The following is a 108,908-nucleotide window of genomic DNA, read 5'->3' as shown; positions in this document are numbered from 1 at the left end:
TTTTCATTTTCTTCATCTTGCTTTTATAGATATTCCAATTTCTTTTCAATGAGGTATTACACATTTTAGATAAATTAGAGGTGAAATGCTTGTGATGAAATATGAAGTGAGAAAAGTTAGATACAAAATGTATCTAATAAGATCCTGATTTAAGTTGTTTTTTTTTTTTTTTTTTTTTTTTTTTTGCGGTACGCGGGCCTCTCACTGTTGTAGCCTCTCCCGCTGCGGAGCACAGGCTCGGAACACGCAGGCCCAGCGGCCATGGCTCACGGGCCCAGCCGCTCCGCGGCATATGGGATCTTCCCGGACCAGGGCACGAACCCATGTCCCCTGCATTGGCAGGTGGACTCTCAACCACTGCGCCACCAGGGAAGTCCTGTTTTTTTTTTTTTTTTAATGAAAAGAAGACAAAAGACATATAGGAATGAGTTAATAGTAGTTACTTCTTGGAATAACTGGTAGTTTTCAATTCTTCCTACATTTTCTGTTTTTGCAGTCTTTGTAATGGGCATGAATTACTGTGATACTCTATGAAAATTAGGACAACAAATATTAATATAAAAAAGAATAGGAGTTATGAAAAATGAGATAACTAGAGACACAGCTAGATATTTGGTGGTGTTCAAAGAAAGGGCAGGGCAAGACAAAAGGAGGGGCACCCAGAAGGAGGGAATAAAGTGGGAATACGGACCTGGATTAGATAAAGTTAAAAGAGTAATAGGGAAAGAAAGAAGGAACCAACCACAGGGAGGGATGAAAATAATAATGGAGGAGGAGAAGTGGAACAGAAAAATGCCCTCGTTTTGATTCAAATAAGTGCCCACCCTCAGAGCTTCCTAAATTTCTAAAAAATCCAAAGTTAAGTGGTAAGTAAATGGATATCATTTTGTAAAATTTTTTTTTTAATTTCTTTTTGGCTGCATTGGGTCTTTGTTGCTGCCCACAGGCTTTCTCTAGTTGCTATGAGTGGGGGCTTCTCGTTGCTGTGGCTTCTCTTGTTGCGGAGCACAGGCTCTAGGCACGCAGCCTTCAGTAGTTGTGGCACAAGGGCTCAGTAGTTGTGGCTCGCAGGCTCTAGAGCACAGGCTCAGTAGTTGTGGCTCTCAGGCTCTAGAGCGCAGGCTTAGTTGTTGTGGCACATGGGTTTAGTTGCTCTGCCGCATGTGGGATCTTTCTGGACCAGGGCTCGAACCCGCATCCCCTGCATTGGCAGGTGGATTCTTAACCACTGTGCCACGATGGAAGCCCCATTTTGTAAACTTTTGATAGGCTCTTTTAAAAAGCAGTGAAGAAAAAATGTATTCTGAAATTGCCAAAATGCCTTCTTAACTTCGTTTTTTCAAGATAGACATCTGAATCGGGATATTCATGACTTGACTTAATTGTGCATTAATTTCAGGTGGCAATGATTGACCGTAACTGCAAGTAACTGGACAAATTCTTGTGGTCTCCAAGGACTACCTGAGTAATGGAATCATAATGATAATTAAGATGTGGTGAATCCACCTTCTCACTAAGAAACAGAATGCCAAATAGAAGTAGTTAGTATTCATTGAAAGCAGTGTGTGAATAATCAGATAAAAGAAGAGTACTTAGCGAAGGCACAAAAACGCTTAGTGAAAATCCTTTAACATTTATTCTGTAGCACAATAAAATAAAATGTGGGTTAATTTTTAAATTCATAGCTTATCTAAAGGAACTCCTTGGGACTTATTGGCTATATTTAAAATTACTTTAAAGAGAGAAATAGAGGCCATATTACAAAATGGAAAGAATCCAAAGCTCCTTTTTACTAGATACACACTGATACGTAAAAGTGCTTTTAATTGGAGATAATTAAAATAATAAGCTATATTTAAAATAATACATACTAAAAGATGTCTACAAAATGATGGGAACTTGGCTATAAAATTTTAACATGAGCAATATCAAGATATAATAATACCTTATCTAAATGAATTTTTTTTTTACTAATTTATCTTTTCACCCCACTTGCCCTTCTGCTTAGGGAAAAAAAAGTCTCACTAATATATAGATTCAACAAGTACAGATTCAACAAGTACAGAAGAAATTTACTAGAATTATATCTCTGTGGCAAAGTTATAAACATAAATTTACCATTGAAATAAAACTTGAAAGTAGTGCATCCCCTGAAATATATATTCGTATTCATATATCTATAAATATAGATAGCTACATATTTAATATATTACAGGCTTAACTGTGTTCCTCGCATTAATAATTAACTTAAAAGGAAATGAAACCAGAACATCCCATCTATGTGGGCTGTTTAAGGAGCAATAAAATGAAATGCAAATTAAAACAAGAAGCTTTTTTAAAAACTTAAATTAACAAAGTATTTAAAAAATGATAGTACCCAAAGCATCATCATCAATCATCATCAATAGCATTTCAGAGTGATTCAAATCTTTTGGAAAGTAATCAGGCAATATAATATTGAAAGACATGAAAAAAATTATAACTTTCAATTTAGCAATTCCAGTTCTAGGAATGTATCTTAAGGAAATAACCCCAAGCATGGAAACAGTTATAAGCAATAAAACATTAATCTATGCATTACTCATAATAGGAAAAAAGAAAAAAAGGAAGAGGGAGAGATTCCAGAAAAAATGCCAAATATCTAATAAAAGAATAGTTATGTAAATTATAGTACATTCATTTGATATATTCTACAGCTGGTAAAAATGACAGTTATGAAAACTAGGGAGAAACATGGAAGAAATCTTATGGTGTGTTAAATTTTAACAGCAGAATGCAAATTTGTATATACTGTATGATTGAAATTCTTCAAAGATATGCTTAAAAAAAATACCAGAAGAAAATACATTAAAATGATAATGATGGGGCTGTTATGGTGATGAGATAATGGGTATTTTTGTTTTCTCTTCTTTCTACATTTTTGTAATGTAATTATATTACTTTAAAAATGAATGTTATTGGGCTTCCCTGGTGGCGCAGTGGTTGAAAGTCCACCTGCCGGTGCAGGGAACACGGGTTCGTGCCCCGGTCCGGGAAGATCCCACATGCCGCGGAGCAGCTGGGCCCGTGAGCCATGGCCGCTGAGCCTGTGCGTCCGGAGCCTGTGCTCTGCAACGGGAGAGGCCATAACAGCAAGAGGCCCGCATACCACAAAAAAAAAAAAAAAATGAATGTTATTAAATTTTTGGATTGGAGATTTGATTTGCTAGTTTGGGATTTTTTTTTTTGCAATGTTTTCCAGCATCTTCTCCAATCCCACTATATCTCTGAAGCCTTGATAAAACTAAGTAGCATAACCTTAAAGTAAAATTTTGGGGAAATTTTTTAGGTAAATTACAGGTGAAAATGCATATGATGAAATATGATGTGAAAAAAATCTAGATACAAAATGTTTCATCTAATATGATTCTGGTTTGTTTAAAAATATTTTTATTAAAAATAAGGCATGACCTTCTTATATATGACATCATCAAAAGCACAAGCAACCAAAGAAAAAAATAAATTGGACTTCATGGAAATTAAAAACTTCTGTTCTTCAAAGGATACCATTAAGAAAGTGAAAAAACAACCACAGAATGGGAGAAAATATTTACAAATCAGATATCTGATAAGATTTGTATCCAGATATCTGGATCCAGATATTTGTATCCAGATATCTGATATTTACAAATCAGATATCTGATTTGTATCCAGAATATTCGAGGAACTCTTATAACTCAATAATAAAAGAAATAACCCAATTTTAAAAATGGACAAGGGATTTAAATAGACTTCTTCTCCAAAGAAGATATGAAAAGGTGCTCAACCTTACTAATTATTAGGGAAATGCAAATCAAAACCACAGTGAGCTACAACGTCACTCTCAGTAGGTTGGCTGTAATGAAAAGACAGACAACAACTAGCATTGGAGAGGATGTGGAGCAATTAGAACTCTCATTCATTGTGGTGGGAGTGTAAAATGGTGCACCTGCTTTGAAAGAGTTTGGAAGTTCCTCAAAAGATTAAACATAGAGTTACCTTATAAGCCAAAAATTCCATTCCTAGGAGAAATGAAAATGTATGCCCACACAAAACACCTATACATGGATGTTCAAAGAAGCATTGTTAATAATAGCCAAAAAGTACAAACAACCCAAATGTCCACAACAGATGACTAGAGAAACAAAATGTGGTATATGCATACCGTGGAATATTATCCAACGAAATGAGGTTCTGATACATGCTATCCAATGAAATGAGGTTCTGATACATGTTCAGAAACATCATGCTAAGTGAAAGAAGCCAGTCACAAAGGACCACATATTGTGTGATTCCATTTATAGGAAATGTCCAGAATAGGCAAATCAATAGGGACAGAAAGTAGATTAGTGGTTGCCAGAGCTGGGAGGTAGGAGGGTCGGGGAATGGATGCCAAGCTTTTTGGAGACAAAAATAATCTAAAATTAGATGGTGGTAATGATTGTACAACTCTGTGCAGGTACTAAAACCACTGAATCTGTAGGCTTTAAATGGGTGAATCATGTGGTATGTGAATTATATTTCAACAACGCAGTTAAACAGGAAAAAGAATGACACCTTTATTTTGACCCAAAGCTGTTTTAAAAATGGTTGAAGGAAATAGAGCAATAAATTAGTAGCCATGACCTCTTGATAGTAGGATGACAGGTTGATTTTCATTTGCTTCCTATTTTTTGGTGTTAACCAGTATTCATAATGAGCATTGTCTTATAAAGTATATCAGTAATAACTGTTATGTAATATCAGAGGTCCAGCGAGGCAGTGCTGTTAAGAGCTTAAGGAAGCTCTGGAGCAGACAGACCTGGGTCACAGTCCTTGCTCCGGCTGCTGATAACTAGTTATGCAACCTTGGGCAAGTCACCTGGACCTCTCTGTGCCTTAGTTTCTTCTTCTGCACAAAGGACATCATGATGATTTCTCCATACTGGGTTGTTTTGAGCATTAACATAGAAGAGTTTGTGTAAGTGCAGAACAGAGTGCATGACATATGGCAATCTCAATAAATGTAAGTTAGGGATAGGAGTCGTAATAGTAGTGGTATTAGTACTAGTGGTGGTAGTACTAAGGGATCCACAATGCCAAAAAGGGTTAAGAACCACCACCCTCAGTGGCAAGGCCCTCTGTCTGCCAGTTGGTCATTCGTTGTAAGTTAGGAGGGCAAGGAGGGTGCCTCCCTGACTCACAGGGCTTTTGCAGATTATGTTGGGAAAAGCATTCTTTTGGTATCCTGGACATTTTGAATTCCTAATACTGGTTATTTTTTTCTGTGAGCTTTGTGGAATCCAAAGGGAGGCCAGGCAATGGTATTTTTTTCAGTTTTGCTGCTATGTACAATTAATTTTCTCCTTTTCTTTCTCTTTAAAATTCACATCCAAATAAATGGTTGAATTTTGAATTTTTTCAACTAAATAAAATTATCTTGTTGGGTTCAAGACTATACTTCAAGAGATACAGAGTAGTGAACCTTAATGAAATACAGGTTTATTTACTTCTATCAGATCTGTCTCAACAGGAGCACCATAAATTCTACCATTTTACTGAGCTTCTGCACAACTAGGGTAAAATTGGGCTGGATTTTTGCTCTTTTTATTCTGAGACTTGCTGTCCAGATCAACCTGAAAAATTGGGATTAGTTGTTTTAATGACTAGCATTTTGTGTCTATAAATAAGTGGTCACATATTGTGTATTGTCACAAGCATCAGAAAGTAGCAATTTCTGATTTCTTCAATAATTTTCCTGATACCGATTGTCTGGCAGAGGCAACACAGGGCGTTCCTCATTCTGTTTGTTCTTGGATGCTGGGGAGCGGGGGGTTCTGCATTTCCCAGCTTTCCTTATAATTATGCTGTGGGGTCTATGACTGGCTTCTCTGCAGTGAAATGCAGGGGGAGCAGTGGAAACAACCTTCAGTCTGACTCTTAAAACATCCTGTAATGATCCTCCAGCTCTCTCTTCCCTTGGACGCCATGTGTTCTGGATGAAGGAACCGAGATCCCTGGGTCCCCCTTTGGAGAAGAGCTGCTAAGGGAGCAGCCCAAGACACTGGACCATGACATGAGTAATACATAAAACTTTATTGTGTTGAGCCTACCTTGTCTTATCTAAAACAAACCTGCATTTTAACACAGAAACTCCCGAATTCTCCCATTAGACGGTTGGTGTCATATCACAGTAACTGTGAATAATTTTGGTTTATATATTCTGCTTTAGCAATGTAACTAGGATCAGATGTTCACGCAGTCTGCATCCTTACATGTTATGTGTAGCATCACTTGGATATTTGCCTTTACATTCTTTTCACTCCAAAACAAAAGAGGGGCTCCTGTTTACCCATGCCAGGGCTGTAACATCTTTCACCAGGCTCACTGTTCTCCCTATGGCGTCTCTCTAACCTGTGTGCCTTAGTTTTTCACTTGTAGCCAAATGTGACAGTTCAAAAGAGATGAATGCATGAAGAATGGTATAAACTATGAGATACCTTCCACTGAATGCGTTATGATAGTCTTTCCCCCTTTTTGGAAGAAACTTGTTTTGGTAACCAAATTACTAATGCATTAGGGTAACTCATTAAGTGGAAGATTACTGTACTATTTCTTTTCTTTTTTTTTTTTTTTTCGGTACGCGGGCCTCTCACCGTTGTGGCCTCTCCCGTTGCGGAGCACAGGCTCCGGACGCGCAGGCTCAGCGGCCATGGCTCACGGGCCCAGCCGCTCCGCGGCATGTGGGATCTTCCCGGACTGGGGCACAAACCCGCGTGCCCTGCATCGGCAGGCGGACTCTCAACCACTGCGCCACCAGGGAAGCCCTACTGTACTATTTCTTTGGCTAAGGATCCAGAAGTTCTTAGCACCTTACAAGCTATCACATTTATATTACAAAATCATTTTTCCTCTAATTTATAAGCACCTTAAGGTCAAGGGAAGGTTCAGGTTGTTTTGTATTTGTTTTTTTGTATTTTGAATTTTTTTGTAATCTCAAGTGCTGAGAGCTGGATTAATCTTATTCTTCAATTCATAGCAAATTATTGTCAGTCCATATAAGGTCCCTTTCCTGTTTTATATAATTTTATTTTTACCCATTCATCTCTACTCTCCCCCAGATAGTCATCCACCAATGCACCTGATATATGTTTTTAAATATGCATGTATCCTTATGAAGTAGGTGTTGTGTGTGTGTGTGTGTGTGTGTAAAATCTTTGTTTCTTCTCCATGGGTATTAAATGACATTGTACAAAGTCTGATGCAAAAGTCTAGGCTAGTTTCTAGAATGTCAGATAGGCCACTTTCTCCACAGACTCTCCGATAATGTGCTGATAATTAGACTGGGCAACTTTATTACATTTATATGCTTTTCATTGCCCTTTGAAATGTGATTAGTTCTTTTAAGGATCAGGGACCCATATGACACTTAGCTTATAAATAATTAAATCCAATTAATATTCCAGACTGAACCAAACCTAATTTATTTCAAGTTCTGGTTCTTAGCTAAGGAGGCCTTGGTTCACTACTTTTGAAATAATTTCCTCTTCCCTTCAATTCATATGAGTAGAAAAATACAGGTGACAAGAAAGGGGAAGTTATGCATGTACAGTTTATATTAAAATATGCTATTTTCTAATATGTCTTAAAATAATGGTACATTTCCTTGGATTAAAAAAAGTGTGGGGCTTCCCTGGTGGGGCAGTGGTTGAGAGTCCACCTGCCGATGCAGGGGACATGGGTTCTTGCCCTGGCTGGGAAGATCCCACATGCCGTGGAGCGGCTGGGCCCGTGAGCCATGGCCGCTGAGCCTGTGCGTCCGGAGCCTGTGCTCTGCAACAGGAGAGGCCACAACAGTGAGAGGCCCGCGTACTGCAAAAAAAATAAAATAAAAAATAATAATAATAATTAAAAAAAAGAAAACAGAGGGACATTTTACAAAGTAACTTGCTGTTATTTTTCAAAAGTATCAAGGTCATGAAAAACAAGAAAAGATGGAGGAAATGTCACAGATGGAGGAGACTAAGGAGATATGGTTACTAAATGTAATGTGGGATGCTAGATTGAATCCCAAGACAAAAAGACATTTTTGGGAAAACTTGTAAAATTCTCCATAAGTCTATAGTTTTTTAGTTATTGCATCAATGTTAAATTCTGTGTTTTGATAATTATACTGTAGTGATTAATTTGTTACCAGTAGGGGAAGCTGAGTGAAGATTATGCAGGAACTCTCTGTACTATTTTTACAACTTTTCTGTAATCCATGATTATTTCAAAATAAAAAGTTAAAAAAGTCTAGGCCCCATGCCTTGGGGGGGGTCAATTTTTGATTATTGACACAATTTTTGAAATCAGTTATTGGTCTATCTAGGATTTATATTCCTTCTCTAGACAATCTTAGTATTTTTTTCTGAAAAATTTTCCATTTCAAGGATGTTTTCAGGATTATTGATAGGATATTAATTTGTCTTATTCCCCAATGTGTTTTGAAATCTATATTGGGTTTATATTTATGTCACCCTTTCCATTAATTCATTATGACAATATTCATTTGTGATTTTTCTTATCCTGTTTTCCTCTTTGAACAGGATGGCAAGAGTTCTGTCTTTTATTCACCTTTCAAAGAATCTGTTTTGGTTTTGTTGATCATTCTATTGTATGTTTACTATTTTCATTAATTTCTGGGTTTATCTTAATTTTTTTCTTCCTTCCATTTTTTTGGTGTTCATTCTATTACCCTTTTTCTCACTTCTTGAATTGAACGCTTTGCTCATTAACTTACCACCCCTCTTTTTTTCCCAGCGTAAACCATCAGACAAATAGTATTTCTTCTAGTTCTATTTGACTGCCTCACTCAAGTTTTCATAAGGAGTGTTTTCATTGTTGTACAATTTTAATGGTCATAATTTATGTTATAATTTTTCCTTTAACCTATGGATTATTTATAAGTTGCCTTTTAGCTTGAAATATATGAAATAATAATTAATACTAAGTTTATCTTATTAAAACATAGGCATTCTTGTAGTCTAAATAATATCACTGTCATTTGCCACAAGGCTCACAATATAATTTTAATAAATACTGTCCATCTGCTGTTCGTCTTCCCTTCAAAACATTTATTGGTTGATTGAAATTAGGAAATAATATTTCAAAATAACAAAACCAATAATGTTTCAAAATAGAGTATATATGACTGACTGACCTAAAAGTTCAGATCGGCTCACTCTCCCCACACCTTTCTGACAATTTTGTATATTTACGAAGAGCAAAACACACCTTTAGCTTGATTTGTGATTCAGTTCATCATCCTCAAACAAATGATAGCCAATAAAAGTTTTCAAATTAGCACCTCCTCTCTGGCACTTGCAGGTATCAATGATATTTGTGTGTGGTTAGAGGTGATGAAGATTTGTGGTGGTGCCAAAGAATATAGGTCCAGAATCAGTACTCCTTATTGCTGGTGTTAAAGTATGACAAGCAATATCCTGGTGAATTTATATATTCCCACTGTTAGAAACACTGAGCTAAGCTGGAATCTGAAGGCAAGGTCAGGTAAGTCACTCTCTAATATGGAACCTAATGAGGTTTAATATATAAGAGAAGGGAGTTTTTGTAACATATCCTATTCTGTGGTTTAGAGTGCTCTTTTCTATGAGGCCAAGATGAATGCCCCTAACTCATACAGACTAAAAAGGGAATCTAGCAGTGGTTATCCATCACTGCCTGTGTTACTCAGGGTTGTCCAGAGATACAGAACCAATAGCAGAGATAGATGGGTGGATGGATGGATAGATAGATAGATAGATAGATAGATAAATATATGTCTGTAGGGTGGGCTGGCAGGCTGGAGACCCAAGAAAGAGCCAATTCTGTATGTAGTTCAAGTCTGAAGGCTGTCTGCTGGCAGAATTCCTTTTTGCTCAGAGAAGGTCAGTCTTTGTTCTATTTAAACCTTCCAGTAACTGGATGAGGCCCACCCACATCATGGAGGACAACCTGCTTTTCTCAAAGCCCATAGATTTAAATGTAAATCTCATGCAAAAAACACCATCACAGAATAATGTTTGACCAACCACCAAACACTGTGGCCTAACTAAGTTGACACATAACATTAGCCATCATACTGCCCCAAGGGCACAGGGCTGTCATGGGTGGCTGCTAGTATTTTGGTCCCTGGGAGATAGGGTGCCCAAAAGGAAAAGTGCCTTGACGGAGACTTAATTGCAAGAAATAACCTATCCTCATTGGGAACCTTAAAATGAGTTACCTGCCCCATCTCTCTGAGGAGATATAGTCTTGTTCACTTCTCTTGGGCTTCCTTTGCTATGTTCTAAATGTCTGCTCCCCTGTGGCACTTCATAGACCCTCTGGCCCACCCTCTAAAAGACCTTGCAGCTAGCTCCATGCACGTGGCATCTGACCAACCCATCCTTTGTGTTTATTAGGTCAAATTCAGAGAGTGTGATTGATTGCTAGCTAGCTCCTTTGGCCACATGGTCCAATCAGCTGTGGCTAAGTGGGAATGAATCATGTAATTGACAGGCTAATCCTTCCAGGAATATGAGTCCAAAACTTAAGCTGAAAGGGAAAGTTGAGAGTAACTACAACTTAGTCTCTAGTATGGTTTCCTAGCTGGGTCAATCAATGCACCTCAAAGAGCTGTGCTTGCCTTCTGCTCCTGTATCCTCAGCTCAGTTTGCCTTTAACTTACAGCAGGCCTCCAGACTTGCACAGGCTGCCTTCTGCCCAAGTGAGAGAAGCCAAGGCTCCCATAGGCCTTTCTGCCCCCGGCTGCCATTTGTCTGGCCACTGGAAAAGCTTATCCACTACATTAGGTGGCTCCCGATAGACTACTATGATCCCTGGCATGGACTGGACATCTCTTGTCCTGATTTTGTATCCCTGTCTCCAGTCTCGGTGGCTTCCCTGGTCATTGCCTCCTCTTCCCTCCACAGACCTGCAGATTTTGAGTGTATTCACACTCCCCTTGCGTGATCTTAGATTTCTTCCCTCGGGATGCTCGTGGCCCAGTGGTTTACTCCACTCCAGGGTGAACCAACACATAGATAACATTGGCTTTCTGAACTTGCAGAGCTGAGAGGCAAACCCTGACATGGCTGGATCCCTAAGACATGTGAAGTGTCCTAAGATGACAGGCCTAGCACAGCTCGTCTGTCTTCCCTGTTACAGAACTACCAGCTGCAAGTGGCAGCAAAGCATCACAGTGAAAAGAACCAGCATGTGAGTCAGCAAGCCTGGATTTGAATCCTGGCTCTTACATTCACTAACTGTGGGACCTTGGCCAAGTTTACTGAGACTTACTCCTGTAAAATAATAATAATTATAATATTCAACACACAGGTTTGCTAGAAAAACTAAATGAGATGGGTGCAAAGTAATTAGCACAAAATAAAGGAATGGTAATAGTTATTTTTAATCATATTATCAGTGTTAATAGAACATTTCCTAGTCCCCAGGAAACGGTTAAAGGGGAGGGATTACTATAGCACACAGGCAACTCCTCATTTCTGAAATAGGCTTTTCCCTCCACTCCGTCTATCCTACAAGGTCACTGCCGTATGGGGGCGGTGAAGAAATGACAGATGTATTTATAGCAGTTAGGGAAACGGTATTTTGGATTTTGAGAACTTCCCCCACCTAAAACCCTCTCCTGTAATAAAAGTTTAAAGCCCTTTCCTGGCAGCTTATTTTTTTTCTTAAACCTCAGCAGCAATGTCACATTGAGGTCTCTCTCTCTGAGCAATTACCGCTGTACTAAAACATATTTCGTACTGAATTTTGGCTGGAGTGAAAATTATTTCTAAGTCATTTTTTCCTTTAGCCAAGAAGTATACAGTAATTAAAACACTATACGTAAACAGGAGCAAGAAATGATTTATAGCTTATGTGCGATCGTTTCATTCTCTCATGAACTTACATACTTATGTATTTGAATAAAACTTATGAATACTAACTGCCTCTTTATTCCTGCAAACGAGACTGATGGGGAGTGAACTGAAGAAGGAAAATGTGGGGCATGTAATTGAAAAATAAGATGGAATGATGAACTTGAGATGCATGTCTGCCACTGAATCATTCTGTGACTCTAAATACTACACTTCGTGCTCTGAGTCTCCACCTGGAAGATTATGGTAATATACCTATCTGGAAAGTATGGCGTAAGAGTCTATTTTTTATAAACATAGAACATCAAAAAGATATTTGGACTTTTAGATCCAAACAGGCAAACATTCAAAACAAGAGTCTGGGAAATTAGAATCCTTGTTTAACCTGAAACATTTTATCCTTGGTTAACAGAGTTTGTAATATTTGAAGATGCTGCTTTAACTCTAGGGTTTCAACAGATTAATAGTACTCACACTTTGTTCAGCCAAAGACACAGATGAGTGGGCAACGTACAAAAGACGAAACACATAAAACAATTACCATCTCCACTAATAGTATAAAAACTGCAAGCTAAACAACGATGTCACGGTTTTTCACTTTCAAATTGGAAAAAAATTAAACAGTCTGATGATACAAGTCCAGCTTTGGTGAGTATTGGGGAAATGCACACAGTACTGGTGAGAGTATAAGTTAGTATAGGATTTTTGACAGCAATCTGGTAGTAATTTTAAATCCACATGCCTTTGACCAGGAAATTCCACTTCAAGGAATCTGTCCTACCTAAACACATATGACAGTCTTTACGATATCAATGTTTGTAATGGCCTGAAAAGGGAACCTAAACATCCATTAGTAGAAAGTGATTCAATCACTTACAGTAATCCATATTACCATCTGCCACTGTGAAAAAGAATGAAGTAAGTCCACAGATACTGACTGGGGTAGAAAGAGGGACTGTGCATGAAATATTGTCATAAAAACAAGTTATAGAACAATATGTAGAATATCTCATTTTTTGAAAAAGCTTTGCATGGAAGACACTAAAACAGTAAGAAGAAGATTGTAAAAGAAGTTAAAAGTTAAAGGATGACTTCTTTTTTTACTTTATATACATTATAATTTTTTAAACAAGTATAAATTACTTTTTTTGTTAAAATAGTTTAAAATAGCATGTAATTTTACATGGATAGGCTCTTACAGCTATTTCTTCCTCCATCTTCTGCATTGCACTTGGCCAAGTTTTTTACTGGATTTTCTCTTCTTGTTTTGGGAGGCTTTTTTTTTTTTTAATAAATTAATTAATTTATTTTTCGCTGCATTGGGTCTTCGCTGCTGCACGTGGGCTTTCTCTAGTTGCACCGAGCGGGCTTCTCATTGCAGTGGCTTCTCTTCTTGCAGAGCATGGGCTCTAGGCGCACGGGCTTCAGTAGTTGTGGCACGTGGGCTCAGTAGTTGCGGCACGTGGGCTCAGTAGTTGCGTCTCATTGGCTCTAGAGTGCAGCCTCAGTAGTTGTGGCGCATGGGCTTTGTTGCTCCGCGGCATGTGGGATCTTCCCAGACCAGGGCTCGAACCCGTGTCCCCTGCATTGGCAGGTCAATTCTTAACCACTGTGCCACCAGGGAAGCCCTGGGAGGCATTTTTAATATACACAAGTTTTCCCTCTAATTATAATAAAAGAATGTCTATTTATTGGAGAAAATTTGCAAAATTCAGAAGAGTCTGTCAAATAAAATAAAACAACACTAATCTCACTGTCTAGAAATAAACTGCCTATTTTCCTGTATTGTCTTCCAGTCTTTTTAAAATAAATCCTTAAAAATTAGAATTATAGATATGGTATCATACAGTGACTTTTTGTTGTTTGTTGTTTGTCTTTTGCGTTACGCGGGCCTCTCACTGTTTTGGCCTCTCCCGTTGCAGAGCACAGGCTCCTGACATGCAGGCTCAGCGGCCACGGCTCACGGGCCCAGCCGCTCCGCGGCATGTGGGATCTTCCCGGACCGGGGCACAAACCTGTGTCCCCTGCATCAGCAGGTGGACTCTCAACCACTGCGCCACCAGGGAAGCCCCACTGATTTCTTTTTATGTACTGATTTTTAACTTGATGTTTTATTATGAGCACTTCCCCATGTTATTAACCACTTTTGACATAAGTTTAATAGTTACATAATATACCATGTTGTAGATATACCATCAGTTTTTTCATAGTGAACATTTGATAGTTTCTAATTTTTTACCATGGTAAAGAATTTTATATATGTATATATATAAATATATATACACATATATATGTATATAAAGTATATATTCCATTATATCTCTTGATTGTTTCTTCAAGATAAATTTCTTAAAAAAGGAGGAGTGCAATATTGGCATGAGTATTTTAAAGACTCAATACGTATTGCCAAATTCACTCCCAGAAAGGCTGAATTAATTTGCTCTTTTACCAGAAGGGGATCAAAGTGAATGAAACTTCAACCATCCTACTCTGACCAGTGGCTTAATTTCTAATTTAAATAAAATATAAAAAGAAACCAAAATAATAAGAAGAACTCTATTTAACAGGTAAAAATGTTTTTCCTTTTTAAAATTTGTATTTACTTGTTGGTGTAGCTGAAAAAATTTAAGTATATTTTTTACTTCAGTTTGTAGTTTAAAAAAGAACATTTCCCTCCATAGTAAAAAATTATCATAATAATTTCTTCATATTACGTGAATATTTATTTGATAGTTAAATTGCACCAGTTGTCTCAAAAATGTCTTTGCTGGTTTGTTTAAAACAAAAATCCAACCCAAGACCATGCATTGAACTTGATTATTATGTCTCTTAAGATTCTCTTAATCTACAGTTCCTTTATTTCTCTTTCTTTTTCCCTCTCATTTCTTCCTTCCTTCCTTGCATCCTTCTTTCTTTTCTTCTCTGTCTCTCTTTTCATGGAGTGACTTTTGAAGAGATTGGGTCAGTTGTCTGTAGAATGTTTTACTTTTCCAGATTTGTCTTGTTTCCCTGCAGTGCTGTTCACTTTGATCCTCTATTCCCTGTATTTTCTGTAAATGAGGAGCTAACTCTAAAGGCATGAGATTCAAGCTAAACATTTTTGGAAAGAATACATCACAGGTGTTGTGTATTTCTTATTGCATCATATCAGAGGTCTAACCTGTAACATCTTGTGGTCAGTCATTAGGAATGTTAAGGTTGACCCCTGATGACAGTGGTGACAACCTTCTCCCTCCATTGCACAAGTGGGTTTTCCCCTTTGCAACTGCTCAGCAATCTGTGTGGTACACTTTTGCACCAGAGGAATGTCCTTTGTGCATCCACCGTTCACCTACAGACTTTACCACCAATAGTTAATTTCTGCTTAAATCAGTGTTTTCATTTGGGTGGAAAATGATGATTTTATAATTCTATCATTCCTTCTGTTACATTTACTTCCTATTATTCTATTAAATAGAGCTTTCTCTCATCAACTGGGACCACTTGTTTACTCTGAAATACAACTCCTACTAGAAAGGTAAGATATTTATTTTTTTCTTTTTAATTACCACTTAAATATTTGTTGGCCACGTGTAGCTCTTTTGTCAATCATCTTTTTAGTCCCTTGCCTATTTGCAGTGAAAATGTTCCTAATTCTCTTGGCATATACTTGCCTCAATTTGTTGTCTGGTTCTTAATTTTTCATGTACACATTTTATATTTTTTTTAAATTTATTTATTTATTTCGCAGTACGCGGGCCTCTCACTGCCATGGCCTCTCCGGCCGCGGAGCACAGGCTCCGGACGCGCAGGCTCAGCGGCCATGGCCCACGGGCCCAGCTGCTCGTGGCATGCAGGATCCTCCCAGACCGGGGCACGAACCCACGTCCCCTGCACCGGCAGGCGGACTCCCAACCACTGCGCCACCAGGGAAGCCCTATATTTTTATTTAATCTCATTCCCTAATCTTTTTCTTTGTGGTTTCTTCATTGCTTTCATGCTTAGAAATCCTTCTTTATCCAAAGCCAGATCCAACTTTATCTTCCTATAGCTGTTTTAATGGTTGAATTTTTTTTAAAACTATAGAACATGCTTATTTTTTAAAGCACCATTTTTTTTTTTACAATTATAGAATACACTTATTTACCATTCCTCTGCTTAAAATACTTTGAAGTTTGCAGGATAAAAGTCAAACTTGGCAGCTTGGCCTATCAGCTTTTTGGAGTCTGGCCTTTCTTTTAGCTTCATCTCGCATCTACACTCTAGCAACCAGAGGCCACTTGCAGTTCCCTGAATTGTTAATGCTGTTCCATGTGTCTATGTCTTTACAAATATGGAGTCCCTTCTCCATGACTCACCACAGCTTGCCTGATTAACTTTCCTTCTTCCTCTTTATCACCTCTTTTTGTAAAAAGTTTTCTGTTTCTCTGCAGCTTAGTTACCCCTTTGTGATCCCCCTAGAGCCTTCTGGTCATATTTTTATTGACATTTATCTTATTGGATTATCATTGTCTTTATACATGTTTCTCTCCCCATCTCTCCATTTAATGCCTTAAAGGGGAGGACCATATCATGTTTACCATTGCCGCTGCCAGCACACATAGGGCACACAATTTGTTGAATTTGTGAAAGGTTAATGAAAGTATAGTTTTGGACAATAAACCAAGATAACAGTTTGCAAAAGCCTTTGCAGAGTGGTGGAAGTGTCATTTCAGAATTTTCAAGATACAAATAAGAAGCTTTTCCCTTCCATTTCTAAGATATATGGCTGTCAAAAACGGCGCTAACCTGAAAGAAAGATAACATCATATAAATATGACACCTATGTGTTAGGGATGGCCTTTTTATTTTTTTTGGCGGTACGCGGGCCTCTCACTGTTGTGGCCTCTCCCGTCGCGGAGCACAGGCTCCGGACGCGCAGGCTCAGCAGCCATGGCTCACAGGCCCAGCCGCTCCGTGGCATGTGGGATCTTCCCGGACCGGGGCACGAACCCGTGTCTCCTGCATCTGCAGGTGGACTCAACCACTGAGCCACCAGGAAAGCCCAAAAAACTTATGATTCTTGATCACGAGTATCATGATTCCTTGTATCCCTAGTAGGAAAAATACATGAGTCTCAGTACCAAGGGGTAGAAGCAGACTGGCATCTCTTATTATGACTCTTAAAGACTAATAGAGGGACTTCATATTCCTTGTCTCCACAACCCTGGGCTCTGAGGGGTTTGAGTTCCTGGTCTCCAAAAGTGCCACACGTTTGGCAGGTGATACAAGAATCCCATTGGATTATGAGCTATGGCTGCTGCCTGAGCACTTTGGGCTCCTGTGTCCAGGGACCAGGCAAGAAGAGTGTCACTGTCTTGCCAGGGGTTACGGAGCATCAGGAAGAGGTTGGGCTGCTTTTACACAATTGGGGCAGGGAGGAACACGTATGGAATGCAGATGACCCACTTGGGAGCCTCAATCCCCTGCCCGATTGTGACTGTAAAAAATCAGGAACAGTAACCACAGCTGGAGCAGGGCATGTTGACCAGGGGATGAGAGCCTGGGTCATGCCACTGATAAGACACTGCGGCCAGCAGAGTTGGAAATTGAAGATGAGGGCAATTAGAATGGATAGTGAAGGAGGGGGATGATGATTACATCAATGGTAGCCTTGAGACCAACGGCATCAGCTGTAGCTCATCTCCCTCCCTTCCTTCCTCTAAGTTTTCCCTCCGGAAGAGGTCCACCATATTCCTGGAGAAGTGGGTCTAAGCAACACAGGCATTGGCTGTGGTAGACACAGAGCTAAGCTGCCCAGACCTCCCCTCCCCTCCCCCACTCTGCCAGTGAAGAAATTGCTGCCCAGCTTCAATGCGTGAAGACCCTTCAGGGTCCGTATCAGCTGCAGAGTACTGCCTCATCTGGGGTCACACCCTTCCCAGGGCAGCCTGCATCTGGTCACTGAATGAGGTGGGACTATAAAAGACTGGTCATTTTGTCCCACATAGGACACTCTGAGAGGCAATACTCACTCCAGAGCGCCCACTGGATCAGGGAAAGCTTTGTCAGGTCTGAATTGCAGTTTGAACTCTTCTCAATCCTGTTTCCACTCCATTTCCCTTCATAGGTGTTAATCACTAATACGCATTTTGCACTCCGAACTCTGCCTCCAGAGAACTCAATCTGTGACAGTGTCCTTTTCAGTGCATCACATTAGGAAACACATAAAGTCAGTTTGTTCTATTTATTTATTTGTTTATTTATTTTTGGCTGCGTTGGGTCTTCCGTTGCTTCGCGTGGACTTTCTCTAGTTGCGGCGAGCGGGGGCTACTGTTTGTTGCAGTGTGCAGGCTTCTCCTTGCGGTTGTTTTTCTTGTGGAGCTCGGGCTTCAGTAGTTGTGGCTCGCGGGTTCTAGAGCGCGGGCTCAGTAGTTGTGGTGCACAGGCTTAGTTGTTCCACGGCATGTGGGATCTTCCCGGACCAGGGCTCAAACCCGTGTCCCCTGCATTGTCAGGCGGATTCTTAACCACTGCACCACCAGGGAAGTCCTAGTCTGTTTGTTCTAAAATAGCGATATTAACCTTGGTGACTTGGTGGTGTCTGCCAGGTTTCTCCACTGTAAAGTTCCTGATTTTCCCTTTGTTTAGTAGGCAATTTGGGGAGATGTTTTGAGAATATATAAATACCCTGTCCCTCATTATACTTTTGTCTAGTTATGTTGGCATTGGCATCCATTAATAATTTTCTAAGTCCATCATTCTTCCTGTATTTATTACTTGGCATTTTACCTTAAGGAAAAGCTTTTCCTCCTCATCTATCTATTTATCTATCTACCTATTTATCTATCTATCTTTTAAATTTATATCAGTATGGACTCATGAATTATTTGTTTCACTCATTTTTATTCCATTCAAGGGGGGTTATAAAAATTACAATTATTGTTTAAGTTTGATACTGTGATATTGTCACAGATTGGATCAGTGGGAATTCCTTCAAGCTAGCTCTTAATGTCCTTTGGATACATCTCTGTCATTCTTTGGCACGTCTTTGCTTTCTGGCATAAGATGGCCCAGGCTCCTATCGTTCTTTCTGTGCCCCAGGCCTGAGGTCAACCTTTTTTCCAAAGATTTCTGGTCCCTTTTATTGGAAGTGGCATTTTGCTCTCTTATTTTCGGATAACTCCTTATTTTTAACTCTCTTCCCTGACTTGAGAAACCTGTCTTCCATCATTCTCAGTGTATTGACTTCTTTGCTCAAACCTAGAAAACACAGAAATAGTTTCAGAATTGCTAATTAGACTTCAATATTTGTATGACACTTTTTTCTCTTGAGGTAAAATGTACATACAATGAAATGTAAAAATCTTAAGTGTACCATTTAAAGAGTTCTGAAAAATTGACACACCTGTGAAACCCAAACCCCTATCAAGATGACACAACATTATCACCACCCTAAAAATGTCCCTCATGCCCCTTTCTAGTCAATCCAACCACTAGAGGCAACCATTTTTATGATTTTCTTTTTCACTGCAGGTTAGTTTTACTTGTTTAGACTTTCATTTAAATGGAAAAATACAGAATGTACTTTTTAGTGTCTGGTTTCTTTTACTCCACGTAATATTTTTTAAATTATTTTCATGGCCCAGGATATGGTGTAGCTTAGTGAATATCGCATGTGCACTTGAAAGGAAGGTATATCTTGCTGTTGTTTGCCTTTATTTCACCTTCATACTTTGAAAGAATTTTTGCTGGATATAAAGTTCTAGATTGACAGAGCTTTTTCCTTCAGATCTTACTTCGTTAAATTCTGGCTTACTTTCTTTCTGATGTGGAGTCAGTAGTACTTCCTGTCTTTGTTCTCTGTATACAACGTGGCTTTTTCTCTGGTTGTTTCTAATATTTTCTCTTTATTATCGGTTTTGGGGTAATGTGCCTTGGTGAGGATTCTTTGTGTTTATCCTGTTTGGGGTTGGTTTGATTTCTTGTTATCTGTAGATTTATATTTTTCCTTAAATTTATAAAAGTTTTGGCTATTATTTCTTCAAATATTTAAAAATCATCACTCTGCTCTTTCTGGGTCTCTGTTTATACAGGTGATATGTAACTTAGTATTGTCCTTCAGGTCACTAAGGCTCTGTTCATTTTCTTTCTTTTTTTTTTTTTTTTTTTTTTGCCACACTGCATGCTTGTTGGATCTTAGTTCCCCCACCAGGGATCAAATCCATGCTCCCTGCAGTGGAAGCACAGAATCCTAACCACTGGACTGCCAGGGAATTCCTCTGTTCATTTTCTTTTCAACTTTTCTTCTACTTGTGCTTTGGTGTAGATAATTCTTTTGTACTGTTTCCTCATTCTCAGATCTTTTCTTCTGTAGTGTCTAAGCTGCTTTTATGCCCATCCAATGAAGTTTTCATTTTGCATATTGTATTTTTCTGCCCTAGAAGTTCTGCTTGGTTATTTTTATAGTTTTCATTTCTTTCACGTTTTCCTTTAAATTCTTGACCACATTTTTAACAGCTGCTTTAAGTCCTCTGATAATTTCATCATCACTGTCATTTCTGGGTCCATTGACTAATTTTTCTCCTGTTCATGGTTCACATTTTCCTGCTTCTTCACATATATAATAATTTTTATTGGATACTGGACATTGTGGGTGTTACATTGTTTAGTGCCTGGATTTTCTCTTTAAAGACTGTTAAGTTTTGGGCTTCCCTGGTGGCGCAGTGGTTGGGAGTCCGCCTGCTGATGCAAGGGATACAGGTTCGTGCCCCGGTCCGGGAGGATCCCACATGCCGCGGAGCGGCTGGGCCCATGAGCCGTGGCCGCTGAGCCTGCGCGTCCGGAGCCTGTGCTCTGCAACGGGAGAGGCCACGGCGATGGGAGGCCCGCGTACCGGAAAAAAAAAAAAAAAAGATTGTTAAGTTTCATTCAAGGAAGCAGTTAATTTACTTGCAGATAAGCCTTTTTGGCTTTGTTTGAGTGAATCTAGAATAGCCTTTACTCTTGGGCTAGTTTAGCCTTATCTCTAAAGTGTGGCCTTTCTGAGGTCTTTTTACCAAATTCCCCAACTGTTTAATAGGGTTTTTCCATTCCAGTTGGTCAGAACGTGAATGTTTCCAAACTTTATTTAAGATCTAGTAGTTGTTCAGCTTACAGTTCCCACAGTAGTTGTTATTTAACCAGCCTCCTGGAGTTTCATTAAACCTACACCAAAGATTCAAGGAGACTCATGCATATTTCTGGAGCTCTTCATCTGGTTCTCTGCCCTGCAAATTTCAGTTGCCTCCATCTCTCATATTTCCAATTTCTCTCTCCTCAGTTAGCGAGAGTACTGTATTCTGCTTAGCTTTCCTCTATCCTGTGCTTTGGCAAATATCGCCAGAAAGAAATCTGGGGAAAACCTTGGGCTCATCTTAATTGTTTTTCTTCTTTCCTGGATCACAGTTCTACTGTGCCTATTGTCCAATGTCTGAAGACACTTGTTTCATAGATTTGGTTCAGTTTTCTATTGTTTGTGGTAGGAAGGTTAGTCTAGTACCAGTTATTTATTCATGGCTGGATCACCATAACATTTTTAAAATGTAAACTTTCTACTGAATAATAAAATGCATACTGAAAAATTGCATATATCTTAAATGTACAATTTGTTGAATTTTCTTTTCTTTTTTTTCTTTTTCTTTTTTTTTGTCTGCCCTGTGAGGCATGTGGGATCTTCGTTCCCTTACCAGGGATTGAACCTGTGCCCTCTGCAGTAGAAGCATGGAGTCTTAACCACTGGATAGCCAGGGAATTCCCAACTTGGTTAATTTTCATTAATTGAACACATGTGTAATCGACACCCAGATCAAACATTATTAGAACTCCATAAGCCCCCTAGGGGCCCTTTCCAAACATTAATACTACCTAAGGATAACCAATAGTCTGATTTCTATTACCATATATTACTTTTGTATGTTTTTGAACATTATGTAAGTGGAATCAAGTAATGCACAATTTTTGTGTCTGGCTTATACCAGTCGATTTTACGATTGTGAGATTCATTCGTGTTTTGCATGTAGTTGTTGATTGTTCATTCTCTTTCCTGAAAACTAGTCCACTATGTGGATAGTCTAAAATTTATTTATCCTATGAACATTCTTATATATATCTTGTAGCAAACATATGAATACATTTCTGTTGCATATATACCTAGGAGTGGAATTGCTGGGTTAACCCACTCCAAAAACCACCAAATTTATATAGTTAGTCCAGACTTACATATCCATATCTGTTTGACACCTCCATTTATAAGCATCTCAAACTTAACATATACAAAACCATTTTCCTGGGGCTTCCCTGGTAGCAAAGCAGGTAAGAATCCGCCTGCCAATGTAGGGGACAGGGGTTCGAGCCCTGGTCTGGGAAGATCCCACATGCCGCGGAGCAGCTGAGCCCATGCGCCACAACTACTGAGCCCGCGTGCCACAACTACTGAAGCACGTGCACCTAGAACCCGTGCTCTGCAACCAGAGAGGCCACCACAATGAGAAGCTCACGCACCACAACAGAGTAGCCCCCGCTCACCGCAACTAGAGAAAGCCCACACGCAGCAATGAAGACACAACGCAGCCAAAAATAAATAAATAAATTTATATTAAAAAAAAAAAACATTTTCCCCTCCTTCTAGGTTGGCTTAATTCATCTAGTTACTAACGGACTCATCCTTAATGCCCGTATTTTCTTTATCCTTCTTGGCAAACCAATCCATTATTAAGTCCCTTGGATTCAACCTCTGATTTATATATGTCTCAAAATTATCCAAATCTTTCTGTCTCTACTGTCATTACCTTAGTTGAAGCCACCATCATCTCTGGCCGTGACTAATATAACTGTCTCCAGACTGGACTTCCAGCAAGCCCTCCTGTCCTCTTCCAAACTATTCCCCACAAACAGCTTAAGTGAGCCTTTAAATATGTAAATCTGATCCTACTTAACACTCTGTTAGCTACCCATTGACCTTAAGATACATTCCAAAATACAGTCCAAAATCTATAATGTGGCCAGTAAGAGCCTGCATAGTCTGGCCTCTCTGCCTCACCTCAGCTCAAGTTGCTCCCTACACCTCAACCACACTGACTTCCTTTCAGTTCCTAGAACACATCAATTTCTTTCATGCCCCAACAACCTCAAACATAATGTTCCCTTGGCCTGCAACATTCTTTAAGGCTCTTTCATATGCCTGGAGCTTAAAAGGCACTTCTTCAAAGAGCTCTTCCCTGATAGTCCTGGTTAATCTATCATCGCATCCACTAATTTTCCTTCGTAGAACTGATTACGATTTATAATTATGTAATGATTTATGCTTTAACGTCTCTTGCTCCTATCACACTTCAGATCCATCGAGTGTTATGTTCACTCCTGTGACCCATTGCCTAACACTGTGCTTGGCACATAGTATGCAGTCAGTAAGTCCTTGTTTAATAATGCGTGATCAATGCAAAAGCTGGAAGCGGCTGCAGGAACAGCATCTGGCATTTCTTTGCCAAGGATAGGTCCCTCCCAGTGTGTAGTGGTAGGTGGGGCAGGTCTTCTTGTTCACTCAGAGGGGGCTTTTCCCCCTGCTTGTTCGATAAGTGTTTGCTGTAGGGCCGCGTAAGAAACAAACTGCCTCCAGATACAGGCGGCAGGCGGGAGAGATCAGCCTTATGTGTGAAAGACAGCATAATCTGTCACCCGAGGATTTTGCACTCTCTTGACGTAGAAGAGGGAAACGCTGCCAGCTCCCTTGGAGGGGGCGAGTCGGTGTGTCTTTCCCCCAGAACCGGATTGGCCTGGACGAGCCGAGGGAACGGGGGCGGGGCTTGATCCCGCCGGGCGCCAGCGACGTCTCACGTGGGCCTGCCCGGCAGAACAACCACTCCCCGGCCCCACAATGCACTGCGGGCAGCGTCACTCGTAGCGGCGGGTTGTGGCTAGACAGGTATGGCTCGGCTCCTCCCAGTCCTCGTTCGTCCCTTCTCCGCGTCGTTCGAACCCCTGCCTGGCCGCTTCCCTCGCTCGCCACGGCCCCCGACCCTCGCCCTCGGGACTACAGACCTACCTACCCCGGGCGGGAACTAAGCTCGTGGCGTGGGGGCGGGAGCGGGGAGTCGTCGGAGTCGCGGAGCTTTGGAGGGGTGGGGTTGCGGGGACTTCGTCCCCAACGACTTGAGGGGTCTGTGGGCCGCGCGAACGGCGGTTGCCCTTCGGCTGACCTGCCCTGATATGGGGCAACTCATAGGGTGGTTATAGGGGGCCCGAGGAGGAGGACAGTCGCTCTGGGCTGCCAGCGGTGGGGCAGCATTTCCTGGCGCCCAGGTGTCAGAAACACGGTGATCCTCCTAGGCTGTTTAGGTGGCCCAGAGAGCTTGACGTGGCACTTCCTATTTTTTAGGTAGGGTTACTTTGCCTTTTGTGGGGTTGAATGAGCATTGAACCCAGAATTTTGCCCCCGTTGGCTCGCGGAAACCTCTTAAGGCCTTGTTAATGGCACTTCGGGAACGATGTGGCGTAAAGGAGACCTGAGCAATTAGCTCGACAGGTGGAAGAAGGTTTCGAAATAGGAGGCTGAGCCCCAGCTGGCTTAAATCTCTCTGAAAGTGAAAACAGCTTTGGGTTTTTCTCCTATTTAGTTTCCTGGATCATCCACCTGAGGCAGTGGGAGAGCTTGAGATCCAGTTCCTCCTATGCCTCTTCAGCCAAGGCAAAGCCCAGAGCTACAGTGGCAGCCACCAGGCGGGAGATGTTGGGATCTCAGCTAACAGGTGGAACAGCCACTTTTTGAAACTCTCTGAATCACATTTTGGGTTACTGGCATTTGCTCACGTTCTAAGATAATAAGGAATTAAGTAATACCTTAAATAGTACCTACAGTTTCTGGTGTATGAAGGTTGTAGTTAAGTATTTGAATATGACGTCTGTGACCATGCCCTAACTTAAGGGACATCTGGGCATTTCCTGTGTTGAGAACCACGATCAGTTTAGTGCTTGTGTGTGTGTGTATGAATGATTCTTAAAAATCTAAGTATATTTTATACTGGTGTGTGAACAGAGCCTAGGTCTTTTCAAAGGGGTGCCTGTGACCTTCCTGTCCATGTAGTTGAGTAAGAAGCTTGACTATGTTGAGAGGCAATGTCTCATAGGGTGGTTAGAATTAGGCTTGACTTTAAATCTGTCACTTGGTAGTTTAGGGATTGAATAAATTACTTTTCTGGGCTTGAATTTCCTCAAAGGTAAAATGGAACTGATAACACCTACCTCACAGGTTATTGGAAGGCTTAAATGAGGTAATGTGTATAAAGTGTCTGGTAAATAGAGGGCAGTCAATAAATAATAATAGCAAACGCTTAATATTGCACTTTCAGTCTGCAAGGCGATGTTTCGGGTTCCTTACATGTTCCTATGAGGTAGATACCATTAGCATTTTAAAAATAATCCTATGAGATAGATACTGTTGGTAGCCACAATTGACAGATGAGGATATTGAGCATAAAAAGACAAAGCTTGCCCAAGTTTACCCAGTTACTACATGGTGGAGCCAGTTTTTGAACCAAGGCAATCTGGTTCCAGAGTTCATCCTGTTATCTGTAATACTATACTGCCTCTTAAAGAAAACATAAGCTGTTGTTTAAAATTGTTATTATTTCAAAATGAGTAGCTAGATAGTTTCTGTATCACTGGGTTCTTGCCCCTTGTTGGTTATAGGAGGAGCACAGTGATGTAGAGATACGAGAGACTCAGGTTTAAGCACTGTCATATATTAGCAGTGGGACATTGAGAAAGGGCGCCTCAGTTTCCTCATCTGTAAAATGGAGGTTTTACCTACCTCACTCTTCGTGAACTATGAGGTGTTACGCAAATGATTGATGTATTTGTGTATGTGTTGGAGGCCCTCTTCGTAGATATAGGTATAATCTACTCTGGAACTCGAGGTCTTGTACATACTGTGCAGTACAAGCACCTGTAATAGGAATACCAAAGGCTGCTGGTAAGGTGGGGAGCACAGGCCAAGCTGCAAAATAAACTCTGGTTGTTCTTGGTACCCTTTCCCCCTCTTTTCAAGCTCTGTCTCCCTAGTGACTTCCTGCTAACCTGTGGGTGTATAAAATCCTTCCCTTTTCACTCAATCTTGTGCCAACGCTGTGCATCACAATTAGTGTAGCTTTCTCCACAAGTAACTCCCCAAGTCCCAGATCTCAGCTAGCACTTTTATAAAATAGTATGTACCAAGGTAGTGTTTCCCAAACTTTGGTAACATCAGATAGGTAATATAATTTGAATGATAAGCAGATGAACTTTAAAAAAAAAATTCTCCAAAAATTTACACACACATTTGAATGAAACAGAAGTTCTTTATATGTTTTAATTTAAATTAGGAGAAGAACCTAACACCTCTAAACTGATTTCACAGATACTATTACTAAGCATAGGGCAAAAAAATAAATCAATTGAAAGACCTGTATTAGGTAAAAAATAGTACAGGTGAGATGCAGATATGGTAAGACTTCTGAAAGTGGTACTTGGGTGACTGAAGTTTGGGAAATAATGGACTAAAATAAAATATGAGTGATTAACCTATTATGAAATGTTTTTTATCTTAAAAGAGGCATTTATGAAAGCATCTTGCTGGAAAGTAGATATAAAATGTACTTATATGTTGGGTTTTGTTTATTACTTTTTGAGTGATTACTTCCTGGAACCTTGGGCCTACAGTCATCACCCCACAAGGTTCTGAAGAAGACAGGTCAGCATCTTGTTATCTTGGGTCTAAAAGGCTGGTAACCACTGCTATAGGTGTTTGGTGTTGTGGAAGTTTATTTTCCTCAGCCTTTATGTAAATGTTTACCCAGACCTATCTAGATTCTGCTTTGGGCTTTTTCCTCTAGCAGTTGCTATTGGGCAAAGAATATATTAGCCAGCACTCAGATTTCCCTGTGAGTTTGCTGCTGCTGTCTAAAGGCATATGTTATATATTTTTTCTGTTAAAGGTGAGGGAAAATGGACCAGTGGCCTAAAAATGTATCTGTGGCCCCAATAAAACTACTACTGCTCTTGAATCTTCCCATGCAAGTGTTTTAACCTCTTCCTTTCCTCAATTCCTACTGGCTCTTCCTTGGTTTTTCTAGCCACCACCTTGCCTACTCTCTAAGGGTATCCTAACCCTAGCTTGGCCTTGATGTTGACAGATTCCTTTTTCTACTAACACAGTCCAGATAAGATTGGAGTGTGTGTTTGTTTTTTTAAGGAACTGTATTAAGAATTCGAGGTAAAAAGAAAAAAAGGGGGGGTATATTTATTGAGTTGATAAAAGAGAGATTGCTTATCCTAAGGTGATTGAAGTCTATCTGCAAAGTAGTCAAGCCTCACATTGTTCATTGGACAGTCATCCCAGTTTCTTTTGTTAGTTCACTGGTTTGGATGCTAGGTTAAATGACTCGGGAAGGAAGAGATTTAATTTTTTCTCCTCAGAAAAATCCTATCTACTGATAAATACAGGCAATTCTCTGAAAACCTTTCAAGAATTTAGGAAGGGAATATCACTGCTGTGTTGTGCTTTCCATGACAAGCCTAAAAGTGTGTATTAGGAATATCTGAAAGGCAAGTTTGTCTAACTATAGTTTTCCAGTTAAAGCGGTGGGCGACATAGCTTGTGTTGTATTTGCTCTTTCCATCTGAATTTCTTTAATTCTGGACTGATGCTTCTCAGTGGTAGGAACCATCTATTCCTAATGTCTGAAATAGCCCCTGGCATACAGTATGTACTCAGTAAATATTTGTTAAATGAATTGAACTTAACCAGGTTGTTATTCTTTTTTCAGTATATGTTTTAGGAAGTATGAATCATATCTTTCTGTCTTTTAAGTCATAAAAAAGAGCAACTTTGAAGATTACATGAAAGTTGGCACCCTATAATAAAGATTATTCCTAATATTTCTGTTGGGATCCTAGAAAGATCAGGCATAAGGACTGCAGTCTGCTTTTAAATACTACTAAGAATATGGATGTTTGGAAACTACAAGACACAACCCTGCTCTCATGTTAATTCCCAGAGTGATCATTGTGTTGCAGTATACTTCTGGAAAGACAAAGTTTTATATTTAAATCATAAATTTGTAAGGGTATGAATTAAGACATTTTCCTAATTTGTTACACTTAGGCTAAATGTTCAGTTGTGGTTTCATAAATAAAGAAGTGTGATAACAATTTTTAAAAGAGATTCATAGTATAGACCTTATCCCTTGAGGGATCTCTGCTTTCTTTTGCTACTGCTTTTAGAAGAAAAAAGAAACTGGTTGAATAGGAAAAAAAATGATTTGGATATGTCATGTTGGAACTTTCGTTCGAAGGTTCCATTATGGTAAAGGCTAATTTAATTCCTGCTGGGTTTTCTTCCTTTTAAATAAATGGAGGAGAAAAATATTAAAGGGTAATGACATATTAATACCTAGCTTTTCCTCAGAGGAAAAGGGGGAAGTAAATTTAAAGCATTAGCTTTATTATTTGGATTGATTTTAACGTCAGTCAGTTACCATCATGAATGGGCACTCAGATTTTAACTTGACATAGCAACAAAAGCTAGGGACCACTGGTTTCCAAAATTGGTAGCAGTTGATTTTCTTTGTCATTTTTTTGATATATTACTAAGTTTTTCATTTTTGGAGTGAGATAATATTGACCTAGCTGAGCTGGGCAGGTAAGGATTAATTTAGTCTCTGAGATACAATATCTTGAAAACCTATGAAATTGTTACCAGATTTTTCAGTTTTTTACCAGTTGTGCCGCCTGTTAGTGAAGGAGAAGTATTTAGTGGCATTGTGCTCTTTCCTGCCTGGCAGGAAAGAGTTATCACTTAATTTCAGACTGTGAACATGTTTTAATTCAGTGTTTATCAAAGTATGATCCTTAGATAATAAGCATAGTAATTACTTAGGGAATTTGCTGAAAATGGAAAATTCTCAAGCCCCACCCCATAGTCAATGGATCAGAATTTTGGGGGGAGGGTGGACCCAGAAATCTGCATTTCTAATCAAAATTCCAATGGTTTTTACACAGGGGACCACTGTGTGTGTGTCTGTGTGTGTATTTTATCAAAGTTTGACTATTTACCTGATTTCTTTCAGAACTGCATAGGCCTATGCAGTCCTTTTATCTATTTTTGTAAAGCATGATTAGAATATAATAAAAAAGGTAATTATGATTTGCTTCCTGATAAAAAGATTGAGAACAACATTAAAAGTAGTATTCCTTTAGGACTTCCCTAGCGGTCCAGTGGTTAAGACTCTGTGCTCCCAATGCAGGGGGCACGGTTTTTTGTTTGTTTGTTTTTTTGCGGTATGCGGGCCTTTTACTGCTGTGGCCTCTCCCACTGTGGAGCACAGGGTCTGGACGCGCAGGCTCAGCGGCCATGGCTCATGGGCCCAGCCGCTCCGCGGCATGTGGGATCCTCCCGAACCGGGGCACGAACCCGCATCCCCTACATCGGCAGGCGGACTCTCAACTACTGCGCCACCAGGGAAGCCCCAGGGCGCACGGTTTTGATCCCTGGTGGGGGAAGATCCTGTGTGCCTCAAGGCATGGCCAAAAAAAAAAAAAGTAGTATTCCTTTAGCTTTAAAATTTATTTTAAATAAAAACATTTGTTCTGATTATAAAAGTAATATGTGCTCATTGTGAAAAGTAATATGTGCTCACTGTGGAACATTACAGAAATTTAGGAAATTATAAAATGATAACAATAACCCATAATACTATTTTCTGGAGATAAGCATTCTAATTTTGTCATGTTTCCTTCCAATATCTATTTCTCTATTTATCCCTCCCTTCTTCCTCCTCTGTGTCTTTATGGAAAACAGTATATGCAGTTTTGATCCTGCTTCTTTCCTACCTAACATATAAGCATTTTACCACATTACTAAATTATTATTATTATTATTATTTTTGTGGTATGCGGGCCTCTCTCACTGTTGTGGCCTCTCCGGTTGCGGAGCACAGGCTCCGGACGCGCAGGCTCAGCAGCCATGGCTCACAGGCCCAGCCGCTCCGCGGCATGTGGGATCTTCCCGGACCAGGGCACGAACCCGTGTCCCCTGCATCGGCAGGCAGACTCTCAACCACTGCGCCACCAGGGAAGCCCCACTAAATTATTTTTAACAAACATAACTTTTTGTTGCATCATATTCCATCATAGTGGTGTACCATAATTTGTTTCACCATCCCCCTATTGTTGAACGTTTAGGTTGTTTTCAGTTATTTCTATGAGAAGAATGTCTTTCTGTTTAAAATCTTGTCTAATTCTTATTATTTTCTTTAGGATAGGGTTATGTATATAAATTTATTGTGGTCAGGGCTTCCCTGGTGGCGCAGTGGTTGAGAGTCCGCCTGCTGATGCGGGGGACTCGGGTTCGTGCCCCGGTCCGGGAAGATCCCACATGCCGCGGAGCAGCTGGGCCCGTGAGCCATGGCCGCTGAGCCTGTGCGTCCGGAGCCTGTGCTCCGCAACAGGAGAGGCCACAACAGTGAGAGGCCCACATACGACAAAAAAAAAAAAAAAAAAAAAAATTTATTGTGGTCAAAGGGCATAAATATTTTTAAACTCTTGTTGAATATCAACAAATTGTTTTGAGAATGGTTTTTATTCCAATATGTACTTCCACATATACTTATGGAAATACCAGAAAGAAGTATTTTTTTAACAGCTAATTTGTGAAGGAAAGTATGATATATCATTGCTTTAATTAATATGTCTTTGATTATTAGTGAGTTGCACATTTTTGCACTGTGTTTATCAGCTTTGGCTTTAATTTCTTACCTAACCCAAATTGTTCATTTTGTTTCAGGTCTTCTCTGTCACTTGAAATGTCTATGATTTTATCTGCCTCAGTCATTCGTGTCAGAGATGGACTGCCACTTTCTGCTTCTACTGACTATGAACAAGGCACAGGCATGCAGGAGTGCAGAAAGTATTTTAAAATGCTCTCGAGAAAACTGGCTCAGCTTCCTGATAGATGTACACTGAAAACTGGACATTATAACATTAAGTAAGACATTGGTTTGCTCCATTAGAATCATTTGCTTAGTGGTTGTCATTTTAATGAAATTTAAGTTGTCTAAATAGAAATTAGTGTTTGATTAGTTTAGGAGAACTTTTCAAGTCAAGAATCATGTGGTTCTGAACTTATACTAAATAGTATTCATCATGTAATCACCCTTCTTATAGTTTCTCTGTGTTTATGTCTGGCTTTAGAAAATTTTATAGTTTTGCAGATTACAGATATTGTATCTTATAATTGATCATTAGATATTTATTGGTGTTCTTACATGCCCAGGAAAACTGTCATGGGAAATATAAAAAATCATACCTGATATCTGCCCTCAATGAACTTAAGAAGTTTACATCCTAGTGAGAGGGGATAGTGCTCATCACTATTTATTGTATGTAAAGAAAGTAAAACTGGGCAATGGAATAGTGACTTCATGGTGGTCAAGGGCCTCTCTGAGAGGGTTACATTTGAACAGAGACCTAAAACATGTGAAAGACGGCAGTCTTAAGAATGCAGTGGATGAAGATCAAGGCAGAGCTGATAGCCAGTGCAGAAAGCCTTCACTACAGATCAAGGGATGGAAGGACAACCAAGACAATGAAGCAATACGGACACTTAATACAGTGGTGGAAGGTGAGGTTAGAAAGGTAGGAATGGGACAGGTTACGTAGGGCCTTCTAGGCTATGATAAGGAGTTTGGATTGAGTTTAATGTAATAGGAAGCCATTGGAGAGTTTTAAGCTGGAGTTATATAAATCTAATTTTGGCTTTGAGTAGATCATCCTGGCTGCCATATGAAGAATGGGCTCTAAGAGAGGAAGCAGAGAGGTCATTTGGGAGACTCTTAGAGAAGTTCAGGTAGAGGTGATGCTTATAACTTGAATAAGAGTGATAAGGGGGCTTCCCTGGTGGCGCAGTGGTTGAGAGTCCTCCTGCCGATACAGGGGACACGCGTTCGTGCCCGGTCCGGGAAGATCCCCCATGCCGCGGAGCGGCTGGGCCCGTGAGCCACAGCCTCTGAGCCTGCGCGTCCGGAGCCTGTGCTCCGCAATGGGAGAGGCCACAACAGTAAGAGGCCCGTGTACTGCAAAAAAAAAAAAAAAAAAAGAGTGATAAGAATGAGAAGGGGTTGGATTTGGGCTCTATTTTGGGAGCAGTACCAACAAATCTTCCTAATGGATTGAAGTGGAATGTGAGGGAAAGAGAATAATCAGAGTTACCTCTAGATTTTTGGCCTAAACAATGTCCATAATTACTTGGATAATGGGACTGAAATGAACAAGACTGGAGGATATGTGTTTCAGTGGTAAAATCAAGAGTTCTGTTTGGACTGTTAAGTCTGAGATGTCCTTTAAACATCCAAACGGGACTTCAGGTAGGCAGTTGGATGTATAAGTCTTAAGTTTAGTGAAGAGAAGGACAAGTGTGGAGATTTAGATTTGGAAGTTAGCTTACAGTTTATAATTAAAACCATGGGAATAGATGAGACCAAGTGGGAGAGCATACACATGAAACAATTAGAGAACAATTAAGTCGAGCAATTTAATACTGATTATGTATACAGTGGGAAATCAGATAAGAACAAAGTCCATATATGATATAATAAGGAGAGGACTTCGTTACTGAGATGAGACATGAGCCACATCCTGGAGAATTAGTAAGATTTGGCTAAGGCAGAGAGGAGGGCAATTCCAGGTGTAGAGAGGAGGCAGAAAAAGTAAAGACTGTGACTTAGCATGGTAGGTGCATTAACCTGCTCGGCCTGGTGTAGTGAATGGTGATTTAGGGATAGTTATGGGAAATGTGAGATACTTAGCGTGGGGCCAGATCCTGGATTTCCCTGCAAGTTCAGGTTGAGGGATGTCACTTTGATGATGTAATAGGTTATAGGAAACTCCTACTGCAGGATTGAGGGAAATGACTTGATAAAAAACAATGCTGAGACAGTGAAATAGAGGGTGAAATGGAAAGTCTGAGGAGAGGAGAGGCGTCAACTTATAATTAGGGCCTGAACTGGTAACATACAAGTGCAAATGAAAAAGAAAATGCCAACCAGAAAGACACTTCAGAAGAAGAAACGGTTGAGCCTGATAAGATAGAATACCAGAGATGAAGAGAAGGAAGGGACAGAGATGACTTGGAATTGGAATTGGACAGAATGAGATCTTTGGAAAAGGTTGCTTATGGGGTGAGGGAGAAGAGGAAGACAGTGAAGCTCCATTTTGAGCATTTTAATTGAGGTTATGACAAGGTGTCCAGTTGAGGTGGGATAGAGATTTTGGAATCATTCACGTAGAAATTGAAACTGTGAGGGTAGAAATGCCCACTGAGTTTCAGAGAGGCCCAGAATAGAACCTTAAAGAAGGTCCATATTTACTTGGATTACCTGGGATAATGAGGTATTATCTTTAATTGGGTTTTCTGAGAGTTTTAACTAGAAAATGTGGTGGTGGTCATGGTAGTTAAAATACGTCTAAAACGATGTCTTAGTGTACTTCTATTTTTTGAAGAAAAAGCCTGAAGCATTCTAATATTTAATAGGCTCTTTTAGTGCTCTGGGTGTAATGTTCTGAGTTTCAGTTATTGTATAGTGTTGTAGACAGATACCAGCATTACAGAAGATTGGCTTGAATGTGTATTAATTCTGGCAGCTATCCTGGACTTTAAAAAAAACAAAAAACTTCTTTGCAAATGCTTTTGTTCCTCTACCTATTGTCTTAAAAGTAGAGTAGAATGTAGTAAAATGTTAACACCCCTCCAGTGCCCAATGCTGTTTAATTGTTGTGAATTCTAGATTTTGTATTATTTATTTGCACCCCATGTTATTCCACAAAGGATGTGAGGCAATTAAAAAAAATTCAAGAGTACAGGTAAGAGAATCATATGAGCGAAAAAATAAACATAGAATAATAAACTGAAATAACATTTTTTTCTGGAGATGCAAACTATGTAGTTTGTTCATTTTTTAGAAAAGGGCTACAAACATTGTTCTGAACTTCCTTGGGGCCAAAACAAAGGGGGATAATAGATCATTTATAGAATTCACAGTATCCATTGGATAAAAATGTTGCTTTTCATGTTATTGAAACCTGCTATACATAAAGAGAGACAGAATTTGGATAGCATTCTTCCAGAAACCATAACAATGAGCTTTTTATGATTTTTCTTATAATATTCCTTAGTGTAAACAAATAGCATGATGCAAAAAGCAATTTATTAGTGAGTTTAGGAGTGCAGTGAGTCAGCAGAGGTCTAGTCAGCCTGATTTAAGAATACAATTTAGAATCTAAAGGATTAAATAGATTACATGGCCCCCAGAACCACACATAGAAAAGCCTCTTTGTGTATTTTTGTAGACAAGTGTTTTGTTTTTTTTTTTTTTTTTGCGGTACGCGGGCCTCTCACTGCTGTGGCCTCTCCTGCCGTGGAGCACAGGCTCCGGACGCGCAGGCTCAGCGGTCATGGTTCATGGGCCCAGCCGCTCCACGGCATGTGGGATCCTCCCGGACCGGGGCACGAACCCGTGTGCCCTGCATCGGCAGGCGGACTCTCAACCACTGCGCCACCAGGGAAGCCCTGTAGACAAGTTTTAAAAAAGGATTGAATAACAGAATTTTCAGTTCTAGTTCCTGACAAGAACCTGGATTTCATATATTTTCTATTATTGATTGGAAGGCTTGTTAGTTGGTTTCTAGGTTATTGAGGTGTTTATGCTATATGACAATAAATTTAGCCTGAAATATATAAAATTGGGAATTTATGTGTTACCTGACTTATTTAAAATTCTCATAGGACACCTCTTTTTATAACCACCATGAGTTTGCCAGATAAAACTCACAGATCTGCAGTAGTTGTAGCACAGCATGAAGCTGGCACCAGTCTGCTTTCTCAGCCGTGTTTTTAAATGCTTCTTTCTTTCAAAGCCCAGCTTATAGCTTGTGTCTTTTGAATCACCTTCTGCCTCATTACTACTATTTATTGGGTTGGCCAAAAAGTGCCTTCAGTTTTTTAAGTAAAAATAAAAGACTCATTTTCACCAAGAACTTTATTGAACAACGTATTCACCCTTTTGTTCCACTACCTTCTGCCATTTTTCAGGCAACTTCATAATTCCATCTTCACAAAACTTTTTATCTTTTTGAGCAAAGAACTGTTCCAGGTGCCTTTTACAGCCTTCCAGGGAATTGAAATTTTTTCCATTAAGGGAATTTTGTAAAGACCTAAATAAATGGAAATCCGAAGATGCAACGTCTGGTGACTACGGCGGATGAATCAGAACTTCCCAGCCAAGCCATAACAGTTTTTGCCTGGTCATCAAAGAAACATGCAGCCTTGCATTATCCTGATGGAAGGTTATGCGTTTTCTGTTGACTAATTCTGGACGCTTTTTGTGGAGTGCTGCTTACCGTTGGTCTAACTGGGAGCAGTACTTGTTGGAATTACTAGTTTGGTTTTCCAGAAAGAGCTCGTGATAGAGGACTCCCTTCCAATCCCACCATATATATACAACATCACCTTCTTTGGATGAAGACTGGCCTTTGGTGTGGTTGGTGGCAGTTCATTTCGCTTGCCCTACGATCTGTTCCATTCCACATTATTGTACAGTATCCACTTTTCATCACCCATCACAATTTGTTTTCGAAACAGAACGTTTTCATTATGTTTAAGAAGAGAATTGTATGCAGAAATACAGTCAAGAAAGTTTTTTTCACTTAACTGTTGTGGAACCCAAACATCAAAGTGATGAACATAACCAAGCTGGTGCAAATGCTTTTCAGCACTTGATTTGGATATTTTGAGTCTGTCGGCTACCTCCTGCATGGTATAACATTGATTGTTCTCAATTAATATGTCAATTTGATTGCTATCAACTTCAACTGGTCTACCTGACCGTGGAGCATCGTCCAGTGAGAAGTCTCCAGCACAAAACTTCACACGCTACTTTTGATGTGTTTGATCGGTCACAGCACCTTTTCCATACATTGCACAAATCTTCTTTTGCATTTCGGTTGCGTTATTACCCTTCTTGAAATAATAAAGCAAAATATGCTGAAAATGTTGCTTTTTTATCTTCCATCTTCAATATTAAAATGGGTACACAAAAATTCACCAACTTTGGGCTTCCCTGTTTGGCGCAGTGGTTGAGAGTCTGCCTGCCGATGCAGGGGACACGGGTTCATGCCCCTGTCTGGGAAGATCCCACATGCCACGGAGCGGCTGGGCCCGTGAGCCATGGCCGCTGGGCCTGCGCATCTGGAGCCTGTGCTCTGCAATGGGAGAGGCCACAACGGTGAAAGGCCTGCATATCGCAAAAAAAAAAAAAAAAAATTCACCAACTTTGATAAGTCTTTTTTTAAATGTACGCTGATATGACAGCTGTCACATACAACCTAACAAAATTGTTTCGAATGAAGTTAAAGACAACTAAGTGCTACTAGAGCCATCTTATGGAAAAAACCGAATCGACCTTTTGGCCAACCCAATGATTTCTTTAGTGATCTTACTCCCTTCACAGATTGCCTGTAGAACTTGTTGACTGACTTTTTCATCATTTTTTTCTTAATAATATTTTTTAAAATTTCTATATCCACTCTCTACAACTAGGTTGTAACTCATTGAGATAGTTGATGTGCCCTGGCTTATATTATTTTTGATTCCTCATCTCTTAGCATTGTGGTTTTCAAATTTTTACAGAAATTTAAGTGCTCTTTGCAGAATACCTCTGAGAAGCAAAGCTAAGTGTCTAATTATGTGCTAAATCAGATGGTACCTCACATTAGATTCTAGTTGAATAGGTAAAGGAAGTCCAAAGTTTTAAGGAAAAGAAATAGGTAACATTTAAAATTGTGAAAATTCCTTTAATTTTCTACCCCTATGTATTGGGAAAAAGATGAATTTCATCAGATTGTAGTAGCTGAATAATTCAGTTCAGCTAATGGAGCACATTCTGTGGAGCCTGGCTTGTGCTGGCACAATGCCTTGCATATATCATAGTAGCTGTTACATGAGGGATGGTTGTTTGTGGGGTATGGCAGGATTCTGAGTGCAATGGAGTTAAAGTTAAGTCTTCACTTCCTCCAATATTCTTCAACTTGACTCATTGATTGGGGGTGGGTGGGTAATCCAGGTTTGTGATTTCTTTTCACATTACATAGTGATATTATAATTCTTTGTATAAAATTTTAAGGAATTCATCTGTTTTATTAGTTGAAGGATACTTAAATTGTAATAAATGTTTAATAGATAAACTTATGTTACTACTTAGGAAACAACAGTGACTGAAGCAATAATTATGAACCATATGAAAATTAAGTTGTGTCTTATGAGACCTTAAAACTTTGAGATTGGTTTTAGGTGCTTAAAAATCATAGTTGTACATTTTGATAAACGTTGAGACACTGATCTTATGAAAAGACAAACACTTTGGGAGGTCAGTCATGCTCTGTTGAGAGTTTTAGTGCAAGAAGTGAAATTCCTTAGTTCTTTCACAGTGAATTCATTTCAAGTCTGATAATGGCTGTGAACTTCATAGGTTCTCTCTTTACCTGAGGAGTTACTTTCTTCGTATTTGTCTTCAGACTGCTACCTGCAGCCAGGAATGCTGTTTTAGACTTACCTGCCTTTTGGTTTTTGTTTCTGGCTTTCCTTTCACTCTTTGGTGGTATTTTCTGATTACGGGAGTAACAGCTTCAACAAGGACCCAGTTATTAAGTACCTGGAATTGCCAGGCAATTTAGTTACTTTTCATTAAATTTTGCAACAGCTCTGTGAATGGCTTTTAAATAGAACTTTTCCCCATTGCCAAGGGCAAAAACACAACTCACACGAGCTTAAGCAAAAAAAGGGTATTGTGAAAGATAAGCCAGTTACCTAGTTGGCTGGAGCCAGGGAATCAGATGTTATCAGGAATCTTTGTCTCATTTCTCCAGTCTTTCCTTTTGCAGACAGATATTCTGCACATATTGGAAAACACTGCACAGGTAGCTCCAGGCTTACTTCATTCCAGCTGGCAACCCCACTGTCTCCATGTTTCAAGAAAAGGACTTCAATTGGCCTTGCTGTGTGATGGCCCATTTCTGGACTAACATTGTGGTTGGAGGGCTAAGGTACTCTTAGTTGGCCTGGCCTGGATTACATGCCCACCCGTTTGATGGACAGCTTTATCAAAGCCGTATAGAGTAGGTGGTGGGGCTGGAAATAGTTCTCCAAAGGGAAGGGGAGAAGGGACTCTGGGCAGATAGCCATTATAGTACTACCAACCCTATTTTCAGAAGAGGGAACTGAGACTTAGGGATGTAAAGAAACTTGTTCAAAGTCACAAAGCTAATAAATGGTATATCTGACATGCAGTCTTTTTTTTTTTAATAAATATATATATATATTTATTTATTTATGGCTGCGTTGGGTCTTCGTTGCTGTGTGCAGGCTTTCTCTAGTTGCGCCGAGCGGGGACTACTCTCCGTTGCGGTGCGTGGGCTTCTCATTGCGGTGGATTTTCTTGTTGCAGAGCACGGGCTCTAGGCATGTGGGCTTCAGTAGTTGTGGCATGCAGGCTCAGTAGTTGTGGCTGATGGGCACTAGAGCGCAGGCTCAGTAGTGTGGCTCACGGGCTTAGTTGCTCTGCAGCATGTGGGATCTTCCCAGACCAGGGCTCCAACCCACGTCCCCTGTATTGGCAGGCGGATTCTTAACCACCGCGCCAGCAGGGAAGCCCCATACAGTCTTTTTGCTTCAGCAATCACATTATTCTCTGGTAAAAGATGGAGTTATCTCCTTTTACCCTTAACCTCTTTCTTGACAGGGTGCATTCCTAATTCTCCTAATCCTTTTCACTTTATGGACAGCGAAATTAACCAGGGAAGGGAATTAAGTGAAACTACTCCCCCCCCCCCTTTTTGGTTGAGTAATGATGAGGAACGGAGTATATGTGAAGTCTAAAATTGATGAGATAGCATTGTCTCATTGAAGACAAGGTGTTTGGTGGGGAGGGGGTGTGACAGGGGAATGCAACCCACCAGTAGCTACATTCTTGGGGGGAGAATGTAACCTGTGTTTTGTCTCATTATTAGCATCATATCACTTTTCTACCGTTTAAAATTATGGTAAAATCCACAGCTTTTCAGCACCACATATGTTAAATAGGCTCTTATGAACTGGTCTAGGAATCTAATTACTCTTACAGTACAGTTTCTGTAGGTGCAGTAAACTTCTGGAATACAACTAACAGGCAAATGAGGGACTGTCTACGATTGGTTATCTGAAAAAAGTCAGGATCTTTATTCTCTGGTGTGTGAAGGTGTGAAGGTACTAGGGTTAGTGGGAAAGGGTGAATCAGGAGATTAACTCTGCAGAAAAAGAAAAGGATGTCAAAGGCAAATTTTGTATCCAAGGTTTTGATGGTGTAATCACCTTTGGCTGCTTAAAATCATCTGATTCTCCTTTAGCTTACTATTACAAGTTGCTATCACCTGGCATATTACATATTAATACATATTTTCTTATTTAATGAGGTTTAAATTAGTGACTAAAATGGGTCTTTTATTTATGGGATAATGTATTTAGCTCTTCACCATTGGAGGGTAATTGAAGGTTGGCTACCTAAGGGAGGAATAAGTGAGAAAATACGAAGTTCCTGGTAGAATGCTGCTCATGGCAGACAGTGTTACTGAGTTCTCTTTCTGGTTCTTATCACCTTACTGTCCTACTGATGATGAAGTCTTGTTTTCACCTTGTTTCTCATCAGATGTATTTGGTGATAATAAATTCATAAGGTATACTTACTTTCATAACATCAAACCCTTTTTTATATTTAAAAGTGTAAATGCTTTATTTTAGGGAATGGAGTTCAGTATGGAAGGTTCTCTTTCGAAAATAAATTTTTCTTATGCTTAGCAATTTTAAGAGTAGATTAGAGATTTCATGTCCTACTGGAGAACTTTTCTTCACCCAGGGAAGCTATTTACTGGGTAAATATGACTACAAAGGATAAGCAGATTTCCTGTGTGCAATGATACAATAGCAGTATGGAAACTATATGTAATACAAATATTATTGCTGTTTCAATTTATAAATAGTTTGCTATATACTTTGTCATTTGGCATGCTAAAAAATTCAGTGTTGTTTCTTTAATCTTGTTTTGTATATCGTTTTAAGTGTATTCCCAGTACCTAATTGCAGGCGCCTGGCGGGCAGGGACTTGGTCTTTGACATCAAAGCCTATAGAGTAGAATGCTGGACATATGCTAGGTGCTCTATTATTTGCTGTGGGGAAAATCATCGTTTTCACTTATTATTTAGTTTGGTACAGCAAGTCCTAATAATGTCAGTGTTTAATTCGTGATGTCTAAAATTTTTTTGACATTTCATAAATAAAATTAGATACCAGGAACAGTTTAATGTCTAAAACCACTTATTCGTTTTGTTGGACTTTAGGAATCGCTTGAGGTATGGCCTGCTTGGATACATGATAAAATTAGCTTTTAAACAAAGTGATTGAAAGGGGTAAATCCTTCTACCTAGAGTTTGAACTTCCACCAGCCTTACCTGTTCAAGACACACTTGATCTTGGAAGGCCCCAAAGAAGTTCCTAGTGTGTGTGCTGTGGAGAGGAACCAAAGATGTAATGAGGTTGGATAAATTCCTTGGCCAGAAGAAAGGCAGTAGCTATAGAGACCAAATCCCATTGGTCCCAAAGCACAGAAGTGGAAGGAAATAAAAAAGAAAAAGGAAATTAGAGAAAAGTAGGAAGAAAACAATGGCAATTTAAGAATTGTGCTCAAGGTGGAGAAAAGAAGACTTTGTGTTGTTGTGAGATTAGTTAATGACAGTGATAAAAGGAAAGCAGACATACTTGTTAGACCTTTATAACCATCTGGAGGTACTCACTGCAGAGGTGAGTGATTCTACATGGTCCCTGAGAACAGCCCTGTGTTTTAAGTAGGGGGATGTTGAAGACTCAGTGATCTGAACTGAAGCCTTCTGGTAACACTGACCTGGAAAAGCAGGTGAAGTTCTGCTCCCTTCTGTCATTTGTCAAGTATTTATTGACCTTCTTCTTTGTGTAGATACCACTGAGCTGTGCAATTATCTGTGCACAATATACTAAACAAATTAGGTATAATGATGCCATCTATGCACTCATTTATTTACTAATTTACTGAGCACTTATTGTGTACTAGACAAAATATTCTAGATGCTAAGAATACAGTGGTGAACCATAAAGAAATCATCCCTGCTCTCATGGAGCATAGATATTAGTGAGAGACATTACAACAAACATACAAATATATAAGTACGAGCTGGGTTAGTTACATGAAGAAAAATAACAGGTGCTTTGTTTACAATAAAGTAAGAATGAAATTAGATAAAATATGTAATATATTTAGCAAAGGGCCTAGTTCACACTAAGTGGTCAGTAAACCATAGCTGCTACTGCTACTATTATTACTACTACTTTTCTTCCTCCTCATCAAGGCAGAAGGATAACAGCCAGATTGTCTATAACAAGTGAGCTAAATGAACCTGATGGACGGGCTAAAGGCTGCACAAACTGGCATGCCTCTAGTGACGTTAGACTATTTCATGTGAGTAGTCCTCAGTGCGATGGTAGGAGTCTTTCAGTTTGTACCAGTGATATGAAAAAGCAGAACTTTTGATAAAAAGGTAAATCAACAGAGCTGTATGTACTTTTGGAAAACTGGCTTTGCATTTCAAATAAAGACAGCATTGTAAAGGTAAATTCACTATGAAAAGTCATAATATTATAGAATATAGCGTTTTCAGAGAATATCATGCATTTATAGAAAATAAAGACTTTGGAATAAAGACTCTGAAAACGTTAACATGCAATCTTAAAAACATAGGTTATTTTTTTTTTTAATTTCACAAAAAATTCTCCAGTTAGATTGAGCTCAAGCAAGAAAAACCATTTGGGATAAACTCACGTAGGTGTCTGTGGTTCACTTATTAATATGGAAGTACAGTAAAACCCTGTTATAGAACAAGAAATAGAGTCTAAAAGCTTCAGTCGTCTTATTGAAGGATAGTGAAATAACTCCTATCTAGCCACTTGGAAGTTCCAAGTGTGTAGAAGCGAATCACCAATTGTGTTTTATCCCAATTCAAGTTATTGTAAGATATATTTGAATGCTAATGACATGTCAAAGAATTTTGATAACGGCAGGGAAGATTATTTTGGAAAGGGAAAAGTACTTGGGAAAATCATACTTTGATTTTTGATTTAGTTGTCAATTTTGTAGGAAAATACAGTATGTTATGACTAAACTTTTTTGACTGTGACCCATAAGAAGAGATGCATTTTACTTTGTGACCATTACTTAACATACAAATAGGATAAACAAAAGTTTTATGAAACAATAAACATTCTGGTATTTTCTGTTATATTCTATTTCCATTTTTAAGAAAATGCTGTGTGTAATTCACTGAACTAATTTTCTGATCCGCTAGTGGGTCACAACTTGCAGTTTGAAAAACGTTGCATGAAATGACTATGTGTTAAGTGGAACTTCAGAAAGGAATTCCAGGTTATTCCAGAAGCATAAGCTCAGCACAATTTCACTAGTAGTATATCCCACACCGTTAATAATAGACGATTAATAGGTGCGAACCCCACATCATTTGGCTGCCTTGGATGGTCTTTTAAGAAAGAAAGATATATGTACATTTGCTTGCATATGCATAAACTCTCACCAGAAGGATACATACGAAATTAATAACATGAGTTGCTAGAGGGACAGAACTGGCTATCTGAGCAGAGGTGGGAATAAGACTTCAAGTATAGTATTTCCTTTCATTTTTCATTCTTTTAAAATTTGAGTTGTGAATATATTTATTTTAAAAGTTAAATTAAAAATAATAAATAAATTCTGCTACTACAGTATTAGAGAAAAGAGGGGAGAGGGGGACTCCAACATGGATCAGGGTTTGGCAGTAAAAATTGCTTTGATAGATTAGCAGTGTCTGGCATGGGAGTGGGAGTTACAGCCTGTATGCTCTGTTTGCTCCCCTTGATCTAGATCAGAGCTATGTTGATAGTACCATGAAAGAATGTTTAAGTGACTCATTAAAAAGGGTTAATTTTTGTCCCATACTCTGCTTGTTACAGGGGAGTGTATACTTTAGAAAGTTTTTTTTTCAATAGAAGATGGTTAATTTAAACATTTTTGTTTTTAATTTTTAACTTGTTATTTAGAAATACTTTCAAACTTTCAGAAAAGTAGTACGAATAAGAAAATTACAAATACTTGTTCCCAGACTCACCTCTTGTTAACATTTTACCCCATTTGCTTTATTGTTTTATCTGTCTACCTATCTATCTGTCTGATTTATTTTTGTCTGAACCATTTGAGAGAAACTTACAAATACCATGCCCCTTTATTCCTAACTACTTCAAAGTGTATTTTCTAAGATTAGGGATATTCTCTTACTTAACTATAGTACAGTTATCAGGTCTATTAAATTTAATATTGATACCATACTTTCACCTAAACTACTGTACTGCCTGTTTTCCGTTTTTGTCAGTTGACCTAGGAATATCCTTTACAGCATTTTTCCCCCTCTCTGGCACAGGATCCAGACTAGGGTTAGGTATTACATTTAGTTGTGTCTCTTTAGCCTCCTGTGATCAGAAACATTTCCAAAGCCTTTATTTCTTTGTTTACAACATTGAGGTTTTTAAAGAATACAGCACCCCCATCCCTCTTTAAAGAAAATAGAATGTTGATTATTCTGATGTTCCTTCATGATTAGATTCAGGTTATGCATTCTTAGCCAGAATACTACATAGCTGACATGTCTTACTGAGGCACAGGAAGCCCATCTTCCCCTCATTAGTGATTTTAGAGTACTTGGTCAAGGTATTGTCTAGTTTCTACTGTATAATAAATACAGTAGAATTCCCTTGCAGCCAATAAACAATCCATGGGAAGACATTTTAAAGCCATGCAAAATTTCCTGTTCCTCACCAAAATATCCACCTAGATTTAGCATCCATTGATTATACTTGCTTGATCCAGTTTTTGCTCTGTGGGTTGCAAAATGCTGCTTTTTCCAGTTCTAACACTATCTCCACATTTACCAGGTGTCACTCAGCATTCTGCTGTGAACTAGTCTTCCTTTCTTCCCTTTTGTTTGTTGTTATGAACTCATAAATTCTCTTCTTTCCCCCTAATGATTCATAATTCATTATTATGTGAGTAGAGGATTTGATGCTGGGGTCAGTGGATGACTTTAGGAGGTCAGTAATCACCTGACCTTGAAATTGTGTGCCAGGTTCTGGGTTGTTTCTGGGGAGAGTGTCCATAACTTTCATCAGAACCTCTAAAAAGTTCTTGATTCAAACAGTGTTAAGTTCCACTAAGTTGAAGGGTTGAAATGTTAAGCTGTTACCCTTATCTGTTTGAATAGTCTTTCCTGATTTCTACCCCAAGTGATAAGTAACTGAAGTGTTAGAATCATAATATGTGTCCCTCTCTAGATACATTTCACTTTTTTTAAAATTAATTTTTATTGGAATATAGTTGATTTACAATGTTGTGTTAGTTTCTGCTATACAGCAAAGTGAATACATTCCACTTTGTTGTCTACTGTTTTTAAATTACAACTGAAACTAGTATCATATTTTGGTTCCTTTAAGTTTTTTTTGCTGAAATATGTAATAAATGTTAATATTGTCATTGCCTCTGTAGCAGCAGTTTATGGTGTATAGAGCCAGTCTTCTGAAGTAACGAATTACCTTGATTTAATTTGAAATTTTAAATCCAATGTTTTTTACACTGTAGTTTTATTAGCTCTATGGGAGTGAGCTACATGATGTTGTGCACTGAAAATTACCCAAATGTTCTGGCCTTCTCTTTCCTGGATGAGCTTCAGAAGGAGTTCATTACTACTTATAACATGATGAAGACAAATACTGCTGTCAGACCATACTGTTTCATTGAATTTGGTAAGGGCCTGATTTTTTTTTTCTTTTTCATTATCCTGTCTCCATTCAGTCGTAAATGATTTTTCATCTAATACTGAGGGGCAGAGGGAAAACTCAGAAAATTCTGCTAGCTTGCTTTTGACAGAATAATTTGACAAATGGTCTATAAATTATGGCAACCTCTTCATTTAGGTGCCTCTTAAAAAAATTCTGTTTAAGCTGTTTAGAGGATCCTGATTATTGGTTCAAAGAATTAATTCCAGAGGTTAATTTTTCAGTGAGAAATTTATAAGCTAGAGGTTCAGAGTTTTGTCTTTATGTGATAGTATTTTTAGGCTGCTTAATGTAGAACAGAGGTTGGCAAACATTTGTTGGAAAGGACCAGATAGTACAATTTTAGGCTTTAAGGATCATTTGGTCACTGTCACAGCTACTCAGCCCTTGCTATTATAGCTTGAAAACAGCCATAGGCAATACATAAATGAATGAGTATAGCTATATTCTAATAACATTTTATTCACACACAAAAAAATCAGCAGGCTAGATTTGGCCTATGGACATTAGTTTGCTTGACTCCTGATGTAGAAGAGGGAAAAAAAGTAAATTCAAGGTGTAAATAGTGAAAATAAAATTGGAAGAAATTTAGGAAATGTCTTTTATTGTTTTCATTAAATTTTTTCTTTAAAACATCTGTTCTAATGGTGTAAGCAATAAATAAGAAAACAGATTTATATGAACATGCAATTTACAGTGTATGTTCTAATGTAATTACAGCTGGTAAATACTGACAGACTTAATATTTTATGAGGTCTGAATCCCTATAAAAATGAAGACTTTGGTTTAAGTTTAAAGGGAGCTGTTTTTGGTTTTCTTGTAGAAGCTCAAAGTAGTTCCTTGAAGTGGATATAATAGTAGAAATATTCTCACAGTCATGTAGTATTAAATCCTTAGTATATTTATAATTATTAATTTCTAGAGTATAATTTCTAGTGAGAAAAACTGATGATGCCATGATATATTAACCATAAACACAAATAATATTAGGACATTCATGACAGATTGAACAGTTTGGGATAGCAAATTAAACCGTTTATCGCAAAATTTACTGTCCATAAACATCACACTTTCAAATGATTTAATTAACAAATGACTGCAAGGAAATTTATTTTTTATTTTACATAGATAACTTCATTCAGAGGACCAAGCAGCGATATAATAATCCCAGGTCTCTTTCAACAAAGATAAATCTGTCTGACATGCAGATGGAAATCAAGCTGAGGCCCCCTTATCAAATTTCCATGGGTGAACTGGGGTCAGCCAATGGAGTCACATCTGCATTTTCTGTTGACTATAAAGGTGCTGGTAAGATTTCTTCTGGTGAGTTCTGGATCTCAATTACTTCATTTAAAAAATATTTTCTAAGAACCGAGGAACTCTTAAAAATGAATTAATTTAGTCTAAAACTTTAAAGTAAGTACATGAGAGAATGTAGAAGTTCAAAGTAATCATTTCTCCCAGTGTTTTATATAGTCATCTCTCAGATATGTGACTAATCAGCAATCTCAGTTGCTTTTCAACAGCAATCTCAAAGGAACTCTTTGCTAGGGAGACATTCAAGAAGATTTCTTGGTACACATTCTTCTAGAAAAGAGTAATTTGTTTGTAATATATACCTATAGGCATGTAAAGTGCTTTGCATTATGTAAAAATGACTACATTCAAGGTTAGGCTTCTTGACTGTCACAGCACATGTGATCATCTACTCAGACATCCCCTCCCAAACAAGGAATACAGTTCTCAACAGTTGGGACATGTTGAAAACTTCTGCTTAAAAGTGGAAACCCTTGTTATTTTATAAGGTAGCATATGCCATTGTTGAATTGCTTATTTTAAAAATTCTTTCATCTATTTTGAGCTAAAATCTGTTCCCTATAATGCTAACACTTGTCTAAGTTCTGTCACTTATCCTTCCCTGACTTCAGCTGTACCAGAACTTTGATGTCAGCAACTCTGTGTCCTTTCTATCCTTTTAGTCTGATTGACTTCATATAAAATATCCCCAGTTTCCTTAGCCTTTGGTAATTTGAAACCCTCCTCATCCTGGAAGATTCCTCTTTATATGCTTTTGTTTGTTGATATTCTTTAAAAGTGACATTTAAGGCTGAACAGAACACTTCATATTTGGTTTGATTAATACAAATTATGGGAGAAAAGGGGAAGCAGATTTCACTAAAATGATCCAGCTAGTCAGGAAACAAGTAAACAAGCAAATAGCAGTAACAAACCCTGGGGGAGAGGAGGTGGATCAGTACTTAGAGTTGTTAAAATATGTTATCTAAAATGTCCAGTTTTCAATTAAAAAAAAATTACAAGACACGCAGAAGAAAAGGAAAGTATAATTCATACACTGGGGATGGGGTATGGTGGGGAAGGCAGGCAATAGAAACTGCCTGAGAGAGTGATCTGATGTCAGATTTAACAGACAAAGAGTTCAAAGTAGCCATTATAATTTTCTTCAAAGAAGTAAAGAAAACCATGATTAAAGAAGTAAGGAAGGTATGATGGTGATGTCACATTAAATAGGCAGTATTAATAAAAGATAGAAATTATAAAGGAAAAGAACCAGATTCTGGAATTGAAATTGAAATTCTGGAATTGAAAAATACAACTGAAATAAAAAATTAACTAGTTGGGCTCAACAGTAGATTTGAACCAGCAGAAGAAAGAGTTAGTAAACTTGAAGATAGATTGAGAGAGATTATCCAAGTCAAAGAGCAGAGAGAAAGATGAAGAAAAATGAATAGAACTTCAGAAAAATATGGGGCACTATTAAACACACTAACATATGCATGATGGGAGAACCAGAAGGAAAGAAGAAGAGAGGGGAACAGAAAAAGTATTTGAAGAAATAATGGCTGAAAAGTTTCCATTTACTCAAAAAATGTTAATCTATTCCAGGAAGCTCAAAGAATTCCAAATAGGATACATGCAAGAGATCCACAAATAGATGAATCATACTAAAAATCCTGAAAGACAAAGACAAGGAGAAAATCTTTAAAGCAGCAAGAGAAAAACAGCTTGTCATTTACAAGGTTTACCACAACAAAATTAACAACTGGCTTCTCAACAGAAACAATGGAGACAAGAAGACGGTGGGATAACATGTTCAAAATACTCAAAGGAAGAAAAAAAACCTCAACCAAGAATCTTGTATTCAGCAAAGCTATCTTTCAAAAATGAAGGTAAAATAAAGATATTTGCAGATAAGCAGAAGATGAGAGAATTTGTTGCTGGCAGACTCACCTTAAAAAAATACTGACAGTAGTTCTTCATATTTGAAAGCCAGACCTAGACAATAATTTGAATCCATACCAAAAAAAAAAAAAAGAGCAATGGTAAAGGTAATTATAAAAGACAGGAAGAATGCATTTTCTTCCTTCTGCTAAGTGATTTAAAAAGCAATCATATAAAACAGTGTATATATATCATCTCAATAGATTCAGAAAAAGCTTTGGACAAAGTTCAACACTCACTTATGATAAAAACTCTCCAGAAAGTGGACTTAGAGGGAACCTTCCTCAACATAATAAAGGCCACATTCAACAGACCTACAGCTAACATCATACTCCGTGGTGAAAAGCTGAAAGCATTTCCTCTAAGATCAGGAACAAGACAAGGATATCCACCCACCACTTTTATTCAACATAGTTTTGGAAGCCCTGGCCATGGCTATCAGAGAAGAAGAAGATAAAAGGAATCAAAATCAGAAAAGAAGAAGTAAAACTGTCACTGTTTGCAGATGACATGATACTATACATAGAAAATACTAATAATGCTAATAGAAAACTGCTAGAGATCATCAATGAATTTGGTAAAGTTGCAGGATACAAAATTAATAAACAGAAATCTCTTGCATTCCTATACACTAACAATGAAAGATCAAAAGAGATTAAGGAAACAGTCCCATTTACCATCACATTGAAAAGAATAAAATACCTAGGAATACCTAAGGAGGCAAATACCTAAGGAGGCAAAAGACTTGTACTCAGAAAGCTATAAGATACTGATGAAAGAAATCAAAGATGACACAAACAGATGGAGAGATATACCATGTTCTTGGATTGGAAGAATCGATATTGTGAACATGACTGTACTACCCACAGCAATCTACAGATTCAATGCAATTTCTATCAAATTACCAATTGCATTTTTCACAGAATTAGAACAAAAAATTTTACAATTTGTATGGAAGCACAAAAGACCCTGAATAGCTCAAGCAATCGTGAGAAAGAAGAACAGAGCTGGAGGAATCAGGCTCCCTGACTTCAGACTATACTACAAAGCTATAGTAATCAAAACAGTATGGTACTGGCACAAAAACAGAAATATAGATCAATGGAACAGGATAGAAAGTTCAGAGATAAACCTATGCATCTATGGCCACCAAATCTATGACATAGGAGGCAAGAATATACAATGGAGAAAAGACAGCCTCTTCAGTAATTGGTGCTGGGAAAACTGGAAAACTACAATGTAAAGAATGAAATTAGAACACTCCCTAACACCATACACAAAAATAAACTCAAAAGGGATTAAAGACCTAAATGTAAGGCCAGATACTATAAAAATCTCTTAGAGGAAAATATAAGCAGAACGCTCTCTGACATAAGTCACAGCAAGATCTTTTTCGATCTACCACCGAGAGTAATGAAAATAAAAACAAAAATAAACAAATGAGACCTAATTAAAGCTTTTGCACAGCAAAGGAAACCATAAACAAGACGAAAAGACAACCCTCAGAATGGGAGAAAATATTTGCAAACAAAGCAAGTGACAAGGGATTAATCTCCAAAATATACGAACAGCTTATCCACCTCATTATAAAAGAAACCAACCCAACCAATCAAAAAATGGGCAGAATATCTAAATAGACATTTCTCCAAAGAAGACATACAGATGGTCAACAAACAAAAAGATGCTCAACATCACTAATTATTAGAGAAATGCAAATCAAAACTACAATGAGGTATCGTCTCGCACCAGTCAGAATGGCCATCATCAAAAATTCTACGAACAGTAAATGCTGGAAAGGGTGTGGAGAAAAGGGAACCCTCCTACACTGTTGGTGGGACTGTAAATTGGTACAGCCACCATGGAGAACAGTATGGATGTTCCTTAAAAAACTAAAAATAGGGCTATCATATGACCCAGCAATCCCACTCCTGGGCATATATCCAGAGAAAACCATAATTTGAAAGGATGCATGCACCCCGATGTTCATTGCAGCGCTGTTTACAATAGCCAGGACATGGAAGCAGCCTAAATGTCCATCGACAGAGGAATGGATAAAGAAGATGTGGTACATATATACAGTGGAATATTATTCAGCCACAAAAAGGAACAAAATAATGCCATTTGCAGAGACATGGATGGACCTAGAGATTGTCATACAGAGTGAAGTAAGTCTGAAAGAGAAAAACAAATATCGTATAATATCGATTATGTGTGGAATGTAGAAAAATGGTAGCAACGAACTTATTTGCAAAACAGAAATAGAGTCACAGATGTAGAGAACAAACTTACGGTTACCAAGGGGGGAAGGAGGGTGGGATGAATTGGGAGATTGGGACTGACATATATACACTACTATATATAAAATAGATAACTAATGAGAACCTACTGTTTAGCATAGGGAACTCTACTGAATACTCTGTGGTGACCTAAATGGGAAGGAAGTCTTAAAAAAGAGTGGATATATGTATACATATGACTGATTCACCTTTCTGTACAGCAAGAAACTAACACAACGTTGTAAAGCAACTATATTCCAATGAAAATTAAAATAGCAATGTATATAGTGTATTTTGGTGCCTATGACATATAGAAATATAATACATTTTCTAACAACAGTACAAGGGAGGTGGATGGTAGCAAAGCTGCATTGGGTTAAAGAAATGACTCCATACAGTAATTTGATTCCACAGGAACAAATGAAGAAAGCCAGAAATAATAAGAATTCATATTAACAAAACCTACAAAAATATAATTGTCCTTTTTTCTCTTAGTTTCTTTAAAAGACATAAAATTATGTAAAGTAATAATTATAACAATGTATTTTAGGGTTTATAATATTTATAAATGTAATATATATATATCACACATATATTCAGCAATGCCACAAATATGGGAGAAAGGAAATAGAGCTATATAAGAGTAATGTGTCTATAGCTCACTTGAGTTAAGTTAGTATAAATCTGAATCTGTTTCTGATAAATTAAGATGTATCGATAGATGGTAAATCCTAGAGCAGCCACTAAGCAAATAACTCAAAAAATAGTGAAAAATCATTAAAGAAAAATACTTCAGTATGAAATATTCACTTATTGCAATTATAGCAGTAAAGGAGGAATAGAGCAAAAAGGCATGAGAGATATCAAAATAAGTAAGAATGGCAGATATAAATCTACTGTCTCAAAAATCACATCATATGTGAATGGATTTTAAAAATGTGAATGGATGAAACATTCTAGTCAAAAGTTAGAGATTTTTAAAGTGGATTAAGAAAAAACAAAGATACAGATAGATTGAAAGTAAAAGGAAGAAAAAAGTTATATAATGCAAACAGCAACCAAAAGAGAGCCTGAGTGGCTATTTTGATATCAGACAAAATGGACTTTAAGACAAAAATTCCTACTAGAGACAGTGGACATTTTATAATGATAAAAGAATCAATATATTAAGGTATAACAATTATAAATATATATGCATTTATCAACAGAGCCCCAAAATACAGGAAGTAAAACCTGTCAGAAGTAAGAGCACAATGGGCAATTAAGCAGTAATAGTTGAAGACTTAAATACCTAACTTTCAGTAATGGGTATAAATGGGTAGAAGATAAACAATGAAATAGAAGACTTAACACCATAAACCAGCTAGATTTAACAGACATCAATAGAACACTCCATTCATTATTAGAAAATACATTTTTCTCAAGTACACATGGAGCATTCTCCTTATGCTAAGCCATTAAAACAAGACACTTCATAAATTTTTTTTTTTTTTTTTTTTGCGGTACACAGGCCTCTCACTGTTGTGGCCTCTCCTGCTGCAGAGCACAGGCTCCAGATGCGCAGGCTCAGCGGCCATGGCTCACGGGCCCAGCTGCTCCGCGGCACGTGGGATCCTCCCAGACCGGGGCATGAACCCGTGTCCCCTGCATTGGCAGATGGACTCCCAACCACTGCACCACCAGGGAAGCCCCACTTCATAAACGTAACAGGATAGAAATAACACAAAGTTCTTTATCCACAATGAAAAGAAATTAGAAATTAACAGGGAAAAAAATTGGGAAGCCTCACAAATATGTGGAAATTAAACAATACACTCCTAAATAAATATACATTCCTCTAATAATAATAATACACTTCTTTTTCTTCAAAGAAGAAATCAGGGTACTTCCCCGGTGGCACAGTGGTTAAGAATCCGCCTGCCAATGCAGGGGACATGGGTTCAATCCCTGGTCTGGGAAGATCCCACATGCCGTGGAGCAGCTAAGCCTGTGCACCACAACTACTGAGCCTGCGCTCTAGAGCCCACGAGCCACAATGGCTGAGCCCGTGTGCCACAACTACTGAAGCCCACATGCCTAGAGCCCGTGCTCCACAACGAGAAGCCACTGCAATGAGAAGCCCGCACACCGCCATGAAGAGTAGCCCCCACTCGCCGAAATTAGAGAAAGCATGTGCACAGCAACAAAGACCCAACACAGTCAAAAATAAATAAATAATTTTAAAAATGAAATAAAATATTCATCACATTAAAAAAAAAAAGAAATCAGAAGGGGAATTTAGACTTTGAGATGAGTGAAGATGAAGACACATCATACCAAAACTTATGAGATGCAGCTCAAGCTGTGCTTAGAAGAAAATTTTTAGCTATAAATATCAGTATTAAAAAAGAAGAAAGATCTCAAATGAATAACTTAACCTTCCACCTAAAGACACTGGATAAAGAAAAGCAAATTAAACCTAAAGCAATCAAAAAGAAGGGAATAGTAAAATTTGAAGCAGAAATAAATGAAAATGAAATAGGAAGCAAAAACAATAGAGAAAAATCAATGAAATCAAAAGCTGGTTCTTTGAAAAGATTAACAAAATTGACAAACCTTTAGTTAGACTGACCAAGAAAAAGAGAAATTTACTAGATACAGACATGAAAGAGGGGCCATTTCTACTGACCTTACAGAATAAAGGATTTTAAAGGAACACTATGAAAAACTGTATGCAAATGAGTTAGGCAACTTTGATGAAATGGACAAATTCTTAGAAATATGCAAACTACAGAAACTCAAGAAGAAATAGATAATCTTAATAGATCTATAACAAGAATAGAGATTAAATTAGTAATAAAAAACTATTCACAAATTCCAGACCCACGTGTTTCTACTGGTGAATTTTATCAGTTAAAGAGTTAACCAATTCTTTACAAAATGTTCCAAAAAATAGAAGAGAGAGAATACTTTTCACCTCATTTTATGAGGCCAGTATTATTCTAATACCAAAACCAGATTAACACATCACAGGAAAAGAAAACTACAGACCAATATCTTTTATGAACACAGATACCAAAATCCTCAATATAGTACTAGCAAACCAAATACAGCAGCATATAAAAACCATTATACACCACGACCAAGTGGGATTTATTCCAGTGCTGCAAGATTGGTTTAACTTCTGAAAACCAATTATTGTAATACATGATATCAATAAAGTAAAAAATAAAAACCACATGATCATTTCAATAGATGAAGAAAAAGCATTTGGCAAATTCAGCAGCCTTTAACGATAAAAACACTCAACAAACTAGGAATAGAAAGGCGCTTTCTCAACTTGATGAAAAGTATCCACGAAAACCCACAGCTAACCTCATACTTAATGATGAAAGACCAGATGCTCTCCTATAAGATCAGGAACAAGACAAGGATGTCTGCTTTCACTACTTCTATTCAGCACTGTATTGGAGGTTCTAGACAGTGCAGTTAAGCAAGGAAAAGAAAAGTCATCTGGATTGCAAAAGGAGAAAGAAAATAGCTGTGTTCACATATGATATGGTCTTGTATATGGAAAATCCTAAAGAATCAACTAAAATACTATTAAACTAATGCATCCAGTAAGGTTGTAGGATACAAGATCAAAATATAAAAATCAGTCATATTCTATTATCAGTGGACAATCTGAAAATGAAATTAAGAAAATCCTAGCAACTACTGGCCAAAACAAGACATTATGCTTTCTGTTGTTTGCAACTAAAAAGAAAGAAAATCTCATACACTGAAAACTACAAAACATAGGAACAAATTATAGAAGACCTAAATTAATGGAAAGTAAAGTAGTCCTGTGTTCATGGATTAGAAGACAGTATTGTTATGATAGCTAGACTCCTAAATTGATACACAGATACAATGAAACTCTGAAAAGTCCAGTGCTATTTTTTTTTTTTTTTTTTTTGCGGTACGCGGGCCTCTCACTGCTGTGGCCTCTCCCGTTGCGGAGCACGGGCTCCGGACGCGCAGGCTCAGCGGCCATGGCTCATGGGCCCAGCCGCTCCGCAGCATGTGGGATCTTCCCGGACCGGGGCACGAACCCGTGTCCCCTGCATTGGCAGGCGGACTCTCAACCACTGCGCCACCAGGGAAGCCCCAGTGCTATTTTTTTGTGCAGAAATTGACAAGTTGATCCTAAAATTCATATGGAAATGCAAGGAACCAAGAATAGTCAAAATAATCTTGAAAAAGAACAAAGTTGGAGGACTCACACTTCCAAACTTGCTACCAGGCTAGGTAATCAAGACTATGTAGTTCTGGTGTAAGGATAGACATATAGGTCAACAGAATAGAGCTGAGAATACAGAAAGAAAGACTTACATTATGGTCAATTCATTTTTAAGAAGAATGCCAAGACACTGTGAAAGAATAGTCTTTCAACAAATGATGCTGGGACAAGTGGATATCTACATGCAAAAGAATGAAGTTAGGCCCCTACTTTACAAAATGTGTTAAAACTAACTCAGAATGAATCAAAGATCTAAATTTAACAGCTAAAACTATAAGATTCTTGGGAGAAAACTTAGGTGTAAATCTTTGCGATTTTGTATTAGGCAATTTTTTTTTTTTAGATTTGACACCAAAAACACAATGAAAAAAAAGTAGACAAGGTAGACCTCATCAAAATTAGAAATTTTGTTCTTCAAAAGACACTCAAGAATTTGAAAAGAGAATTCACAGACACGGAGAAAATATTTGCAAATCATATATCTTCTAAGGCACTTGTGTCCATAATATACAAGTAACACAACTCAAGTAACAATACAACAATTCAATATTAAAATGAGAAAAGAATTTGAATACACATTTCTACAAAGAAAATGTGTGACTAGCACATGAAAAGATGCTGAACATTATTGGTCATTAGTAAAATGCAAAGCAAAGTGATAAGGAGATACCACTTCACACCCGCTGGGATGACTATAATAAAAAAGACAGACAATAACAAGTGTTGGCAAGGATGCGGAGAAATTGGAAACTTCTTACGTTGGTGATGGGGTTGTAAAGTGGTGCAGCTGCTTTGGAAAACAGTTTGGAAGTTCTCAAAAGGGTAAACATAGTGTTACCATATGACCCAGCAATTCTGCTTCTGGGTACATACCCCAGAAATTGAAAATGTATGTCTAAACAAAAATGGGTACACGAATATTCATAGCAGCTGAAAAGTAGAAATAACCCAAATGTACATCAACTGATGAATGAATAAACAAAATATGACATATTCAAGCAATGGAATATTACTAAGCAATAAAAAAGGAATGAAGTATTGACACATGGTACAACATGGGTGAAATTAAAAACATGAAAGAAGTGAAAGAAGCCAGATACGAAAGGTCACATATTTATAATTCATTTATACAAAATGTCCAGAATAGGCAAATCCATAGAGACAGAAAGTATATTAGCAGTTGATGGGAGCTGGAGGGAAATAGGCAGTGATAACTATTAATGGTTATGAGGTTTCTTTTTAAGGTAATAAAAATGTTACGGAATTAGATGATGATTGTACAAGTCTGTGAATACACTAAAAACTTCTGAATTGTACACTTTAAAAGGGTGAATTTTATTGTATTTGGATTATATTTCAGTTTTTAAAATCAGTAATAAATGAAGGGGTTATTACTTTGAAGACTTCCAGTAATGATGGAATAGGTAATTCAGACCAACAGTCCCGCTAAATACATGTAGGAAAGCTAAATGGAATGTATATATTATGTAGAATATATAGGTCTAATATAATACAGAATTAATCTAAAATATAATCTTCCTGAAGTCTTTGGAGATCCAACAAGATTACTAAGAATTACTAGGATACAGGGGAGAATGGAGGCTCAGGGAGATGAGCCCAATGTTTGGAGCTACTTTTCTTTTTGGAGCCTTTACCAGTTCTGAAGGGAACTGCTGATGGCCTCTCAAGACTTGGGAGACAGGGATTAGAGCAGAGCCCACCGAAGTGGTGAACCTCATGAGCAACCCTTCAGCTTTGGGTTACGATTTTGCATGTTTGCACTCTAGGAGTATGGGTAGACAGGAATATGAAGTAGGCTTTTATCAGGACTACAACTTAGTTTTGAATCATATTGGTCTCTAAAATTGGATTGAGCTGATTACACAGTGCTTTGTTCCAGAGATCCTGGGAGAAGCAAACAAATAAATTTCCTGTAAGAAATAGTCTCACAAGCTTCAAATTATGTCTACAACAAGATTTTGAAAATAGAATGGCAAACAATCAAAAATAACCAGGCTCCTGAAGAGACTAGACTGTGAATGCAAACTGTTAGGAACACATATGCATACGTGTGCACACACACATGGTCTCAGGAACCATGGAAGCCAGAAGACAATGATGTCTTCTAAAGGATAAAAGAAAATAACTGCAAATGTAGAATTCTGTGCCTAACAAAAATATCCTGAAAGAATGAAGTAGCAAGAATGGATATTCTTGCATTGTTCCTGATTTTGATGTTACCAGGGAAAGCTCAGTCTTAAAGAGTTAAATATAATATGATGTTAACTTAGGGTTTATACTGATGCCTTTTTACCAGGTTGAGAAAATTCCCTTATATTCCCAGTTTGATGAATTCGGTTTTTATCAGGAACCGAAGTTGAATTCTGTCAAATGCTTTGTCAGCATATTTTTTGTCTGCATTTATTGAGATGATTGTATGATTTTTCTTTTTAAAGTCTTTATGTGGTAAATTACATTGTTAGCTTTTCAAATGTTAAATAAACCTTGCAGTTCTGTGATAAACCCCAGTGGGTCATGATGTGTTATCCTGTTTATATATCGTCAGATCCAATTTGCTGAAATTTTGTTAAGATATTGTATCTGTATTCATGAGGGAATTGGTTTGTAGTTTTCCTCTTTTGTGATGTTTTTTGTCTGGTTTTGCTATCAGGAAAAAACTGGACTCATAGAATAAATTGGGAGGTATTCCCTCTACTTCAAAATTTGAGAAACGTTTCTGTAGAATTTTTATTTCTTCTTCTTTAGGTGTTTAGTAAGTGAAGCCTTTCGAGCTTTTGGTTTTCTTTGTGATGAGGTTTTTAACCACAAATCAGTTTCTTTGGTGAATGTGGGGTTATTCAAGTTATCTGTTTCTTCTTGATTGAGTTTTAGTAGTTTGTTTCTTTTAAGGATTCTGTGTATTTCACCTAAGTTATTGAATTTTTTGGCATAAAGTTTGGCATCAGTCTTACTAGAGTTTATAAATTTTATTGATTTTCTTAAAGAACCAGCTTTTGCTTTCTTTGACATTTTATTGTTTTTGTTTTCTGTTTCATGATTTATGTTCTGATGTTTATTATTTCCTGTCTTTTGCTTCCTTAGGGTTTAATTTGCTTTTCTTTTTCTAGGTTATGAAGGTAGAAGTTGAGGTCACTAATTTCAGAACTTTCTTTTCTAATACAGGCATTTAGTAGTATGTATTTCCCTCTAAATATTGTTTTAGCTAAATTTCATACATTTAAATGCATTGTATTTTCACTTGCAGAATGCTTTTTAATTTCCCTTTTGATTTCTTTTGCTATCCATGGATTTATTAGGAATGTGTTGCACAGCTTTAAATATTTAGAGATTTTCCAGATGTCTTTCTGTTAGCTGATTTCAAATTTAGTTTCATTGTGGCCAGATACCAAATTTTGTATGATTTTAATCCTTTTACATTTATTGAGACTTGTTTTATTCCCTCAGAGTATAGTCTATCTTAGTCATTTTTCTGCGTTCATTTGAAAAGAATGTGTATTCTACTGTTATTGGGTAGCTGATCACCCAATATCATATCAGTGATTAATATCATTTAGACCAGGTTGGTTGATGATGTTCAAGTCTTCTATAACTATCTGATTTTTCTGTCTACTTTGTTAATTATTGAGAAAGGGGTGTTGAAATTTCTGACTATATTTGTGAATTTATATTTTTCTCCTTTTAGGTCTGTTGTTTTTATTTTGTATATTTTAAATCTTGTTAAATATTTAGTATTGTTTTGTTCTCTTGGTGCATGCACACCTTTGTCACTTTGAAATTACTTTCTTCATACCTAGTAGTATTCTTAGCTCTGCAGTCTACTTTATTAATATAGCCATGGTATCTTCTTTTTTTAAATTAATGTTGGAATGGTATGTCTTTACCATCTTCTTTCTTTTAACATTTTTGTGCTTTATATATATATATATATATATATATATATAATTTATTCTATTGAAGTATAGTTGATTTACAATGTTGTGTTAATTTCTACTGTACAGCAAAGTGATTGAGTTTTTTATACACACACACACACACACACACACACACACACATTGTTTTTCATATTCTTTTCCATTAAGGTTTATCACAGGATGTTGAATATACTTCCCTGTGCTATACAGTAGGACCTTGTTGTTCATCCATTCTATGTATAATAGTTTGCATCTACTAATCCCAAACTCCCAGTCCATCCCTCCCCGACCCTCCTTCCACCTTGGCTACCACAAGTCTGTTCTCTATGTCTGTGGGTCTGTTTCTGTTTCGTAGATATGTTCATTTGTGTCATATTTTAGAATCAACATATAAGTGATATCATATAGTATTTGTCTTTCTCTTTCTGACTTACTTCACTTAGTATGGTAATTGCTGTAAATGGCATTATTTCATTCATTTTATAACTGAGTATTCCATTATATATATTATGTACCACATCTTCTTTATCCATTCATCTGTCAGTGGATATTTAAGTTGCTTCCATGTCTTGGCTATTGTAAATAGTGCTGCAGTGAATGTTGGGGTGCATGTATCTTTTCGAATTATAGTTTTGTCCGGATATATGCCCAGGAGTGGGATTGCTGGATCATATGGCAACTCTATTTTTAGTTTTCTGAGGAACCTCCATACTGTTCTCCAATTTACATTGGTGCATACTGCACCAATTTACATTCCCACCAACAGTGTAGGAGGGTTCCCTTTACTCCATACCCTTTCCAGCATTTGTTACTTGTAGACTTTTTAATGATGGCCATCCTGACCCATGTGAGGTGGTACGTCATTGTAGTTTTGATTTGCATTTCTCTAATAATTAGTGATGTTGAGCATCTTTTCACATGCCTGTTGACCATCTGTATGTCTCTTTGGAGAAATGTCTATTTAGGTCTTCTGTCCATTTTTTGATTGGGTTGTGTGTTTTTTGTTATTCAGTTGTATGAGCTGTTTGTATATTTTGGAAATTAAGCCTTTGTTGGTCGCATCATTTGCAAATATTTTCTCCCAGTCCATAGGTTGTCTATTTTTTCGTTTATGGTTTCCTTTGCTGTACAAAAGCTTGTAAGTTTGGTTAGGTCCCATTTGTTTATTTTTGCTTTTACTTCTGTTGCCTTGGGAGACTGTTGTGTCTTTATATTTAAAGAGGTTTCTTTTAGGTATCAGGTAGTTGGGTCTTTTGAAAAAAAAATCCAATTTGACAATATCTGCCTTTTTATTTAGGTGTTTAGATCATTTATATTTAATGTGATTATTGATATGGTTGGGTTGAAACCCACCATCTTGGCTATTTGTTTTCTTTTTGTCCTTCCTGGTTTTGATCACTTTTCTCTTTTCCCGCCTCTTTTTTTTTTTGCGGTACGTGGGCCTCTCACCGTTGTGGCCTCTCCCGTTGCGGAGCACAGGCTCCAGACGCACAGGCTCAGCGGCCATAGCTCATGGGCCCTGCCGCTCCACGCCATGTGGGATCTTCCCAGACCGGGGCACGAACCCGTGTCCCCTGCATCGGCAGGAGGACTCTCAACAACTGCGCCACCAGGGAAGCCCCTTTGTGCCTCTTTTTGTATTGATTACTTTTGATCTGTTTTCTGTTCTTTGTTGGCTTACTTTACCTCCTTATTTCATTTGTTTGTTTTTGTGGTTGCTTTGGGTTTTATCGTATATATCTAACATTTTGTGGTAGGGCCACTAGGTTCTGCCATGGCTAACAAGCAAGCCAAGAATTAGTTCTCAAAATGAAAACAGGTTTTGCCTAAGGGCCGTGTCATTGCTTCAGAATACCTGGAGCCTCTTTTATGATTCTTCTTTCCAGGTTTGCAACAGGCTCAAAACATCATCCCTGTTTTCCACAGATATTTTGAGCACCATTGGATCCATGGATCATAAGCGCTGAGTGGCAGGACGTCCTGTATTGAAGCCTGGATCCTTCTGTTGCTCTGGGCCCTCCTCAACCATTGTCGTTTAGTAAATAAGTTGGAGCATCATACTGAAATCTAGAAAGGCATATGTTTCTAGAAGTATATGTTTTCTTAGTGGTATGGGTTGAAAGGTGCAACTTGATCTTTACTTTCAGTGTACTCTAGACCTTTAACTACCTGAAACTTGACTGAGGTTGTAGACTTTTCTAATTTTGTGATTTTTTTTTTTTTTTTTTTTTTTTTTTTTGTGGTACGCGGGCCTCTCGCTGTTGTGGCCTCTCCCGTTGCGGAGCACAGGCTCTGGATGCGTGGGCTCAGCAGCCATGGGTCACGGGCCTAGCTGCTCCACGGCATGTTGGATCTTCCCAGACCAGGGCACGAACCCATGTCCCCTGCATCGGCAGGAGGACTCTCAACCACTGCGCCACCAGGGAAGCCCTGGATTATTTTTTACCCTCTGGCATATACATGTCATCCCAAGGTATCTAATCTAAGGCATATACTGTCTGTTCTTCAGGTACTATCAGCATGAGGTCATCAGTAAAGTAGATTAATATAATGTCCTATGAGGTGTTAAGATGTTAGGTCCTTTGTAAGTGAAGAGTTAGCAAACTTTTTCTGTAAAAGGCCAGGTAGTAAAGGTTTTACAGGCCATATGGTCTGTCTTTCAACTACTCAACTCTGCTGGTGTAGTATGAAAACAACCATATACAGTATGGAAAAGAATAGGTGGAGCTGTGTTGCAGTAAAACTTTATTTACAGAAATTTGTGCTAGGCTGGATTTGGCCTATGGTTCGTGTCTGGCAACCCCTGCGATCGACTAATCAGTGGCACATAGTTGATATAACCTGGTGGCAATATCATAAATGTACTGATATTTCTACTAAATAAAAGTAAAATGCTTCTGATTTTCTCTGTTTATTAGGATAGAGAAAAAAAAAAGTGTTCAAAGATTAGTACCTATGTGCCAGGGAATTAATTGATTTGTTCCACATGGAGACCACATCTGGTAAAGCATGTGCAATTGGAACCTACAGTAATCTGTTGTCATCCTCTAAGATGCACCCATTTTGGAGACAAACTAGAGAGTTAAAAGTTTTTGAGTATAATAGGAATCACCATACATGTGTCTTTTTAAACAAGCCTTGGATGGTGGCACTGATCTCTGCAGTTACCCCAGGGATTAATGTTTTTATGATATTTGGGTTGGGGGAGCTCCAAGACTTCCATTGGCCTTTCTTTCTCAAATATTTTTAATTCCATAGGCTTGGCAGTTGCTAAGAATATATGTCCATTAACATACACACTCAGGATCCAGGAGAATTACCTTAATTTGGGGTAGGGGTCCAACTTGACCTACTAGGAGGCAGACTCTACTAGAAACTCCTTGTATTACTTGACATCCGTAAGTCTCCACTCTGACCTGTAGACTGCAGTGGTATCTTGGATAACCAAATAGGAGATACTTGAAAAATGGGGAGAATCTGGGATTTGTTATGGTTTTAAGAAAGAGAAAGAGAGAAAAGTCTAAAGAAAGAGAAGTTTTTAAAGTAATTCACAATTAGAAATTATTTTAATATTAACTTTAAATTTGTTTTTAATTCAGACCAGGCCTGCATAATATTTTCTGTAGTCTTCCAGTTTAAATATACTTTCCTGTTTTACAATTTTCTTTCCTAAATAAATTTACTTTATTTTGGAATCTGGTTAATAGGTATTTGATAAACCTTATTTTGCAGACCTTTTTCTCTGTTACAATATCTTACTTTTGATTTCTTTTTCTTGTATTTCTTGACTTTTTTTCTTTCCTCTTCCTAACCTTGTGACCTGTCTCTCCGCAGTCAGGCATAAATTTTTTTTTTTTTTTTGCCATATTATTATTTTCTGAAGTCTACAGATGTTCTGCTGGGGTCAATATGTTGAATAGTATGTCCTCTTTTACTTGTTTTCTTTTTAAAACATTTTATTATAGAAAAATTTAAACATATATCAAGTAAACAGAATATTATAACTAACACATCACCTAACTATAATAACTATATCAACATTTTGACATTCTTGTTTTATCTATACCTCCATTCACTCCCCACTTATCCATTTGATAATTTCTACAGTTCTTTCTCTTTTTCTTTTTTAATTAATTTTTTATACAATTTATAAAGGTTACTTTCCATTTGCAGTTATTACAAAATATTGGCTATATTCCCCATGTTGTATAATACATCATTGAGCCTGTCTTACACCCAGTAGTTTGTACCTCCCACAGTTCTTTTTTAAGGGAAATTTGCACATATTGAAATGTATAAATATTTGCTATATGGTTTCAACAAATGGATACAGTTGTATAAACCACACTGTTTCAAAATGTAGATTTTACTGTTATTCAAGTATGGCAAGGCCAACAGATTAGGAGGCAACAGCTGTTGAAAAGATAGTTCTCATGGATCCCAAGAGAAGGGAGCACAGCACCAGCAGCCACATGGGGAAGTGCCAGTGAGAGTCAGGAGGCAAAGGAGCAGGAGGGAAATGTGGGCAAGAGCCTTTAGTGTGATTTCCCCAGGAAGGAACTGGAGAGGCAGAGTAAGCAAGTTTAGGATTGGCTAGTTTGAATACTTTTATCGAGCTGTGGGACATAGGGCTCTTTGTCTGATACCTGACCGTGCTGTGATTTGGGCAGGGGAATAGTGGCCCTGAGTGTGAGAACCCCATAGAGCAGATAGTTAAGAGTGTCATCGGCTCCAGATTAGGGGTTTGCTTATGAAAGGCACTCTTGCAGGCGAGTTGTTTGCTATCTCTAGGAATTAGATAGTGCTGGGACGGGCAGTCCTCTGATGTCAGCAAGGCCCCAAGATGTCAAAGTACCAAAAATACAGAGTAAAAAACCATGATTAGTACACTCCCCTATCACAATGTAGACCATTTCCATCTCCCCAGAAGTTCCTTTGTGTCCCTTCCCAGTCAGTCTCTGCCCCACTCCAGACAACCGGTGTTCAGATTTTTTACTTTAAATTAGTTTTATTTGTTCTAGAACCTGATATAAACAAGATTATGTCATGTAATTCTTGTGTTCCGCTTCTTTTGCTCAACACGTCATATGTATGTGTTGCTTGTCTCTTTAGTTTGTTGCTCTTTATTGCTGAGTAGTAGTCACTGTGTGAACATACCGCAATTTGTTTATCCAGAGTGGATAAACATTGGACATTAGCTTGTTTCCAGTTTTTGGTTATTGTAAATAAACCTGTTATAAACATTCATCTTTTGTTGACATATGTTTTCATTTCTCTTGAGTAAGTATTAGGAGTGGAATTGCTAGGTCAAGGGTTAGGTGCATGTTTAACTTTTTATGAAACTGCCAGTTTTTTGAAATAGTTGTGCCATTTTACATTCCCACAAGCAATGTATGAGAGTTTTGATTGCCCTGCATCCTCACCAACATTTAATGTTGTTATTCTTTTAAATTTTATATCCTTTAAAATTAAAAAAAAAACACTTCCTGAAACCCTGAACTTCTTAATACCCTTTTCTCAGTTTCTTTGACACCTCTATTTTTAAGATAAATACTTGGTTAATCAGCCTTTTTTCAATCTATACAATTTTCTAGACAGTTTGTCAGTTGCCTGAAAATGCTGCTGTATTTGGCTGGTACTCCACAAGGCAAGTAGATTTCCCAATCTCTTTCTCTTACACATACACACACACACCCCTCACAATCTAACAAGTATTTATTGCTTTATTTTCTCCAAAGTATTATGCTAAATATTGTAGGGCATTTTATAAAGATAATAAGCACATTATCTGCTTTCAAGATGGGAAAAGCAAATAAAAGTCAATAAGTAAAATACAAGGTAGAATGCAATACATGCTCTAAAAGAGATAAAAAGGAAGTAACACTTCTGGACCTTGGAGCCTTGAAGGACATGCAGGTTTTGACAGGTGGTGATGATAAGAAAGGGCCTCATAGTGAAAAGAATAGTGTGTTTTTGTACCATACAATTAGTCTCATGTAGTCATAATTTAGTAATAAATTATGCTCATTTAGATAGAACTGACTTGAAATCTCTCTCTAATGTTCGAAAACCTTTTTCTCCAGATATTTTGGGCATCACTGAATAACTGCACCTTCTGAACTTTATCTTTGACTCAGAACATAGACACGTATTAGGATGAGGTTTGAGGGTTAGAATGGTACCATCTTTTCGAATCCTCATTATGACTGTTCTGGTACTCTGTTTCACCAATTATTTTTCCTTTCTCTTGATTCTTCTATTTCATCTTCACTGAATTTTGTTGTTACACCTATAAATGTATTAAAATCTCCCTCCTCCACCCCATTACAGGGGGAAAATAACTCTTTTTCAATCCTATTGTATCTGTCAAGCTATCATCCTGTTTTCCTCTCCTGTAACTGCAGAAGTGTTCACTTACTGCTTCTATCTCTTACCTTCACCAGTTATTTAACCTTTTGCTGCCTGAATTTTGCCTTCAGCCTCTCTTCTGAAACTATTTTATGAAGGGTCGAAACCATCTCTTAGTCAATAAATCTAATCTTTTTTTTTTTCTTTTTCAGTTCAGATTGTCTTTGGCCTGTCTGCAGGCTTTGTAAGTCATGTCTTTCTTCTTGATGGTCTCCCCTTCCTAGGCTTCTGTGGCTCTTTCCTTTTCTGGTTGTTCTACATCTGTCTTCCCTGCCTCCTCTTCCTCCCTTTAAAGGTAGTGTTTACCAAGGATTTGCCCTTGGCCCACTTCTTTCATTGGTAATCTCATCCGAACCCGTCCCATCATATGCAGACCTCATCTGTTTCTCCAGCTCACTGCTTTTACATTCTTCAGTTGCTTATTAAACATGCCTCACCATCACTTCAAGTTTGATATGTTTAAAATATCTCCATACTCGATCAAACCTGAGTTTCTTCCACTGGGTCTGTTAATAGCACCCTTATCTTTCCAATCACCCACACTTCAAACCTTGGCATTTTCCTTGATTTTTTCTCTTTTGTTTCCCACATCTAGTTAGTTGCCAAGCCTAATAGCTTTAGCCTCTGTGATCTCTCTCCCCTCTTTCTTCTTCTCGACTTCTACTGTCACTATCCTAATTTAGGTCCTCATTTCAGTAAGTCTTTTGCAATGACTCCCTCATGAACTTCCTGATACAGAATTGTAGAAAGAGCGTGGGCTTTTCAGACCCAAGTGCTAACTGTGAAGATGGCACTCACTAGCTGACTGGCTTAGAGCAAATTGTTTAACCTCAGTTTATAGATGAGAAGATTCAGACACAGAGAAGTTAGTCATTCTTAACCTCGTGAAGTACTCTGTTTTGAAGGATAAATGGGACAGTGTATACCTAGTGAGAAGGCACTAAAAAAATATTATTTATCTCTCCCTACTTTTAATCTCTTTACAACCCATTAACAGATTAATATTCTTTAAGCACAGCTTTAATCGTCAATCCCTTGCTCTTCCGTGTTTCCCCATTGTCTAATTTGCCCATAATTTTTAGCCTAGTGTTTCAGACTGTTAATTTGCTTCAGCCTCCCTTTCTGACCTTATTTCTTCCTACTCTTATTAACATCTTTTTGAGCAAAACAAAACCAGTAGCAATGCCCCATAGCAAAGTGGTTAAGAGCATGAGTTCTAGAGTCAGGCTACCTAGATTTAAATCCCAGTTCCTTTACCCAATTTGGGCAAATTTCTCAATCTCCCTAAACCTTAGTCTCCTGTCTGAAAAAACTAGGATAACTATACTGCCTACTGCATTGGGTTCTTGGAAGGATAAAATGAGATTATGTATATAAAGCAGTTGGTGCCTGGCACATTGAAAGCAGCCACTTTTAGAAGGATTAGTAGAAGGAGTAGCAGTAATAGTTTTTGTTGATGCTGTTATTATTTGCTTCTCCCATTTCCATCTCCAGGCTCTTCATATTCTTTTCTCTGCATGGAATGCAGTTCTTCCCATTTGTACCTGTCTTAATTTTAACCATCTTTAAAGATCTCCCTTGGTTCTTGTGTCACCACCTTTCCCCTAGTTATCTTTCCTTTTCAGAATTCTTTAACTCTTTTAGTTTAGAATACTTATTACTTTCATGTGCTTATCAGTCCATTTCCCTTTAAAAGACTAGAAGTGCCTTCAGGGCAGATTGTGTAATTCATTTCTTTTATCCTCTAAAACACACCATCTTACACAGAATCATGACAAAAAGTATTTGCTTAATAAATATATTAATTCGCTATGACCAATAGCCCTTTTGTTCCAAAGGATTTACTCTTATTTCTTTAGGAATTTTTGTAAACTGTCTATTAATTGTTGGTACAAAACTTTAATTTTGTCATGAAAATGAAATTATTGGGCTCAAAGAGACTAATTAAAGAAAAAGCATTGTAGCAGAAGACAATAATAGCAAAACAAAACAAAAACTGACCAGGTGACACTGTTTTGAATTCAACAAAATTATTTTTTTCTACATCGCCTCTTATTTCTTCATTTCTTACTGTTCCAAATCTGCTCTGTACCTAATAGTACCTATCATGGTGCCAGATTGAGATGTGAAGTAAGCATTTGTGGATAACAACTGATATAAAATCTGTTTTATGAAATAAAGAATATCATATAACATAATACATTAAAATGTGATTAAATATCTCGTTCAATTTGTTAAAATGAGAAAGTCACCCTCACATTCTGTGCAGATGGAGTTTTTTCTTAGTAAGCATTCCCACAGGTCTTAGGGAGGGGGTAGGGTGGGAGTGGGGGAATCTCCACTTGAGAATTTCCTTTCTCACGGTGATTTGGCACTTCTCCAGCCTATCCTTCAGCATAATGTGTGCCTTGTCCTTGTTAAAGGAGGCTTGTCATTTGCTTTCATGTCTTTAAAAATATTTCTGGTCATTTGAAATAATTAATTTATAAATGGTATACTATCATTATAAAGAGAGTGCTCCAAGGGCAAGAGGCAAGTGTTAGCAACTGAGTAAATATTTAATTTGTATAGACGTATTATTTATTTCTTCCATAGGTATTGATCAACACATTAAAATGGTAATATTTTTCTGTTCAAGAATGGCCGTTCCTTACTTGACCACAAAAGGCTATGGTTCTTCAAATGTAAAATAGATAGCTAGTGGGAAGCAGCCGCATAGCACAGGGAGATCAGCTCGGTGCTTTCTGACCACCTAGAGAGGTGGGATAGGGAGGGTGGGAGGGAGGGAGATGCAAGAGGGAAGAGATACGGGGACATATGTATATGTATAACTGATTCACTTTGTTATAGAGCAGAAACTGACACACCATTGTAAAGCAATTATACTCTAATAAAGATGTTAAAAAACAAAAAACAACAAAAATTGTAATTATGTGACATGATAGAGGTGTTAGCTAACACTATGATGGTCATATTGTAATATACAAATGTATCAAATCAACACATCATACACCTTAAACTACACAGTGTTATATGTTATTCATATCTCAGTTTTTGGTATGAAAAAATTTTTGGTTGAAACTTTATTGCAGCTTTATTGTAATAGTGTTTTACATCTTGATGTATATCTGTTCAGTTTTTTGTCTGTTTCTATGTATGCATGTATGTGTGTTTATATACATATAAAAGTGACATTATACCATACACACAAATATATATACTATAAATAAGTATGTTTCTTAAAAAAACTCATGATAACTGCATTAATTGTAATGAAAATGTAAATTAAAACTATGGTTAACTTCCAAGTTATATTAAAAAGAATGATAAGGATGGAGTGCTATCTGAATTCTCATTAAAAAATTTTATTTCAAAAACCTATGGTTCTTGGGCTTCCCTGGTGGCGCAGTGGTTGAGAGTCTGCCTGCCGATGCAGGGGACACGGGTTCGTGCCCTGGTCCGGGAAGATCCCACATGCCTCGGAGTGGCTGGGCCCGTGAGCCATGGCCGCTGAGCCTGCACGTCCGGAGCCTGTGCTCCACAATGGGGGAGGCCACAACAGTGAGAGGCCTGCGTACAGCAAAAAAAAAAAAAAAAAAACCTATGGTTCTTAATTACAGTACAGAATATTGTTTGTTTTTTTTGTAAGGTAAACTTGCTTTGTATACTTCAGAAATATTATTTCTATAATCTATTTAGTTATCAGGTGTCTTTATGCTTGAGGCCCTTGTTAAGGATCTCTTTTTTACTTAGAGCCCAGTTCCCCCTTACTACTCAGAGGGAGTGGGGAAGCATGGAGGGAGGGATGTAAAACATGACTAATTGATAGACCAGCTGGATAGATTTTCAAATTGCGAGATTTTTTTCTGTAGTGATAGAAAATTTGGTATCAGTACTTTACAAAGGCATTTAGTTTTTTGTTTTCATATTAAAATCTCAAGGAAATTGATTAGGAGACCAAGCAGTCAGCTCGGGCACAGAAGAAATTTAAGAAAACTCATCCTGTATTAGGTGGATTTTCTGCTGAACCTGGGGAATAAATACTTTTTTGCGACATGTGGGTTTTCGTGTTTTTATGAATTGTTTAGGGAAGCTTTTCTGCTGTAATGGCTGAATATAAGTTGCAAAGATTTAAGCCCTTCCTTATATTAATGTTCCACCTCATTAACTTCATTGTTAGGGCTTTTACACTTCAGTGATTTAAATAAAATGATCTAAATGTAGTTCTGCTGTCCTCTCTTTCTCCCTTTTGAGGTCTAGATGATTATGTATTTAGTTTTGTGTTTTCATTTAGACTCTATAGTTAATTCTGTTAACCGCAAGATGATGAAGGGAAGCAAGCTATTGTATATCTAAATATCTTGTGCTGCAACTTCTTCAACTGTTGTTTTAGCTTTTTTACTTTCAAGTGGTCGTCAGAGACCAGGAACCTCATAACTATAAGAATCCATTCTACTGTAGAGTTCAGATCGGTGATTATAGATGAGCTTTCACATATATCCTGTGGTATTTATAGAGCTGGAACCCAAATAAGGAAGAGCTTTGCTTAAAAGCAAGCTATGATTGTCCTTAAAAATGTTTTCTAAGCATTTTCAGAAAAAGTAGGAATTATAGTGAATTTCTGAGCAGACTCACCTTTGCAGATATTTGCAGCTACTTGTAAATGGTAGACATATTTAGGCATAAGGGTTTTTCCTATATGATTTACTGCCAGATATGAGGACACCTTAGCACTGTATACCCCAAATGCAAATTAGGTGTCTTTGTTAAAAGTGTAGAGAAAAAGAAGTTAATTTGAGTTCAGGGGAATTAAGCTGTCATGTCAGACATTTTGCATTTTAAAAAATATTTAATTTCTAAGGTGCATTATTAAATAATTTTATGAAGATTCATCAGTATTTGACCCCTTTAAATTGAGCAGTGAATTTCATTTTACATACGTGTAGGTATTGACGTGAGATATTGATGTTTATTCCTAATCATTTCTTTTATTTTCCAGCTCACCAGCGACTGGAACCAGCAACTCTGTCAGGGATTGTGGCATTTATCCTTAGTCTTTTATGCGCAGCTCTGAATTTAATTCGAGGCTTTCATGCCATAGAAAGTCTCCTGCAGGTACTGTGCTATTTTTGCAATTTCAGGTGACTATGCCTTTTGATTCTACTTGTTACACAATTGATTTAAATTGATTTGGGTATTAGTACAACTTACAATGCATGCTCAGATTTTGTATTCTTTATACCTACTCTAGTTTCCCCTTCCTCTAAAAACACTGATTTCTAGTTGACTTCTTTGACCTAATTAACACATATTTATTTATTATCTACTCTCCCAGGAGGTACTGTTTAGAGGTATTCTGGGGACACCAAGATACATGTGACAAAGGCCCTGCAGTCTCAGACCCTAGAGTTAAATTGGGGAGGCAAAGGAGTCCACAAACGAATGTCAAGTACAGAAAGTTTGGAAGAGGAGTGGTCAGTGTGAGTCAGGATAGAAGAAGAAAGCTCTGTGGTGAGGGAAACTCTGGGAGGGGTGAGCGGGACCTAGAAGGATCTGAGTGGACAGAGAGGAGTAGAAGAAAGAAGAGGGCATTCATGGGCAGGTTTTTGTCCTACCGCTGGGTATTCCTACCTAGTTATCTGCTCCTTTTCCTTTTTGACTGGTGGCTGCCTGTGAAATGACTAATTTCTTGAGATACTGCCAACTATTTTGTTTTCCAGAGAGTAACGCTATCAGAGTATACTTTTTCTCTTATTCTTTTTGTAAGCTTTTGAAACTCCCTTTCTTAAAGTTAAGCACATCTCAGCCAGCCTTTCCGTGTTTCTACTCACTTTCCCTGAAGATTTTTTTGACACTCCCATGTTGTAAATTAGTTCTCTTTTTTTGGCCAGTATTAAGCCAAGAATATCATTTGTAAAAACCCAATCAAGACACCTTCTATTCTGTTTTTAAATAGCTGTTAGTTTGGGGGAATACTCAAGAGAGTGCCATTTTGAGTACCCTCTGAACGTCCTCAGCCATATGAAGCCAATAGCAGAGGACATCACAGGTTCCAGGCAGCTGAGTTTTGCCTGCAGGGGGTTGGGGGTCTTTTCATGACTTCCGAATTCCTCTCCCGAACATCCTGGGCATGCAGGTAAAGCCCCTCTTCCCTTTCAGGCACAGGACAGCTGGCTATTGTCTCTTGTCATTCCTGCCTCTGTTCCTTAGCCAGTTAGCTTTATTCCAGCAGGATTTCAATTTCGAGCTAAACAACCTGCCAAAAAGAAACAAAGGCAATTTGGAGACTGCTGACTGAAAATACTAATAAATAAGATCCTCTCTTGCCTTTTTTTTTTTTTAACTTGATGTAGTGGAAAGAACAGTAGCATAGGAGTGTGAAGAGTTGATTTTTGTTTGTGGAAGAGAGAGCAAGAGAGAGGGTTGGCTCCAGCTGAGCTACTGATTAGCTCGGTGACCTTGAGTAGCTCACCTTACTTTCTGGTCCTCAGTTTTATTGCTTATAAAATGAAGGAGAAAGGTGGATTTGATGAGTATTTCTCTAAGAATAGGACACATTTACACCTGGTTACACAATAGATGACTTTAGGTGGTAGAGAGAGAAACATTTTTAATTTTAAGAGTTATGTATTTAATGTATATTAATGTATAGTGTCTGTGTTTGGTAAGGGATACTAGTTTCTATTAATGGTAGAGATATGAAAATTTCCTTTTAAAAGAAATTAATTTTAATAAAAGTCACCTTTATGACATATCTTAATAAATAATGGTATAATTAGTATTTAGAGTTCCAAAATTATGAAGGTGGTTCTGTGAGGTTAAAATTTCATTGTTAAAATAATTCTCTGGTTGTTTGAAATTGGCAAACTAATAAAGGGAGGGAGCAGGCCTGGGTAGAGGAAAGGAGAGCTTTACCATCCCTGACTTAGAAGACAGTACATAAGTTGCAGAACCTGGGGTTTAGTCTGTATGATTTTTAAGTTAAAATTCAGGCAAGGCTGTCATATCTCACAGTTTTTTCAGGCACTCATATCCTATCCTTCCTCTTCCTGGATTCCTGATTCTTTCCTCTGATTCACAACTTCAAAACTAAGCAAGTAGTATAGAACGGATGAACAACAAGGTCCTACTGTATAGAACAGGGAACTATATTCAATATCCTGTGATAAACCATAGTGGAAAATAATATTTTTAAAATATATGTATATGTATATCTGAATCACTTAGCTGTACAGCAGAAATTAATGCAACATTGTAAATCAACTATACTTCAGTAAAATAAATTTTTTAAAAAACTAAGCAAGTAGTATAAACTACAGCTTTTCATGGCTTTTGAGCTGTTATCCCCGACTAATGCCTGCCTTGATTCCTAAGTGTTTCATGTTCTCCCTCTGATCAGTAATGTCTTTGCATCATCACAGTTGAGGTTTTCAGAATAGTAATATGATTAAACTACTGCTTATGTGTAACTGACTGATAGCTCTAAGACTTCTCAGCCTACTTATATTTTAAAAAGACAACATTACAAACGAGTATCTCTCATGAACATAGAAGCAGAAGCCCTCAACAAAATATTAGCACATTGAATCCAACAATGTATTAAAAGTATTATACACTACAACCAAGTGGGTTTTATTCCAGTTTTGCAAGGCTGATTCAACATTTGAAAATCAGTTAATACAATCTATCACATCAACAGCTAAAGAAGAAAAATCATATGGTCATATCATGCTTTTTTGTCAGAAAAAGCATTGGGGGGCTTCCCTGGTGGCGCAGTGGTTAAGTATCCGCCTGCCAATGCAGGGGACACGGGTTCGGGCCTTGGTCTGGGAGGATTTCCACATGCCGCAGAGCAACTAAGTCCATGCACCACAACTACTGAGCCTGTGCTCTGGAGTCCGCATGCTACAGCTACTGAGGCCCGCGCTCCTGGAGCCCGTGCTCCGCAGCAAGAGAGGCTGCCGCAGTGAGAGAGGCCTGCGCACCGCAGCGAGGAGTGGCCCCTGCTCGCTGCAATTGGAGAAGGCCCGCGCGCAGCAACGAAGACCCAATGCAGCCCAAAATAAATGAATTAAATAAAATAAATTAACAAAAAGAAAAAGCATTTGACAAAATCATGATAAAACTCACAGCAAACTAGGAATAAAGGGGAACTTCCTTAACTTGATAAGGAATATCTACAGAAACCCTACAGCTAACATCATGAATGATGAGAAAGTACATGTTGTCTTCCTAAGATCGGGAACAAGACAAGGATGTCCCCTATCATCACTCCTATTCAACATTGGAAGACCTAGTGAATGCAATAAGACAAAGAAAACAAAAAGTATACAGTTTGGGAAGGAGGAAATACAGCTGCCTTTATTCATAGATGGCATGATTATTTATATAGAAAATCCCAAAGAATCAACAAACTCCTAGAACTAATAAGTGATTGTAGCAAGGCCACAGGATCCAAAGTTAATGCATAAATGTCAATTGCTTTCTTATATATCAGCAAGGAACAATTGAAATTTGAAATTAAAATTACAATTCCATTTATATTGGCACCCCCCCAAATGAGACACTTAAGAATAAATCTAGCAAAATACATAGAAGATCTATATGGGGAAACCATAAACCTCTGATAAAAGAAGTAAAAGAAGGGCTACCATGTTCATGGATAGGAAGACTCAAAATTGTTAGGATGTTGGTTCTTCTCAACTTGATCTGTAGATTCAACACAATCCCAATCAAAATCCCAGCAATTTATTTTGTAGATATTGGCAAAGTGATTTTAAAGTTTATATGGAAAGGCAGAAGGCCCAGAATAACCAACACAATACTGAAGAAAACAAAGAGAACTGATGCTATCCAATCTCAAGAATTACTGTTAAGCTATAATTAAGACAGTGTGCTACTGTCAAAAGGACAGACAAATAATTTAGTCAATGGAACAGAATAGAGAGCCTAGAAATAGACCCACACAAATATAATCAACTGATCTTTGACAAAGCAACTAAAGCAATTCAGTGGAGAAAATTTTCTTTTCAATGAATGGTGCTGGACAGCTGCACATCCACGTGCAAAAAAAAAAAAAAAGCTAGACACAGATCTTACACCTTGGACAAAAAAGTTCACTCAAAATGGATCACAGACCTAAATATAAAACAAAACTATAAAACTTATAGAAGGTAACAGGAGAAAACCTAGGTGACCATGGGTGTGGTGATGAATTTTTAGATCAATAACAAAAGCATGATCCATGAGAGAAAAAATTGGTAAGTTGGACTCAATTTTAAAACTGCAAAGGACATTTTTAAAGGAATGAAAAAGATAAGCCATAAGCTAGAAGAAAGCATTAAAATATTTGCCAAACACATCTGACAAGGGCTTGTATCTAAAATATACAAAGAACTCTAAAACTGAAGAAAGCAAACAACCCAATTAAAAAATGGGCTAAAGAACTGAACAGACACCTTAACAAAGTAGATATACAGGAGGCAAATAAGCATATACAAAGATGCTCAACATCATATGTCATTAAGAAAATGAACATTGAAACAGCAGTAACACACCACTAAACATCTATTAGAATGGCAAAATCCAAAAAATTAACAATACCAAATGCTGATGAGGAAATGGAACAGTAGGAACTCTCACTCATTGCTGATGGGAAATCAAAATGGTACAGTCACTTTGGAAGACAGTTTGGCTGTTTCACACAAAGCTGAACATAGACTTATCGTATGATCTAGCAGTCATGCTTCTAGGTATTATATACCCAAATGAGTAGAAAACTTACATCCACACAAAAACTTGTGCATGAATGTTTGTATCAGCTTTATTTGTAATTTCAAAAAGCTGGATGCAATTAAGATGCCTTTCAAAAGGTGAATGGATAGGGACTTCCCTGATGGTCCAGTGGTTAAGACTCTGTGCTTCCAATGTAGGGGGCATGGGTTCAATCCCTGGTCGGGGAACTAAGGCCCCGCATGCCGTGTGGCATGGCCAAAAGAAAAAAAAAAGCAGAATACACCCAAATAAATCCATCATTAAAAAAAAAAAAGTGAATGGATAAACAAACTTCAGCAATCCATACAATGGAATATTATTCAGTAATATATAAAAAGAAGTGAGCTATCAAGCCAGAAAAAGACATGGCTAAACCTTAAGTTCATATTGCTTAATGAAAGAAGCCAGTTTGAAAAAACTATATACTATATGATTCCAACTGTATGACATTTTGAAAAAGGCAAAACTCTAAAGACAGTAAATGAAAAGATTTGGAGGGAGAGAGGAAGGGATAAATAGTAGGAGCATGAGATTTTTAGGGCAGTGAATCTGTTCTGTACGTTACTGTAATAGTGGTTATGTCATTATGCATTTGTCACAACCGATAGAATGTACAACACAAAGAGTGGGCCCTAATGTAAACCATGGACTTTAATAATAGTATGTCACTATTGGCTCATCGGTTGTACCCCCTTAATGCAAGATGTTAATGATAGAGGAAACTGGGTAGGGGAAAAATGGTTATATGGGAACTCTGTACTATCTGCTTCATTTACTGTAAACCTAAAACTGCTCTAAAGATAGCAGTCTATTCACACGTACGTACGTACACACACACACACACACACACACACACATACACACATGCTTCTTGCCTCTGTCTTAGAGTCTACAATTTCTGTAGAAGCTTCAAGGGTTTTTTTGTTTGTTTGTTTTAAATAGTTCCTTAAAACTGTGGTGGTAGGGCGTGAAAGCAGCATGGGGTACATTTTGAATGGGGAAGAGGTTAGAGTGGTCTTTTTCATAGTAAAAGTAGTAGATCATTTATAATTTGGGCACTCTCTGCATGCTTGTATCTTTGAACATGTGTCTTTCTGATGGTTGATACGGAATTCTTTCTTTTTCACTGTCGTCCTAGACTAAATTCACCCCAACAGCACTGCTTTCTCACTTGACCCAGGGAACTGTAAATTGGTCCATATGGGATTTTTAGCTATCTGGGAACTAGGGACACCTGGTTATTCTGTTCTCTTAGCATTGTTTTAATTTTTCGTTCTGCCATAACCCACATACACTCATCAACTCATCAACAGTTGAGATTCCTAAAACAGTGATGCTTTAAGAGAGCAGTGAGGAAACAAGAGTGCAAAGTTGGGGGAATGTAGTCCACAGGTACTTTGTCACTCATAGGTAGTTTTAAGGTATTTTCCAGCAAATTCTGATCCTCTCACCTAAATGAGAAATACTGCTTTTGGAAATTCACTGGACCAAAAGTAGAGATCCCATTGTTCCAGTTATTGGGGATTTTACATCTGCATAGAGATAATGTTCTGGTAAGTGACTGGTGCTTGGAGATATGTTTCCTTGTCTTGTTATGAGAATAATGAGGGAGTACTATGTAGTGTTGGATTCCGTGTCCTAAAAGATGGAATGGACCATAGGCAAACAAATGGAGATGAATGTCAGAATGCAGAGGGCACTGTGATAAACTTAGACCTCTTAGCAGGATAGGATTAGGGGTGCAAGCTAGATTAATTTCAGTGAGTACCTCCTTTATAGCTTGAATTAACCTGAAAAAAAATATACACAAAATTAGGGGCCTGAGTTCTCTCCCTTTTAATTTTCCCGCATTAGCACCTATTTTATCATTGTTCATGACTTGTACTGATTAAAAGGTCCTTTTTATTCTCACTAAAGACATTGAACTTAAGACATACTCTTAGCCTTCTCTCTGGTTCATCATTTTACTTTGTGTTAGGAATAATCTCTACTTTAGCTGAAAGTGTGTAGTGTATTTCCTGAGTGTGAGCAATATATCAATATTAATTTAAAGTTTGCTTTCTTGGGGCTTCCCTGGTGGAGCAGTGGTTGAGAGTCCACCTGCCGATGCAGGGGACGCGGGTTCGTGCCCCAGTCCGGGAAGATCCCACATGCCACGAAGCGGCTGGGCCCGTGAGCCATGGCCGCTGAGCCTGCGCGTCCGGAGCCTGTGCTCCGCAACGGGAGAGGCCGCAGCAGTGAGAGGCCTGCGTACTGCAAAAAAAAAAAAAAAAAAAAATTAAAGTTTGCTTTCTTAAGGCTGTGAATTCTAAATACTCTTCTTGAATGCTAAAAATGATTGCCACGTGTAGCTTGGTGCCTGAGGCATGTTTAAATTTCAGAACCCACATGAACCAACATACCTGTATAACGCTGGTTGAAGATTCAGCACAAGTTTGTTTCTTCTAGATTAATAACTGCCTCTTAGGGTGATAAGGAGGGATTTATTAAAATGTGTAGTACTGAAGTTTTTCTTTGGTATCTTGAGTTCAGACTGAGGAGGTTTAGGATGAATACAGTTTTTTTTTATTAAGTTGGTGAATTTGATTTGGTGTTCACAGTAATGTGTAAATTAGATTATTTTCACTCATTTCCATACTTTGTTCTGAGTTTAGAGATGTTAATAAGTTTATTGTGAATTGACACCTCACAAATGTATGAGCTTTTATCACATTGGGTTTATTTTTCCTGTGTTCCTTTAAGGATCAGCCTTGAAGCAATGATCTTAATTAAGCTGATGCCAGCCTAGAAGTAATTCACACATGGTACATTAGGAAAAAATATGAGTATTCTGATACAGCAGTAGAAATGCTGACCTGGAAGTCAGAATACCTGGATCCCCTCTGCCAGTTAACTAACTTTGTGACCTTGGATTGGTTATTTTACCTTCTTGGAGCTCATTTTCCTATTCTGCAAGAGGAAAGTTTTAGACTACATAGGCTCAAGGACCACTTCAGTACTAAGGTGCTAACTCTCTGATTCTAAAATTGTTTGTAATGGATACTACAACTAAAAGTAATCAACTTGCTTTTATTCCTTGAGTTCTTTATTTCCAGTAGATTTGTTACTACCTTTTAAAGAAATTTCATACCTATTAAAGCTCACTGGAAGTTTGGATTTATTTAGTAGCGTAATATCTATGCTAAGATGCATTGCTTGCTTTCTTCTAAAAAAATAAATGTATTTTTCCTGAGTTCTATGCTCATTGTTAAAGAATTGGGGGAAAATGTATAAAGAAGAAAAGAAAAATCCCAAATTTTCTTATTTTATTAATATATACCATATATATACATATCATATCCATTATGTAACTTTGTGTCCTTTTTTTCACCTAAGATTAAAAAGTGAATTTTTCCCAATTATTACAAACATTTAAATAGTATCATTCTAATACATTTGTATGGCTATTATATGAAGCTTCTGCTTACCTCTTTATCATCACCTTAAAAAAAAATTCTTTCCCTTTATTTGTTATTTTTCAAGCAATGTTGGTAATCTAGTATCCTCTGAAGGTGAATGTGATTTTTAACAATTTGAACTCCTTACCTTAGCCCTTCCTTCCCCACCCCACCTTTATCCCTTCTCGTGTCGACCCTGCACCCACCCCACTCCCACTTCTGTCCATTCTCTAAATCTCTGCCCCATGTTTCCTCAACCTCTAGCTATTCATCTGTTTTTCATCTGCTTCCTCTCTACTGGCTCTGTTCTCTCAGCTCATAAATATGTTATAGCCTGCTGATCTTTAAAAAACGAACAAAAAACCCTAAAAAAAACCTCTCGATGCATGTTCCCTTCTAATATTTTGAAAGCATAGACTATGCCTGTTGCCCCCGTTCCCTTACCTCTGTTCTCTTAGTTTACTGTGATCTCTTTCCGCCCTCATAATTCTTTCAAACATCGACCATTAAGTTCACCAGTGTCTTTCTGGTTGCCAAATATTGCAGCCACTCTTGAGGCCTTGTTTGATGTTTCCTCTCTGTCTCATCTCACACACTGTTCAGTTCTTCCTTTTGAAAATAACTCATTGTTTAAATTCAAAAATAATGTTTATTTTAGAAAACTTAGAAGCAAATGAAACAGATCACTATTAATAGTTTGATGTGTTACTTTACTCTTCTTGACATTATCTCATTCCTTCAGTTCTGTGAAACAATTTTCTCCTGTTGTATTTTTTTCCTATCTCTTCTTGTTCCTCAGTTTATTTGGTAAACTTTCTTCCTCCACCTCTCCTTTAAATAGTAGCGCTTGTGTCATGTCATGGGCTTTATATTCTTCTAACTATACCTTCTCTTTGGATATTTTCATAACTTAAAGAGTTAATACATGTATATCCACAAATATCCACAGTCACGCATACACACAATAAAATGTGTAGATGGTAAATTTCAAAGCCTTTAATTTTCACAGTAAGTAATTCTCTTCCCATTTCTGCTCCCCAGAGTCAACCACTGCTGTATCCTTCTAGAGCGATTATGTGCCTATGCTAATACATATGTATTTCTATATTTACTTATATAATTATTCTTTTAAAATTATTCCTTTATAAATGGCAGTATACTTACTGTTCATAGTGATTTGCATCTTTTTCCACCTGACAATGTGTAGATCATTTCATAGCAGTATATAGAGATTCTTTTTAGTGACTGCATAGCATTTTTATTTTCATTTGTATCCCTGTTTTCCCCCACCACACAACATTTTATTTTGAAAGAATTTAAACCTACAGAAAGTTTTTTAAAAAACAATACAATTAACATCTACCTGTATACATACCTACCTTTCTTTCTTCTTTTATCTCTTTATTTTCTTTTTTTTCTGAATCATTGGAAAGTAAAATTGTAGGTGTTATGACATTTTATTCCAAAATTATTCAATATGTCTGTCTTAAGGACTAGGACATTCTCCTTCATAATCACAATACCATTCTTACACCAAAGACATTGAAGATCAGTGCAGTATTAGCTAATATAAAATCTATATTCAAATTTCACAATTCAAAATTGACCCCGAATGTCCTTTATATATACTTTTTTCTCTCTCCAGTCTATCAGCCAATCAAGAATTAAGCTTTGCATTCTGTTGTCATAGTCCTTTATTTCATTTAACTACTATTTAAATATATGACAACTAAACTAGAGCTCTAGGTTAAACTGTTCCCTGAAGCTGACTTAAATGTCTACTAAACATAATTATTTGGATATGTCACTAGCAACTCCAGAATACCTTGTCCAAAATGAACTCAAGTTTTTTCTGCTCTCAGACCTACTTTTCCTCCTATATCCCCAACTTGGTGAATGGTATCATTTAAATGTTGCCTGAATAGGAAACCTTGGAGTCATCCTAGCCTCTTCCTTCTTGAAACTGCACAAGCTACTCCCTTTGCCTGGAATTCTCTTCCTACCTTGTCTACTAGTCCATCCTTCAAAATGCAAATTAAGCTTTATTTTCTGTGCCAAACCTTCCCTGATCCTTTTTTTCTCCAGGTAGAATTAAATGTGTCTCCAGTAGGCTCCCGTAGTACCCTCTACACACTCCTATCCCATCAGTTACCACTTCAGGTGGGAATTGTTGCTCTTTGTATCTGCCTTCCTGTTTAGAGTTGAGCTTCTTGAGTTGGTGTTGACTTGTTTTCTGTCCTTGGTCTAGTAACACAGTACTTGGCCCATAAGTGTTCAATGAATGACTATTTATTGAATGGAAAAATATGTTTATAGATATTCTCTTTAGCAAGGGGAAATAAAGATTTTTCAAAGCTGAACTCAATTTGGCATGCATTTGTTGAATTCCTACTATGTGCACAGTTTCATGCAAGTAGTAAGATTTAGTTTCTGCCCTGAAGGAAGGTTAGGATCTCATTGAGAAGACAAGGCCAGTATATTAGAGATTTAAACAATATTGAAAGGTAATCCTAATTATCTGATGAATGATGCAGACAGTAACCTCTGGGAAAGAGAAGTTAGAGAATGTTTTTGAATACTTACTGTGTGTCAGTTACTGTTCTATATTTTTGCCAATGTTATTTCATTGAATCTCTACTTATATTTTCAAAAAAGGGAATTGAAGTTAAATAAATAGTCCATGATCATACAGCTAATAAGTAAAGATTTGAACCCAGCTCTGATTGTCCAGAAACATGCTTTTAAGTGTTCCAAAGGCAATTAAGAGAGTTATAAAGTGATAGTGTAAATTTAAGGAAAATACAGTATTCAGTTGTAAGACAGTAATTAAATTATTATATAGTCCCACAATTAAAGGTTATGTAATTATTACAAATTAAGTAGTTGAGAAATATTTAGTATCTTGAGAACATGTTTATGATATAGTGTGAAGTACTAGAAAGCAGTATGTAAAAGTATGATTCCATTTTTTTAACGTACATATATTTTTGTACAGAAAGGATTGGAAGGAAGTACCTAAATGGTTAATAGTAATTCTCCCAAAGTTGTAATATTATGGACTATATGAGTTTCTTCTTTGTAACATTCTGTTTCAGATTCTCTACAATGAACATGAACTTTTATAATCAAAAATCATTTAATGGCTGAAGAAAAAACAATCAAGCAGAACTTACTTAAAAGTCTTAGAATTATTAAAGTAGAAGGGTTTTGTGTTGACCTTCCCTGCCTCTGGGATTGAACTGGCCTAACCATCCCAGACAGATTAATGGTTTCTATTTTAAGATCCTCTCACTAGGATAAGCCCCTCTCCCTCTGCCTTACAGGCACTTCTGTTGTCCAATAGCAAATGGAAAAGCAATTTTCTCTTTATATTATTTCCTGAAGACATGGTCGTGAGAGACACTCCCATGTCTTCTGGAAATTTTTATTGTATAAAGAGATTTTTTTCTAAAATAAGGGCCAAATTTAATGTTTCTACCTAGAAGAAAGAAATTTGATGCTCCTGCCTGGGCTTTATGTTCTACTTCATAAAAACATTGAAAGAAATGATAAATATAGATATTTAAGAGGAATCAGAAAGGAATAGAAAAAAAGGGTTTGTTACATGTCTCTATTAGTTTTCTTTTAAAAGAAATATTCTATGAATAATCTGTCTCTGTTTTTCCTCTGGGTGTTTTTTTTTCTAGCATAGCATGTACGACTGAATTTCCTCATTGGGATTTAGCACACTCTAGTGGACAGTAGCTTTTCAGTTCGGGTTGTCTTTTTTTTTTTTTTTAAATCATGCCAGAGACTTTATTGGACACTTCAGTAATGTGCTTACTAGATGGTGAAGTTTGTCAATATTTATTTGAGCCAAATAGTAATCCTAGAAAGCAGGCTTAACTTTATAGGCCACTGGGGTGTTGTACTTTTTTAAAAAAATTAATTAATTTATTTATTTTTGTCTGTGTTGGGTCTCCGTTGCTGCATGCAGGCTTTCTCTAGCTGTGGCGAGTGGGGACTACTCTTCATTGTGGTGCATGGGCTTCTCATTGCAGTGGCTTCTCTTGTTGCGGAGCATGGGCTGTAGGCACGTGGGCTTCAGTAGTTGTAGCACGTGGGCTCAATAGTTGTGGCTCACAGGCTCTAGAGCGCAGGCTCAGTAGTTGTGGCACATGGGCTTAGTTGCTCCGCAGCATGTGGGATCTTCCTGGACCAGGGATCAAACCCATGTCCCCTGCACTGGCAGGAGGATTCTTAAACCACTGCGCCACCAGGGAAGTCCCTGGGGTGTTGTACATTTTTATTTGGTTTCTTTAGTAGCAAGAAGAGAGGCTTTCTACGTTACATGGAAATTTGTTTCCATTGGCTTTCATCTTCTCTTGGATAAGATATAATTGATGGGGAGGCCCAGACATAGAGGAAGACTGGTAGCCTTCCTCTACCTCACACTCCCTGGTTCTTATAATGTATTTTATGTTTCTATTTCAGGACTCTTGAGAATTTTTATATGCCACTTTTGAAAATTTTGACCATTTGTGTGTAAATGTTGTCATATCCTATCCCAATGGATTGTTTTTGGAAATGGGCTTGCACCAGAAAAAAAAAGTTATTTTTATTTTGTTTTTGCAGAGTGATGGTGAGGATTTTAATTACATTGTTGCGTTTTTCCTTGGAACAGCAGCCTGTCTTTACCAGGTAGGTTCTCTCCGATTTTAAGAAACACTTTCCCATTATTGCTTGTTTCAGGTATCAATTCTAAAAATTTCTTGTGCACTTTAAATAAATAAAAATAATGTCTGAGTTTTTGCCCCTTTTTTAAATTTGAGCCTCTGTTAGCTTTGTGACCCTTTTGAATGGACATAGATCCCAGTGAACTCAGTGTTAGCCCTCTCCTGTGCTGGGGCTTCATTGGCGGCAGGTCCTCAGCCTATGGCAGTAAAGACTATACTTCTAGATATTCTGGTGACTTATTATTCAGCTTCAAAGCTCTGCTTTTACTCCAGGTTGAGGATTTTGTACTTTGGGGAAAGTCTTTGAAGAGGGAACGGTAAAAGCAGGATTTTAGGATATTTAATTTAGCACTGATGAGTAGGATGGATTGTCAGAACAGAGAGACTAGAAGCAAGGAAATGAGTTGAGAGGCAGAAGGTAATGAAAGCCTAAGCTAATGGTAACGGCAGTAGGGGTAGGAAAAGGAAGGACGCTGAAAAGGAAGACTCACTAGGACTCAAAGACAGAATAGATCTCAGACTTTAGGAGGGAGGAGGTTTTGTACCTGAGTGATAGGGAGATACGTACTCCCATTTCTAAGAACAGAGGAAGCACAGATGTGTTAGGGAAGGGAGAGGTAACCATGCCAATTACCCAGATTCAAGAATGTCTTTGCTGGGCGTCCCTGGTGGTGCAGTGGTTGAGAGTCCGCCTGCCGATGCAGGGGACACGAGTTCGTGCCCCGGTCCGGGAAGATCCCACATGCCGTGGAGCGGCTGTGCCCGTGAGCCATGGCCACTGAGCCTGTGCGTCCGGAGCTTGTTGCTCCGCAACGGGAGAGGCCACAACAGTGAGAGGCCCGCGTACCGCAAAAAAAAAAAAAAAAGAATGTCTTTGCTAAAACACGTTAGAGCAAGCAAGGCATTTTGACCTAACTTTTATAAGTGACACATTTCTCTGTGTTGCATAGGAAAACATTAGAAAGATTCAGGACTGCAAATAAAAGGCTACCTAAAACTCGGTAGAAGCCTTTAGGGAAATAAATATGCATATATATATATAAAGTATATGTACACTTTTTTTTGACCGCGCTGTGCGGCATGCAGGATCTTACTTTCACGACCAGGGATCGAACCCGTGGCCCCTGCATTGGGAGCGCAGAGTCTTAACCACCAGGGAAGTCCCGGGAAATATTTTGAATATATGCATTTGACTTTTATGTAAAGACATATTAGAAATTTCAGTTTCAGTGGCCACATTTAAAAATGTATTTATTTATTTGGCTGCTCCAGGTCTTAGTTGCGGCATGCAGGATCTTTAAAGTTGCAGCATGCTGTCTCTTAGTTGTGGCATGTGGGATCTAGTTCCCTGACCAAGGATCGAACCTGGGCCCCCTGCATTGGGAGCGCAGAGTCTTAACCACTGGGCCGCCGGAGAAGTCCCAGCACCATTTTTTTTTCAATCCCCTAATTTTTCTTAATCATTTATATTAGCTTCAGAAATTTTTCCTGTAAAATTTGGCAGATTGAATTTAATTAATGACATTTCATGCAGGAAATGTGAAAGCTTGTATTCGTTGATGTCACAAGTACTTTAATTTTATGAAATATTCTTATGTAGATTTTCTACTTTAATCTCTACAGTCCTATCACACAGGGTATATATCCTCATTTTTGAAAAGGAAAAATCTGAGACAGTTTCAGTACTATCCTGAGGTCACATAGCCAGTAAGTGGTAGTGTCAGAACTCTGAGTCTTCTGATTTTCAGTGTCATATTCATTCCACTATATCATGCTGTCTCTAAGCAAAATTCCTATATTTACATGATTTTTATAATGCTATAAAGTTATAATTTAATAACTTTTATAGGCATTATTTCATATGATTCTAAAGCAGTGTGAGGTAAATATTAACTTTAAAATAATTTCCTGAATGATTGTTCTTTTTTTTTTTTTTAACATCTTTATTGGGGTATAATTGCTTTACAATGGTGTGTTAGCTTCTGCTTTATAACAAAGCGAATCAGTCATACATAAACATATGTTCCCATATGTCTTCCCTGTTGCGTCTCCCTCCCTCCCACCCTCCCTATCCCACCCCTCCAGGCTGTCACAAAGCACCGAGCCAATATCCCTGTGCCATGCGGCTGCTTCCCACTAGCTATCTACCTTACTACGTTTGTTAGTGTGTATATGTCCATGACTCTCTCTCGCCCTGTCACAGCTCACCCTTCCCCCTCCCCATAACCTCAAGTCCGTTCTCTAGGAGGTCTGCGTCTTTATTCCTGCTTTACCCCTAGGTTCTTCATGACATTTTTTTTCTTAAATTCCATATATATGTGTTAGCATACGGTATTTGTCTTTTTCTTTCTGACTTACTTCACTCTGTATGACAGACTCTAGGTCTATCCACCTCATTACAAATAGCTCAATTTTGTTTCTTTTTATGGCTGAGTAATATTCCATTGTATATATGTGCCACATCTTCTTTATCCATTCATCCGATGATGGGCACTTAGGTTGTTTCCATCTCTGGGCTATTGTAAATAGAGCTGCAATGAACATTTTGGTACATGACTCTTTTTGAATTATGGTTTTCTCAGGGTATATGCCCAGTAGTGGGATTGCTGGGTCATATGATAGTTCTATTTGTAGCTTTTTAAGGAACCTCCATACTGTTCTCCATAGTGGCTGTATCAATTTACATTCCCACCAACAGTGTAAGAGGGTTCCCTTTTCTCCACACCCTCTCCAGCATTTATTGTTTCTAGATTTTTTGATGATGGCCATTCTGACTGGTGTGAGATGATATCTCATTGTAGTTTTGATTTGCATTTCTCTAATGATTAGTGATGTTGAGCATTCTTTCATGTGTTTGTTGGCAGTCTGTATATCTTCTTTGGAGAAATGTCTGTTTAGGTCTTCTGCCCATTTTTGGATTGGGTTGTTTGTTTTTTTGTTATTAAGCTGCATGAGCTGCTTATAAATTTTGTAGATGAATCCTTTGTCGGTTGCTTCATTTGCAAATATTTTCTCCCATTCTGAGGGTTGTCTTTTGGTCTTCTTTATGGTTTCCTTTGCTGCGCAAAAGCTTTTAAGTTTCATTAGGTCCCATTTGTTTACTTTTGTTTTTATTTCCATTTCTCTAGGAGGTGGGTCAAAAAGGACCTTGCTGTGATTTATGTCATAGAGTGTTCTGCCTATGTTTTCCTCTAAGAGTTTGATAGTTTCTGGCCTTATATTTAGGTCTTTAATCCATTTTGAGCTTATTTTTGTGTATGGTGTTAGGGAGTGATCTAATCTCATACTTTTACATGTAGCTGTCCAGTTTTCCCAGCACCACTTATTGAATAGGCTGTCCTTTCTCCACTGTACATTTCTGCCTCCTTTGTCAAAGATAAGGTGACCATATGTGCGTGGGTTTATCTCTGGGCTTTCTATCCTGTTCCATTGATCTATCTTTCTGTTTTTGTGCCAGTACCATACCGTCTTGATAACTGTAGCTTTGTAGTATAGTCTGAAGTCAGGGAGCCTGATTCCTCCAGTTCCTTCTTTCTTTCTCAAGATTGCTTTGGCTATTCGGGGTCTTTTGTGTTTCCATACAAATTGCAAAATTTTTTGTTCTAGTTCTGTGAAAAATGCCAGTGGTAGTTTGATAGGGATTGCATTGAATCTATAGATTGCTTTGGGTAGTAGAGTCATTTTCACAATGTTGATTCTTCCAATCCAAGAACATGGTATATCTCTCCATCTATTTGTATCATCTTTAATTTCTTTCATCAGTGTCTTATAATTTTCTGCATACAGATCATTTGTCTCCTTAGGTAGGTTTATTCCTAGATATTTTATTCTTTTTGTTGCAATGGTAAATGGGAGTGTTTTCTTGATTTCACTTTCAGATTTTTCATCATTAGTATATAGGAATGCCAGAGATTTCTGTGCATTAATTTTGTATCCTGCCACTTTACCAAGTTCATTGATTAGCTCTAGTAGTTTTCTGGTAGCATCTTTAGGGTTCTCTATGTATAGGATCATGTCATCTGCAAACAGTGACAGCTTTACTTCTTCTTTTCCGATTTGGATTCCTTTTATTTCCTTTTCTTCTCTGATTGCTGTGGCTAAAACTTCCAAAACTATGTTGAATAAGAGTGGTGAGAGTGGGCAACCTTGTCTTGTTCCTGATCTTAGTGGAAATGCTTTCAGTTTTTCACCATTGAGGATGATGTTTGCTGTGGGCTTGTCATATATGGCCTTTATTATGTTGAGGAAAGTTCCCTCTATGCCTACTTTCTGCAGGATTTTTATCATAAATGGGTGTTGAATTTTGTCAAAAGCTTTCTCTGCATCTATTGAGATGATCATATGGTTTTTCTCCTTCAGTTTGTTAATATGGTTTATCACATTGATAGATTTGCGTATATTGAAGAATCCTTGCATTCCTGGAATAAACCCCACTTGATCATGGTGTATGATCCTTTTAATGTGCTGTTGGATTCTGTTTGCTAGTATTTTGTTGAGGATTTTTGCATCTATGTTCATCAGTGATATTGGCCTGTACTTTTCTTTCTTTGTGACATCCTTGTCTGGTTTTGGTATCAAGGTGATGGTGGCCTCATAGAAGGAGTTTGGGAGTGTTCCTCCCTCTGCTATATTTTGGAATAGTTTGAGAAGGATAGGTGTTAGCTCTTCTCTAAATGTTTGATAGAATTCGCCTGTGAAGCCATCTGGTCCTGGGCTTTTCTTTGTTGGAAGATTTTTAATCACAGTTTCAATTTCAGTGCTTGTGATTGGTCTGTTCATATTTTCTATTTCTTCCTGATTCAGTCTTGGCAGGTTGTGCATTTCTAAGAATTTGTCCATTTCTTCCAGGTTGTCCATTTTATTGGCATAGAGTTGCTTGTAGTACTCTCTCATGATCTCTTTTATTTCTGCAGTGTCAGTTGTTACCTCTCCTTTTTCATTTCTAATTCTATTGATTTGAGTCTTCTCCCTTTTTTTCTTGATGAGTCTGGCTAGTGGTTTATCTATTTTGTTTATCTTCTCAAAGAACCAGCTTTTAGTTTTATTGATCTTTGCTATTGTTTCCTTCATTTCTTTTTCATTTATTTCTGATCTGATTTTTATGATTTCTTTCCTTCTGCTAGCTTTGGGTTTTTTTTGTTCTTCTTTCTCTAATTGCTTGAGGTGCAAGGTTAGGTTGTTTATTCGAGATGTTTCCTGCTTCTTAAGGTGGGCTTGTATTGCTATAAACTTCCCCCTTAGAACTGCTTTTGCTGCATCCCACAGGTTTGGGGTCGTTGTGTCTCCATTGTCATTTGTTTCTAGGTATTTTTTGATTTCCTCTTTGATTTCTTCAGTGATCACTTCGTTATTAAGTAGTGTATTGTTTAGCCTCCATGTGTTTGTATTTTTTACAGATCTTTTCCTGTAATTGATATCTAGTCTCATGGCGTTGTGGTCAGAAAAGATACTTGATACAATTTCAATTTTCTTAAATTTACCAAGGCTTGATTTGTGACCCAAGATATGATCTATCCTGGAGAATGTTCCATGAGCACTTGAGAAAAATGTGTATTCTGTTGTTTTTGGATGGAATGTCCTATAAATATCAATTAACTCCATCTCGTTTAATGTATCATTTAAAGCTTGTGTTTCCTTATTTATTTTCATTTTGGATGATCTGTCCATTGGTGAAAGTGGGGTGTTAAAGTCCCCTACTATGAATGTGTTACTGTCGATTTCCCCTTTTATGGTTGTCAGTATTTGCCTTATGTATTGAGGTGCACCTATGTTGGGTGCATAAATATTTACAATTGTTATATCCTCCTCTTGGATCGATCCCTTGATCATTATGTAGTGTCCTTCTTTGTCTCTTCTAATAGTCTTTGTTTTAAAGTCTATTTTGTCTGATATGAGAATTGCTACTCCAGCTTTCTTTTGGTTTCCATTTGCATGAAATACCTTTTTCCATCCCCTTACTTTCAGTCTGTATGTGTCTCTAGGTCTGAAGTGGGTTTCTTGTAGACAGCAAATATATGGGTCTTGTTTTTGTATCCATTCAGCCAATCTGTGTCTTTTGGTGGGAGCATTTAGTCCATTTACATTTAAGGTAATTATCAATATGTGTGTTCCTATTCCCATTTTCTTAATTGTTTTGGGTTCGTTATTGTAGGTCCTTTCCTTCTTTTGTGTTTCTTGCCTAGAGAAGTTCCTTTAGCATTTGTTGTAGAGCTGGTTTGGTGGTGCTGAACTCTCTCAGCTTTTGCTTGTCTGTAAAGGTTTTAATTTCTCCATCAAATCTGAATGAGATCCTTGCTGGGTAGAGTAATCTTGGTTGCAGGTTTTTCTCCTTCAACACTTTCAATATGTCCTGCCACTCCCTTCTGGCTTGCAGAGTTTCTGCTGAAAGATCAGCTGTTAACCTTATGGGGATTCCCTTGTGTGTTATTTGTTGTTTTTCCCTTGCTGCTTTTAATATGTTTTCTTTGTATTTAATTTTTGACAGTTTGATTAATATGTGTCTTGGCGTATTTCTCCTTGGATTTATCCTGTATGGGACTCTCTCTGCTTCCTGGACTTGATTAACTATTTCCTTTCCCATATTAGGGAAGTTTTCAACTATAATCTCTTCAAATATTTTCTCAGTCCCTTTCTTTTTCTCTTCTTCTTCTGGAACCCCTATAATTCGAATGTTGGTGTGTTTAATGTTGTCCCAGAGGTCTCTGAGAGTGTCCTCAGTTCTTTTCATTCTTTTTTCTTTATTCTGCTCTGCAGTAGTTATTTCCACTATTTTATCTTCCAGGTCACTTATCCGTTCTTCTGCCTCAGTTATTCTGCTATTGATCCCATCTAGAGTACTTTTAATTTCATTTATTGTGTTGTTCATCGTTGCTTGTTTCATCTTTAGTTCTTCTAGGTCCTTGTTAACTGATTCTTGCAATTTGTCCATTCTGTTGTCCATTCTATCTCCAAGATTTCGGATCAACCTTACTATCATTATTCTGAATTCTTTTTCAGGTAGACTGCCTATTTCCTCTTCATTTGTTAGGTCTGGTGGGTTTTTATCTTGCTCCTTCATCTGCTGTGTGTTTTTCTGTCTTTTCATTTTGCTTATCTTACTGTGTTTGGGGTCTCCTTTTTTGCAGGCTGAAGGTTCGTAGTTCCTGTTGTTTTTTGTGTCTGTCCCCAGTGGCTAAGGTTGGTTCAGTGGGTTGTGTAGGCTTCCTGGTGGAGGGTACTAGTGCCTGTGTTCTGGTGGATGAGGCTGGATCTTGTCTTTCTGGTGGGCAGGTCCACGTCTGGTGGTGTGTTTTGGGGTGTCTGTAGACTTATTATGATTTTGGGCAGCCTCTCTGCTAATGGGTAGGGTTGTGTTCCTGTCTTGCTAGTTGTTTGGCATAGGATGTCCAGCACTGTAGCTTGCTGGTTGTTGAGTGAAGCTGGGTGCTGGTGTTGAGATGGAGATCTCTGGGAGATTTTCGCCATTTGATATTATGTGCAGCTGGGAGGCCTCTTGTGGACCAGTGTCCTGAAGTTGGCTCTCCCACCTCAGAGGCACAGCACTGAGTCCTGGCTGCAGCACCAAGAGCCTTTCATCCACAGGGCTCCTTAATTTGGGATGATTCGTTGTCTATTCAGGTATTCCACAGATGCAGGGTATATCAAGTTGATTGTGGAGCTTTAATCCGCTGCTTCTGAGGCTGCTGGGAGAGATTTCCCTTTCTCTTCTTTGTTCTCACAGTTCCCAGGGGCTCAGTTTTGGATTTGGCCCCGCCTGTGGGTGTAGATCGCCGGAGGGCGTCTGTTCTTTGCTCAGACAGGACGGGGTTAAAGGAGCCGCTGATTCGGAGGCTCTGGCTCACCCAGGCCGGGGGTGGGGGGTGGGGGGGTGGGGGTGGGGGTAGGGAGGGTCACGGAGTGCGGGGCGGGCCTGCAGCGGCAGAGGCCGGCGTGACGTTGCAGCCTGAGGCGCGCCGTGCGTTCTCCCGGGGGAGCCGTCCCTGGATCCCGGGACCCTGGCAGTGGCGGCCTGCACAGGCTCCCCGGAAGGGCGTGTGGCTAGTGACCTGTGTTCGCACACAGGCCTCCTGGCGGCGGCAGCAGCGGCCTTAGCGTCCCATGTCCGTCTCTGGGCTCCGCACTCTTAGCCGCGGCTCGCGCCCGTCCCTGGAGCTCTCTCAAGCAGCGTTCTTAATCCCCTCTCCTCGTGCACCAGGAAACAAAGAGGGACGTAAAAGTCTCTTGCCTCTTCGGCAGGTCCAGACCCCTCCCCGGACTCTCTCCCGGCCAGCCGCGGCGCACCAACGCCCTGCAGGCTGTGTTCACGCCGCCAACCCCAGTCCTCTCCCGGCGCTCCGACAAAAGCCGGAGCCTCAGCTCCCAGTCCCGCCCGCCCCGGCGGGCGAGGAGACAAGCCTCTTGGCTGGTGAGTGCCGGTCGGCCCGATCCTCTGCGCTGGAATCTGTCCGCTTTGCCCTCCGCACCCCTGTTGCTGTGCTCTCCTCCGCGGCTCCCAAGCTCCCCCACTCCGCCTCCCGAAGTCTCCACCCGCGAAGGGGCTTCCTAGTGTGTGGACACTTTTCCTCCTTCACAGCTCTCTCCCGCTGGTGCAGGACCCGTACCTATCCTTTTGTCTCTGTTTAGTTTTTTCTTTTGCCCTAACCAGGTACGTGGGGGGTTCCTTGCCTTTTGGGAGTTCTGAGGTCTTCTGCCAGCGTTCAGTAGGTGCTCCGTAGGAGTTGTTCCACGCATAGATGTATTTCTGGTGTATCTGTGGAGAGGAAGGTGATCTCCGCGTCTTACTCTTCTGCCATCTTCCCGGAAGTCTGATTGTTCTTATAAAATATACTTTTAGCTGTTTTGCCTTAGTGAAATAATTTTAAATTCTAATAATAATGCAAAAATATGTTGAGCTCTTGCTTTGTGCTAAGCTCTTTGCTTTCCTTGTACCATTAAATCCTCAAAGAAAGCCCCACACTAATCCTATTATTATCACCATTTTTCACTGAGGCCCAGACAGTTCTTACAGCCAGTCAGTGACTTGAACCCAGGTGACTCCAGAACCAGTGCTCTTGCCTATAGATAGACACACCTCTGTTACCTTTCTCAGAACACCTAAAAGTAGTTTTTAGAGTTGCCTCATGGTGGAGCAGTGTCACCCAGGTGACCTTTTAACTTGAGAAAAATAAACAAATTCATGCTTTAAAAAAGAAAATCAAAAAACCAATTTCCTTCCTATTGACAGGCATGAAACTGCATGCTTTCCAAATGTGCTGAGCAGAGTGATAATAATGTTTTTCCCACAGTAAAAACTAAGTGATTACATTTTACCATATAACATGCTCTATCTCCAATTGTCAGGATATTTTTTCATCTCCGTCGGATCAGACCTCAAAGGCTACTACTACATGGTTTGTTGCCTTTTCCTCCAGGCCATGGGTACTTAGGGAATCACAGCGTTCAGCCAGATAGAGATAATCTTGATATGGAGCCTTTAAAATAGGAAATCAGGGAATTCCCTGGTGGTCCAGTGGTTAGGACTCCACGCTTCCACTGCAGGGGGCACGGATTCGATCCCTGGTCGGGAAACTAGCATCCTGCAAGTCACGTGGCATGACCTAAAAAAAAAGATAAAATAGGAAATCAGAGGAAGTCTGAAGAAACTAGAGACTATTTTCCTTCAGTGTTTTGTTTTGAAAACCTTCAGACTTACAGAAAAGTTGAGAAACTGGTACACCTAGAATCACCAATTGTTAACATTTTGCAGCACTTGCTTTATCTCATTCTCTCTTTGTATGTTTGTGCGTATAGTGTGTATATTTGTTGTTTATAATGTAAGTTGCAGATAAAATGAATGTATAAAGTTGTTTTTCTTATTAAACTTTTTATTTTGAGATAATTAGACTCATGTGGAGTCATAAGAGAGCGCCTGTATAATGTTTACCTGCTTCCCCGCAATGTTCCATCTTGCAAAGCTATAATACAGTATCACAACAGGATGTGGATATTGATGCAGTTAAGATATATAACAGTCCTATCACCATAAAGACTCCTCATGCTGCCTTTTATAGTTCCCTCCTGCCCTAACCCCTCCTTCATCTCTGGCAACAACTAGTGTGTTCTCCATTAATACAATTTTCTCATTTTGAGTATGTTATATGAATGGAATCATACAGTATGTAACCTTTTGTGATTGGCATTTTTTACTCAGCATAATTCTCTGGAGATTTATCCAAGTTGTTGGATGTATCAATTGTTTGTTCCTTTTTATTGCTGAATTATATTCCATGGTATGGCTGTACCACAGTTTGATCAGTCACTCATTTGAAGGACATCTGAGTTGTTTCTAGTTTTTGGCTGTTATAAATAAAGCTGCTATAAACCTTCATGTACAGGCTTTTGTGTGAACAAAAAAGTCTTCATTTCTCTGAGATAAATGCCCAGGAGTGCAATTGCTGGGTCATGTGGTAGTACATAGTAGTTGCATGCTTATTAAAAGACAAACTGTTTTCCAGAATACTGTACGATTTTACATTCCCACCAGCATTGTGAGAGTGATCCAGTTTTTCTGCATCCTTATTGGCATTTGGTGTCGTCTCTATTTTTTATTAATACTTTATCCATTCTGATAGATGTGTAATGATATCTCATTGTGGTTTTAATTTGCAGTTTCCTAGTGGCTAATGATGTTGAAAATAATTTTATGTGCTTATTTGTCATCTTTGTATCATCTTGGGTGAAATGTCTATTCATGTCTTTTGCCTATTTTCTAATGAGATTGTTTGTCTTAAACTGTTGAGTTTGAGAGTTCTTTATATATTCCAGATATTAGTCCTTTGTCAGATACGTAGTTTGCAAATATCTTCTCCCAGTCTTAGCTTGTCTTTTCATCCTCTTAACAGAGTCTTCTGCAGATCAAGCATTTAAAATTTTTATGAAGTTTAATTTTTCACTTTTCCCTTTTTTTTTTTCCTGTACTGAATTGCTTTTGCATTAAAAAAAATCAGTTGGGCATGTTTATGTGGATCTTTTTCTGGGCTGTGTATCTGTTCCATTGATCTATGTGTCTGTCCCTCTGCCAGTACCATATAGTTTTGATTCCTTCAGCTATTTAATAAGTCTTAAATTCAATTTTCTTAATAGTTATAGAGATATTCAAATAATGTTTTATAATGGGTGAATTATGGTGGTTTGTGTTTTATGAAGAAGTGGTCCATTTCACTTAGGTTATCAAATTTGTGTGTCGAATGGTTATAGTATTCCCTTACTATCCTTTTGATGTCCGTAGGCTGTGTAGTGATATTTCCTGTTTCAGTCCTCATATTGATCGTTTGTATCTTCTCTTTTTCTTTATCGGTCTTTCTTGTTAATTTCATTGATCTTTTCACAGAGCCTGCTCTTTGTTTTATTGTTTTTTTTCCTATTTCTTTCCTCATGCTTGCTTTGTCTATTTGGCTCTTTTTCTAGGTTCTTGAGATGGGAGCTTAGATGATTTGATTTGAGAATTTTCTCTTTTGTAATGTATACATTTAGTGTTACAGATTTCCCTCTTAGCACTTCATTAGCTGTGTTCCATAAATTTTGAGGTGTTGTATTTTCATTTTCATGTAATTCAGTGTATTTAAAAAAATGTTCCCTGGGATTTCCTCTTTGGCCTATGGATTATTTAGAATTGTGTTGCTTAGTTTCCAAGTGTTTGGATATTTTCTGGTTTTCTTTCCATTATTGATTTCTAGTTCGATTCCATTGTAGTTTGAGAACATATTCTGTGTGATTTCAGTTATTTTACATTTGTTGAGGTTTGTTCTGTGGCGCAGAATATGGTCTGTCTTGGTATATGTTCCTTAGGCACTTGAACAGAATGTGTATTCTGCTGTTTTTGAGTGGGTGTTCTATAAATTTTGATTAGGTTCTGTTGGTTGATGGCGTTGTTCAGTTTTTATGTATCCTTGCTGATTTTCTGGCTAGTTCTATCAATTGTTGAGAGAGGAATATTGAATTTTTCAACTCTAATTGTGAATTTCTCATTTGAGTTCTATCAGTTTTTGCAGTTCTGTTGTTTGGTTCATACACATTTAGGATTGCTGTATCTTCTTGGTTGATTGATCCATTTATCATTTTTTTAACATCTTTATTGCAGTATAATTGCTTTACAATGGTGTGTTAGTTTCTGTTTTATAACAAAGTGACTCAGCTATATATATACATATATCCCCAGATCTCCTCTCTCTTGCGTTTCCCTCCCTTCCTCCCTATCCCACCCCTCTAGGTGGTCACAAAGCACCAAGCTGATCTCCCTGTACTATGCAGCTGCTTCCTACTAGCTATCTGTTTTACATTTGGTAGTGTATATATGTCCATGACACTCTCTCACTTAGTCCCAGCTTACCCTTCCCCCGCCCGTGTCCTCAAGTCCATTCTCTGTGTCTGCATCTTTATTCCTGTCCTGCCCCTAGGTTCTTCATAACCATTTTTTTTTATTCCATATATATGTGTTAGCATACAGTATTTGTTTTTCTCTTTCTGACTCACTTCACTCTGTATGACAGACTCTAGGTCCATCCACCTCACTAAAAATAACTCACTTTCGTTTCTTTTTATGGCTGAGTAATATTCCATTGTATATATGTGCCACATCTTCTTTATCCGTTCATCTCTTGATGGACATTTAGGTTTCTTTCATGTCCTGGCTATTGTAAGTAGTGCTGCAATGAACATTGTGGTACATATATATCTTTTTGAATTATGGCTTTGAATTATGGCCCAGTAGTGGGATTGCTGGGTCATACGATAGTTCTATTTTTAGTTTTTTAAGGAACCTCCATACTGTTCTCCATAGTGGCTGTATCAATTTTCATTCCCACCAGCAGTGCAAGAGGGTTCCCTTTTCTCCACACCCTTTCCAGCATTTATTATTTCTAGATTTTTTGATGATGGCCATTATGACCGGTGTGAGATGATACCTCATTGTGGTTTTGATTTGCATTTCTCTAATGATTAGTGATGTTGAGCATCTTTTCATGTGTTTGTTGGCAGTCTGTATGTCTTCTTTGGAGAAATGCTTATTTAGGTCTTCTGCCCATTTTTGTATTGGGTTGTTTGTTTTTTTGATATTGAGCTGCATGAGCTGCTTGTAAATTTTGGAGATTAATCCTTTGTCAGTTGCTTCATTTGCAAATATTTTCTCCCATTCTGAGGGCTGTCTTTTCTTCTTGTTTATGGTTTCCTTTGCTGTGCAAAAGCTTTGAAGTTTCATGAGGTCCCATTTGTTTATTTTTGTTTTTATTTCCATTTCTCTGGGAGGTGGGTCAAAAAGGATCTTGCTGTGATTTATGTCATAGAGTGTTCTGCCTGTGTTTTCCTCTAAGAGTTTTATAGTGTCTGGCCTTACATTTAGGTCTTTAATCCATTTTGAGTTTATTTTTGTGTATGGTGTTAGGGAGTGTTCTAATTTCATTCTTTTACGTGTAGCTGTCCAGTTTTCCCAGCACCACTTATTGAAGAGACTGTCTTTTCTGCATTGTATATTCTTGCTTCCTTTATCAAAAATAAGGTGTCCATATGTGCGTAGGTTTATCTCTGTGCTTTCTGTCCTGTTCCATTGATCTATATTTCTGTTTTTGTGCCAGTACCGTACTGTCTTGATTACTGTAGCTTTGTACTATAGTCTGAAGTCCAGGAGCATGATTCCTACAGCTCCGTTTTTCTTTCTCAAGATTGCTTTGGCTATTCGGGGTCTTTTGTGTTTCCATACAAACTGTGAAATTTTTTGTTCTAGTTCTGTGAAAAATGCCATTGGTAGCTTGATAGGGATTGCATTGAATCTGTAGATTGCTTTGGGTAGTATAGTCATTTCGCAATGTTGATTCTTCCAATCCAAGAACATGTTATATCTCTCCATCTGTTTGTATCATCTTTAATTTCTTTCATCAGTGTCTTATAATTTTCTGCGTACAAGTCTTTTGTCTCCTTAGGTAGGTTTATCCCTAGGTATTTTATTCTTTTTGTTGCAGTGGTAAATGGGAGTGTTGCCTTAATTCTTCTTTCAGATTTTTCATCATTAGTGTATAGGAATGCAAGAGATATCTGTGCATTAATTTTGTATCCTGCTGCTTTACCAAATTCATTGATTAGCTCTAGTAGTTTTCTGGTAGCATCTTTAGGATTCTCTATGTCTAGTATCGTGTCATCTGCAAACAGTGACAGCTTTGCTTCTTCTTTTCTGATTTGGATTCCTTTTATTTTTTTTTCTTCTCTGATTGTTGTGGCTAAAACTTTTTGTTTTGTTTTGTTTTGTGGTACACGGACCTCTCACTGTTGTGGCCTCTTCCGTTGCGGAGCACAGGCTCCGGACGCGCAGGCTCAGCGGCAATGGCTCATGGGCCCAGCCACTCCACGGCATATGGGATCTTCCCGGACCGGGGCACGAACCCGTGTCCCCTGCATTGGCAGGTGGACTCTCAACCACTGTGCCACCAGGGAAGCCCTTTTTTTTTTTTTTTTTTTTTACATCTTTATCGGAGTGTAACTAAAACTATGTTGAAGAATAGTGGTGAGAGTGCACAACCTTGCCTTGTTCCTGATCTTAGAGGAAATGGTTTCATGTTTTCACCATTGGGAACAATGTTGGCTATAGGTTTGTCATATATGGACTTTATTATGTTCAGGTAAGTTCCCTCTATGCTTACTTTCTGGAGGGTTTTTATCATAAACGGGTGTTGAATTTTGTTGAAAGCTTTTTCTGCATCTATTGAGATGATCATATGGTTTTTATCCTTCAATTTGTTAATATGGTGTATCACATTGATTGATTTGCATATATTGAAGAATCCTTGCATTCCTGGAATAAACCCCACTTGATCATGGTGTATGATTCTTTTAATGTACTGTTGGATTCTGTTTGCTAGTATTTTGTTGAGGATTTTTGCATCTGTGTTCATCAGTGATATTGGCCTGTACTTTTCTTTCTTTGTGACATCTTTGTCTGGTTTTGGTATCAGGGTGATGGTGGCCTCGTAGAATGAGTTTGAGAGTGTTCCTCCCTCTGCTATATTTTGGAAGAGTTTGAGAAGGATAGGTGTTAGCTCTTCTCTAAATGTTTGATAGAATTCACCTGTGAAGCCTCTGGTCCTGGGCTTTTGTTTGTTTGAAGATTTTTAATCACAGTCTCAATTTCAGTGCTTGTGATTGGTCTGTTTATATTTTCTATTTCTTCCTCATTCAGTCTCGGAAGGTTGTGCTTTTCTAAAAATGTGTCCATTTCTTCCAGGTTGTCCATTTTATTGGCATATAGTTGCTTGTAATAATCTCTCATGATCCTTTGTATTTCTGCAGTGTCAGTTGTTACTTCTACTTTTTCATTTCTAATTCTGTTGATTTGAGTCTTCTCCCGTTTTTGTTTTTGTTTTTGTTTTTGTTTTTGTTTTTTTGCGGTATGCGGGCCTCTCACTGTTGTGGCCTCTCCCGTTGCGGAGCACAGGCTACGGACGCGCAGGCTCAGTGGCCATGGCTCACGGGCCTAGCCGCTCCGCGGCATGTGGGATCTTCCTGGACCAGGGCATGAACCCGCGTCCCCTGCATCGGCAGACAGACTCTCAACCACTGCGCCACCAGGGAAGCCCCCTCCCTTTTTTTCTTGATGAGTCTGACTAATGGTTTATCAATTAATGTTTATCTTCTCAAGGAACCAGCTTTTAGTTTTATTGATCTTTGCTATTGTTTACTTCATTTCTTTTTCATTTATTTCTGATCGAGTTAATCTTTATGATTTCTTTCCTTCTGCTAACTTCGGGGGTTTTTTTGTTCTTCTTTGTCTGATTAGGTGTAAGGTTAGGTTGTTTATTTGAGATGTTTCTTGTTTTTTGAGGTAGGATTGTATTGCTATAAACTTCCCTGTTAGAACTGCTTTTGCTACATCCCGTAGGTTTTGGGTCATCGTGTTTTCATTGTCATTTGTTGCTAGGTATTTTTAATTTCCTCTTTGATTTCTTCAGTGATCTCTTGGTTATTTAGTAGTGTATTGTTTAGCCTCCTTGTATTTGTATTTTTTACAGATTTTTTCCTGTAATTGATATCTAGTCTCATAGCATTGTGGTCAGAAAAGATACATGATACAGTTTCAGTTTTCTTAAATTTACCAAGGCTTGATTTTTGACCCAAGATATGATCTATCCTGGAGAATGTTCCATGAGCACTTGAGAAGAAAGTGTATTCTGTTGTTTTTGGATGAAATGTCCTATAAATATCAGTTACGTCTCTCTTGTTTAATGTATTATTTAAAGCTTGTGTTTCCTTATTTTCGTTTTGGATGATCTGTCTGTTGGTGAAAGTGGGGTGTTAAAGTCCCCTACTATGATTGTGTTACTGTCGATTTCCCCTTTTATGGCTGTTAGCATTTGCCTTATGTATTGAGGTGCCCCTACGTTGGGTGCATAAATATTTACAATTGTTATATCTTCTTCTTGGATTGATCTCTTGACCATTATGTAGTATCCTTCTTTGTCTCTTGTAATAGTCTTTATTTTAAAGTCTATTTTGTCTGATACGAGAATTGCTACTCCAGCTTTCTTTTGATTTCCATTTGCATGGAATACCTTTTTCCATCCCCTCACTTTCAGTCTGTATGTGTCCCTAGGTCTGAAGTGGGTCTCTTGTAGAAAGCATATGTATGGGTTTTGTTTTTGTATCCATTCAACCAGTCTATGTGTTTTGGTGGGAGCATTTAATCCATTTACATTTAAGGTAGTTATCAATATATATGTTCCTATTACCATTTTCTTAATTGTTTTGGGTTTGTTATTATAGGTCTTTTCCTTCTCTTGTGTTTCCTGCCTAGAGAAGTTCCTTTAGCATTTGTGGTAAAGTTGGTTTGGTGGTGCTGAATTCTCTTAGCTTTTGCTTGTCTGTAAAGGTTTTAATTTCTCTGTTGAATCTGAATGAGATCCTTGCTGGATAGAGTAATCTTGGTTGTAGGTTTTTCCCTTTCATCACTGTAAATATGTCCTGCCACTCCCTTCTGGCTTGCAGAGTTTCTGCTGAAAGGTCAGCTCTTAACCTTATGGGGATTCCCTTGTATGTTATTTGTTGTTTATCCCTTGCTGCTTTTAATATTTTTCTTTGTATTTAATTTTTGATAGTTTGATTAATATGTGTCTTGGCATGTTTCTCCTTGGATTTATCCTGTATGGGACTCTCTGTGCTTCCTGGACTTGATGGACTATTTCCTTTCCCATGTTGGGGAAGTTTCCAACTATAATCTCTTCAAATATTTTCTCAGTCCTCTTGTTTTCCTCTTCTTCTTCTGGGACCCCTATAATTCAAATATTGGTACGTTTAATGTTGTCCCAGAGGTCTCTGAAACTGTCCTTAATTCTTTTCATTCTTTTTTCTTTATTCTGCTCTGCAGTCGTTACTTCCACTGTTTTATCTTCCAGGTCACTTATCCGTTCTTCTGCTTCAGTTATTCTGCAAATTTAATCCACTGCTCCTGAGGCTGCTGGGAGAGATTTCCCTTTCTCTTCTTTGTTCACATATCTCCTGGGGTTCAGCTTTGGATTTGGCCCCGCCTCTGCATGTAGGTCACTTGAGGGTGTCTGTTCTTTGCTCAGACAGGACGGGGTTAAAGGAGCAGCTGATTAGGGGGCTCTGGCTCACTCAGGCCAGGGAGAGGGAGGGGTATGGAATGCAGGGCCAGCCTGCTGCAGTAGAGGCCAGCATGACGTTGCAACAGCCTGAGGCACACCATGTGTTCTCCCGGGGAAGTTGTCCCTGGATCCTGGGACCCTGGCAGTGGTGGGCTGCACAGGCTCCCGGGAGGGGTGGTGTGGATAGTGACCTGTGCTTGCACACAGGCTTCTTGGTGGCGGCAGCAGCAGCCTTAGTGTCTCATGCCCATCTCTGGGGTCCACGCTGATAGCCGCATCTCGCATCCGTCTCTGGAGCTCGAGTAGGCAGTGCTCTGACTCCCCTCTCCTCGCACACCCCAAAACAGTGGTCTCTTGACTCTTATGCAGTTCCAGACATTTTCCCGGACTCCTTCCCAGCTAGCTGTGGTGCACTAGCCCCCTTCAAGCTGTGTTCATGCAGCCAACCCCAGTCCTCTCCCTGGGCTCTGACTTCAGAAGCCCAAGCCTCAGCTCCCAGCCCACACCCGTCCCGGTGGGTGAGCAGACAAGCCTCTCAGACTGGTGAGTGCTGGTCAGCACCAATCCTCTGTACGGGAATCTCTCTGCTTTGCCCTCTGCACCCCTGTTGCTGCACTCTTCTCCGTGGCTCTGAAGCTTCCCCCCCGCCACCCCCTATCTCCGGGGGGTGAAGGGGCTTGCTAGTGTGTGGAAACTTTTCCTCCTTCACAGCTCCCTCCCATACGTGCAGGTCCTGTCCCTGTTCTTTTGTCTCTGTTTTTTCTTTTTTCTTTTGCCCTACCCAGGTACGTGGGGAGTTTCTTGCCTTTTGGGAGGTCTGAGGTCTTCTGCCAGCATTCAATAGGTGTTCTGTAGGAGTTGTTCCACATGTAGATGTATTTTTGATGTATTTGTGGGGGGGAAGGTGATCTTCCCATCTTACTCCTCCACCATCTTGAAGGTCTCTCTCCGATCCATTTATCATTATATCCCTCTCTGTCCCTGGTTATTTTTACTTTCTTTGAAATATTTTTATTTATTTATTTATTTTAAGTTTTTATTTTTTGGTGGCGCCGTGCAGCACATGGGATCTTAGTTCCCTGACCAGGGATAGAGCCCGTGCCCCCTGCAGTGGAAGCCTGGAGTCTTAACCACTGGACCACCAGGGAAGTCCCAAAATATTTTTATATTTATCTAATAGTAAGATAGCCACTCCTTCTTGCCTTTGATTAATGTTTGCATGCTATATCTTTTTCCATCCCTTTACTTTTAACTTGCCTATGTCATTTGGATTGATTTTCTGGTAGACAACATGGAGTTCATTTATGTTTTTTAATATACCCTGCCAATCTCTATCTTTTAATTGCTATATTTAAGCCATTTATATTCAGTATAATTATTGATATGTTACAGCTTAAGTCTGCCATCTTATTTTTTGTTTTCAGTTTTTCATTTTTCTGTTTTCTTTTTCTTGTCTTCCTGTGGATTATTTGAACATTCTTTTAGAACTCCATTTTGGCTTATCTATAATGTTTTTGAGTATGTCTCTTTGTATAGCTTGAAATATTGCTCTAGGTATTGCATTTCATCTTCTTATCTCAGTTTTCTGGTGTTATCATTTTACCAGTTCAGGTGAAGCATAGGAACTGTACCACCATTTATGTCCCTTTGTCCTCGTCTATTTATAATATAATTGTCTTAAATATTTCCTCTACATATATTTAGAACCACATCAGGCAGTGTTAACAATTTTTACTTCAACCATCAAACATTTTAGAAAGTTCTTAAAAAGGCAAGCCTATTACATTAACCTGTATTTTTGCTGAGTTCCTTTTCATTATTCCAAGGTTCCTTCTTCTGTTGTTTCCTTTCTATCTAGAGAGCTTCCTTTAGCCATTCTTTTAGAGTACACTTGTTGGTGATAAATTCTCTTAGTCTTCTCTCATGGCTTTATTTTCCCTGCATTCCTAAAGGATACTTTTGTTGAGTATAGGATTCTGGATTGACAGCTCTTTTCTTTCAGCACTTGAAAAATGTTGTTCCACTCTTACCTGAACTTTATGGTTTCTGATGAGAAATCCATTGCCCTGCTAATGCCAAGTGGAGGTCAATATCCAGAGTCCCACTTGGTCTCCACTGACACCACAGGGTGGGAGTCAAAGTTCTGGCTTCCCACTTGCCTTCTCTGAAGCCCTGGAGTGTTAGAACATCTCCTTAGAGCATTATAGGCTCCCACATAGGCTTTGATGGGGTGGGTGTGGGTGGTCATAGTTTTTTTGTGGGTTGTTTTGTTTTGTTTTTGGTGGCTGGAGTAGAATAGTTATTATGTAAAAGTTCTCTGTCTTGGAAAGGTACCCCTCTCATGGTCTTCTGGCTAGAGAGAACAAGATTTTACTGAGTGTTTTTTTGTTTGTTTGTTTTGTTGATGTGCATCCATTGGTGTTTCTAGTTGCCAGCTTCTTCAGCTCCAAGTTTGGGATATATGAGGCAAAAAAAAAAAAAAAAAAAAGGTAGTTTACCACTGTGTCATTCCCTGGGTCTCAAGGTCCTTAGCCTATCTGCCTTCTTCTCTTCATCATCCAGAGTCATCTTTTGCTTGATATATAATGTCCAGGGTTTTTAGTTGTACTTAGTGGGAAGAATAGAGGAAAGTGCATCAACTCCATGATCCCAGAAGCAGAAGTTCCTGCACAGTTGTTTTTAAAATGTTACAAACATCCAGATATTTCACCTCTAAAAACTTGAACATGTGTCTTTTGAGAACAAAGACCTCGTTCTACGTAGCCATGATACCTTTATCACACCCAAGAAATTTAACATTGATACAGTATTATCTAATAGAGGATTCATATTCAGATTATGTTGTCTCCAAAATGTTCTCTATAGCTCTTTTCCTCTGATTCCAGATTATGCAAACCTATTTCTTAAACCTATTTCCCTTTTAAATAGGGAGTATATTGAAGATACATTGAGTGTAGCGCTCAGTGTATTAAAGATATTACACTGTCTTATCCGTAGTTGAAAAATCCCCTTTTCTACTCTCATATTTTACCCTGTGACCTGTTACAGCTTTATAGTAGAAGCATCTATTTCTTTTCCTGTAACCCTAATCGTCTTTCATTTTTATATTTTCAACAGTGTTATTTATTTGTCTACTACACCGGCTGGCGGAATGTCAAATCTTTTTTGACTTTTGGCTTAATCTGTCTATGCAACATGTATCTCTATGAACTGCGCAACCTCTGGCAGCTTTTCTTTCACGTGACTGTGGGAGCATTTGTTACACTCCAGATCTGGCTGAGGCAAGCCCAGGGCAAGGCTCCTGATTATGATGTCTGACACCATCCTTCAGGCTTGTTGCCTTGGCTTCAGGGGAAAAAGGAGGGAGCATATCTTAACTACCACTGTGATGAAGAAACTGTTCACCACAAATGAGAAGCTCTGCTGTCTTTCTCTCCAGCTGTCCTTTTCGTTTTGAGTCAGCATGGCATGCCTATGAGCATGCCATACCTGCTACGCAAACTCCTCTCAGCAGAATGTTGGCCATGAGATTATCAATCAGAAGAAGATGAAGAGATCTCTCTCTGCAGGGCCATGGCACTGGAAGAACAGTCAGATGCCATTGGAAGACTTGGCCAGCAGCCCTGAATCCTGGCTGGAGAGTTCAGTCAAAAACTATGTGTGGTACTTGCTCTGAGAACTAAGCAGGAGCTCTGCAACCTGGGTTTGCCTTTGTGAGGCATTAGTGTAGACCAAATAAAAAGATGCTGCAGTGAATTGGAAAGTTTATGTGTAAAACAAATTACTTGCTAAATATTAGATTTTGCACATTTATGGTACCATGAGTTTGTGAAGTCCAGATTGGTGTAGAATGGGTTCTTTTTCCTTTATATTTTTGCTTGAATCTTAACCCTGGAAATCACCCGTTGTAGGAGAAGGCTCTGGTGAGCTCATCCCTGGAGCATTGCAAGTATTGAAAACACAGTGACACATGTTTCTTTCCTAGGCCATGTTTATACTTTCTTTTGAAATCACTTTTTAAAAATATTTGTTAGGCTATAGCCATTGTTTGCCAAACTTCAATCAGTTGAGTATTACATATGCTATTATTTACTTAATATTTATCTTTTAAATTTTAAAATATTTAAAAAAGAAACTAACCTCTATTCCAAGTAGAAAACCAGCATCAGTTTGCCATAAAAAAATGATAACTACAAAATAAATAAAAATAAAACAAAGATGTTATTAAATTCTAGCTGGATACTAATTCCTGCCAAGGCTCTGAATCCAAAAAGCCTGTTCTTTCTTTGTTGCAGTGAAAGAGATGTTACCCAGCACCAAAATGGAGCTCTGTCTGTGGAATTATCAGAAGTTTAAAAGAAAATTATAAAGGGAATGCCATTCTCACTGTGATTCAGCATTATTTAATTCTGTGTTGTGTATCACCTAAAATCATCTTGCATGCCACCAAGTGGCATGGGTCCTGCACTATGGAGACACTGAGCTGTTCTAAAAGAATCAGAAGGTGACTCTTCTCTCAGCACTTCTTATTATTCCTCTTATCATTTTATGGCTTTGAGGAGTTAAGCACCTACTGTCTTAGAGAACTTACTTGCTTTTTGATAACTTTATAAAGATTGTTTAAGCAGCTTTGAATTAATAATAGAGGAAGCATAGTTTGTTTCCATTAGCAAAATCTACAGCTCTTCTGGTTTCGAAGTCATCTCATGAGTGATTTTCTTGAGAAAAGATTCCAATTAAGGAATTCATAAGGTACTGAAATTTGATATCCAGAAAAACAGTGGACCCATTACATATAGTTCATGTTCTGGGTATACTAATTTTCCAGAAGAAATTGTCCAGAGAGGTAAAGTCACTGAACTGCACTGTTTCCAGAACCAGTATACATAGGTATGTCTACAATGAGAAATCTTGCTTAATTAGAACCTTTTTGCTACACTCTTCTTTCAGGAGAATGAGACAAAAGAAGACAGTAAGCTTAACGATTTCGGGGATTTATTTAATGCAAGAAACTCCAGTTCCCTCCAATTTTCTGCCTCTAACAAAACTGCACAGAAATTATGAATATTCTGAGAGATATCCCAAGGTACCACATGATCCTAAGTCATCAAAATAAAATTGATTTATGTTTGGCGTTTTGTAGTTACTGAGCCAGGAAAGTAAAGTGGTTCAATTTAGTAAGTTTTTTTTCTAAACTAATGGTTAAAGCAAGAGGAGTTTTCTTGTAAATAGTTGATTAACCAGGAGATTGGAGTATTCTGGTTCATTGTGATTTTGCTGTATATTGATATTTTATAGCTCTTTTACCAGTTTGGTTCTCCTAATTATTGAATTATAATATTTGGTATTTGGATACATTGAGCAAGGACACTTGAAAACTCACCAGCTATCTTTAAAGGCTTAATTTGTTTTTTGTTTTTGTTTTGCTTTTTCACCAGCTATTTTGGATAAGGGGATGTTTACATTTTAATGTAAAAAATGAAAACAGGTATAAATAATGTTTTATGTATAGAAATGCTTTCTTTCATTATTTGGTGCCTGCATCTCTCAGTGTTTATACAACTTCCCTGCCTCTATCATGTTGTTGCCAAAGAAACTGAATTTGGAAAGATAAATTTTTGCCATGAATGTAAAGAAGTTTTTAAGCTCTTGAGAGAGAACCACTTAGGCTTCTAATGTGTATGATGGTAATACGTTGTGTTTATATTGCAATTTTACTTCTAAGAGCAAGTCCGCATTTACCTACCTAATCATAATGGGTTTTGTAGTGTCGGGGAATAGTATTTGCTCTCCTATTAGGAAGGAGGACACTAAGGTAATCAGATGGTAATGACTTACTTAGGGTCAAGAGCAAAACACACAGTTTCTAATCTCGTAGCCCAGGGTTTTTCCACTAGAGTGGAAAGTAATGAAGATAACTAAGATTATATTCAGGGAATATGTCCTTGATAAAATTGAGGTACTGGGGACTTCTTAAAATAATGAGATTTAGCCAGCTACTGTCAAATCTAGGTGTATATTTTCTTCCTTAAGGTAATTCTGAAATACTGCTTTTGATTGAGTTATGCTATGAGGGCAAAGATACTCCTTTTATATCCTAAAAGTAATTGCAATAGTTGCTTGCTTTTTTTGGTCTGTATTCGAAGTGTATTTGTACCTGGGCTCTTTCCCCAAAGAATTCGAAGCAGCATACCCAGAAAAGAAATACCAAATAATGTTAACAAAATATGAACTTTAAGGGGGGAAAAGCAAGACCAATGAAACTGGAAGGAAGGGTGAACAAATTGCTGTTAGTATAAAATTTGATTCTTGAACTTCTTGGAAGTCAAGGCTAGAAGAAGGAAAACAAGTTTTGCCTTGATCTATATTCCATAAGTCAAAGCATGTTTCTCAGAGGAGACGTCTTCCTGATGAATTCAGGTAAAAATGTTTGCTCTTGGGGGTCCTGTGAAATGCTAAAATGAACAAAATCCTCAATTGTTTTACACACATTTCTGTATTACGATTGTGCCTTGGATCCTCAACTTTGTACCAGCTTTCAAAGGCTTTCATTTCAAGGTTTTTTTTGTGTGGTTAATAGAGGATTTTGTTCCCATGAGAATTCTGCTCCTAAGCTAAAGACAAGTATCTGTGTTAAAGCTTGAAAATCCATTCAAGACAAATGCCTTGAGACATGGAAAACCTTTACCCAATTTTATAATTTTGTAACTTACGTAAAATGAATCTGCTGTCCCTGGGTTAGCACATTTATTTGGTATTAAATATGGTCTTTTTCATAGTTGAATGCAGTCTGGAGAAACACATAGCTCCATATCTGTTGGGCTATGTCTGGAATCTCATTAGATTCCTGATTTGTCAAGGCTTCACAGCGACCAGCTTTGTCAGGTGAGTCTTTAACCCCCATGTCACAAAAGGGCTTCCTCCTGGGGTTAGCTACCTACCAAAAAGGCAGTCGCTTGGCCTTTATTCCAGAAGGTTTACTGAGTAACCCAAGGACCCACTCCAGGCTGTTGGATTTCCAAGAGACACAGCAAAGAGTGTGTGTGTGTGTGTGTGTGTGTGTGTGTGTGTGTGTCTTCACTTTTTGTTATTTTAACAGACTTTCTGTTCACTTTAAAAGTTAGAGCTATAATAGTGTATGTGGTAAAAGAACAAATAAATTATTTCAAAATCAGCCACCACTCAGGCCAAATTGAACACTTAGCTTTACCACACATTATGGGTCACTCTTCAGGGCTGCATTCTTTGTCTGTGGTCAATTTGTATTTTTCTGCTTTATTATCTCTAAGGAAATGGAGTCTTTCTACCTAAAAATACTGTGGTAAAATCAAACCTGATTTTTGGTTTAAATTGGCTTTAGGAATAGCCAAGCCTAAAGTTAATGGAAGAAACCCCTCCAACTCCAAGGGTTATGAATGAATTGTGTATAGAAGCCATGTCAGCTGAGGATTTTACTCTTCTAGTCTTACTGATTAGGATTAGAGGTGTCTGCTCATCTTCATCAGTGTTCTAAGACTGCTGTTGAATGCTGGCAGCCTTCTGTTTGAGCACTGAGCTTTTCAAAGAGAAGTGGTATCTGTGGCTGCCACTCTTGTAACATCTCTTCCTTGGGTGGCCAACGTTTCTAGGTTTCTTTATTCATCAGATGAAATCACAGTGTTGCAGCACTGCATGGTTGGAAGCCACATGGCTTGTATCCTCCTTGCTTGTTTACAGTGAGTGGCATTGACAGGTGTGCACACGTTTTCTTCTGTATTGGTGGTGCTGGTGTGTAATGAATAGTCTAAGCACAGTGGAGTCTGTAGGAAACTCAAGGAGAGAACAGGCTTCATTCTCAGAGTTCTTGAAATCAGTACCGTAGCCTTATGAATTCTTCCTGATGTTTTCTTGGCAACAAACGGTATTTTCAGCCCAGCCCCACCGACGGTTCACATTTGCCCTTTTCTCCTACATCCCACAGTACAGCAGTGCAGCATCACCTGCAGAAGCACATTCAGGCTCCATCTAACAGTAGGAAAACAGGGCTCGTATGTTTTGTTTCCTGTCTGGTCCCAGCAGCCCCTTCCCAGCTCTGCCTAGGTCACCTGCCTCCTCTGGGCCAATGCTTTTCTTTAAGGCTGGGTTGTCAAGGGGACCTTGCCTGAAGGTGAACAAAGAATATTTTGCCCTTGCACTTTGAATTCCTCCATACCTAGGACTAATGTTGTAAGAAAGCTTGTTAGCACCTTTTGCGCTAGTGAGGACCTCCTACATAGTAGTTAATCCTTATGGCAGCCTACGGTGGCGGGGATGGGCACCATCTCATGTTCACTTGAGGAAACAGGCTC

The 108,908-nt window shown here is 38.2% G+C and overlaps 1 protein-coding gene across 1 annotated transcript; it reads left to right on the top strand.

Annotated features, from left to right (window-relative positions):
• Positions 1-23,776: 23,776 nt before the first annotated feature.
• On the top strand, positions 23,777-104,340 carry SEC22A (SEC22 homolog A, vesicle trafficking protein). The gene is made up of 7 exons (XM_082655246.1): positions 23,777-23,823; positions 30,718-30,918; positions 44,721-44,884; positions 46,046-46,240; positions 70,034-70,149; positions 82,860-82,925; positions 103,699-104,340. The coding sequence occupies exons 2-7, from the start codon at positions 30,737-30,739 to the stop codon at positions 103,897-103,899; spliced, it is 924 nt and encodes a 307-aa protein (XP_082511372.1). The 5' UTR covers positions 23,777-23,823; positions 30,718-30,736; the 3' UTR covers positions 103,900-104,340.
• Positions 104,341-108,908: the final 4,568 nt, after the last annotated feature.

The sequence above is a fragment of the Grampus griseus genome (genome assembly GCF_964374135.1).
Source record: "Grampus griseus genome assembly, chromosome: 5".
NCBI classification, from domain to species: Eukaryota; Metazoa; Chordata; class Mammalia; order Artiodactyla; family Delphinidae; genus Grampus; species Grampus griseus.
This window is presented reverse-complemented; position numbering and strand designations above follow the sequence as displayed.

Coding starts and splice junctions, on each gene's coding strand:
- SEC22A (XM_082655246.1), top strand. CDS start 30,737: ATGTCTATGATTTTATCTGCCTCAGTCATTCGTGTCAGAGATGGACTG. Junction 46,241..70,033: donor TGCTGGTAAGATTTCTTCTG/GTGAGTTCTGGA, acceptor TTTATTTTCCAG/CTCACCAGCGACTGGAACCA. Junction 70,150..82,859: donor CCATAGAAAGTCTCCTGCAG/GTACTGTGCTAT, acceptor TTGTTTTTGCAG/AGTGATGGTGAGGATTTTAA.